Source organism: Coloeus monedula (genome assembly GCF_965178545.1).
Source record: "Coloeus monedula genome assembly, contig: HAP1_SCAFFOLD_71, whole genome shotgun sequence".
NCBI lineage: Eukaryota > Metazoa > Chordata > Aves > Passeriformes > Corvidae > Coloeus > Coloeus monedula.
In genome coordinates this window covers 878,378-1,020,906 of record NW_028120822.1, presented here as the reverse complement: position 1 = coordinate 1,020,906, position 142,529 = coordinate 878,378, and positions in this window count along the sequence as shown.

Below are 142,529 nucleotides of genomic sequence, written 5' to 3'. Positions count from 1 at the left end.
CGCAGCCACCCGTGCCCGAGGTGCCGAGTACTGGCAGGAGGCAAAGCCAGGGACTGGGCAGGAGGAGCTTGCAGTGCTCCTGGAATCGCAGAGCTGGAGCTGTGGGTTAGACCTCCCAGGAGCTGCTGCCTCACTCAAACCTTGTTTAAAGCTCAGCATCCCTCCTGCTCCCTTGGAATGATTGTTGCTTCTGTTGTTGCTCTTTCCCGATCCATTATGATTATTATTGTAAATTCCCACTCCATTTCTTCCATAGCCCTTTGCTTCCCAGAGGTGGTGCTTTAGGCAAGCCCCTCCAGCCTGGGAAGGGGCTTTTGGCTCCAGACTCAGTCCCAGTCCCCATGAGCAGCTGGAGCTGTGCTGTCCCCAGCAGGTGCCTTTCCTTCCTTCCCTGCTGCACTTTGGCTTTTTGAGGGCTCTCTAGGGGGCTGAGGGGGAAGTTCTTTGTCATTCCAGGGCAGCATAAGCCCTGATCCCACTAAAAGCAGGAGGAATCATTCCATCCTTGGTTTTGGATACACCTTTGGTGTTTTCTCTCTTTTGCTGACATTGTGTGGTGAAGCAGCAGCTCCCTGGAATAATTTTTAGTTGTAAAACAATGAATTCCCTGCTGGAATCCCAGTCCCAGCCCCCCAGATCAAGGTGCAGTTTAAGGCCTTACACCCTGACCAGGACAAGTTCCTGTCCTTAGACATGGAAAACAGGGGAAAACTCAGACTGGATTGGAGCCAGCATCCAGAATGGGGAGAGTGAGGCAGCGTGCTTGGCCCAGGCTGGGGCTGGTACAGGGGGTGTTCCCTGTAGGATGACACCTGTTTGGAGCAGATCCTTCTCTTCCTTTGTCCAAAGTCCAATGGCAAAGGACTGAAGAACCCACAAGTGGGGCCTGGAAGGAAAACGATTCTGTTAAAATTAGGCAAAGAATGCACTAAGAAAAAATGGACATCCTTTTTAGGTATGAAAGTAAGTAGGGGAAAAATGTTGAAAAAGAGCTCTTTTATTTGGTGCCACCTCTCATTGTTTTATGGATAAAACCCTCTAGTGAGCAATCAGAACAGGAGTGGGAAAGCCAGGAGCCTTTGACTTCCACAGTGGACTTAATTGCCATGCTTAATTTCAACAATTTCTTCTCTCTCTCAGGACAGGAAGCCCCACTTAACTTGTCCCATCTTTGCCAAAAGCTTTGGTGTTTGAGCAGCCAAACCCAAGGGGCTCTGGCCCCACCAGCCTGTACTGGAGGGCCCCTGGTCCTGCCTGTGGTGTGGGATGAATCCCCAATTGTCCCCAGAGGGGGCTGCCCTGGTCCCTGCAGTGCCCAGCACCTGAGACACACAGAGAGCCCTGTCCAAAGGGGCTCCTTGTCAGGAATGTGGCAGCAGCCCCAGGAGCAGGCTGGAGGTGAGAACTGGGGCTGTGTTTGAGACTGACCAGCTCAGCTCAGTGTTTACCTGTGGGGGGAGTTTGGCCCCCCACACTGAGTTGAAGCTGGATCAGGGTGACAGATGCTGCATTTTGGGCACCCTGAGAGTTTCTCTCCCCCTTGGAGATTTCCTGCGGGGATGGGGCAGAGCAGGGAGCAGAATTAACCCTGCACCTCCCGTGGGCACTGCTGGCCTTTGTCTCTCTGCTGTGCCATCAGCCTGTGGGAATTTGCTGCTGCCGCTGCCACCCCACCTGGGGGCTGCGTGCTCCTGGCAGCCCTTCCCAGCCCCACACCCGAGCTCCAGCGCTGCCTCCAGGCTGTGTTGGGAGAGTTTGCTGGGAATGTGCCTCATCCCTGGGAGTATCCTTTCCTTCCAGAGTGGCTGGATGGAGCTTCTGGGCTTGTCAGCTTCAGAGTTTGCTTGCAAAAGTCACTGCAGGGAAGAATGACAAGGAGGTTTGTCAGAGTGCTGCTGTCAGACCCCACCTGCCAGTCTGTGCTTTGGCTTGGAGGTTGTTGTGTATTGGCCCTGCAGGGAATGAATGTCCCCTTCCCACCTCAGCCCAGCAGATCCCAAGGGCTCTTCCTGGAGTACTTACTCTTTGCTTCCCTTTGGGATAACTTAATCTGCACCCTTCCAGGAGCAATTCCTTGGCTTCTCCTGGAGAAAACCCCATGGCAGAGGCAGTCTGCAAAGGAGCCCAGAGCTGTGCTTGGAGCAGGGAGTGCTGAGAGCTGCGTGTGCCTCTGCTGCCCCAGGCTGGCAATATCCCCATGGAACAGACTGGGCAAATGGCATTAGAGGGAGCACAATCCCTTCCTGGAAGAGGTTTTCTCCTCTGCAGATCAGGCACGGGGCAGGAAGGGAACTTTGGAGATCAGCTGCTTTCCCCCAGAAAGCATCACTCACACCAGCATGGATGACATGACCTGTGCCCAGCGCTCACCATGCACCCGGCCAGAATCAAGAGCAAAGGTGGGTTTGGGTGTGAGCACTTGAAATAACTTTGAAAGAGAAGCAATCACCTTTTGCTGCTTCTTTCTTTCTTGCAGATGCTGGGATTGCCTCTGGGCACATGGGCTGAGCTCTCCCTGCAGGGAACTGTCAGGCCTTAACAGCTGTGAGGTTGTGTTCTTCTCAGTGGGGAACTGGAAATAATTATTAATTAATTGCAGAAATGTTTTCTGAACCTTTCCCCTTTCCTGGTAGATCTTCTCTCTCTGCCTCTGAATTTACAGCTGTTCCCTGGTGTCATTGGCCCTGCCTGAATTCCTTGCAGCTCCTCACTGGGAAAACCTGGGATGACTTTGAGGGGACAGAGGAGACATTTTCAGCTGAAAACCTGGGGTGACTGAGAGGGGACACAAGAATTGTTTGTGTAGGAAAATGGGAGGTGATGTCAAGCAGAGCAAGGTGGCATTTTTGAGGGAAAAGCTGAGGTGATGTTTAGGGGAACGAATGCACATTTTTGGGGCAGAAAAGAGTTAATATTGTACAGGAAGGAAAAACTGGGGGGTAAAACTTGATGTAATCTGTAGGGGACAGAATGAATATTTTGGAGCAAAAATGAGGTACTCAGTAGTAGACAAAGAAGGAAAATTTTGGAGGCCAAACTTGACAAAGTCTCAAGAGCAGAGAATGAACACTTGGAGGGAAAAAGGAGGTGATGAATACTGAGCATGTGGGGAAAATTTGGGGGCTAAATCTGAGCTAATCTCTAGGGGAGAGCATGAACACACTGAGGTAACATGAGGGAATCAGTTGTGGGCAGATAGGGAAACTTGTGTAAAAATAATATTAAATAAGCTGTAGAAAGAACATTTTGAGGTAAAAATGAGGTAAGCAGTAGTAGACAGATGGAAAACTTTGGGGGTAAATCTTGATAGAAGCTACATGGTAGAAAGGAAATAAATATTGAAGGAAGAATGAGGGAATCAGTAGTGGACAGGTAGGGGAATTTTGGGGGGTCAAACTTGAAATGATCTAAAGGTTGAGAATGAATCTTTTTTGGTAAAAATGAGGTAATAAGTTGTGGACAGTTAAGGAAAATTTTGGGGGTTAAACTTGAGGTAATCTCTAGGGAGAGTGTGACCACTGACATGAACTGAGGCAATCACTGGGGCTAGGCAAGGAAATTTGGGGTGTAAAACTTGGGAAGATCTGTAGGGCAAAGAATGAACATATTGAGGAAGCGATGAGGTGATCAGTAGTCAAGATGAGGTAGAATGTGGGGGGCAAACCCTGAGGTAATTATGTAGGAACCATAAGTGGTTTTGAGAAAAAATCTGACCTAATTTGTAGGGGACAGAATGAACATTTTGGGGGTAAGACAGACATAACCTGTGTGGTTTGGGTTTTAAAATCTAGTCAGTGCACAGGGGACAAAATAGACATTTTGGTAATAAAATCCGAGTTCATCAGTAGAAGAAAGAACTCATGTTTTGAGGTAAAAAGGAGGTGATCAGAACTGGGCAGGTAGGGAAAACTGAGGGGGTAAAATGTGAGGTCATCTCTAGGAGAGAGCAGGAGCATCCTGAGGTAAACGGAGGGAATTGCTGTGGACAGGTGGGTAAATCTGGCAGGTAAAACTTGAGGGAATCTCCATGGTAGAAAATGAGTATTTGGAGGTAAAAATAAAGTACTCAGTCAGTGGTGGAGATGTACGGAAAATGTTGGAGGTAAAATCTGAGGTGATCTGTAGCAGAGAGAATGCACTTGATGGGGTAAACTGAGGTAATCACTTATGGACAGGTAGGGAAGTTCAGAGGGGTAAAAATTGAAAGCATCTGTAGGGCAAAGAATGAAAAGATTGAGGTGGAAATGAGGAAAGAGGTAGTGGACAGGTGGGGAAAGTTTTGGGGGCAAATCTTGTGGTAATCTCCAGAGCAGAGAAAGAATGCTTCCTTGTAAAAAATGAGGAACTCAGAAGGAGGCAGATGGGGACATTTTGGGGGTAAAATCTCAGGTCATCTCAAGGTGAGGGAAGGACTATTTGGAGGTCAACTCAGCACTCACTGTGTCTTCCTTCCTTGGCATCAGCTGGCAGGGAAGGGAGAAGAGGCCTCAGGCTGGAGAGGGGCAGGAGAAAGGCACTGTGGGCAAAGGCACCTCCCTGGCATCCCCAGGGTACCTGTGGGGAACACAGCGGACACTTTGGGAGCAAAGGGAGGTGATGGCATTGTCCCTTTGGGGGATGCTGGCATTTAGATCATTCCATCCATTTGCCTGCTGACATTTCCCAGCCCAGGGGCTTTGGCTGCCAGGGCAGCACAAAGATTGTTCCCTGGGTGGTGCGCAGATTTGGGGGTTGGCTTTGCTAGTTCAGATGAATTCTACCCAAAGCCCTGAATTCCCTGCTGAATTGCCACTGGCATAGCCTCCCAGCGCCTCCTGGAGCATGGATATTCCCATGCAGAGCTGCCTATTTAACACCAGCTGTGTCAAGACCCAGCAGAGCTTCCAGGGAAGCTCAGCAGGGTCAGGGCAGGGACAGCTTCATGTTCCATAGAATTTGCTGTTTGTAACCCTCATCCCCCAGCCCCCCCCCCAATGTCCCTGGGGGCACCTGACAGAGTTCCCTGGAATTCAGCTGCCTGCACCCCCCGAGCTGGGGCTCCAGGTGATATTTGAAAGCAGGAACAGGCACTGGCTGGACACGCTCCCAGCCCGTGCTGAGGCAGCCCCTGTGCCCACGGGAGGACTTCTCTCCCTGCAGGAGCTGATTTCATTCCAGAGCCTCAGGAGTGGCCTCTGCAAGTTCTTTTCCCTCAGGAAAGGGATGCACATCCCTGCCTTCAGGGCACCTGCAGTGGGAGCCACCTGGGAAAGCTTTCCATCAGTTGTGCAGTTCCAGCTGGCTCCCCAAAAACTCCCAACTCAATCCAAAGAGATTTCTCTGACTCTGACCTTTCATTTGAAGGCATCTCTGAGGGCATTGCTTGGCATTTCATTGCTGTGGGCGAAGCTTGCCTTGGCCTTAACACTGCTGAGGGATGATGGCCTCAGGCTTGAAGGGAAGGCATTTTGGGTGGCTGGGACATAGCTGGCAGGTGTGTGGGAGGTCAGCACTGGGAATTGCTGTCTGAGCCCCTCTGCAAACAGCCCATTCTGACATTCCGCAGTGCCAGCTGTTCCTTGGGGCATTTTTGGGGTGTCAGTGGGGTCTGTCGGGACTGAAGCATCTCTGGGTGCCTGTTCAGAGCAGCCCCTGGCCGAGGGGCTGCGGGCAGCCCTTTATCCATGTCCATCCCAGCGCTGCCCGGGCAGCCCAGTGCCCGTTCCAGGGATGTGTGTTTGGCACACTGCGTGCCACGGGCAGGACACTGCAGGCACAGCTCCTCTCTGCAAATCCAAAGCACAAGAGCTGCTGCTTCCCTTCCTGGGCCTCCTGGCCTTCTCCTTCCCCCCATTCCCTGCCAGCTGGGACACACGGAAGGAGCACCAAGGAACACTCCTGGCAGTGAGCAGGAGTCGCTGAGAGCTCTGTGCAGCTCTGGGCCACAAAAGCTGGCCCTGCCTCAGCAGCCCCTGGGATTTTGGGCTGTGAACACTCACCTGTGGGAAAGGCCCCTCTGCAGGCAGGAGCAGCCCTGACCCTCTCCAGAAGAGCTTTGGCTGTGGAGCAAGTGAACCCTCAGGACTTGCCTTGCTCATTTCTCCCTGGAAAGGGCCATGGAACAAGCACCTTTACAGCTGTTGGGTAAATCCTGGAAAGGGCAGGAAATCAGGGTTATGGGAAGAGTTCAGTGCTGTCACACAACTGCTCACCTGTGTTGTTGCATGATCAGGTGCTGGCCATGGAGCTCTGCCCTATGGCAATTACAGGGGCTGGTGTGGCAAGCAGCATTAGCATAAAAGAAGGAGTTGTATTTGCATAGGAATGATCTTGCTGGCACTTGGCATTCCTATCCCAGGCAGGACATTGCCAGGAGCTGAGATTGGCTTGGCTGGAGCAGGGTGCTGAGAGTGCCCAGGTGTGGGTTCAGTGGCCAGAGGAGCCATTCACATAAGGGTTCGACTTGGTGGTCCTTGTGTACCTATTGCCACTCAGGATCTCCTGTACTCTGGAAACAAAGAAGAAACATTTTTCCCTGGCCTTTTAAAGCCAGAGGTTTTTGCAGTGGAGCGTGCAAGCCGCAGAGAAAGCGGGGGGGAGGAAGGAGAGCATCAGGTCTCAAGCGGCAGTTGTGGGATGAGCGGCTCAAGCAGCAGCGAGCCCCGGCGAGGCCCCGGTCCCGCAGCGGGTGCAGTCAGAGCAGGAGCGGCAGCAGCGGCCTCGGCGCCAGCGGCCGGGCCGGGGGAGCGGCTCGTCCCGCTGCAGCCGCGCTGGTTGGGCGGGGCCGCGGCGGGCGGGAGGCCCCCGGGGGAGCGGCCCGGGGCAGGGGGAGCGGCGGCCTCGGCAGTGCCGGGGCTGGGGGAGCTCCGCGTCCCCGCGGGGGCTGCGGGCGGGGCCGGGCCGGGAGCGCCGGCGCTCCGGTTGCGCCAGGGGGCGCCCCACAGGGCGGGCGGCGCTGAGGGAGCGGCGGCCTCGGGGGGTGCCGGGGCGGGCACGGGCGGTCCCCGCGGCCCGGCCGCTTCCAGGCGCGATCCAGCGCCTGCTGCGGGGAAGCGCCGCCCTCCCGGCGGGCCCGGCACCGGCACGGCCCCGGCTCCCCACGGCCGCAGCGGGAGCGTAGCCGGAGCTCCGGCGGGAGCCCAGCCCCGCGCTGGCCGCAGCCGGAGCGGCAGCGCCGGGCTCGGCGCCAGCGCCAATCCCGGAGCGGCACTTGCCAGCCGCGGCGATCCCGATGCCTAATGCCATCCCCCATCCCACCTCAGTTCTCCGAGCCCGGCAGCCGCACCCCGCCCGCCGAGAGACAAGCGGCTCGGCCCGGGACCCCCAACAGACACCGACAGGACCCAGCCCCGAATCCCAGGGCCCGGGTCCCGTTCCCACCTCAGCGCCTCGGGCTCGGCGCAGCGCCGGGAGTAGCCCCCGGTGCCGGGCTCCGCACAGCGCTCCGAACGACGGTCCCGCCACAGCCCGGGAGGAGCAGGATGAGCATCCACCGCACAAAGCGGAGCGGGTGCGGATCCACCGGCATTTACGGGCGCGGGCGGGGCGGGGCGGGCCTGGCACAGGTGTGAAGGGCGGGGTCCGCACAGGTGCGCGGGGCCCCAGAGCGGCTGCGCGGGGCGGGGCCGAGGGGATTTAAGCCTCGGGAATCGGCGCCGCCGCCATTTGCTCCCTCGGCGCTCCGTGGGAACGGTTGTGGCCGGACCGGGCTCTAGATCTCTGTATTTCCATATTTCTATGTCTCTGTAGTTCTTTTCCTTTATATTTGTGTTAGTTTGTCTTCTTCTAACCCTTCTCCGTTCTCCCCCCTCTGCCTCCCCTCCCCCACCCCCTACACCCCCCCCCCTACCCCCCCCCCTCTCCCCCCTAGCCCTCCCCTCCCTCCCCCCCCGGCCCGGTCCCCCCCATCCCCCCTCCCTGTCCCCCTACACACCCCAACCCTGCCCTACCCCTCCACCCTCTCTCCCCTTCTCCACCGTTCCTTCGCCCCCATCCCGGGTCCCCCCTGCCCCCTCACCCTGCTCCCCTTCCCCTCCCAGTTCCCCCCACCTGCCCTCAATCCTCCCCCTTCGTCTGCCACCTTTCCTTCCCCCTCCACCTCCCCCTGTTCCTCTTCCCTCGTTTCCCCTCTGCACCTTGACCCCCCACTTGTGCTCCGTCCTCGTCTTCCCCCCGCCTCCTTTCCTGTCCCCCCATCCCACCTCTCCCTGCACACCCCGAACCCCCCACCTGCGCTCCTTCTTTGACCCCCTCTGCTCCCTTATTCCCATCCTCTGTCCCGTCTTTCCCCCGCAGCCGCGGGGCACGGGGCGCCGGAGAATAAAGCCCAGAGGGCCGGAGCCCGGCGCCCCTGCCCTCGCCCCACACGGGCCGGGCCCGCTCGGCGGGTCCCCCGTGCAGTACAAAAACAGCGCCGGGGCTCCGGCTTTCCACACATCACACTGGGGATCCCCTCCTCAGGAGGGGTTCCCGGGGGGGTGGTGGGTTTCGGGGAGGGTGGTGGGTTGGGGTGGGCCCCCTCCTCAGGAGGGGGTCCCGGGGGGGTGGGTGGGTTTCAGGGAGGGTGGTGGGTTGGGGTGGGCCCCCTCCGGAGGAGGGGGTCCCGGGAGGGGGTTAGGGTGGGCCCCCTCCGGAGGAGGGGGTCGGGGGGAGGGGGGTGGGGCGGAGGGGGGACTTTCCCCCCGTCCAGTCCCCGCCCCCTCTCCCGGACCCCCTCCTCCGGACGGGGCTCACCCCAGCCCCCTCCCCGGGACCCCCTCCTCCGGACCGGGGCCTCGGGGGGGGGGGGGGGGGGGAAGCAGAGGGGGGTCACGTCACTCTGTGGCATGAACAGACATAGAGACCACAGGCCAAACCAACAGCCCCTCCCACCCGGACCCCCCCACCCCACCCTCCCTCCCTCCGGGGCCCCGGTCCGGAGGAGGGGGTCCCGGGGAGGGGGCTGGGGTGAGCCCCGTCCGGAGGAGGGGGTCCGGGAGAGGGGGCGGGGACTGGAGGGGGGGAAAGTCCCCCCTCCGCCCCACCCCCCTCCCCCCGACCCCCTCCTCCGGAGGGGGCCCACCCTAACCCCCTCCCGGGACCCCCTCCTCCGGAGGGGGCCCACCCCAACCCACCACCCTCCCTGAAACCCACCCACCCCCCCGGGACCCCCTCCTGAGGAGGGGGCCCACCCCAACCCCAACCCACCCCCCTCCCCGAAACCCACCACCCCCCCGGGAACCCCTCCTGAGGAGGGGGCCCACCCCAACCCACCACCCTCCCCAAAACCCACCACCTCCCCCGGGAACTCCTCCTGAGGAGGGGATCCCCAGTGTGATGTGTGGAAAGCCGGAGCCCCGGCGCTGTTTTTGTACTGCACGGGGGACCCGCCGAGCGGGTCCCCCGTGCGAGGCTCCAGCGAGGGCAGGGGCGCCGGGCTCCGGCCCTCTGGGCTTTATTCTCCGGCGCCCCGAGCCCCGCGGCTGCGGGGGAAAGAGGGAACGGGGAGGGATGAGATGGGGTAGGGAGAGGAGTCGGGGTGGGTTGGGGAGAACGAGGGGGGAAGGGAAAGGTCGGGTGAGGGGGAAGGATGATGGTCAGAGGAGGAGGAAGAGAGGGGAGTCGGGTTGGGGAGCGGGGTACGGAGAGGGGAGAAAGGAGGGGTGGGGGAGAAAGGAGGCGGGGGGGGTCGGGGATGCACAGGGGAGCAGGGAGAGAGGGTGGGGGGGCGCTGGGGAGAGGGCAGGCAGGGGGCTGGGAGAGACAGGGAGGGTGTGGGGGAGAGAGAAAGAAACTGGGGGGGGTAGGAAAGAGGTGATAAGCGGGGGAAGAAGGAGGAGGATAAGGGCAGGAGAAACGGGGGGAAGAAAGACGGGGAAGAAAGAGGGGGAGCGGGGGCCTCTCCCGGGCCACGCCGGGGGAGCCCGGCCCGGCCGCAGCCTCCCCGAGCTCTGAGGGAGCAAATGGCGGCAGGGGCGATTTCGGGGGCTTAAATCACCTCGGCCCCGCCCTGCGCAGCCGCCCTGGGACCCCGCGCACCTGTGCGGACCCCGCCCCGCGCACCTGAGCCGGGCCCGGCCCCGCCCCTGAAGCCGCCCCCGGCCCCGCCCGGCCCCGCTCGGCCCCGCCCCAGAGCCCCGGCCCCGCCCGGCCCCGGGGCCCGCCCTGCCCGGCACGGGGGCGGCTCCATCGCTCGGGGCCCCGCCCCTCTCTCCCGGGCCGGGCCCGCCCCGCGCACCGGGGCCGCTCCCGGGACCCTCCCCTCCGCTGACAGACACCGCCCCGCTCGCTCCCGCTCCTTGCCACGCTCGGCAGCCACCGAGGCCGCCGCCCTCTCGGCTCAGCCGCCACCGGGCGGCAGCAGCGCCGCCCAGCTCAGCCCGGGGGCAGGCACAGAGCACAGGGAAAAGCCGGCTCCGGGCGCTCTGCAGCTCCTGCAGCCCGAGCGTCTCGGCTCCTGGGGCCAGGCGCTTGCTGCTTTCCTTCCTACAGAAAAACGCCGGCTCCTTATTCTCAAAACCTGCTGATCTCTATTCCCAGCTTCTTATATTCCTGTATGCGACAGAGTAGAGAGAGAGGGCTGGCTCATTTCAAAATGAATTTACATCTAAATCAGTAGCATTTGCCTATAGATGTAAAAATGAAGAACTTAACACGTTTTAGTATTCTGCACACAGCCCTCGCTGGGAGGAATGGTAAAAAGTTAAAAACAAATGAAATTTTAAAAGTAGAAAGTTAGAAACAAAGTTACAACGGCAGAAATTTAGAAACAAACAAAGAGGTAAAATACAAGAAACGAACACGTTTCTAAAGGTAGAAAGTTAAAAACAAACAAAGTTATAAACAAAAAAAAAATTAGAAACAAACAAAATTAGAAAGGTAGAAATTTAGAAACAAAGTCAGAAAGGCAAGTGTTGAGCCTTTGACAGGGTACCCCTCCTTCTCGGACCAGGGTGAAAGAGCAGAGGAGGCTGCTGTTCTGCTAAATTCTTTATTTCACGGTCTCACAGCTGTCTTGAAGGCAGAGTTCGAATGGGGTTACATGATACAGCCAAGCAGCAGCAGCAGGCAAAAACAGCTTCTTCTTTATGCTCCATACACTATATTTTTTCTTATAGAAGTGTGGATTCCATTTGTTCATTGACCAGTAAGATTAACACACGATTCTAGTTTTCCTTAAACCCATCCCGGTCTAATTCTAACAGTCGTAAGCCTCACACAAGTGTCATCTGCCCTTGTTCCATAAGGAATCCCTCTACAGACAGGGAGTTGTCACCGGCCCCGTGCTCATGGGCTGCAGGGGACACCTGCACTGAGGAGGAAATGGAAATGGGAAAGAGGGAACTGCAACCTGATGGGACGCACCTCTGGCACCACACCTCCTCTTGTTCCTGCTGTCCTGGAAAGCCCCAAGTAAATCCAGTGCCTCAGACCTTGCATCCCTGAACACCAGGAGAGCTGGAGTTTTACCCAGATCCCAGTGCCCTGCACGGCTGCGTTGACACGAGCGCAGGCCGATCGCTCCGCCCAGCACCATCCCTCATTTTCCTCCCACGGCTCCCCAAGCGTCCCCAAACCACCCCAGCGTGTCTGTGCCAGGGCCAGGGCCTGCCCCGAGCCCGACCAGAGGCTGTCACCCAGCCCTGCACCAGCTCCCACCACTGGGAGAGCTGGGAATGCACTGAGAGCTCGGCTCCCCGGGCTCCCCAGCACCCAAACCGGTCCTCAGACACACAGAAATGCCCAACCTGCCCCTCTGGGCACAGCCAAACACCACAATTCCATCATCCCCAAGCAACTCTGGCACTTGCCTCTTCACCTCCGCCCATTTCCAGTAGCCGGGGCTAGGACCGGGCTGTCAGTAATAGCATTCCCTAGGCAGTTCATCCCAGCGCAGAGGAGAAGAGGAGCCTGTCCCTGACCCACACCATGGGCAGGACAAGGGGGGCCCTAGCTGGCTTTGCCTACTCCAACACCACAGCTCTTGGTCCCAAAGATGGGGCGAGTTCAGTGGTTTTTCCTGTCCTGAAAGAGAGCAGAAAAGGGAAGTTAATCCCACTGTGGAATCCAAGACTCCTGCATTTCCTATTTCTGCTCTGATTGCTCACCGTGGAGTTTTAGCTATGGAAAAAAAATGGAGAATGACACCATAGCAAATAAAAAGTGCCCTTTTCCAGCATTTTTATTCCAGGCATTAAAAGGATGCTCATTTCTCTTCTAGCATTGTTTCCCTCATTTTAGGAGAACCGTTTTCATCCCAGGCCCCACTCGTCAGTTGTTCGATCCTCTGGCACTGGATTTGGACAAAAGAAGGGACGCACCTGGACTGCAGGAAATCACTGAGAGAAACCCTTCCAAAACGTGACAGAGAAAAACAACAGGAGATTCAGGAAGACACATCCCTCATTTGCACGTCTGGAACGCTTTTCTAAAGACTTCTCTGCATCTGGATGCTCTTTGCTCTTGGCTTTCTTCACAGGAATGCATTTGCTGCTAAACACGTCTCAGACCCTTACCTGATCGGGATAAGGTGGGATGGAGATGAAGACTCCCACAGGGAATAGCCAGGGAGATGCAGGGCCTGGGAACATCAAGGACGGAGAAGAGAAGGAACAGGGATTGTTTTTCTTGTTTAGAGCCAGCAGTGCTGTGAGCTTGGAGAACACACGGCACCGCAGGGATCCAGGGCAGGAGCGGGATAACTGCGGGATAAGGGGAATCTGCTCCCACTCCAGGGCTGTGCCAGTGAAGGAGGGGAATTTTTTAGTGCCTTCATTACACACAAAAACCAAACCCAGCACCACCGAGCTGGACTTTCGTGAGCCGCAAAACAAAGCGGCCCCTGGCCTTTGGCGGAACACAACCTCACCGAGTCACGGAGCCAGGGGATGACACTTGGGAATGATCCTTGCTGCTGCCTGCAGGCAAATCGGATGAGGGAGCCACAGGAGCTGCGGGGTTTCCTGCTCTTCCTGCAACGCCATCGGTCCAGACCAGGAGACCTTTCCTGGAACAGATCTTCCCTGTAAAGGGAGCTACACCAAAGCTCAAGCCCTCATTTAGAGACCCTTGGAAAAGGAAAGGTGAGAGGGGATTACCTGGAGCCCCAGGGGACCGAGGCGAAGGCAATGAAGAAGCAGACAGCAAAGTGCTTCCACTGCTTCTCACTCCAGCAAAGGGAACATCCCTGGAATTTCATGGCCAGCGTCGCTCCCAAACCCCACAGGTGAACCCACACGTACTCCAGGACTGATCTCCTTCAAACTTCCAGCAGCACAGACTCACCGGGAGGAACTGCGATCCAAGGACACACATCAGCAACCGTCTTCCCGCTTGCCCCTCTCTCCACATTTTCCCTTTCCAGCGGGATGCAGGTGCCACCCCCCAGAGGCAGGAAAACTGCCTTGCAATCCGCTACAAAACCTGCCTGGAAAGCCCAGGATGCCCGGAGCCAGCAGCCGTTTCTCCTGGAGCTCCTGCTGACAGGCATTTGAAGCCTGCTGTGCCTCACAGCTGCTTTTCTGCCAAGGGCATTCCCATCTTTTCTTTTTTAGCCCAAAGAAAGGTTTGCAAAGCTGAGTTTTGTGAGAAGCGCTTCATATTTGGATCGTTCTTAACTTGGAGTTTCCCTTGGCACCAAAATCAGGGGCTCACCTTTTGCTTGGAGCTTGGCTGAAGTCCTCAGCAATGCCAGGGAATGTGGCCATTGGAGGCTTTGGGCAGATTTGGCTCATCTGCCTTTTTAGGCCTTGTTTCTTTCTCTCAGCCTTCCCACTGGATTGTGGCCTCCGAGGAATACGTAAAATCCCATTCCATTCCTATTCTTTCGGACAATTTTTTGTACCGTCCCTGTACAAAACGAGGCCCCCTGTTCGGATGCTTTTCCCCACCGTTCCCCGGCACTTTCATCTGCCGGTGCATTCCCTGCGTTGCTTGGGCTCTTCCCAGCTCTCTGAGCTCCTTCACAAGGCAGCAGATCGATTTGGCCCAGGAACTAAACCCTCCCGAGGAATTGTCTGATGCCATCTCCGCATTTGACACCTGATCCTTGTGCTCAAAGGATCCCTCTTTCTTCCCTTCAGCCAATTCCAAGGCTCGCTGCCCCCAGCTGCGATCAGGCCCCAGCCTGATCCCTGCAGTCTTCCCTGCCGGGATCCTGCTCAGGAATCCCTGGGCTACAAATGTAAGAATTCATTCTTCCCACCCCTGCCCAGTTCCAAAGGATTTGGTGTCTGCCTTACCCGGCTGGAGCCTGCTTCCAACTCTGTTCTTGCTGCTTCTGCTGCTTTCCAGTTCCCAGGAATTCCACCGACGGAGCGACAGCGTTTTCCAGCTCCGCCAGGATTCCCTCTGCTGCGTTTGGGTGCTGGAAGGATATCAAAACCAGGCTCTCTGGGGCTTTACTATCAGGAAATTACATCCCCGGATTTGTTCATTTCCAAATATTATCTCTTCCCAACAAAGCACTGGGCATCCAAGGAATACAGAAAGTGATGGGCTGACCACTGCTTACTCCTCTGGAATGTCAGAGCTTGGAAAAAAAGGGCACTTGAGGCTTCTCCTGGTGCTGCCCGTGAGGTGTATTTTACTTGAGAGCCCCTTCCCGTGTCTTTCCCTGTATCCACCAAAAAATCCACCCCTTCATTCCCCAGCTGCTTGCTTCCTCCCTCTTTTCCTGTATCCAACAGAATATTAACAGGTCAATAGTCCCCTCTGCAAGAGCACCTTTCATTCCAAACCTAAGAACAAACGAATCACTTCCCTTCCACCGTCCTTATTAGGATTCCACTGAGAGCAGTGGATGGAAAATGATCCTCTCCTGGTCCCTGCTGGATTCCCGGAGCAGGGATCCTTTCCCTCTTTCCCCCCACCACGGTGCCCTCCTCCCCCTCCCGCCCCACCCCACACCCTTTTCAGGCTTTGTTCCACAGCTTTTGCCTCCAGGCCTCAGATCCTTTCGTTCTCCACGAGCTCCCAGCAGCTCCACAGCCTTCCCGCTCCCATCCTGACCATTTCTCCGGGAATGGAGCTCCGCATTTCAATTGCCTTCTCTTTTCTCTGACTACTCCCACCAATCCAGAAGACCTAAAGCTGACACAAGGAACACTCGGTGCCCACAAATCCAAACCCAGACCCGGCCATCCCCAAACCAGCAACTCCCAGACAATTTGCGTTCATTCCAACCTAACACTGAGGACTCACCCAATCCTTCAAAATTCCCAAGAAATATCCTGTTGCCTTCACAGCTCCCAGGGGATTCTGCTTCGTGCTCACACGAAGGATTTGGGACTTCCCTGAAAAAACCCGTGCAGGGCACACTGGAATCCCCGATCCCGTGAATCCGGGGAGCGTTAAAAGCTCGGTCCAGCCTGGGCCCCCGGAAATTTTTGCCAAATATCCCCCAAGTCCTTGGGATAACAGAACTCTCTGGTACTGCATTTTTGGCGTTGTAAAGCCTGGAATTACTCTATTCCTAGTGCTGGGCTCTGCATATGGCCGAGAAAATCCCGGCCTCCACACAGACCCAGATTCCAAACTTTTTGATACATTTCAGCAAGCCGAGAAATTCACCTTCCCTACTTCTTCTTAAGGGCATCCTTCTCTTCCCTTACCCGGCGTGCTCTCTCCCACTGGGGGTGGGTTTTCCCCTTCCCATGCTAATTAGTCCCTACTTCTAGGAGGTTTAGGTACCTTTCTTCCCTGGGACGGATTTCTTAACACAGCTACCGAGGCTTTGGGAGTCTCCTTTATCTTCTACTTTCTGGATCCATAAATGCCACAATCCAGACGCCCAACTTCAACAAGACATCCTTTCTACCTAAAAACACACACTCTCAACTCTTAGATCTTTTAAAGTTTTACCCCCGCAAAATTCCCCTATTTTTCCACCACTGAATTCCTCAGTCCTGCTTCCAAGGATTTCTTGAATACCACGGGGCTTTTCTCAAGATTTACCCCCACGACCTTCCCTACGTGCCCACTGCTCATCACCTCATTTTTCCCTCAATGTGGTCGTTCTCCACCCCAGAGAGTTTGTCAAGTGTTGCCTCCAAAATGTTCCCCATCTCTCCACTACTCAGTTCCCCATTTTGCCTCCAAAATATTCAATCTGTCCCCTCCACATTGCATCCACTTTTACCCCCAGCGTTTTACTTCCTCTACAATATTGATTCAACCTTTTCCACCCCAAAAATGTGCATTCTCTCCCTTAAACAGCACCTCAGCTTTTCCCTCAAAAATGCCCCAGAGGGAAACTCAGATTCAGCCCCCAAACTCCCATTTGCCTACACAAACAGTTCTTGTGGCCCCTCTCAATTCCCCCAGGCTTTCAGCTCAAGGAAGAACTGGAAGCCTATTCCCTCATCTCCACCCTTGTTTTGCTTTCCTGGAAAACCTTGCGATCCCACACTTTCTCCAAGAGATCTGCTGGGACTACTGGAAGGTTTGCTCTCTCAGAGCGCCAGGGGGCTTTACAGCACTTGTTCCTCTGCATCTTTACCCTTTTATCAGCTTTCCCCTGGAACGGTGTTGTGGGAGAAGCTTGGAACTACCAGAAATGGATCACGTTCACATTTTTTCCCCACCAGTTTTTATCTGGTTTCAGATTCCTGGAATTACCCTCAAATGTGCCCTAGAACACTGCTGTGAAAGGATCAATGAGAAGAACAGCCGGAAAGCAGAAAACCACCTCCAGCAGCAGCCACAATGATCCCATTTCTCTTCTTACCTGGTCCTGCCAGAGCTCCCAACAGCCATTCCCATTCCAAAACAAGAGCTATGGAAGACATTCCTGCTGTCCGTGAGGGTGAGGCAGCAGTTCTGGATGTTCTTCGCTGTGCAATCAGACAACAAACAGAGTGTAAATGATCCTGGTGGTCCCTTCCAAGCCAAACCACCCCGTGATTCCATGCGTGGATCAGCACCTGTCCCAGCTCCATTCCAGAAACCTCCTCCCACTAACCCAGAACTTTCCTTTTTCTGCTCAACATCAGGGGTTTGCTGCCGAGTGCCCCGGGCAGGGGACGCCTCAGCCTTCCCTGGGACCGCAGCATTCCCTGGGCTGCCTCAGCATCCCCTGCGCTGCTGTTCCACGCCCATCCCGTGGTCCAGCGCCTGCGCGGGCTGCAGTGCCGGGCTCTCCCCACGAGGCGGCAGCACCGGGAGCGAGCAGCCCCGGCCGGTCCCGCTGTCTCGGGGCAGCTGCGCCTGTAACCCGCCCTGAGCCGGCGGGGCCGTGAACACAGCGGGCACAAACCCCACCGCTCCCCTTTATTTCACCCTCAGAGGCACAGGATCGCAGCATTTCCTGGGCTGCAAGGGACCCACAGGGAGCATCGAGTCCAAATCCTGGCCCTGCACCCCAAGAATCCCACCCTGTGCCCGAGAGCCTTGTCCAGACCCAAACTCTTCCCCCAAGATCCTGAAAACACAGCGGGGCTGGGAGAAGGATGACCACGGAGGATTTTTTTATACAGATCTCCTTGCACGATCGTTAAATAATATTATTAGACAGTCCATGAACGCATCCCTGTGCCGGGACAGCCACCCCTGTGCCGGAACACTCATCCCTGGGCCGGAATACCGATCCCCCGCGGCCCCCACCGTCCGCTCGGGGCTGTCCCCGTTCCCCGCTCACCTCCGAGCCCGGAGCACCCGCCCCGGTGCCCCCGGCCCGGCAGCGCTGCTCCCCGGGCTCCCCGCCATCGCCGCTCCTGGCGAAGAAGGGCGGAAGTCACCGGTACCGCACCGATGTGGCTATTCGACCTTCTCAAGATGGCGGCCGGAAATACCCCCCCTCCCCCCCGCTCCGTCTATCCGGCTGCCTGAATGCTCCCGCCTGCCCCAGGCGCCGCTGACCCCACAGTCGGTGTCCGCGTAGCGGGAAACGCCTCAGAAAATTGCGTGCAAGCGCTGGGCTGGCGTCGGCGTCGCGTTCAGGCAGCCGAATAGACGCGGGGAGGGGGGGGGGGGGGGGGGGGGGGGGGGGGGGCTTCCCTGCCGCCATATTGAGAAGGTCAGAAAACAGTGCACAAGACCGCCATCTTGAGTGTGGCAGTGACGACACTTCCGCCCTTCGCCGCCATCTTGGGTGCTGGCAGAAGCCACTTCCGGTCGAGCCGCCATCTTTAGTGTGGTACACTTAGGGCCCCCGCCGCCCCTCACAAGGGCTTCTGTCTAGTCGGCTGCCTGAATCCGGCCCGGACTCCGACGCCGGCCCCGCGCTTTCCGCGCGATTTTCCGCCGTGCTTCCCGGTGCGAGGACACGGCTGGCGGGGTCAGCCGCGCCGGAGGCGGCCGACGGCTCCGCGACCGGCGGCAGGCATCGGCAGGGACACCTCTCGCAGGGGGCCTACTGCGTCCGCCATCTTGAGTGTGGCGGAAGTGTAAACCACCTTCTGCAAGGTCCTGGCAGATAATAAAATAATAAAATCAAATAAATACTGTCATATTCTAATAAAAACGTCACTTAACGCCGTCCCGAGAGCGCGGAACTGCGCCTTCCTTTCCGAGCCGCCTCCTTGAGAGCGACACGCGGGCGACTCGATTCCGACCGTGCCCGCCCGGTGCCTCCCGCCCGGGTCGCGCTGCGACCGCGCCTCTGCTGCCCGGCAAAACCGGCCCCGCCGGGCCGCCCCCCGCGCTGTCATTCCCCGCGGTCACCGCCCCGCACGGCGCCCGCTCCTTTCCATAGCTGTGGCCCCGCTCATGCACGGCCGTGTCCCTTGGCGCTGCGAACCGCCCTTCGCCCCTCCCCTCCGCTGACAGACCCGGCCCCGCTCGCTCCCGCTCCTTGCCACGCTCGGCAGCCACCGAGGCCGCCGCCCTCTCGGCTCAGCCGGCACCGGGCGGCAGCAGCGCCGGGGCGCCGTGTCGGGGGCGGCAGTGCCGCGCTCTCGCCACCAGGCGGCAGCAGCGCCGCCCAGCTCAGCCCGGGGGCAGGCACAGAGCACAGGGAAAAGCCGGCTCCGGGCGCTCTGCAGCTCCTGCAGCCCGAGCGTCTCGGCTCCTGCGGCCAGGCGCTTGCTGCTTTCCTTCCTACAGAAAAACGCCGGCTCCTTATTCTCAAAACTTGCTGATCTCTATTCCCAGCTTCTTATATTGCTGTATATGTTAGGGTAGATAGAGAGGCTGTATTTGAAAATTAATCTAGACATAAATTAGTATGAGGCATTTCCCTTAAGTGTCCAAGGACATAGGCAGCAGCAAGGAAGGTGATGAAGCGAGTCAAGCTGAACCCCAGAGAGCTCTCAGCTCCTTGTGAAAGCTCAGACAAGCAGCAGAGAAAGAATTAATGCTCCCATATCTGGCATCTAACAGCCACAGGGCAAGTGAAAAGTTGGTTTCAGAGAATGAAGGAAATACAGAAAAAGCACTAAGTAATAAAAGGTGAGAAAAATCCATCACTCCAACAGGTAAAGGAAGGTAAACCACTTGAAGAAGCAGAGGTAGATGGAGGGAAAAAACCTCACAATTTAGAGTGTCCATGACACCCAGAGCTAAAACAAGGCCAGGGGATCTGGGAAGAGCTAAGCACATGTGCTCCAAAAAACAGCAGAAATGAAGTGAGATCTCTGAAGGGAACAAAAGAAAGAGGCAGGCTGAAGAAAACAAAAAAGTGCCTCCCCACTTTTCATTCCCTGCCCACAAAGCACTTTGGGATTTTTAATCTTGTCTCTTGTACTATGCGGTAGAAATCCAAAAATAAAGGTCAGGAGAAGCATGGTTTATTGGGAACTATCCTGCACAGCAGACAAGATATATCCTCATGCAAATGATTCCATGCAGCACTCGCATCTTCAATCGCTTCTTTTCCTCTTGCCGGGGAAGCAGAGCTGCTTTATTTACTCTAAGCAATATTTTCTCCCTTCTCCTTGGCAAAAAACAAGCTCCCATCTTGGCAATGCTCCCCAAACTACCTAATGCTCATCACCCCCCATGCTAAGGAGAGTGGAGCAGGCTAATTTATCACTTCTTATCATGATTAACTTGCCCAGCTGCCGGCTTCAAGAGCCCCAGAGTGCCTCGGGTGATACAGGATCACAGAAGGAAAAGCTCTGTTGAATGAAGCTGCTGCCACACTGGCCCTCTTTGCCTGTCAAACACATTCAGCTGCTCTTGCACTGCCCTGTGAAAACCCCCCATAAAATACAAGTGAAAATCCCTCAGCACCTGTGATAAAGCACAGCTGGGCTCTGCTCAGGGCATTTCAAACTACCGGAGGTATTTGTGACCTCCCCTTGCCAAGGCAACACCTCAGGAAAACCAAAAGTTTCTTTTCATGGACTCACAGGATGGGTTGGGTTGGAAGGGACCTTAAAGCTCATCTTGTTCCAACTCTCACCACACTCAGGACACATTCCACTAGACCACTTTGCTCCAAGCCCCATCCAAGCTGGCCTTGAACACTTCCAAGGCGGCGACAATCACAGCTTCTCTAGAACCTGTTTTGTTCCTCCCAGATCTAAAATCATACCAAACTTACCAGCCTCAGAGGTAGATTTCTATTAAATGTCTACATTTTTCTAGGACAGGAATCCAGCAAACATTGTTTGCATCTGACTTTGCAAAATGAACATCAGCTGCTGCCCACTTTTCTTATTTTTCCCCATTTGGTGGAACATTTTCATTCTGTTGTTGTTTGGAGCAGTATTTTAATATACCTGGCTGAGGCTGCTTAAAATAGCACAGCAAGATACCGGGGTGTGAGGGGTGGAAAACTGAGCTCTTGCACATCTGGTGTTTCTATTGTTGGAAGTCTTAAATCCCACCTCTCTGGTGGGACGAAATAGGTGGCACTAATCCAATTTCTAAAGTACCATGCATCACGCTGATGCGATTTTAAGACTAAAAAACAAAACAAAACAAAAAAGCCAATTTAAACAAAACCCTCTGCTCCTTTCCATTTTCTCTGTTCCACAATTTATGACAGAAGACAGGAGAGAAAGATTGTTTTGGGAACAATGTTTTCAGGACTCTAAAAAGAACATGAAAACTGCTCTGCCACACTCTCAGCTGTTACAGCCCCAAAAAGCACTGGCTGGCTCTCTTTGCTCACAGAGCCACAACTGTGGTGGGATTTCTACCCCAGGTACCAACCTAGTGACCACACCATGGGACAGTCATTTCTTGGTTTTCTCCTGGGAATAGCTACAGCACTTCCGTGTTGCAAGGCAAACTTGAGCCTCTTTTAATGAAACTGGACATGTGAAATGAGGTACACAAAGCCAAAGGCCAGCTGAACCTGTGATCTCTGAATGGGTCTTCACATTCTTCCCAGGAAGATGAATGGGAATCACTCTTTTGCCAGGGAAGCTGCATCAGCTGGGAATTTGCTTTAGAAAATGTGCTTTCTGCTCCTCTCAGAGCCAAAATTCCTACACATTTCTTCTAAGTCCTTCTTAGAGAAGGACCATGTTAAACTAAGTGACAGTGAAGCAAAATGACAATCCAGGAATAAATTTTCCTGTGCACATTATCCTTCATCCACGTGGGTGGTTTCTCACTGGCACACAGGGGTGAGGAAGGAACCCAAATGCATCACTGTACATAAAGTCACACGTGCTGAGGGGTGAACAAATCTCAGAGATACTGGAAACCTCCTCTGAAGACCCAATTCAGGGAAAGCCTGAGCTGCTTTGTGTTTCTGGGGGTGAAGAAGTTCAGGATCTTCCACAGATGCTCCGAGGCAGTAGGATTGTGCCTGAATCTCGCTCTGGAAATGCCAGTGGCTCAGCTGAGAGCTGTGGCAATGATTGACATTGCATTGAGAAGGGCCACAGTCCTGCAAGGCTCTTTCATCAGGAGCAAAGAGCGGCCTGGAGGGTGGGGAATGCTGGATCTGTAGCACCGAGTGCTCATCCTTCACCTTCATGTGGAGCTACCCCCAAAGCCGCCATGTAGCACTTTTTCTATTGCCCCTCTTGTGTATATTCTGGAGCAGCTGTTCCATGTGGCTTTTTATGGTGATCCTGTGGGAAGCAGCCATTCGCCTGCTGTGATATCCTCACAACTAAGACGAACTCCTCATTCCTTTTGGTTTTATTTGGGTTTTTTTATCTGTTTGTTTGATTGGTTTGTGTGGGTTTGTTTGTTTGGGTTTTTGTCTTTTTTGGTTGGAGTTTTTTGTTTGCTTTTTTATAAATGTCTGGTGAAGCTGGCACAGCCAAAGTCAAGAAAATGTAAACCAGGTTCGACTTTCCAGAAATTACTTTGGACTGGGTTTAGCTGCATCCCCCAGGCTCAGGATTATCAAGATATTTGCAGGTTTTGCTCTGCGCCATCAGCCTGCTCAGATTCTGCTCGGTGTTTCACAAATGGAGAAGACAATGGATGCTGTGCCAAGCTTCCTTTCAAACAGCAAAACCTGGGTCAGCATGAGAGAAAAGAAGAAGAAAAAAAGAAAATATTCATCAGTTAGAACAGAGCCAGTGTCCCACCATCTGCCCCTCCACTCTTCCTAATATTGTCTATTTCGAGACAAGCCTGGGTCTAAAGCTTCCCTCTCTCAGCTCCTGGTGCTATTTGCTACCTTGCAGCTTTGATTTCTGCTGATCTAAGTCCCTGCTGTCCATGTGGGGTTGAGAATGTTCAGCCTGGAGAACAGAAGGCCCTGGAGAGGCTTTGCTGTGGCCATGCAGGACTCGAAGGGTCCCATAGGAAAGATGGGGACAGTGTTCAATAGGGCCAGTGGCAAGAGGAGAAGCGGGGATGGCTTTTAACTGCAGGAGGTTGATTTAGGTTGGCTCTAAGGAAGCTGCTTTTTCACACTGAGAGTGCTGAGGCACTGGCCCAGGCTGTGCACAGAGGATGCGGATGCCCCATCCCTGCCAACACCCAAGGCCAGGTGGGAACAGGACTCTGAGCAAGGTGCTCTGGTAGAAGATTGCTCAAGTTGGAACAAGACGATCTTTAGCGTCCCTTCCAAGCCAGACCACTCAGGGATTCCATCATTCTGTGATGCCCGTTGTCCACTGCACGGTGACCCTGGACTCCTGTGAATTGTGACGTCACGGTCTGCATTCACACTGGAGCTCCCAGCATCCAGCAAAGAGGACAACACAACCATTGGCCCTTGTGCCTACACACCCGTCACCCTGCTTGGCCCCTGCTCCGATACTCCCGAGTGTTCCCAAAGGTCTCTTGTGCCTGGATTTTGCCGTTCATCCCTGCCAGATGCTCACATTTGTCCTGAGGAAGGTAAGGTGCCATTCCATGGAAATGGACACCACCTAAGTGCCTCTGTGGGGATGCTGTGGGACAGGGATCCCACTCCGAGGTTTTGCTACATCTGCAGGTTTCCAGAGACGAAGAGAAAGAGATGGAGGTGGATCTAAAGATTGATACAGAGGAGGAGATGGAAGTGGAGGGAGGAGAGACCGGAGAGGAAGAGATGGAGGTGGACGTGAAGGAAGAGATGGAGGAAGAGATGGAGGTGGATGCAAAGGAGGAGATGGAGGAAGAGATGGAGGTGGACATGAAGGAAGAGATGGAGGAAGAGATGGAGGTGGAAATGGAAGAATACAGTGAGGACATGGATGTGGACGGAAAAGACGAGGAGGAGGACATGGTCCTGGGATGAGGACGGACTCCAGCAGTAGGACAGGTATGTGCTCCCCACAGGCAGAGTGGGTGCCCTGCTGCCAGGCTGGGGCTGGGCTGGGTGCCCCGCTGAGGGACACGGTGCCCCGTGGGCTGGATTCTGGCAGCACAAGCAGCATCCCCAGCCTGTCCTGCCCTTGCTTTGGCTCACACAAGCCCCATGCCAGTGCCTGGGGCCTGACCCCCAGCCCCAGCCAGGCTCAGCGCTGGCAGCAGAGTCCCGCTCTGCCAGTGTGTCCCAGGCTGGGGGCACATGGAACAGCCCTCTGTGCCTGACTGCAATGACTCTGTCACTTGCTTTTTCTTCCAGGACTGATGGAGATCCAGGCCAGAGACGGCACCCTGCTGTAGATACGTTTTAGCATTTCTTATTGTCTTCTGTAAATACGTTTAATATAGTATCGATAGCTATGTTCTTGTAAATACGTTCTATAGATCGTTGTTGTTACAAAGGTTCTTACAATGTAAATATGTTCTGTAGTTCGTTTTTGTTGCTGCTCTTAGATAAATAAAGGACCTTTGTTTTTCATACCTCAGTTCTCTTGGCATTTTCTTTGGGCACAAGCCTCCATGGACCAAGACTTCCTTTGGAAACCCCCTCTGTCACCAGACTCTGGTACAAGCATAACACGAATTGATCCTCGTAGTTAAAGGCGTGACATTAATTGGCACAAATTTGTCCCTTAAGACTTTCTAGCACAGTAAATGTCAGTGCTCATAATCCCCAATTCCTAATGAAAGCTTTCAGTCTCCTCACCTGCCACGGCACCGCAGGGATCCACGGCAGGAGCGGGATAACTCCGGGATAAGGGGAATCTGCTCCCACTCCAGGGCTGTGCCAGGGAAGGAGGGGAATTTTTTAGTGCCTTCATTGCACACAAAAACCAAACCCAGCACCACCGAGCTGGACTTTCGTGAGCTGCAAAACAAAGCGGCCCCTGGCCTTTGGCGGAACACAACCTCACCGAGTCACGGAGCCAGAGGATGACACTTGGGAATGATCCTGGCTGCCTGCAGGCAAATCAGATGAGGGAGCCACAGGAGCTGTGGGGTTTCCTGCTCTTCCTGCAACGCCATCGGGCCAGACCAGGAGACCTTTCCTGGAACAGATCTTCCCTGTAAAGGGAGCTACACCAAAGCTCAAGCCCTCATTTAGAGACCCTTGGAAAAGGAAAGGTGAGAGGGGATTACCTGGAGCCCCAGGGGACCGAGGCGAAGGCGATGAAGAAGCAGACAGCAAAGTGCTTCCACTGCTTCTCACTCCAGCAAAGGGAACATCCCTGGAATTTCAGGGCCGGCGTCGCTCCCAAACCCCACAGGTGAACCCACACGTACTCCAGGACTGATCTCCTTCAAACTTCCAGCAGCACAGACTCACCGGGAGGAACTGCGATCCAAGGACACACATCAGCAACCGTCTTCCCGCTTGCCCCTCTCTCCACATTTTCCCTTTCCAGTGGGATGCAGGTGCCACCCCCCAGAGGCAGGAAAACTGCCTTGCAATCCGCTACAAAACCTGCCTGGAAAGCCCAGGATGCCCGGAGCCAGCAGCCGTTTCTCCTGGAGCTCCTGCTGACAGGCATTTGAAGCCTGCTGTGCCTCACAGCTGCTTTTCTGCCAAGGGCATTCCCACCTTTTCTTTTTTAGCCCAAAGAAAGGTTTGCAAAGCTGAGTTTTGTGAGAAGCGCTTCATATTTGGATCATTCTTAACTTGGAGTTTCCCTTGGCACCAAAATCAGGGGCTCACCTTTTGCTTGGAGCTTGGCTGAAGTCCTCAGCAATGCCAGGGAATGTGGCCATTGGAGGCTTTGGGCAGATTTGGCTCATCTGCCTTTTTAGGCCTTGTTTCTTTCTCTCAGCCTTCCCACTGGATTGTGGCCTCCGAGGAATACGTAAAATCCCATTCCATTCCTATTCTTTCGGACAATTTTTTGTACCGTCCCTGTACAAAACGAGGCCCCCTGTTCGGATGCTTTTCCCCACCGTTCCCCGGCACTTTCATCTGCCGGTGCATTCCCTGCGTTGCTTGGGCTCTTCCCAGCTCTCTGAGCTCCTTCACAAGGCAGCAGATCGATTTGGCCCAGGAACTAAACCCTCCCGAGGAATTGTCTGATGCCATCTCCGCATTTGACACCTGATCCTTGTGCTCAAAGGATCCCTCTTTCTTCCCTTCAGCCAATTCCAAGGCTCGCTGCCCCCAGCTGCGATCAGGCCCCAGCCTGATCCCTGCAGTCTTCCCTGCCGGGATCCTGCTCAGGAATCCCTGGGCTACAAATGTAAGAATTCATTCTTCCCACCCCTGCCCAGTTCCAAAGGATTTGGTGTCTGCCTTACCCGGCTGGAGCCTGCTTCCAACTCTGTTCTTGCTGCTTCTGCTGCTTTCCAGTTCCCAGGAATTCCACCGACGGAGCGACAGCGTTTTCCAGCTCCGCCAGGATTCCCTCTGCTGCGTTTGGGTGCTGGAAGGATATCAAAACCAGGCTCTCTGGGGCTTTACTATCAGGAAATAACATCCCCGGATTTGTTCATTTCCAAATATTATCTCTTCCCAACAAAGCACTGGGCATCCAAGGAATACAGAAAGTGATGGGCTGACCACTGCTTACTCCTCTGGAATGTCAGAGCTTGGAAAAAAAGGGCACTTGAGGCTTCTCCTGGTGCTGCCCGTGAGGTGTATTTTACTTGAGAGCCCCTTCCCGTGTCTTTCCCTGTATCCACCAAAAAATCCACCCCTTCATTCCCCAGCTGCTTGCTTCCTCCCTCTTTTCCTGTATCCAACAGAATTTTAACAGGTCAATAGTCCCCTCTGCAAGAGCACCTTTCATTCCAAACCTAAGAACAAACGAATCACTTCCCGCGGTGCAGCTCTTTTAGTGACGCGGGGCAGCGGCCACACCTCCTGCAGTACCTTTATTGTACCTCGTTTACCATGCTCAGCATTTTATTCCCTTTACACCTCTCACGCTTTCCGGACCCCTTTTTAACCAGCAGCGCTGCCCCGACGGTCCCGCGGTGCAGCTCTTTTAGTGATGCGGGGCAGCGGCCACTCCTGCTGCAGTATCTTTATTGTACCTCGTTTACCATGCTCAGCATTTCATTCCCTTTACACCTCTCACGCTTTCCGGACCCCTTTTTAACCAGCAGCGCTGCCCCGACGCTCCCGAGGTGCAGCTCTTTTAGTGACACGGGGCAGCGGCCACACCTGCTGCTGTACCTTTATTGTACCTCGTTTACCATGCTCAGCATTTTATTCCCTTTACCCCTCTCAGCCTTTCCCGTGCCGCTCTTTTTAACCAGCAGCGCTGCGCCGACGCTCCCGCGGTGCAGCTCTTTTAGTGATGCGGGGCAGCGGCCACTCCTGCTGCTGTACCTTTACAATATTTCTTAGACCATTGTCAATATTTTATTGCGCTCACACTTCCCAGCCTTTCCCATGCTGCTCTTTTTAACCAGCAGCGCTGCCCCGACGCTCCCGCGGTGCAGCTCTTTTAGTGATGCGGGGCAGCGGCCACTCCTGCTGCAGTACCTTTATTGTAGTTCTTTTACCATGCTCAGCATTTCATTCCCTTTACACCTCTCACGCTTTCCCGTGCCGCTCTTTTTAACCAGCAGCGCTGCCCCGACGCTCCCGCGGTGCAGCTCTTTTAGTGACACGGGTCAGCGGCCACTCCTGCTGCAGTACTTTTAAAGGATTTTCGACCATTTTATTTTATACCCTTCACAGATGCGACCTTTGCCGTGACACCTTTGAAGCAGCGCCCCTGCCCCACGTGCGCCGCGGTGCAGCTCATTTTATCCTGAGGAAGTGGCTACTCCTGCTGCGGTGTTGTTGTTATTTCTCAGACCTTTCTCTATATTTTACTTCCCTCACACCTCCAGTCCTTTTACGTGCCGCACGTTTACCATCAACACCACCCCAAAGGTGCCGCGGTGCAGCTGTTTTAGTGAACCCACGCAGCGGCCACTCCTGCTGCTGTACCTTTTGAGTATTTCTTAGACCATTCTCAATATTTTATTGCGCTCACACTTCCCAGCCTTTCCCATACTGCTCTGTTTAACCAGCAGCGCTGCCCCGACGCTCCCGCGGTGCAGCTCTTTTAGTGATGCGGGGCAGCGGCCACTCCTGCTGCAGTACCTTTACAATATTTCTGAGACCATTGTCAATATTTTATTGCGCTCACACTTCCCAGCCTTTCCGTGCTGCTCTGTTTAACCAGCAGCGCTGCCCCGACGCTCCCGCGGTGCAGCTCTTTTAGTGATGTGGGGCAGCGGCTACACCTGCTGCTGTACCTTTATTGTACCTCGTTTACCATGCTCAGCATTTCATTCCCTTTACACCTCTCAGCCTTTCCCGTGCCGCTCTTTTTAACCAGCAGCGCTGCCCCGACGCTCCCGAAGTGCAGCTCTTTTAGTGATGCGGGGCAGCGGCCACTCCTGCTGCAGTACCTTTACAATATTTCTTAGACCATTGTCAATATTTTATTCCGCTCACACTTCCCAGCCTTTCCGTGCTGCTCTTTTTGACCAGCAGCGCTGCCCCGACCGTCCCGCGGTGCAGCTCTTTTAGTGATGCGGGGCAGCGGCCACTCCTGCTGCAGTATCTTTATTGTACCTCGTTTACCATGCTCAGCATTTCATTCCCTTTACACCTCTCACGCTTTCCGGGCCCCTTTTTAACCAGCAGCGCTGCCCCGACGCTCCCGCGGTGCAGCTCTTTTAGTGACACGGGGCAGCAGCCACTCCTGCTGCAGTACTTTTAAAGGATTTTCGACCATTTTATTTTATACCCTTCACAGATGCGACCTTTGCCGTGACACCTTTGAAGCAGCGCCCCTGCCCCACGTGCGCCGCGGTGCAGCTCATTTTATCCTGAGGAAGTGGCTACTCCTGCTGCGGTGTTGTTGTTATTTCTCAGACCTTTCTCTATATTTTATTTCCCTCACACCTCCAGGCTTTTACGTGCCGCACGTTTACCATCAACACCACCCCAAAGGTGCCGCGGTGCAGCTGTTTTAGTGAACCCACGCAGCGGCCACAACTGCTGCTGTACCTTTATTGTACCTCGTTTACCATGCTCAGCATTTCATTCCCTTTACACCTCTCAGCCTTTCCCGTGCCGCTCTTTTTAAGCAGCAGCGCTGCCCCGACGCTCCCGCGGTGCAGCTCTTTTAGTCACACGGGGCAGCGGCCACACCTGCTGCTGTACCTTTATTGTACCTCGTTTACCATGCTCAGCATTTTATTCCCTTTACACCCCTCAGCCTTTCCCGTGCCGCTCTTTTTAACCAGCAGCGCTGCCCAGACCGTCCCGCGGTGCAGCTCTTTTAGTGATGCGGGGCAGCGGCCACTCCTGCTGCAGTACCTTTACAATATTTCTTAGACCATTGTCAATACTTTATTGCGCTGACGTTTCCCAGCCTTTCCCGTGCCGCTCTGTTTAACCAGCAGCGCTGCCCCGACGCTCCCGCGGTGCAGCTCCCTTAGTGACACGGGGCAGGGGCCGAGAGCCCTCTAGGTGCGGCTCCTCTATAGCACTTTACCGTTTTCTATTTTATTTCATTGGCACCTCGCGCGTTGCGCCGGGCGCCTCATTCGGGGACATGCGCCGGCTCCCACAGCGCCCCGCCCGCCGCCGCTCCCCGGGGGCCTCCCCGCTGCTCTCGGGAGATCGCACACCGCACGCGGCCCAAGCCCCGTCTCGCCGACGGCACTCACCACCCGCCGCCCGCCGCCGCGTTCTCCCGCTCCCTACCGGCACGAAGCGGCGCTGCCGATGACGGAGCCGATGCGCGGCTGCCACGCCGCTCTCTCCGCGCCTCAGGGCCGGCGCCTTCGGCCGCACAGGGCGGCGTCCCCGCATCCGGGCCAGCCCGCGGAGCTCCTGCCGCCGCCGCCGCCGCCCCCCGACTGAGGGGCCGCGACGCCGGCGCCCCCTTTTATACTCCGCACCCCCTTTTCCCGCCACTGCCGCGGTGGGCTCCCCCCGCCTCAAAATCGCCCAGAAGCGCCCGAGGCGGGAACGGCGCAGCCCCACCGGCGCCTCGGAGAAGCTCTTCTAGTGACAAGGAGCAGCGGCCACTCCTGCTGCACTACCTTTATTGTACCTCGTTTACCATGCTCAGCATTTCATTCCCTTTACACCTCTCACGCTTTCCGGACCCCTTTTTAACCAGCAGCACTGCCCCCACGCTCCCGCGGTGCAGCTCTTTTAGTGATGCGGGGCAGCGGCCACACCTGCTGCTGTACCTTTATTGTACCTCTTTTACCATGCTCAGCATTTCATTCCCTTTACACCTCTCACGCTTTCCCGTGCCGCTCTTTTTAACCAGCAGCGCTGCCCCGACGCTCCCGCGGTGCAGCTCTTTTAGTGATGCGGGGCAGCGGCCACACCTGCTGCAGTATCTTTATTGTACCTCTTTTACCATGCTCAGCATTTCATTCCCTTTACACCTCTCACGCTTTCCGGACCCCTTTTTAACCAGCAGCGCTGCCCCGACGGTCCCGCGGTGCAGCTCTTTTAGTGACGCGGGGCAGCGGCCACTCCTGCTGCAGTATCTTTATTGTACCTCTTTTACCATGCTCAGCATTTCATTCCCTTTACACCTCTCACGCTTTCCGGACTCCTTTTTAACCAGCAGCGCTGCCCCGACCGTCCCGCGGTGCAGCTCTTTTAGTGATGCGGGGCAGCGGCCACTCCTGCTGCAGTACCTTTACAATATTTCTTAGACCGTTGTCAATATTTTATTGCGCTCACACTTCCCAGCCTTTCCCATGCTGCTCTGTTTAACCAGCAGCGCTGCCCCGACGCTCCCGCGGTGCAGCTCTTTTAGTGACGCGGGGCAGCGGCCACTCCTGCTGCTGTACCTTTATTGTACCTCGTTTACCATGCTCAGCATTTCATTCCCTTTACACCTCTCAGCCTTTCCCGTGCCGCTCTTTTTAACCAGCAGCGCTGCCCCGACGCTCCCGCGGTGCAGCTCTTTTAGTGATGCGGAGCAGCGGCCACTCCTGCTGCTGTACCTTTACAGTATTTGTTAAACCATTGTCAATATTTTATTGCGCTCACACTTCCCAGCCTTTCCCATGCTGCTCTTTTTAACCAGCAGCGCTGCCCCGACGGTCCCGCGGTGCAGCTCTTTTAGTGACGCGGAGCAGCGGCCACTCCTGCTGCTGTACCTTTATTGTACCTCGTTTACCATGCTCAGCATTTTATTCCCTTTACACCTCTCACGCTTTCCGGACCCCTTTTTAACCAGCAGCGCTGCCCCGACGGTCCCGCGGTGCAGCTCTTTTAGTGATGCGGGGCAGCGGCCACTCCTGCTGCTGTACCTTTACAGTATTTCTTAAACCATTGTCAATATTTTATTGCGCTCACACTTCCCAGCCTTTCCCATGCTGCTCTGTTTAACCAGCAGCGCTGCCCCGACGCTCCCGCGGTGCAGCTCTTTTAGTGACGCGGAGAAGCGGCCACTCCTGCTGCTGTACCTTTATTGTACCTCGTTTACCATGCTCAGCATTTTATTCCCTTTACACCTCTCACGCTTTCCGGACCCCTTTTTAGCCAGCAGCGCTGCCCCGACGGTCCCGCGGTGCAGCTCTTTTAGTGATGCGGGGCAGCGGCCACTCCTGCTGCAGTACCTTTACAATATTTCTTAGACCATTGTCAATATTTTATTCCGCTCACACTTCCCAGCCTTTCCCATGCTGCTCTTTTTAACCAGCAGCGCTGCCCCGACGGTCCCGCGGTGCAGCTCTTTTAGTGATGCGGGGCAGCGGCCACTCCTGCAGCAGTATCTTTATTGTACCTCTTTTACCATGCTCAGCATTTCATTCCCTTTACACCTCTCAGCCTTTCCCGTGCCGCTCTTTTTAACCAGCAGCGCTGCCCCGACGCTCCCGCGGTGCAGCTCTTTTAGTGACACGGGGCAGCGGCCACACCTGCTGCAGTACCTTTATTGTACCTCGTTTACCATGCTCAGCATTTTATTCCCTTTACACCTCTCACGCTTTCCGGACCCCTTTTTAACCAGCAGCGCTGCCCCGACGGTCCCGCGGTGCAGCTCTTTTAGTGATGCGGGGCAGCGGCCACTCCTGCTGCAGTATCTTTATTGTACCTCGTTTACCATGCTCAGCATTTCATTCCCTTTACACCTCTCACGCTTTCCGGACCCCTTTTTAACCAGCAGCGCTGCGCCGACGCTCCCGCGGTGCAGCTCTTTTAGTGATGCGGGGCAGCGGCCACTCCTGCTGCTGTACCTTTACAATATTTCTTAGACCATTGTCAATATTTTATTGCGCTCACACTTCCCAGCCTTTCCCATGCTGCTCTTTTTAACCAGCAGCGCTGCCCCGACGCTCCCGAGGTGCAGCTCTTTTAGTGATGCGGGGCAGCGGCCACACCTGCTGCACTACCTTTATTGTACCTCGTTTACCATGCTCAGCATTTCATTCCCTTTACACCTCTCAGGCTTTCCGGACCCCTTTTTAACCAGCAGCACTGCCCCGACGCTCCCGCGGTGCAGCTCTTTTAGTGATGCGGGGCAGCGGCCACACCTGCTGCAGTACCTTTATTGTAGTTCTTTTACCATGCTCAGCATTTCATTCCCTTTACACCTCTCACGCTTTCCCGTGCCGCTCTTTTTAACCAGCAGCGCTGCCCCGACGCTCCCGCGGTGCAGCTCTTTTAGTGACACGGGTCAGCGGCCACTCCTGCTGCAGTACTTTTAAAGGATTTTCGACCATTTTATTTTATACCCTTCACAGATGCGACCTTTGCCGTGACACCTTTGAAGCAGCGCCCCTGCCCCACGTGCGCCGCGGTGCAGCTCATTTTATCCTGAGGAAGTGGCTACTCCTGCTGCGGTGTTGTTGTTATTTCTCAGACCTTTCTCTATATTTTACTTCCCTCACACCTCCAGTCCTTTTACGTGCCGCACGTTTACCATCAACACCACCCCAAAGGTGCCGCGGTGCAGCTGTTTTAGTGAACCCACGCAGCGGCCACTCCTGCTGCTGTACCTTTTGAGTATTTCTTAGACCATTCTCAATATTTTATTGCGCTCACACTTCCCAGCCTTTCCCATACTGCTCTGTTTAACCAGCAGCGCTGCCCCGACGCTCCCGCGGTGCAGCTCTTTTAGTGATGTGGGGCAGCGGCCACTCCTGCTGCAGTACCTTTACAATATTTCTGAGACCATTGTCAATATTTTATTGCGCTCACACTTCCCAGCCTTTCCGTGCTGCTCTGTTTAACCAGCAGCGCTGCCCCGACGCTCCCGCGGTGCAGCTCTTTTAGTGATGTGGGGCAGCGGCTACACCTGCTGCTGTACCTTTATTGTACCTCGTTTACCATGCTCAGCATTTCATTCCCTTTACACCTCTCAGCCTTTCCCGTGCCGCTCTTTTTAACCAGCAGCGCTGCCCCGACGGTCCCGCGGTGCAGCTCTTTTAGTGATGCGGGGCAGCGGCCACTCCTGCTGCAGTACCTTTACAATATTTCTTAGACCATTGACAATATTTTATTCCGCTCACACTTCCCAGCCTTTCCGTGCTGCTCTTTTTGACCAGCAGCGCTGCCCCGACCGTCCCGCGGTGCAGCTCTTTTAGTGATGCGGGGCAGCGGCCACTCCTGCTGCAGTATCTTTATTGTACCTCTTTTACCATGCTCAGCATTTCATTCCCTTTACACCTCTCACGCTTTCCGGGCCCCTTTTTAACCAGCAGCGCTGCCCCGACGCTCCCGCGGTGCAGCTCTTTTAGTGACACGGGGCAGCAGCCACTCCTGCTGCAGTACTTTTAAAGGATTTTCGACCATTTTATTTTATACCCTTCACAGATGCGACCTTTGCCGTGACACCTTTGAAGCAGCGCCCCTGCCCCACGTGCGCCGCGGTGCAGCTCATTTTATCCTGAGGAAGTGACTACTCCTGCTGCGGTGTTGTTGTTATTTCTCAGACCTTTCTCTATATTTTATTTCCCTCACACCTCCAGGCTTTTACGTGCCGCACGTTTACCATCAACACCACCCCAAAGGTGCCGCGGTGCAGCTGTTTTAGTGAACCCACGCAGCGGCCACAACTGCTGCTGTACCTTTATTGTACCTCGTTTACCATGCTCAGCATTTCATTCCCTTTACACCTCTCAGCCTTTCCCGTGCCACTCTTTTTAAGCAGCAGCGCTGCCCCGACGCTCCCGCGGTGCAGCTCTTTTAGTCACACGGGGCAGCGGCCACACCTGCTGCTGTACCTTTATTGTACCTCGTTTACCATGCTCAGCATTTTATTCCCTTTACACCCCTCAGCCTTTCCCGTGCCGCTCTTTTTAACCAGCAGCGCTGCCCAGACCGTCCCGCGGTGCAGCTCTTTTAGTGATGCGGGGCAGCGGCCACTCCTGCTGCAGTACCTTTACAATATTTCTTAGACCATTGTCAATACTTTATTGCGCTGACGTTTCCCAGCCTTTCCCGTGCCGCTCTGTTTAACCAGCAGCGCTGCCCCGACGCTCCCGCGGTGCAGCTCCCTTAGTGACACGGGGCAGGGGCCGAGAGCCCTCTAGGTGCGGCTCCTCTATAGCACTTTACCGTTTTCTATTTTATTTCATTGGCACCTCGCGCGTTGCGCCGGGCGCCTCATTCGGGGACATGCGCCGGCTCCCACAGCGCCCCGCCCGCCGCCGCTCCCCGGGGGCCTCCCCGCTGCTCTCGGGAGATCGCACACCGCACGCGGCCCAAGCCCCGTCTCGCCGACGGCACTCACCACCCGCCGCCCGCCGCCGCGTTCTCCCGCTCCCTACCGGCACGAAGCGGCGCTGCCGATGACGGAGCCGATGCGCGGCTGCCACGCCGCTCTCTCCGCGCCTCAGGGCCGGCGCCTTCGGCCGCACAGGGCGGCGTCCCCGCATCCGGGCCAGCCCGCGGAGCTCCTGCCGCCGCCGCCGCCGCCCCCCGACTGAGGGGCCGCGACGCCGGCGCCCCCTTTTATACTCCGCACCCCCTTTTCCCGCCACTGCCGCGGTGGGCTCCCCCCGCCTCAAAATCGCCCAGAAGCGCCCGAGGCGGGAACGGCGCAGCCCCACCGGCGCCTCGGAGAAGCTCTTCTAGTGACAAGGAGCAGCGGCCACTCCTGCTGCACTACCTTTATTGTACCTCGTTTACCATGCTCAGCATTTCATTCCCTTTACACCTCTCACGCTTTCCGGACCCCTTTTTAACCAGCAGCACTGCCCCCACGCTCCCGCGGTGCAGCTCTTTTAGTGATGCGGGGCAGCGGCCACACCTGCTGCTGTACCTTTATTGTACCTCTTTTACCATGCTCAGCATTTCATTCCCTTTACACCTCTCACGCTTTCCCGTGCCGCTCTTTTTAACCAGCAGCGCTGCCCCGACGGTCCCGCGGTGCAGCTCTTTTAGTGATGCGGGGCAGCGGCCACACCTGCTGCAGTATCTTTATTGTACCTCTTTTACCATGCTCAGCATTTCATTCCCTTTACACCTCTCACGCTTTCCGGACCCCTTTTTAACCAGCAGCGCTGCCCCGACGGTCCCGCGGTGCAGCTCTTTTAGTGACGCGGGGCAGCGGCCACTCCTGCTGCAGTATCTTTATTGTACCTCTTTTACCATGCTCAGCATTTCATTCCCTTTACACCTCTCACGCTTTCCGGACTCCTTTTTAACCAGCAGCGCTGCCCCGACCGTCCCGCGGTGCAGCTCTTTTAGTGATGCGGGGCAGCGGCCACTCCTGCTGCAGTACCTTTACAATATTTCTTAGACCGTTGTCAATATTTTATTGCGCTCACACTTCCCAGCCTTTCCCATGCTGCTCTGTTTAACCAGCAGCGCTGCCCCGACGCTCCCGCGGTGCAGCTCTTTTAGTGACGCGGGGCAGCGGCCACTCCTGCTGCTGTACCTTTATTGTACCTCGTTTACCATGCTCAGCATTTCATTCCCTTTACACCTCTCAGCCTTTCCCGTGCCGCTCTTTTTAACCAGCAGCGCTGCCCCGACGCTCCCGCGGTGCAGCTCTTTTAGTGATGCGGGGCAGCGGCCACTCCTGCTGCTGTACCTTTACAGTATTTCTTAAACCATTGTCAATATTTTATTGCGCTCACACTTCCCAGCCTTTCCCATGCTGCTCTTTTTAACCAGCAGCGCTGCCCCGACGGTCCCGCGGTGCAGCTCTTTTAGTGACGCGGAGCAGCGGCCACTCCTGCTGCTGTACCTTTATTGTACCTCGTTTACCATGCTCAGCATTTTATTCCCTTTACACCTCTCACGCTTTCCGGACCCCTTTTTAACCAGCAGCGCTGCCCCGACGGTCCCGCGGTGCAGCTCTTTTAGTGATGCGGGGCAGCGGCCACTCCTGCTGCTGTACCTTTACAGTATTTCTTAAACCATTGTCAATATTTTATTGCGCTCACACTTCCCAGCCTTTCCCATGCTGCTCTGTTTAACCAGCAGCGCTGCCCCGACGCTCCCGCGGTGCAGCTCTTTTAGTGACGCGGAGAAGCGGCCACTCCTGCTGCTGTACCTTTATTGTACCTCGTTTACCATGCTCAGCATTTCATTCCCTTTACACCTCTCAGCCTTTCCCGTGCCGCTCTTTTTAACCAGCAGCGCTGCCCCGACGCTCCCGAGGTGCAGCTCTTTTAGTGATGCGGGGCAGCGGCCACTCCTGCTGCAGTACCTTTACAATATTTCTTAGACCATTGTCAATATTTTATTCCGCTCACACTTCCCAGCCTTTCCGTGCTGCTCTTTTTGACCAGCAGCGCTGCCCCGACCGTCCCGCGGTGCAGCTCTTTTAGTGATGCGGGGCAGCGGCCACTCCTGCTGCAGTATCTTTATTGTACCTCTTTTACCATGCTCAGCATTTCATTCCCTTTACACCTCTCACGCTTTCCGGGCCCCTTTTTAACCAGCAGCGCTGCCCCGACGCTCCCGCGGTGCAGCTCTTTTAGTGACACGGGGCAGCAGCCACTCCTGCTGCAGTACTTTTAAAGGATTTTCGACCATTTTATTTTATACCCTTCACAGATGCGACCTTTGCCGTGACACCTTTGAAGCAGCGCCCCTGCCCCACGTGCGCCGCGGTGCAGCTCATTTTATCCTGAGGAAGTGACTACTCCTGCTGCGGTGTTGTTGTTATTTCTCAGACCTTTCTCTATATTTTATTTCCCTCACACCTCCAGGCTTTTACGTGCCGCACGTTTACCATCAACACCACCCCAAAGGTGCCGCGGTGCAGCTGTTTTAGTGAACCCACGCAGCGGCCACAACTGCTGCTGTACCTTTATTGTACCTCGTTTACCATGCTCAGCATTTCATTCCCTTTACACCTCTCAGCCTTTCCCGTGCCGCTCTTTTTAAGCAGCAGCGCTGCCCCGACGCTCCCGCGGTGCAGCTCTTTTAGTCACACGGGGCAGCGGCCACACCTGCTGCTGTACCTTTATTGTACCTCGTTTACCATGCTCAGCATTTTATTCCCTTTACACCCCTCAGCCTTTCCCGTGCCGCTCTTTTTAACCAGCAGCGCTGCCCAGACCGTCCCGCGGTGCAGCTCTTTTAGTGATGCGGGGCAGCGGCCACTCCTGCTGCAGTACCTTTACAATATTTCTTAGACCATTGTCAATACTTTATTGCGCTGACGTTTCCCAGCCTTTCCCGTGCCGCTCTGTTTAACCAGCAGCGCTGCCCCGACGCTCCCGCGGTGCAGCTCCCTTAGTGACACGGGGCAGGGGCCGAGAGCCCTCTAGGTGCGGCTCCTCTATAGCACTTTACCGTTTTCTATTTTATTTCATTGGCACCTCGCGCGTTGCGCCGGGCGCCTCATTCGGGGACATGCGCCGGCTCCCACAGCGCCCCGCCCGCCGCCGCTCCCCGGGGGCCTCCCCGCTGCTCTCGGGAGATCGCACACCGCACGCGGCCCAAGCCCCGTCTCGCCGACGGCACTCACCACCCGCCGCCCGCCGCCGCGTTCTCCCGCTCCCTACCGGCACGAAGCGGCGCTGCCGATGACGGAGCCGATGCGCGGCTGCCACGCCGCTCTCTCCGCGCCTCAGGGCCGGCGCCTTCGGCCGCACAGGGCGGCGTCCCCGCATCCGGGCCAGCCCGCGGAGCTCCTGCCGCCGCCGCCGCCGCCCCCCGACTGAGGGGCCGCGACGCCGGCGCCCCCTTTTATACTCCGCACCCCCTTTTCCCGCCACTGCCGCGGTGGGCTCCCCCCGCCTCAAAATCGCCCAGAAGCGCCCGAGGCGGGAACGGCGCAGCCCCACCGGCGCCTCGGAGAAGCTCTTCTAGTGACAAGGAGCAGCGGCCACTCCTGCTGCACTACCTTTATTGTACCTCGTTTACCATGCTCAGCATTTCATTCCCTTTACACCTCTCACGCTTTCCGGACCCCTTTTTAACCAGCAGCACTGCCCCCACGCTCCCGCGGTGCAGCTCTTTTAGTGATGCGGGGCAGCGGCCACACCTGCTGCTGTACCTTTATTGTACCTCTTTTACCATGCTCAGCATTTCATTCCCTTTACACCTCTCACGCTTTCCCGTGCCGCTCTTTTTAACCAGCAGCGCTGCCCCGACGCTCCCGAGGTGCAGCTCTTTTAGTGATGCGGGGCAGCGGCCACACCTGCTGCAGTATCTTTATTGTACCTCTTTTACCATGCTCAGCATTTTATTCCCTTTACACCTCTCACGCTTTCCGGACCCCTTTTTAACCAGCAGCGCTGCCCCGACGGTCCCGCGGTGCAGCTCTTTTAGTGATGCGGGGCAGCGGCCACTCCTGCTGCAGTATCTTTATTGTACCTCTTTTACCATGCTCAGCATTTCATTCCCTTTACACCTCTCACGCTTTCCGGACTCCTTTTTAACCAGCAGCGCTGCCCCGACCGTCCCGCGGTGCAGCTCTTTTAGTGATGCGGGGCAGCGGCCACTCCTGCTGCAGTACCTTTACAATATTTCTTAGACCGTTGTCAATATTTTATTGCGCTCACACTTCCCAGCCTTTCCCATGCTGCTCTGTTTAACCAGCAGCGCTGCCCCGACGGTCCCGCGGTGCAGCTCTTTTAGTGATGCGGGGCAGCGGCCACTCCTGCTGCTGTACCTTTACAGTATTTGTTAAACCATTGTCAATATTTTATTGCGCTCACACTTCCCAGCCTTTCCCATGCTGCTCTTTTTAACCAGCAGCGCTGCCCCGACGGTCCCGCGGTGCAGCTCTTTTAGTGACGCGGAGCAGCGGCCACTCCTGCTGCTGTACCTTTATTGTACCTCGTTTACCATGCTCAGCATTTTATTCCCTTTACACCTCTCACGCTTTCCGGACCCCTTTTTAACCAGCAGCGCTGCCCCGACCGTCCCGCGGTGCAGCTCTTTTAGTGATGCGGGGCAGCGGCCACTCCTGCTGCTGTACCTTTACAGTATTTCTTAAACCATTGTCAATATTTTATTGCGCTCACACTTCCCAGCCTTTCCCATGCTGCTCTGTTTAACCAGCAGCGCTGCCCCGACGCTCCCGCGGTGCAGCTCTTTTAGTGACGCGGAGAAGCGGCCACTCCTGCTGCTGTACCTTTATTGTACCTCGTTTACCATGCTCAGCATTTTATTCCCTTTACACCTCTCACGCTTTCCGGACCCCTTTTTAGCCAGCAGCGCTGCCCCGACGGTCCCGCGGTGCAGCTCTTTTAGTGATGCGGGGCAGCGGCCACTCCTGCTGCAGTACCTTTACAATATTTCTTAGACCATTGTCAATATTTTATTCCGCTCACACTTCCCAGCCTTTCCCATGCTGCTCTTTTTAACCAGCAGCGCTGCCCCGACGGTCCCGCGGTGCAGCTCTTTTAGTGATGCGGGGCAGCGGCCACTCCTGCAGCAGTATCTTTATTGTACCTCGTTTACCATGCTCAGCATTTCATTCCCTTTACACCTCTCAGCCTTTCCCGTGCCGCTCTTTTTAACCAGCAGCGCTGCCCCGACGCTCCCGCGGTGCAGCTCTTTTAGTGACACGGGGCAGCGGCCACACCTGCTGCAGTACCTTTATTGTACCTCGTTTACCATGCTCAGCATTTTATTCCCTTTACACCTCTCACGCTTTCCGGACCCCTTTTTAACCAGCAGCGCTGCCCCGACGGTCCCGCGGTGCAGCTCTTTTAGTGATGCGGGGCAGCGGCCACTCCTGCTGCAGTATCTTTATTGTACCTCGTTTACCATGCTCAGCATTTCATTCCCTTTACACCTCTCACGCTTTCCGGACCCCTTTTTAACCAGCAGCGCTGCCCCGACGCTCCCGCGGTGCAGCTCTTTTAGTGATGCGGGGCAGCGGCCACTCCTGCTGCAGTACCTTTACAATATTTCTTAGACCATTGTCAATATTTTATTGCGCTCACACTTCCCAGCCTTTCCCATACTGCTCTGTTTAACCAGCAGCGCTGCCCCGACGCTCCCGCGGTGCAGCTCTTTTAGTGATGTGGGGCAGCGGCCACTCCTGCTGCAGTACCTTTACAATATTTCTGAGACCATTGTCAATATTTTATTGCGCTCACACTTCCCAGCCTTTCCGTGCTGCTCTGTTTAACCAGCAGCGCTGCCCCGACGCTCCCGCGGTGCAGCTCTTTTAGTGATGTGGGGCAGCGGCTACACCTGCTGCTGTACCTTTATTGTACCTCGTTTACCATGCTCAGCATTTCATTCCCTTTACACCTCTCAGCCTTTCCCGTGCCGCTCTTTTTAACCAGCAGCGCTGCCCCGACGCTCCCGAGGTGCAGCTCTTTTAGTGATGCGGGGCAGCGGCCACTCCTGCTGCAGTACCTTTACAATATTTCTTAGACCATTGACAATATTTTATTCCGCTCACACTTCCCAGCCTTTCCGTGCTGCTCTTTTTGACCAGCAGCGCTGCCCCGACCGTCCCGCGGTGCAGCTCTTTTAGTGATGCGGGGCAGCGGCCACTCCTGCTGCAGTATCTTTATTGTACCTCTTTTACCATGCTCAGCATTTCATTCCCTTTACACCTCTCACGCTTTCCGGGCCCCTTTTTAACCAGCAGCGCTGCCCCGACGCTCCCGCGGTGCAGCTCTTTTAGTGACACGGGGCAGCAGCCACTCCTGCTGCAGTACTTTTAAAGGATTTTCGACCATTTTATTTTATACCCTTCACAGATGCGACCTTTGCCGTGACATCTTTGAAGCAGCGCCCCTGCCCCACGTGCGCCGCGGTGCAGCTCATTTTATCCTGAGGAAGTGACTACTCCTGCTGCGGTGTTGTTGTTATTTCTCAGACCTTTCTCTATATTTTATTTCCCTCACACCTCCAGGCTTTTACGTGCCGCACGTTTACCATCAACACCACCCCAAAGGTGCCGCGGTGCAGCTGTTTTAGTGAACCCACGCAGCGGCCACAACTGCTGCTGTACCTTTATTGTACCTCGTTTACCATGCTCAGCATTTCATTCCCTTTACACCTCTCAGCCTTTCCCGTGCCACTCTTTTTAAGCAGCAGCGCTGCCCCGACGCTCCCGCGGTGCAGCTCTTTTAGTGATGCGGGGCAGCGGCCACTCCTGCTGCAGTACCTTTACAATATTTCTTAGACCATTGTCAATACTTTATTGCGCTGACGTTTCCCAGCCTTTCCCGTGCCGCTCTGTTTAACCAGCAGCGCTGCCCCGACGCTCCCGCGGTGCAGCTCCCTTAGTGACACGGGGCAGGGGCCGAGAGCCCTCTAGGTGCGGCTCCTCTATAGCACTTTACCGTTTTCTATTTTATTTCATTGGCACCTCGCGCGTTGCGCCGGGCGCCTCATTCGGGGACATGCGCCGGCTCCCACAGCGCCCCGCCCGCCGCCGCTCCCCGGGGGCCTCCCCGCTGCTCTCGGGAGATCGCACACCGCACGCGGCCCAAGCCCCGTCTCGCCGACGGCACTCACCACCCGCCGCCCGCCGCCGCGTTCTCCCGCTCCCTACCGGCACGAAGCGGCGCTGCCGATGACGGAGCCGATGCGCGGCTGCCACGCCGCTCTCTCCGCGCCTCAGGGCCGGCGCCTTCGGCCGCACAGGGCGGCGTCCCCGCATCCGGGCCAGCCCGCGGAGCTCCTGCCGCCGCCGCCGCCGCCCCCCGACTGAGGGGCCGCGACGCCGGCGCCCCCTTTTATACTCCGCACCCCCTTTTCCCGCCACTGCCGCGGTGGGCTCCCCCCGCCTCAAAATCGCCCAGAAGCGCCCGAGGCGGGAACGGCGCAGCCCCACCGGCGCCTCGGAGAAGCTCTTCTAGTGACAAGGAGCAGCGGCCACTCCTGCTGCACTACCTTTATTGTACCTCGTTTACCATGCTCAGCATTTCATTCCCTTTACACCTCTCACGCTTTCCGGACCCCTTTTTAACCAGCAGCACTGCCCCCACGCTCCCGCGGTGCAGCTCTTTTAGTGATGCGGGGCAGCGGCCACACCTGCTGCTGTACCTTTATTGTACCTCTTTTACCATGCTCAGCATTTCATTCCCTTTACACCTCTCACGCTTTCCCGTGCCGCTCTTTTTAACCAGCAGCGCTGCCCCGACGGTCCCGCGGTGCAGCTCTTTTAGTGATGCGGGGCAGCGGCCACACCTGCTGCAGTATCTTTATTGTACCTCTTTTACCATGCTCAGCATTTCATTCCCTTTACACCTCTCACGCTTTCCGGACCCCTTTTTAACCAGCAGCGCTGCCCCGACGGTCCCGCGGTGCAGCTCTTTTAGTGACGCGGGGCAGCGGCCACTCCTGCTGCAGTATCTTTATTGTACCTCTTTTACCATGCTCAGCATTTCATTCCCTTTACACCTCTCACGCTTTCCGGACTCCTTTTTAACCAGCAGCGCTGCCCCGACCGTCCCGCGGTGCAGCTCTTTTAGTGATGCGGGGCAGCGGCCACTCCTGCTGCAGTACCTTTACAATATTTCTTAGACCGTTGTCAATATTTTATTGCGCTCACACTTCCCAGCCTTTCCCATGCTGCTCTGTTTAACCAGCAGCGCTGCCCCGACGCTCCCGCGGTGCAGCTCTTTTAGTGACGCGGGGCAGCGGCCACTCCTGCTGCTGTACCTTTATTGTACCTCGTTTACCATGCTCAGCATTTCATTCCCTTTACACCTCTCAGCCTTTCCCGTGCCGCTCTTTTTAACCAGCAGCGCTGCCCCGACGCTCCCGCGGTGCAGCTCTTTTAGTGATGCGGGGCAGCGGCCACTCCTGCTGCTGTACCTTTACAGTATTTCTTAAACCATTGTCAATATTTTATTGCGCTCACACTTCCCAGCCTTTCCCATGCTGCTCTTTTTAACCAGCAGCGCTGCCCCGACGGTCCCGCGGTGCAGCTCTTTTAGTGACGCGGAGCAGCGGCCACTCCTGCTGCTGTACCTTTATTGTACCTCGTTTACCATGCTCAGCATTTTATTCCCTTTACACCTCTCACGCTTTCCGGACCCCTTTTTAACCAGCAGCGCTGCCCCGACGGTCCCGCGGTGCAGCTCTTTTAGTGATGCGGGGCAGCGGCCACTCCTGCTGCTGTACCTTTACAGTATTTCTTAAACCATTGTCAATATTTTATTGCGCTCACACTTCCCAGCCTTTCCCATGCTGCTCTGTTTAACCAGCAGCGCTGCCCCGACGCTCCCGCGGTGCAGCTCTTTTAGTGACGCGGAGAAGCGGCCACTCCTGCTGCTGTACCTTTATTGTACCTCGTTTACCATGCTCAGCATTTTATTCCCTTTACACCTCTCACGCTTTCCGGACCCCTTTTTAGCCAGCAGCGCTGCCCCGACGGTCCCGCGGTGCAGCTCTTTTAGTGATGCGGGGCAGCGGCCACTCCTGCTGCTGTACCTTTACAATATTTCTTAGACCATTGTCAATATTTTATTCCGCTCACACTTCCCAGCCTTTCCCATGCTGCTCTTTTTAACCAGCAGCGCTGCCCCGACGATCCCGCGGTGCAGCTCTTTTAGTGGCACGGGGCAGCGGCCACTCCTGCAGCAGTATCTTTATTGTACCTCGTTTACCATGCTCAGCATTTCATTCCCTTTACACCTCTCAGCCTTTCCCGTGCCGCTCTTTTTAACCAGCAGCGCTGCCCCGACGCTCCCGCGGTGCAGCTCTTTTAGTGACACGGGGCAGCGGCCACACCTGCTGCAGTACCTTTATTGTACCTCGTTTACCATGCTCAGCATTTTATTCCCTTTACACCTCTCACGCTTTCCGGACCCCTTTTTAACCAGCAGCGCTGCCCCGACGGTCCCGCGGTGCAGCTCTTTTAGTGATGCGGGGCAGCGGCCACTCCTGCAGCAGTATCTTTATTGTACCTCGTTTACCATGCTCAGCATTTCATTCCCTTTACACCTCTCACGCTTTCCGGACCCCTTTTTAACCAGCAGCGCTGCCCCGACGCTCCCGAGGTGCAGCTCTTTTAGTGACGCGGGGCAGCGGCCACACCTGCTGCTGTACCTTTATTGTACCTCGTTTACCATGCTCAGCATTTTATTCCCTTTACCCCTCTCAGCCTTTCCCGTGCCGCTCTTTTTAACCAGCAGCGCTGCGCCGACGCTCCCGCGGTGCAGCTCTTTTAGTGATGCGGGGCAGCGGCCACTCCTGCTGCTGTACCTTTACAATATTTCTTAGACCATTGTCAATATTTTATTGCGCTCACACTTCCCAGCCTTTCCCATGCTGCTCTTTTTAACCAGCAGCGCTGCCCCGACGCTCCCGAGGTGCAGCTCTTTTAGTGATGCGGGGCAGCGGCCACACCTGCTGCAGTACCTTTATTGTAGTTCTTTTACCATGCTCAGCATTTCATTCCCTTTACACCTCTCAGGCTTTCCGGACCCCTTTTTAACCAGCAGCACTGCCCCGACGCTCCCGCGGTGCAGCTCTTTTAGTGATGCGGGGCAGCGGCCACACCTGCTGCAGTACCTTTATTGTACCTCGTTTACCATGCTCAGCATTTCATTCCCTTTACACCTCTCAGGCTTTCCGGACCCCTTTTTAACCAGCAGCACTGCCCCGACGCTCCCGCGGTGCAGCTCTTTTAGTGATGCGGGGCAGCGGCCACACCTGCTGCAGTACCTTTATTGTAGTTCTTTTACCATGCTCAGCATTTCATTCCCTTTACACCTCTCACGCTTTCCCGTGCCGCTCTTTTTAACCAGCAGCGCTGCCCCGACGCTCCCGCGGTGCAGCTCTTTTAGTGACACGGGTCAGCGGCCACTCCTGCTGCAGTACTTTTAAAGGATTTTCGACCATTTTATTTTATACCCTTCACAGATGCGACCTTTGCCGTGACACCTTTGAAGCAGCGCCCCTGCCCCACGTGCGCCGCGGTGCAGCTCATTTTATCCTGAGGAAGTGGCTACTCCTGCTGCGGTGTTGTTGTTATTTCTCAGACCTTTCTCTATATTTTACTTCCCTCACACCTCCAGTCCTTTTACGTGCCGCACGTTTACCATCAACACCACCCCAAAGGTGCCGCGGTGCAGCTGTTTTAGTGAACCCACGCAGCGGCCACTCCTGCTGCTGTACCTTTTGAGTATTTCTTAGACCATTCTCAATATTTTATTGCGCTCACACTTCCCAGCCTTTCCCATACTGCTCTGTTTAACCAGCAGCGCTGCCCCGACGCTCCCGCGGTGCAGCTCTTTTAGTGATGTGGGGCAGCGGCCACTCCTGCTGCAGTACCTTTACAATATTTCTGAGACCATTGTCAATATTTTATTGCGCTCACACTTCCCAGCCTTTCCGTGCTGCTCTGTTTAACCAGCAGCGCTGCCCCGACGCTCCCGCGGTGCAGCTCTTTTAGTGATGTGGGGCAGCGGCTACACCTGCTGCTGTACCTTTATTGTACCTCGTTTACCATGCTCAGCATTTCATTCCCTTTACACCTCTCAGCCTTTCCCGTGCCGCTCTTTTTAACCAGCAGCGCTGCCCCGACGCTCCCGAGGTGCAGCTCTTTTAGTGATGCGGGGCAGCGGCCACTCCTGCTGCAGTACCTTTACAATATTTCTTAGACCATTGTCAATATTTTATTCCGCTCACACTTCCCAGCCTTTCCGTGCTGCTCTTTTTGACCAGCAGCGCTGCCCCGACCGTCCCGCGGTGCAGCTCTTTTAGTGATGCGGGGCAGCGGCCACTCCTGCTGCAGTATCTTTATTGTACCTCTTTTACCATGCTCAGCATTTCATTCCCTTTACACCTCTCACGCTTTCCGGGCCCCTTTTTAACCAGCAGCGCTGCCCCGACGCTCCCGCGGTGCAGCTCTTTTAGTGACACGGGGCAGCAGCCACTCCTGCTGCAGTACTTTTAAAGGATTTTCGACCATTTTATTTTATACCCTTCACAGATGCGACCTTTGCCGTGACACCTTTGAAGCAGCGCCCCTGCCCCACGTGCGCCGCGGTGCAGCTCATTTTATCCTGAGGAAGTGACTACTCCTGCTGCGGTGTTGTTGTTATTTCTCAGACCTTTCTCTATATTTTATTTCCCTCACACCTCCAGGCTTTTACGTGCCGCACGTTTACCATCAACACCACCCCAAAGGTGCCGCGGTGCAGCTGTTTTAGTGAACCCACGCAGCGGCCACAACTGCTGCTGTACCTTTATTGTACCTCGTTTACCATGCTCAGCATTTTATTCCCTTTACACCCCTCAGCCTTTCCCGTGCCGCTCTTTTTAACCAGCAGCGCTGCCCAGACCGTCCCGCGGTGCAGCTCTTTTAGTGATGCGGGGCAGCGGCCACTCCTGCTGCAGTACCTTTACAATATTTCTTAGACCATTGTCAATACTTTATTGCGCTGACGTTTCCCAGCCTTTCCCGTGCCGCTCTGTTTAACCAGCAGCGCTGCCCCGACGCTCCCGCGGTGCAGCTCCCTTAGTGACACGGGGCAGGGGCCGAGAGCCCTCTAGGTGCGGCTCCTCTATAGCACTTTACCGTTTTCTATTTTATTTCATTGGCACCTCGCGCGTTGCGCCGGGCGCCTCATTCGGGGACATGCGCCGGCTCCCACAGCGCCCCGCCCGCCGCCGCTCCCCGGGGGCCTCCCCGCTGCTCTCGGGAGATCGCACACCGCACGCGGCCCAAGCCCCGTCTCGCCGACGGCACTCACCACCCGCCGCCCGCCGCCGCGTTCTCCCGCTCCCTACCGGCACGAAGCGGCGCTGCCGATGACGGAGCCGATGCGCGGCTGCCACGCCGCTCTCTCCGCGCCTCAGGGCCGGCGCCTTCGGCCGCACAGGGCGGCGTCCCCGCATCCGGGCCAGCCCGCGGAGCTCCTGCCGCCGCCGCCGCCGCCCCCCGACTGAGGGGCCGCGACGCCGGCGCCCCCTTTTATACTCCGCACCCCCTTTTCCCGCCACTGCCGCGGTGGGCTCCCCCCGCCTCAAAATCGCCCAGAAGCGCCCGAGGCGGGAACGGCGCAGCCCCACCGGCGCCTCGGAGAAGCTCTTCTAGTGACAAGGAGCAGCGGCCACTCCTGCTGCACTACCTTTATTGTACCTCGTTTACCATGCTCAGCATTTCATTCCCTTTACACCTCTCACGCTTTCCGGACCCCTTTTTAACCAGCAGCACTGCCCCCACGCTCCCGCGGTGCAGCTCTTTTAGTGATGCGGGGCAGCGGCCACACCTGCTGCTGTACCTTTATTGTACCTCTTTTACCATGCTCAGCATTTCATTCCCTTTACACCTCTCACGCTTTCCCGTGCCGCTCTTTTTAACCAGCAGCGCTGCCCCGACGCTCCCGAGGTGCAGCTCTTTTAGTGATGCGGGGCAGCGGCCACACCTGCTGCAGTATCTTTATTGTACCTCTTTTACCATGCTCAGCATTTTATTCCCTTTACACCTCTCACGCTTTCCGGACCCCTTTTTAACCAGCAGCGCTGCCCCGACGGTCCCGCGGTGCAGCTCTTTTAGTGATGCGGGGCAGCGGCCACTCCTGCTGCAGTATCTTTATTGTACCTCTTTTACCATGCTCAGCATTTCATTCCCTTTACACCTCTCACGCTTTCCGGACTCCTTTTTAACCAGCAGCGCTGCCCCGACCGTCCCGCGGTGCAGCTCTTTTAGTGATGCGGGGCAGCGGCCACTCCTGCTGCAGTACCTTTACAATATTTCTTAGACCGTTGTCAATATTTTATTGCGCTCACACTTCCCAGCCTTTCCCATGCTGCTCTGTTTAACCAGCAGCGCTGCCCCGACGGTCCCGCGGTGCAGCTCTTTTAGTGATGCGGGGCAGCGGCCACTCCTGCTGCTGTACCTTTACAGTATTTGTTAAACCATTGTCAATATTTTATTGCGCTCACACTTCCCAGCCTTTCCCATGCTGCTCTTTTTAACCAGCAGCGCTGCCCCGACGGTCCCGCGGTGCAGCTCTTTTAGTGACGCGGAGCAGCGGCCACTCCTGCTGCTGTACCTTTATTGTACCTCGTTTACCATGCTCAGCATTTTATTCCCTTTACACCTCTCACGCTTTCCGGACCCCTTTTTAACCAGCAGCGCTGCCCCGACCGTCCCGCGGTGCAGCTCTTTTAGTGATGCGGGGCAGCGGCCACTCCTGCTGCTGTACCTTTACAGTATTTCTTAAACCATTGTCAATATTTTATTGCGCTCACACTTCCCAGCCTTTCCCATGCTGCTCTGTTTAACCAGCAGCGCTGCCCCGACGCTCCCGCGGTGCAGCTCTTTTAGTGACGCGGAGAAGCGGCCACTCCTGCTGCTGTACCTTTATTGTACCTCGTTTACCATGCTCAGCATTTTATTCCCTTTACACCTCTCACGCTTTCCGGACCCCTTTTTAGCCAGCAGCGCTGCCCCGACGGTCCCGCGGTGCAGCTCTTTTAGTGATGCGGGGCAGCGGCCACTCCTGCTGCAGTACCTTTACAATATTTCTTAGACCATTGTCAATATTTTATTCCGCTCACACTTCCCAGCCTTTCCCATGCTGCTCTTTTTAACCAGCAGCGCTGCCCCGACGGTCCCGCGGTGCAGCTCTTTTAGTGATGCGGGGCAGCGGCCACTCCTGCAGCAGTATCTTTATTGTACCTCGTTTACCATGCTCAGCATTTCATTCCCTTTACACCTCTCAGCCTTTCCCGTGCCGCTCTTTTTAACCAGCAGCGCTGCCCCGACGCTCCCGCGGTGCAGCTCTTTTAGTGACACGGGGCAGCGGCCACACCTGCTGCAGTACCTTTATTGTACCTCGTTTACCATGCTCAGCATTTTATTCCCTTTACACCTCTCACGCTTTCCGGACCCCTTTTTAACCAGCAGCGCTGCCCCGACGGTCCCGCGGTGCAGCTCTTTTAGTGATGCGGGGCAGCGGCCACTCCTGCTGCAGTATCTTTATTGTACCTCGTTTACCATGCTCAGCATTTCATTCCCTTTACACCTCTCACGCTTTCCGGACCCCTTTTTAACCAGCAGCGCTGCCCCGACGCTCCCGCGGTGCAGCTCTTTTAGTGATGCGGGGCAGCGGCCACTCCTGCTGCAGTACCTTTACAATATTTCTTAGACCATTGTCAATATTTTATTGCGCTCACACTTCCCAGCCTTTCCCATACTGCTCTGTTTAACCAGCAGCGCTGCCCCGACGCTCCCGCGGTGCAGCTCTTTTAGTGACACGGGGCAGCAGCCACTCCTGCTGCAGTACTTTTAAAGGATTTTCGACCATTTCATTTTATACCCTTCACAGATGCGACCTTTGCCGTGACACCTTTGAAGCAGCACCCCTGCCCCACGTGCGCCGCGGTGCAGCTCATTTTATCCTGAGGAAGTGGCTACTCCTGCTGCGGTGTTGTTGTTATTTCTCAGACCTTTCTCTATATTTTATTTCCCTCACACCTCCAGTCCTTTTACGTGCCGCACGTTTACCGTCAGCACCACCCCAAAGGTGCCGCGGTGCAGCTGTTTTAGTGAACCCACGCAGCGGCCACAACTGCTGCTGTACCTTTTGAGTATTTCTTAGACCATTCTCAATATTTTATTGCGCTCACACTTCCCAGCCTTTCCGTGCTGCTCTGTTTAACCAGCAGCGCTGCCCCGACGCTCCCGCGGTGCAGCTCTTTTAGTGATGCGGGGCAGCGGTCACTCCTGCTGCTGTACCTTTACAATATTTCTTAGACCATTGTCAATACTTTATTGCGCTGACGTTTCTCAGCCTTTCCCGTGCTGCTCTGTTTAACCAGCAGCGCTGCCCCGACGCTCCCGCGGTGCAGCTCCCTTAGTGACACGGGGCAGGGGCCGAGAGCCCTCTAGGTGCGGCTCCTCTATAGCACTTTACCGTTTTCTATTTTATTTCATTGGCACGTCGCGCGTTGCGCCGGGCGCCTCATTCGGGGACATGCGCCGGCTCCCACAGCGCCCCGCCCGCCGCCGCTCCCCGGGGGCCTCCCCGCTGCTCTCGGGAGATCGCACACCGCACGCGGCCCAAGCCCCGTCTCGCCGACGGCACTCACCACCCGCCGCCCGCCGCCGCGTTCTCCCGCTCCCTACCGGCACGAAGCGGCGCTGCCGATGACGGAGCCGATGCGCGGCTGCCACGCCGCTCTCTCCGCGCCTCAGGGCCGGCGCCTTCGGCCGCACAGGGCGGCGTCCCCGCATCCGGGCCAGCCCGCGGAGCTCCTGCCGCCGCCGCCGCCGCCCCCCGACTGAGGGGCCGCGACGCCGGCGCCCCCTTTTATACTCCGCACCCCCTTTTCCCGCCACTGCCGCGGTGGGCTCCCCCCGCCTCAAAATCGCCCAGAAGCGCCCGAGGCGGGAACGGCGCAGCCCCACCGGCGCCTCGGAGAAGCTCTTCTAGTGACAAGGAGCAGCGGCCACTCCTGCTGCACTACCTTTATTGTACCTCGTTTACCATGCTCAGCATTTCATTCCCTTTACACCTCTCACGCTTTCCGGACCCCTTTTTAACCAGCAGCACTGCCCCCACGCTCCCGCGGTGCAGCTCTTTTAGTGATGCGGGGCAGCGGCCACACCTGCTGCTGTACCTTTATTGTACCTCTTTTACCATGCTCAGCATTTCATTCCCTTTACACCTCTCACGCTTTCCCGTGCCGCTCTTTTTAACCAGCAGCGCTGCCCCGACGCTCCCGCGGTGCAGCTCTTTTAGTGATGCGGGGCAGCGGCCACACCTGCTGCAGTATCTTTATTGTACCTCGTTTACCATGCTCAGCATTTCATTCCCTTTACACCTCTCACGCTTTCCGGACCCCTTTTTAACCAGCAGCGCTGCCCCGACGGTCCCGCGGTGCAGCTCTTTTAGTGATGCGGGGCAGCGGCCACTCCTGCTGCAGTACCTTTACAATATTTCTTAGACCGTTGTCAATATTTTATTGCGCTCACACTTCCCAGCCTTTCCCATGCTGCTCTGTTTAACCAGCAGCGCTGCCCCGACGCTCCCGCGGTGCAGCTCTTTTGGTGACGCGGGGCAGCGGCCACACCTGCTGCTGTACCTTTATTGTACCTCGTTTACCATGCTCAGCATTTCATTCCCTTTACACCTCTCAGCCTTTCCCGTGCCGCTCTTTTTAACCAGCAGCGCTGCCCCGACGCTCCCGCGGTGCAGCTCGTTTAGTGACACGGGGCAGCGGCCACACCTGCTGCAGTACCTTTACAGTATTTCTTAGACCATTGTCAATATTTTATTGCGCTCACACTTCCCAGCCTTTCCAGTGCCGCTCTGTTTAACCAGCAGCGCGGCCCCGACCGTCCCGCGGTGCAGCTCTTTTAGTGATGCGGGGCAGCGGCCACACCTGCTGCAGTACCTTTATTGTACCTCGTTTACCATGCTCAGCATTTTATTCCCTTTACACCTCTCACGCTTTCCGGACCCCTTTTTAACCAGCAGCGCTGCCCCGACGGTCCCGCGGTGCAGCTCTTTTAGTGATGCGGGGCAGCGGCCACTCCTGCTGCTGTACCTTTATTGTACCTCGTTTACCATGCTCAGCATTTCATTCCCTTTACACCTCTCACGCTTTCCGGACCCCTTTTTAACCAGCAGCGCTGCCCCGACCGTCCCGCGGTGCAGCTCTTTTAGTGACGCGGGGCAGCGGCCACACCTGCTGCAGTACCTTTATTGTACCTCGTTTACAATGCTCAGCATTTTATTCCCTTTACACCTCTCAGCCTTTCCCGTGCCGCTCTTTTTAACCAGCAGCGCTGCCCCGACGCTCCCGCGGTGCAGCTCTTTTAGTGATGCGGGGCAGCGGCCACTCCTGCTGCTGTACCTTTACAGTATTTCTTAAACCATTGTCAATATTTTATTGCGCTCACACTTCCCAGCCTTTCCCATGCTGCTCTGTTTAACCAGCAGCGCTGCCCCGACGCTCCCGCGGTGCAGCTCTTTTAGTCACACGGGTCAGCGGCCACACCTGCTGCTGTACCTTTATTGTACCTCGTTTACCATGCTCAGCATTTTATTCCCTTTACACCTCTCACGCTTTCCGGACCCCTTTTTAGCCAGCAGCGCTGCCCCGACGGTCCCGCGGTGCAGCTCTTTTAGTGATGCGGGGCAGCGGCCACTCCTGCTGCAGTACCTTTACAATATTTCTTAGACCATTGTCAATATTTTATTGCGCTCACACTTCCCAGCCTTTCCCATACTGCTCTGTTTAACCAGCAGCGCTGCCCCGACGCTCCCGCGGTGCAGCTCTTTTAGTGACACGGGGCAGCAGCCACTCCTGCTGCAGTACTTTTAAAGGATTTTCGACCATTTCATTTTATACCCTTCACAGATGCGACCTTTGCCGTGACACCTTTGAAGCAGCACCCCTGCCCCACGTGCGCCGCGGTGCAGCTCATTTTATCCTGAGGAAGTGGCTACTCCTGCTGCGGTGTTGTTGTTATTTCTCAGACCTTTCTCTATATTTTATTTCCCTCACCCCTCCAGTCCTTTTACGTGCCGCACGTTTACCGTCAGCACCACCCCAAAGGTGCCGCGGTGCAGCTGTTTTAGTGAACCCACGCAGCGGCCACAACTGCTGCTGTACCTTTTGAGTATTTCTTAGACCATTCTCAATATTTTATTGCGCTCACACTTCCCAGCCTTTCCCATGCTGCTCTGTTTAACCAGCAGCGCTGCCCCGACGCTCCCGCGGTGCAGCTCTTTTAGTCACACGGGGCAGCGGCCACACCTGCTGCTGTACCTTTATTGTACCTCGTTTACCATGCTCAGCATTTTATTCCCTTTACACCTCTCACGCTTTCCGGACCCCTTTTTAACCAGCAGCGCTGCCCCGACCGTCCCGCGGTGCAGCTCTTTTAGTGATGCGGGGCAGCGGCCACAACTGCTGCAGTACCTTTACAATATTTCTTAGACCATTGTCAATACTTTATTGCGCTGACGTTTCCCAGCCTTTCCCGTGCTGCTCTTTTTAACCAGCAGCGCTGCCCCGACGGTCCCGCGGTGCAGCTCTTTTAGTGATGCGGGGCAGCGGCCACTCCTGCTGCTGTACCTTTACAATATTTCTTAGACCATTGTCAATACTTTATTGCGCTGACGTTTCTCAGCCTTTCCCGTGCCGCTCTGTTTAACCAGCAGCGCTGCCCCGACGCTCCCGCGGTGCAGCTCCCTTAGTGACACGGGGCAGGGGCCGAGAGCCCTCTAGGTGCGGCTCCTCTATAGCACTTTACCGTTTTCTATTTTATTTCATTGGCACGTCGCGCGTTGCGCCGGGCGCCTCATTCGGGGACATGCGCCGGCTCCCACAGCGCCCCGCCCGCCGCCGCTCCCCGGGGGCCTCCCCGCTGCTCTCGGGAGATCGCACACCGCACGCGGCCCAAGCCCCGTCTCGCCGACGGCACTCACCACCCGCCGCCCGCCGCCGCGTTCTCCCGCTCCCTACCGGCACGAAGCGGCGCTGCCGATGACGGAGCCGATGCGCGGCTGCCACGCCGCTCTCTCCGCGCCTCAGGGCCGGCGCCTTCGGCCGCACACGGCGGCGTCCCCGCATCCGGGCCAGCCCGCGGAGCTCCTGCCGCCGCCGCCGCCGCCCCCCGACTGAGGGGCCGCGACGCCGGCGCCCCCTTTTATACTCCGCACCCCCTTTTCCCGCCACTGCCGCGGTGGGCTCCCCCCGCCTCAAAATCGCCCAGAAGCGCCCGAGGCGGGAACGGCGCAGCCCCACCGGCGCCTCGGAGAAGCTCTTCTAGTGACAAGGAGCAGCGGCCACCCCTCCTGCAGTACCTTTATTGTACCTCGTTTACCATGCTCAGCATTTCATTCCCTTTACACCTCTCAGCCTTTCCCGTGCCGCTCTTTTTAACCAGCAGCGCTGCCCCGACGTTCCCGAGGTGCAGCTCTTGTAGTGATGCGGGGCAGCGGCCACACCTGCTGCTGTACCTTTATTGTACCTCGTTTACCATGCTCAGCATTTCATTCCCTTTACACCTCTCACGCTTTCCGGACCCCTTTTTAGCCAGCAGCGCTGCCCCGACGCTCCCGCGGTGCAGCTCTTTTAGTGATGCGGGGCAGCGGCCACTCCTGCTGCAGTACCTTTACAGTATTTCTTAAACCATTGTCAATATTTTATTGCGCTCACACTTCCCAGCCTTTCCCATGCTGCTCTGTTTAACCAGCAGCGCTGCCCCGACGGTCCCGCGGTGCAGCTCTTTTAGTGACGCGGAGCAGCGGCCACTCCTGCTGCTGTACCTTTTTTGTACCTCGTTTACCATGCTCAGCATTTTATTCCCTTTACACCTCTCAGCCTTTCCCGTGCCGCTCTTTTTAACCAGCAGCGCTGCGCCGACGCTCCCGCGGTGCAGCTCTTTTAGTGATGCGGGGCAGCGGCCACTCCTGCAGCAGTATCTTTATTGTACCTCTTTTACCATGCTCAGCATTTCATTCCCTTTACACCTCTCACGCTTTCCGGACCCCTTTTTAACCAGCAGCGCTGCCCCGACGCTCCCGAGATGCAGCTCTTTTAGTGATGCGGGGCAGCGGCCACTCCTGCTGCAGTACCTTTTCAATATTTCTTAGACCATTGTCAATATTTTATTGCGCTCACACTTCCCAGCCTTTCCCATGCTGCTCTGTTTAACCAGCAGCGCTGCCCCGACGCTCCCGAGGTGCAGCTCTTTTAGTGATGCGGGGCAGCGGCCACACCTGCTGCAGTACCTTTATTGTACCTCGTTTACCATGCTCAGCATTTTATTCCCTTTACACCTCTCACGCTTTCCGGACCCCTTTTTAACCAGCAGCACTGCCCCGACGCTCCCGCGGTGCAGCTCTTTTAGTGATGCGGGGCAGCGGCCACACCTGCTGCAGTACCTTTATTGTACCTCGTTTACCATGCTCAGCATTTCATTCCCTTTACACCTCTCACGCTTTCCCGTGCCGCTCTTTTTAACCAGCAGCGCTGCCCCGACGCTCCCGCGGTGCAGCTCTTTTAGTGATGCGGGGCAGCGGCCACACCTGCTGCACTACCTTTATTGTACCTCTTTTACCATGCTCAGCATTTCATTCCCTTTACACCTCTCACGCGTTCCGGAACCCTTTTTAACCAGCAGCGCTGCCCCGACGGTCCCGCGGTGCAGCTCTTTTAGTGACGCGGGGCAGCGGCCACTCCTGCTGCTGTACCTTTATTGTACCTCGTTTACCATGCTCAGCATTTCATTCCCTTTACACCTCTCAGCCTTTCCCGTGCCGCTCTTTTTAACCAGCAGCGCTGCCCAGACGCTCCCGCGGTGCAGCTCTTTTAGTCACACGGGGCAGCGGCCACTCCTGCTGCTGTACCTTTACAGTATTTCTTAAACCATTGTCAATATTTTATTGCGCTCACACTTCCCAGCCTTTCCCATGCTGCTCTTTTTAACCAGCAGCGCTGCCCCGACGCTCCCGAGGTGCAGCTCTTTTAGTGATGCGGGGCAGCGGCCACACCTGCTGCAGTACCTTTATTGTACCTCGTTTACCATGCTCAGCATTTTATTCCCTTTACACCTCTCACGCTTTCCGGACCCCTTTTTAACCAGCAGCACTGCCCCGACGCTCCCGCGGTGCAGCTCTTTTAGTGACGCGGAGCAGCGGCCACACCTGCTGCTGTACCTTTATTGTACCTCGTTTACCATGCTCAGCATTTTATTCCCTTTACACCTCTCACGCTTTCCGGACCCCTTTTTAACCAGCAGCGCTGCCCCGACGGTCCCGCGGTGCAGCTCTTTTAGTGATGCGGGGCAGCGGCCACTCCTGCTGCTGTACCTTTACAGTATTTCTTAAACCATTCTCAATATTTTATTGCGCTCACACTTCCCAGCCTTTCCCATGCTGCTCTGTTTAACCAGCAGCGCTGCCCCGACGGTCCCGCGGTGCAGCTCTTTTAGTGACGCGGAGCAGCGGCCACTCCTGCTGCTGTACCTTTTTTGTACCTCGTTTACCATGCTCAGCATTTTATTCCCTTTACACCTCTCAGCCTTTCCCGTGCCGCTCTTTTTAACCAGCAGCGCTGCGCCGACGCTCCCGCGGTGCAGCTCTTTTAGTGATGCGGGGCAGCGGCCACTCCTGCAGCAGTATCTTTATTGTACCTCTTTTACCATGCTCAGCATTTCATTCCCTTTACACCTCTCACGCTTTCCGGACCCCTTTTTAACCAGCAGCACTGCCCCGACGCTCCCGCGGTGCAGCTCTTTTAGTGATGCGGGGCAGCGGCCACACCTGCTGCAGTACCTTTATTGTACCTCGTTTACCATGCTCAGCATTTCATTCCCTTTACACCTCTCACGCTTTCCCGTGCCGCTCTTTTTAACCAGCAGCGCTGCCCCGACGCTCCCGCGGTGCAGCTCTTTTAGTGATGCGGGGCAGCGGCCACACCTGCTGCACTACCTTTATTGTACCTCTTTTACCATGCTCAGCATTTCATTCCCTTTACACCTCTCACGCGTTCCGGAACCCTTTTTAACCAGCAGCGCTGCCCCGACGGTCCCGCGGTGCAGCTCTTTTAGTGACGCGGGGCAGCGGCCACTCCTGCTGCTGTACCTTTATTGTACCTCGTTTACCATGCTCAGCATTTCATTCCCTTTACACCTCTCAGCCTTTCCCGTGCCGCTCTTTTTAACCAGCAGCGCTGCCCAGACGCTCCCGCGGTGCAGCTCTTTTAGTCACACGGGGCAGCGGCCACTCCTGCTGCTGTACCTTTACAGTATTTCTTAAACCATTGTCAATATTTTATTGCGCTCACACTTCCCAGCCTTTCCCATGCTGCTCTTTTTAACCAGCAGCGCTGCCCCGACGCTCCCGAGGTGCAGCTCTTTTAGTGATGCGGGGCAGCGGCCACACCTGCTGCAGTACCTTTATTGTACCTCGTTTACCATGCTCAGCATTTTATTCCCTTTACACCTCTCACGCTTTCCGGACCCCTTTTTAACCAGCAGCACTGCCCCGACGCTCCCGCGGTGCAGCTCTTTTAGTGACGCGGAGCAGCGGCCACACCTGCTGCTGTACCTTTATTGTACCTCGTTTACCATGCTCAGCATTTTATTCCCTTTACACCTCTCACGCTTTCCGGACCCCTTTTTAACCAGCAGCGCTGCCCCGACGGTCCCGCGGTGCAGCTCTTTTAGTGATGCGGGGCAGCGGCCACTCCTGCTGCTGTACCTTTACAGTATTTCTTAAACCATTCTCAATATTTTATTGCGCTCACACTTCCCAGCCTTTCCCATGCTGCTCTGTTTAACCAGCAGCACTGCCCCGACGCTCCCGCGGTGCAGCTCTTTTAGTGATGCGGGGCAGCGGCCACTCCTGCTGCAGTACCTTTATTGTACCTCGTTTACCATGCTCAGCATTTCATTCCCTTTACACCTCTCAGCCTTTCCCGTGCCGCTCTTTTTAACCAGCAGCGCTGCCCCGACGCTCCCGCGGTGCAGCTCTTTTAGTGATGCGGGGCAGCGGCCACTCCTGCTGCAGTACCTTTACAATATTTCTTAGACCATTGTCAATATTTTATTGCGCTCACACTTCCCAGCCTTTCCGTGCTGCTCTTTTTAACCAGCAGCGCTGCCCCGACGCTCCCGCGGTGCAGCACTTTTAGTGACACTGGGCAGCGGCCACACCTGCTGCTGTACCTTTATTGTACCTCGTTTACCATGCTCAGCATTTTATTCCCTTTACACCTCTCAGCCTTTCCCGTGCCGCTCTTTTTAACCAGCAGCGCTGCCCCGACGCTCCCGCGGTGCAGCTCCCTTAGTGACACGGGGCAGGGGCCGAGAGCCCTCTAGGTGCGGCTCCTCTATAGCACTTTACCGTTTTCTATTTTATTTCATTGGCACGTCGCGCGTTGCGCCGGGCGCCTCATTCGGGGACATTCGCCGGCTCCCACAGCGCCCCGCCCGCCGCCGCTCCCCGGGGGCCTCCCCGCTGCTCTCGGGAGATCGCATACCGCACGCGGCCCAAGCCCCGTCTCGCCGACGGCACTCACCACCCGCCGCCCGCCGCCGCGTTCTCCCGCTCCCTACCGGCACGAAGCGGCGCTGCCGATGACGGAGCCGATGCGCGGCTGCCACGCCGCTCTCCCCGCGCCTCAGGGCCGGCGCCTTCGGCCGCACACGGCGGCGTCCCCGCATCCGGGCCAGCCCGCGGAGCTCCTGCCGCCGCCGCCGCCGCCCCCCGACTGAGGGGCCGCGACGCCGGCGCCCCCTTTTATACTCCGCACCCCCTTTTCCCGCCACTGCCGCGGTGGGCTCCCCCCGCCTCAAAATCGCCCAGAAGCGCCCGAGGCGGGAACGGCGCAGCCCCACCGGCGCCTCGGAGAAGCTCTTCTAGTGACAAGGAGCAGCGGCCACCCCTCCTGCAGTACCTTTATTGTACCTCGTTTACCATGCTCAGCATTTCATTCCCTTTACACCTCTCAGCCTTTCCCGTGCCGCTCTTTTTAACCAGCAGCGCTGCCCCGACGTTCCCGAGGTGCAGCTCTTGTAGTGATGCGGAGCAGCGGCCACACCTGCTGCTGTACCTTTATTGTACCTCGTTTACCATGCTCAGCATTTCATTCCCTTTACACCTCTCACGATTTCCGGACCCCTTTTTAACCAGCAGCGCTGCCCCGACGCTCTCGCGGTGCAGCTCTTTTAGTGACGCGGGGCAGCGGCCACTCCTGCTGCAGTACCTTTACAATATTTCTTAGACCATTGTCAATATTTTATTGCGCTCACACTTCCCAGCCTTTCCCATGCTGCTCTGTTTAACCAGCAGCGCTGCCCCGACGGTCCCGCGGTGCAGCTCTTTTAGTGACACGAGGCAGCGGCCACTCCTGCTGCTGTACCTTTATTGTACCTCGTTTACCATGCTCAGCATTTTATTCCCTTTACACCTCTCACGCTTTCCGGACCCCTTTTTAACCAGCAGCGCTGCCCCGACGCTCCCGCGGTGCAGCTCTTTTAGTGATGCGGGGCAGCGGCCACTCCTGCTGCAGTACCTTTACAATATTTCTTAGACCATTGTCAATATTTTATTGCGCTCACACTTCCCAGCCTTTCCCATGCTGCTCTTTTTAACCAGCAGCGCTGCCCCGACGCTCCCGCGGTGCAGCTCTTTTAGTGACACGGGGCAGCAGCCACTCCTGCTGCAGTACTTTTAAAGGATTTTCGACCTTTTTATTTTATACCCTTCACAGATGCGACCTTTGCCGTGACACCTTTGAAGCAGCGCCCCTGCCCCACGTGCGCCGCGGTGCAGCTCATTTTATCCTGAGGAAGTGGCTACTCCTGCTGCGGTGTTGTTATTATTTCTCAGACCTTTCTCTATATTTTATTTCCCTCACACCTCCAGGCCTTTTACATGCCTCACGTTTACCATCAGCACCACCCCAAAGGTCCGCGGTGCAGCTGTTTTAGTGAACCCACGCAGCGGCCACAACTGCTGCTGTACCTTTTGAGTATTTCTTAGACCATTCTCAATATTTTATTGCGCTCACACTTCCCAGCCTTTCCGTGCTGCTCTTTTTAACCAGCAGCGCTGCCCCGACGCTCCCGCGGTGCAGCTCTTTTAGTGACACGGGGCAGCGGCCACACCTGCTGCTGTACCTTTATTGTACCTCGTTTACCATGCTCAGCATTTCATTCCCTTTACACTTCTCAGCCTTTCCCGTGCCGCTCTTTTTAACCAGCAGCGCTGCCCAGACGCTCCCGCGGTGCAGCTCTTTTAGTGATGCGGGGCAGCGGCCACTCCTGCAGCAGTATCTTTATTGTACCTCTTTTACCATGCTCAGCATTTCATTCCCTTTACACCTCTCACGCTTTCCGGACACCTTTTTAACCAGCAGCGCTGCCCCGACGCTCCCGCGGTGCAGCTCTTTTAGTGATGCGGGGCAGCGGCCACACCTGCTGCTGTACCTTTATTGTACCTCGTTTACCATGCTCAGCATTTCATTCCCTTTACACTTCTCAGCCTTTCCCGTGCCGCTCTTTTTAACCAGCAGCGCTGCCCCGACGCTCCCGCGGTGCAGCTCTTTTAGTGACACGGGGCAGCAGCCACTCCTGCTGCAGTACTTTTAAAGGATTTTCGACCTTTTTATTTTATACCCTTCACAGATGCGACCTTTGCCGTGACACTTTTGAAGCAGCACCACTGCCCCAGGTGCGCCGCGGTGCAGCTCATTTTATCCTGAGGAAGTGGCTACTCCTGCTGCGGTGTTGTTATTATTTCTCAGACCTTTCTCTATGTTTTATTTCCCTCACACCTCCAGTCCTTTTACATGCCGCACGTTTACCATCAGCACCACCCCAAAGGTGCCACGGTGCAGCTGTTTTAGTGAACCCACGCAGCGGCCACTCCTGCTGCTGTACCTTCTGAGTATTTCTTAGACCATTCTCAATATTTTATTGCGCTCACACTTCCCAGCCTTTCCGTGCTGCTCTTTTTGACCAGCAGCGCTGCCCCGACGGTCCCGCGGTGCAGCTCTTTTAGTGATGCGGGGCAGCGGCCACACCTGCTGCTGTACCTTTATTGTACCTCGTTTACCATGCTCAGCATTTCATTCCCTTTACACTTCTCAGCCTTTCCCGTGCCGCTCTTTTTAACCAGCAGCGCTGCGCCGACGCTCCCGCGGTGCAGCTCTTTTAGTGATGCGGGGCAGCGGCCACTCCTGCAGCAGTATCTTTATTGTACCTCTTTTACCATGCTCAGCATTTCATTCCCTTTACACCTCTCACGCTTTCCGGACCCCTTTTTAACCAGCAGCGCTGCCCCGACGCTCCCGCGGTGCAGCTCTTTTAGTGATGCGGGGCAGCGGCCACTCCTGCAGCAGTATCTTTATTGTACCTCTTTTACCATGCTCAGCATTTCATTCCCTTTACACCTCTCACGCTTTCCGGACCCCTTTTTAACCAGCAGCGCTGCCCCGACGCTCCCGCGGTGCAGCTCTTTTAGTGATGCGGGGCAGCGGCCACTCCTGCTGCAGTACCTTTACAATATTTCTTAGACCATTGTCAATATTTTATTGCGCTCACACTTCCCAGCCTTTCCCATACTGCTCTGTTTAACCAGCAGCGCTGCCCCGACGCTCCCGCGGTGCAGCTCTTTTAGTGACACGGGGCAGCAGCCACTCCTGCTGCAGTACTTTTAAAGGATTTTCGACCATTTTATTTTATACCCTTCACAGATGCGACCTTTGCCGTGACACCTTTGAAGCAGCACCCCTGCCCCAGGTGCGCCGCGGTGCAGCTCATTTTATCCTGAGGAAGTGGCTACTCCTGCTGCGGTGTTGTTGTTATTTCTCAGACCTTTCTCTATATTTTATTTCCCTCACACCTCCAGTCCTTTTACGTGCCGCACGTTTACCGTCAGCACCACCCCAAAGGTGCCGCGGTGCAGCTGTTTTAGTGAACCCACGCAGCGGCCACAACTGCTGCTGTACCTTTTGAGTATTTCTTAGACCATTCTCAATATTTTATTGCGCTCACACTTCCCAGCCTTTCCGTGCTGCTCTGTTTAACCAGCAGCGCTGCCCCGACGCTCCCGCGGTGCAGCTCTTTTAGTGATGCGGGGCAGCGGTCACTCCTGCTGCTGTACCTTTACAATATTTCTTAGACCATTGTCAATACTTTATTGCGCTGACGTTTCTCAGCCTTTCCCGTGCTGCTCTGTGTAACCAGCAGCGCTGCCCCGACGCTCCCGCGGTGCAGCTCCCTTAGTGACACGGGGCAGGGGCCGAGAGCCCTCTAGGTGCGGCTCCTCTATAGCACTTTACCGTTTTCTATTTTATTTCATTGGCACCTCGCGCGTTGCGCCGGGCGCCTCATTCGGGGACATGCGCCGGCTCCCACAGCGCCCCGCCCGCCGCCGCTCCCCGGGGGCCTCCCCGCTGCTCTCGGGAGATCGCACACCGCACGCGGCCCAAGCCCCGTCTCGCCGACGGCACTCACCACCCGCCGCCCGCCGCCGCGTTCTCCCGCTCCCTACCGGCACGAAGCGGCGCTGCCGATGACGGAGCCGATGCGCGGCTGCCACGCCGCTCTCTCCGCGCCTCAGGGCCGGCGCCTTCGGCCGCACAGGGCGGCGTCCCCGCATCCGGGCCAGCCCGCGGAGCTCCTGCCGCCGCCGCCGCCGCCCCCCGACTGAGGGGCCGCGACGCCGGCGCCCCCTTTTATACTCCGCACCCCCTTTTCCCGCCACTGCCGCGGTGGGCTCCCCCCGCCTCAAAATCGCCCAGAAGCGCCCGAGGCGGGAACGGCGCAGCCCCACCGGCGCCTCGGAGAAGCTCTTCTAGTGACAAGGAGCAGCGGCCACCCCTCCTGCAGTACCTTTATTGTACCTCGTTTACCATGCTCAGCATTTCATTCCCTTTACACCTCTCAGCCTTTCCCGTGCCGCTCTTTTTAACCAGCAGCGCTGCCCCGACGTTCCCGAGGTGCAGCTCTTGTAGTGATGCGGAGCAGCGGCCACACCTGCTGCTGTACCTTTATTGTACCTCGTTTACCATGCTCAGCATTTCATTCCCTTTACACCTCTCACGCTTTCCGGACCCCTTTTTAGCCAGCAGCGCTGCCCCGACGCTCCCGCGGTGCAGCTCTTTTAGTGATGCGGGGCAGCGGCCACTCCTGCTGCAGTACCTTTACAGTATTTCTTAAACCATTGTCAATATTTTATTGCGCTCACACTTCCCAGCCTTTCCCATGCTGCTCTGTTTAACCAGCAGCGCTGCCCCGACGGTCCCGCGGTGCAGCTCTTTTAGTGACGCGGAGCAGCGGCCACTCCTGCTGCTGTACCTTTTTTGTACCTCGTTTACCATGCTCAGCATTTTATTCCCTTTACACCTCTCAGCCTTTCCCGTGCCGCTCTTTTTAACCAGCAGCGCTGCGCCGACGCTCCCGCGGTGCAGCTCTTTTAGTGATGCGGGGCAGCGGCCACTCCTGCAGCAGTATCTTTATTGTACCTCTTTTACCATGCTCAGCATTTCATTCCCTTTACACCTCTCACGCTTTCCGGACCCCTTTTTAACCAGCAGCGCTGCCCCGACGCTCCCGAGATGCAGCTCTTTTAGTGATGCGGGGCAGCGGCCACTCCTGCTGCAGTACCTTTTCAATATTTCTTAGACCATTGTCAATATTTTATTGCGCTCACACTTCCCAGCCTTTCCCATGCTGCTCTGTTTAACCAGCAGCGCTGCCCCGACGCTCCCGAGGTGCAGCTCTTTTAGTGATGCGGGGCAGCGGCCACACCTGCTGCAGTACCTTTATTGTACCTCGTTTACCATGCTCAGCATTTCATTCCCTTTACACCTCTCACGCTTTCCGGACCCCTTTTTAACCAGCAGCGCTGCCCCGACGCTCCCGCGGTGCAGCGCTTTTAGTGATGCGGGGCAGCGGCCACTCCTGCAGCAGTATCTTTATTGTACCTCTTTTACCATGCTCAGCATTTCATTCCCTTTACACCTCTCACGCTTTCCGGACCCCATTTTTAACCAGCAGCGCTTCCCCGACGGTCCCGCGGTGCAGCTCTTTTAGTGATGCGGGGCAGCGGCCACTCCTGCTGCAGTACCTTTTCAATATTTCTTAGACCATTGTCAATATTTTATTGCGCTCACACTTCCCAGCCTTTCCCATACTGCTCTGTTTAACCAGCAGCGCTGCCCCGACGCTCCCGCGGTGCAGCTCTTTTAGTGATGCGGGGCAGCGGCCACTCCTGCTGCAGTACCTTTACAATATTTCTTAGACCATTGTCAATATTTTATTCCGCTCACACTTCCCAGCCTTTCCCGTGCTGCTCTTTTTAACCAGCAGCGCTGCCCCGACGCTCCCGCGGTGCAGCTCTTTTAGTGATGCGGGGCAGCGGCCACTCCTGCTGCTGTACCTTTATTGTACCTCGTTTACCATGCTCAGCATTTCATTCCCTTTACACCTCTCACGCTTTCCGGACCCCTTTTTAACCAGCAGCGCTGCCCCGACCGTCCCGCGGTGCAGCTCTTTTAGTGATGCGGGGCAGCGGCCACTCCTGCTGCAGTATCTTTATTGTAGTTCTTTTACCATGCTCAGCATTTCATTCCCTTTACACCTCTCACGCTTTCCGGACCCCTTTTTTAACCAGCAGCGCTGCCCCGACGCTCCCGCGGTGCAGCTCTTTTAGTCACACGGGGCAGCGGCCACACCTGCTGCAGTACCTTTATTGTACCTCGTTTACCATGCTCAGCATTTTATTCCCTTTACACCTCTCACGCTTTCCGGACCCCTTTTTAACCAGCAGCGCTGCCCCGACCGTCCCGCGGTGCAGCTCTTTTAGTGATGCGGGGCAGCGGCCACTCCTGCTGCTGTACCTTTATTGTACCTCGTTTACCATGCTCAGCATTTCATTCCCTTTACACCTCTCACGCTTTCCGGACCCCTGTTTAACCAGCAGCGCTGCCCCGACGCTCCCGCGGTGCAGCTCTTTTAGTGACACGGGGCAGCGGCCACACCTGCTGCAGTACCTTTATTGTACCTCGTTTACCATGCTCAGCATTTTATTCCCTTTACACCTCTCAGCCTTTCCCGTGCCGCTCTTTTTAACCAGCAGCGCTGCGCCGACGCTCCCGCGGTGCAGCTCTTTTAGTGATGCGGGGCAGCGGCCACTCCTGCAGCAGTATCTTTATTGTACCTCTTTTACCATGCTCAGCATTTCATTCCCTTTACACCTCTCACGCTTTCCAGTGCCGCTCTTTTTAACCAGCAGCGCTGCCCCGACGGTCCCGCGGTGCAGCTCTTTTAGTGATGCGGGGCAGCGGCCACACCTGCTGCTGTACCTTTATTGTACCTCGTTTACCATGCTCAGCATTTTATTCCCTTTACACCTCTCACGCTTTCCGGACCCCTTTTTAACCAGCAGCGCTGCCCCGACGCTCCCGCGGTGCAGCTCTTTTAGTCACACGGGGCAGCGGCCACACCTGCTGCAGTACCTTTATTGTACCTCGTTTACCATGCTCAGCATTTCATTCCCTTTACACCTCTCAGCCTTTCCCGTGCCGCTCTTTTTAACCAGCAGCGCTGCGCCGACGCTCCCGCGGTGCAGCTCTTTTAGTGATGCGGGGCAGCGGCCACTCCTGCAGCAGTATCTTTATTGTACCTCTTTTACCATGCTCAGCATTTCATTCCCTTTACACCTCTCACGCTTTCCGGACCCCTTTTTAACCAGCAGCGCTGCCCCGACCGTCCCGCGGTGCAGCTCTTTTAGTGACGCGGGGCAGCGGCCACACCTGCTGCAGTACCTTTATTGTACCTCGTTTACAATGCTCAGCATTTTATTCCCTTTACACCTCTCAGCCTTTCCCGTGCCGCTCTTTTTAACCAGCAGCGCTGCCCCGACGCTCCCGAGGTGCAGCTCTTTTAGTCACACGGGGCAGCGGCCACTCCTGCTGCTGTACCTTTACAGTATTTCTTAAACCATTGTCAATATTTTATTGCGCTCACACTTCCCAGCCTTTCCCATGCTGCTCTTTTTAACCAGCAGCGCTGCCCCGACGCTCCCGCGGTGCAGCTCTTTTAGTGACGCGGAGCAGCGGCCACTCCTGCTGCTGTACCTTTATTGTACCTCGTTTACCATGCTCAGCATTTTATTCCCTTTACACCTCTCACGCTTTCCGGACCCCTTTTTAACCAGCAGCGCTGCCCCGACCGTCCCGCGGTGCAGCTCTTTTAGTGATGCGGGGCAGCGGCCACTCCTGCTGCAGTACCTTTACAATATTTCTTAGACCATTGTCAATACTTTATTGCGCTGACGTTTCCCAGCCTTTCCCGTGCTGCTCTGTTTAACCAGCAGCGCTGCCCCGACGCTCCCGCGGTGCAGCTCCCTTAGTGACACGGGGCAGGGGCCGAGAGCCCTCTAGGTGCGGCTCCTCTATAGCACTTTACCGTTTTCTATTTTATTTCATTGGCACCTCGCGCGTTGCGCCGGGCGCCTCATTCGGGGACATGCGCCGGCTCCCACAGCGCCCCGCCCGCCGCCGCTCCCCGGGGGCCTCCCCGCTGCTCTCGGGAGATCGCACACCGCACGCGGCCCAAGCCCCGTCTCGCCGACGGCACTCACCACCCGCCGCCCGCCGCCGCGTTCTCCCGCTCCCTACCGGCACGAAGCGGCGCTGCCGATGACGGAGCCGATGCGCGGCTGCCACGCCGCTCTCTCCGCGCCTCAGGGCCGGCGCCTTCGGCCGCTCAGGGCGGCGTCCCCGCATCCGGGCCAGCCCGCGGAGCTCCTGCCGCCGCCGCCGCCGCCCCCCGACTGAGGGGCCGCGACGCCGGCGCCCCCTTTTATACTCCGCACCCCCTTTTCCCGCCACTGCCGCGGTGGGCTCCCCCCGCCTCAAAATCGCCCAGAAGCGCCCGAGGCGGGAACGGCGCAGCCCCACCGGCGCCTCGGAGAAGCTCTTCTAGTGACAAGGAGCAGCGGCCACTCCTGCTGCAGTACCTTTATTGTACCTCGTTTACCATGCTCAGCATTTTATTCCCTTTACACCTCTCACGCTTTCCGGACCCCTTTTTAACCAGCAGCGCTGCCCCGACGCTCCCGCGGTGCAGCTCTTTTAGTGATGCGGGGCAGCGGCCACTCCTGCAGCAGTATCTTTATTGTACCTCTTTTACCATGCTCAGCATTTCATTCCCTTTACACCTCTCACGCTTTCCGGACCCCTTTTAAGCCGGCAGCACTGCCCCGACGCTCCCGAGGTGCAGCTCTTTTAGTGATGCGGGGCAGCGGCCACTCCTGCTGCAGTACCTTTTCAATATTTCTTAGACCATTGTCAATATTTTATTGCGCTCACACTTCCCAGCCTTTCCGTGCTGCTCCTTTTAACCAGCAGCGCTGCCCCGACGGTCCCGCGGTGCAGCTCTTTTAGTGATGCGGGGCAGCGGCCACTCCTGCAGCAGTATCTTTATTGTACCTCGTTTACCATGCTCAGCATTTCATTCCCTTTACACCTCTCAGCCTTTCCCGTGCTGCTCTTTTTAACCAGCAGCGCTGCCCCGACGCTCCCGCGGTGCAGCTCTTTTAGTGATGCGGGGCAGCGGCCACTCCTGCTGCTGTACCTTTATTGTACCTCGTTTACCATGCTCAGCATTTTATTCCCTTTACACCTCTCACGCTTTCCGGACCCCTTTTTAACCAGCAGCGCTGCCCCGACCGTCCCGCGGTGCAGCTCTTTTAGTGATGCGGGGCAGCGGCCACACCTGCTGCAGTATCTTTATTGTACCTCTTTTACCATGCTCAGCATTTTATTCCCTTTACACCTCTCACGCTTTCCGGACCCCTTTTTTAACCAGCAGCACTGCCCCGACGGTCCCGCGGTGCAGCTCTTTTAGTGATGCGGGGCAGCGGCCACACCTGCTGCACTACCTTTATTGTACCTCGTTTACCATGCTCAGCATTTCATTCCCTTTACACCTCTCACGCTTTCCGGACCCCTTTTTAGCCAGCAGCGCTGCCCCGACGGTCCCGCGGTGCAGCTCTTTTAGTGATGCGGGGCAGCGGCCACACCTGCTGCAGTACCTTTATTGTACCTCGTTTACCATGCTCAGCATTTCATTCCCTTTACACCTCTCAGCCTTTCCCGTGCCGCTCTTTTTCAACAGCAGCGCTGCCCCGACGGTCCCGCGGTGCAGCTCTTTTAGTCACACGGGGCAGCGGCCACACCTGCTGCAGTACCTTTATTGTACCTCGTTTACCATGCTCTGCATTTCATTCCCTTTACACCTCTCAGCCTTTCCCGTGCCGCTCTTTTTAACCAGCAGCGCTGCCCCGACGCTCCCGCGGTGCAGCTCTTTTAGTCACACGGGGCAGCGGCCACACCTGCTGCTGTACCTTTATTGTACCTCGTTTACCATGCTCAGCATTTCATTCCCTTTACACCTCTCACGCTTTCCGGACCCCTTTTTAACCAGCAGCACTGCCCCGACGGTCCCGCGGTGCAGCTCTTTTAGTGATGCGGGGCAGCGGCCACTCCTGCTGCTGTACCTTTATTGTACCTCTTTTACCATGCTCAGCATTTCATTCCCTTTACACCTCTCAGCCTTTCCCGTGCTGCTCTTTTTAACCAGCAGCGCTGCCCCGACGGTCCCGCGGTGCAGCTCTTTTAGTGATGCGGAGCAGCGGCCACTCCTGCTGCTGTACCTTTATTGTACCTCGTTTACCATGCTCAGCATTTCATTCCCTTTACACCTCTCAGCCTTTCCCATGCTGCTCTGTTTAACCAGCAGCGCTGCCCCGACGCTCCCGCGGTGCAGCTCTTGTAGTGACACGGGGCAGCGGCCACTCCTGCTGCAGTATCTTTATTGAACCTCTTTTACCATGCTCAGCATTTTATTCCCTTTACACCTTTCACGCATTCCGGACCCCTTTTTAACCTGCAGCGCTGCCCCGACCGTCCCGCGGTGCAGCTCTTTTAGTGACGCGGGGCAGCGGCCACACCTGCTGCAGTACCTTTATTGTACCTCGTTTACCATGCTCAGCATTTCATTCCCTTTACACCTCTCACGCTTTCCGGACCCCTTTTTAACCAGCAGCGCTGCCCCGACGCTCCCGCGGTGCAGCGCTTTTAGTGATGCGGGGCAGCGGCCACTCCTGCAGCAGTATCTTTATTGTACCTCTTTTACCATGCTCAGCATTTCATTCCCTTTACACCTCTCACGCTTTCCGGACCCCATTTTTAACCAGCAGCGCTTCCCCGACGGTCCCGCGGTGCAGCTCTTTTAGTGATGCGGGGCAGCGGCCACTCCTGCTGCAGTACCTTTTCAATATTTCTTAGACCATTGTCAATATTTTATTGCGCTCACACTTCCCAGCCTTTCCCATACTGCTCTCTTTAACCAGCAGCGCTGCCCCGACGCTCCCGCGGTGCAGCTCTTTTAGTGATGCGGGGCAGCGGCCACTCCTGCTGCAGTACCTTTACAATATTTCTTAGACCATTGTCAATATTTTATTCCGCTCACACTTCCCAGCCTTTCCCGTGCTGCTCTTTTTAACCAGCAGCGCTGCCCCGACGCTCCCGCGGTGCAGCTCTTTTAGTGATGCGGGGCAGCGGCCACTCCTGCTGCTGTACCTTTATTGTACCTCGTTTACCATGCTCAGCATTTTATTCCCTTTACACCTCTCACGCTTTCCGGACCCCTTTTTAACCAGCAGCGCTGCCCCGACCGTCCCGCGGTGCAGCTCTTTTAGTGATGCGGGGCAGCGGCCACTCCTGCTGCAGTATCTTTATTGTAGTTCTTTTACCATGCTCAGCATTTCATTCCCTTTACACCTCTCACGCTTTCCGGACCCCTTTTTTAACCAGCAGCGCTGCCCCGACGCTCCCGCGGTGCAGCTCTTTTAGTCACACGGGGCAGCGGCCACACCTGCTGCAGTACCTTTATTGTACCTCGTTTACCATGCTCAGCATTTCATTCCCTTTACACCTCTCACGCTTTCCGGACCCCTTTTTAACCAGCAGCGCTGCCCCGACCGTCCCGCGGTGCAGCTCTTTTAGTGATGCGGGGCAGCGGCCACTCCTGCTGCAGTATCTTTATTGTAGTTCTTTTACCATGCTCAGCATTTCATTCCCTTTACACCTCTCACGCTTTCCGGACCCCTTTTTTAACCAGCAGCGCTGCCCCGACGCTCCCGCGGTGCAGCTCTTTTAGTCACACGGGGCAGCGGCCACACCTGCTGCAGTACCTTTATTGTACCTCGTTTACCATGCTCAGCATTTCATTCCCTTTACACCTCTCACGCTTTCCGGACCCCTGTTTAACCAGCAGCGCTGCCCCGACGCTCCCGCGGTGCAGCTCTTTTAGTGACACGGGGCAGCGGCCACACCTGCTGCAGTACGTTTATTGTACCTCGTTTACCATGCTCAGCATTTTATTCCCTTTACACCTCTCAGCCTTTCCCGTGCCGCTCTTTTTAACCAGCAGCGCTGCGCCGACGCTCCCGCGGTGCAGCTCTTTTAGTGATGCGGGGCAGCGGCCACTCCTGCAGCAGTATCTTTATTGTACCTCTTTTACCATGCTCAGCATTTCATTCCCTTTACACCTCTCACGCTTTCCAGTGCCGCTCTTTTTAACCAGCAGCGCTGCCCCGACGGTCCCGCGGTGCAGCTCTTTTAGTGATGCGGGGCAGCGGCCACACCTGCTGCTGTACCTTTATTGTACCTCGTTTACCATGCTCAGCATTTTATTCCCTTTACACCTCTCACGCTTTCCGGACCCCTTTTTAACCAGCAGCGCTGCCCCGACGCTCCCGAGATGCAGCTCTTTTAGTGATGCGGGGCAGCGGCCACACCTGCTGCTGTACCTTTATTGTACCTCGTTTACCATGCTCAGCATTTCATTCCCTTTACACCTCTCACGCTTTCCGGACCCCTTTTTAACCAGCAGCGCTGCTCCGACGCTCCCGCGGTGCAGCTCTTTTAGTGATGCGGGGCAGCGGCCACTCCTGCTGCTGTACCTTTACAATATTTCTTAGACCATTGTCAATACTTTATTGCGCTGACGTTTCTCAGCCTTTCCCGTGCTGCTCTGTTTAACCAGCAGCGCTGCCCCGACGCTCCCGCGGTGCAGCTCCCTTAGTGACACGGGGCAGGGGCCGAGAGCCCTCTAGGTGCGGCTCCTCTATAGCACTTTACCGTTTTCTATTTTATTTCATTGGCACCTCGCGCGTTGCGCCGGGCGCCTCATTCGGGGACATGCGCCGGCTCCCACAGCGCCCCGCCCGCCGCCGCTCCCCGGGGGCCTCCCCGCTGCTCTCGGGAGATCGCACACCGCACGCGGCCCAAGCCCCGTCTCGCCGACGGCACTCACCACCCGCCGCCCGCCGCCGCGTTCTCCCGCTCCCTACCGGCACGAAGCGGCGCTGCCGATGACGGAGCCGATGCGCGGCTGCCACGCCGCTCTCTCCGCGCCTCAGGGCCGGCGCCTTCGGCCGCACAGGGCGGCGTCCCCGCATCCGGGCCAGCCCGCGGAGCTCCTGCCGCCGCCGCCGCCGCCCCCCGACTGAGGGGCCGCGACGCCGGCGCCCCCTTTTATACTCCGCACCCCCTTTTCCCGCCACTGCCGCGGTGGGCTCCCCCCGCCTCAAAATCGCCCAGAAGCGCCCGAGGCGGGAACGGCGCAGCCCCACCGGCGCCTCGGAGAAGCTCTTCTAGTGACAAGGAGCAGCGGCCACCCCTCCTGCAGTACCTTTATTGTACCTCGTTTACCATGCTCAGCATTTCATTCCCTTTACACCTCTCACGCTTTCCGGACCCCTTTTTAACCAGCAGCACTGCCCCCACGCTCCCGCGGTGCAGCTCTTTTAGTGATGCGGGGCAGCGGCCACACCTGCTGCTGTACCTTTATTGTACCTCTTTTACCATGCTCAGCATTTCATTCCCTTTACACCTCTCACGCTTTCCGGACCCCTTTTTAGCCAGCAGCGCTGCCCCGACGCTCCCGCGGTGCAGCTCTTTTAGTGATGCGGGGCAGCGGCCACTCCTGCTGCAGTACCTTTACAGTATTTCTTAAACCATTGTCAATATTTTATTGCGCTCACACTTCCCAGCCTTTCCCATGCTGCTCTGTTTAACCAGCAGCGCTGCCCCGACGGTCCCGCGGTGCAGCTCTTTTAGTGACGCGGAGCAGCGGCCACTCCTGCTGCAGTATCTTTTTTGTACCTCGTTTACCATGCTCAGCATTTTATTCCCTTTACACCTCTCAGCCTTTCCCGTGCCGCTCTTTTTAACCAGCAGCGCTGCGCCGACGCTCCCGCGGTGCAGCTCTTTTAGTGATGCGGGGCAGCGGCCACTCCTGCAGCAGTATCTTTATTGTACCTCTTTTACCATGCTCAGCATTTCATTCCCTTTACACCTCTCACGCTTTCCGGACCCCTTTTTAACCAGCAGCGCTGCCCCGACGCTCCCGAGATGCAGCTCTTTTAGTGATGCGGGGCAGCGGCCACTCCTGCTGCAGTACCTTTTCAATATTTCTTAGACCATTGTCAATATTTTATTGCGCTCACACTTCCCAGCCTTTCCCATGCTGCTCTGTTTAACCAGCAGCGCTGCCCCGACGCTCCCGAGGTGCAGCTCTTTTAGTGATGCGGGGCAGCGGCCACACCTGCTGCAGTACCTTTATTGTACCTCGTTTACCATGCTCAGCATTTCATTCCCTTTACACCTCTCACGCTTTCCGGACCCCTTTTTAACCAGCAGCGCTGCCCCGACGCTCCCGCGGTGCAGCGCTTTTAGTGATGCGGGGCAGCGGCCACTCCTGCAGCAGTATCTTTATTGTACCTCTTTTACCATGCTCAGCATTTCATTCCCTTTACACCTCTCACGCTTTCCGGACCCCATTTTTAACCAGCAGCGCTTCCCCGACGGTCCCGCGGTGCAGCTCTTTTAGTGATGCGGGGCAGCGGCCACTCCTGCTGCAGTACCTTTTCAATATTTCTTAGACCATTGTCAATATTTTATTGCGCTCACACTTCCCAGCCTTTCCCATACTGCTCTGTTTAACCAGCAGCGCTGCCCCGACGCTCCCGCGGTGCAGCTCTTTTAGTGATGCGGGGCAGCGGCCACTCCTGCTGCAGTACCTTTACAATATTTCTTAGACCATTGTCAATATTTTATTCCGCTCACACTTCCCAGCCTTTCCCGTGCTGCTCTTTTTAACCAGCAGCGCTGCCCCGACGCTCCCGCGGTGCAGCTCTTTTAGTGATGCGGGGCAGCGGCCACTCCTGCTGCTGTACCTTTATTGTACCTCGTTTACCATGCTCAGCATTTCATTCCCTTTACACCTCTCACGCTTTCCGGACCCCTTTTTAACCAGCAGCGCTGCCCCGACCGTCCCGCGGTGCAGCTCTTTTAGTGATGCGGGGCAGCGGCCACTCCTGCTGCAGTATCTTTATTGTAGTTCTTTTACCATGCTCAGCATTTCATTCCCTTTACACCTCTCACGCTTTCCGGACCCCTTTTTTAACCAGCAGCGCTGCCCCGACGCTCCCGCGGTGCAGCTCTTTTAGTCACACGGGGCAGCGGCCACACCTGCTGCAGTACCTTTATTGTACCTCGTTTACCATGCTCAGCATTTTATTCCCTTTACACCTCTCACGCTTTCCGGACCCCTTTTTAACCAGCAGCGCTGCCCCGACCGTCCCGCGGTGCAGCTCTTTTAGTGATGCGGGGCAGCGGCCACTCCTGCTGCTGTACCTTTATTGTACCTCGTTTACCATGCTCAGCATTTCATTCCCTTTACACCTCTCACGCTTTCCGGACCCCTGTTTAACCAGCAGCGCTGCCCCGACGCTCCCGCGGTGCAGCTCTTTTAGTGACACGGGGCAGCGGCCACACCTGCTGCAGTACCTTTATTGTACCTCGTTTACCATGCTCAGCATTTTATTCCCTTTACACCTCTCAGCCTTTCCCGTGCCGCTCTTTTTAACCAGCAGCGCTGCGCCGACGCTCCCGCGGTGCAGCTCTTTTAGTGATGCGGGGCAGCGGCCACTCCTGCAGCAGTATCTTTATTGTACCTCTTTTACCATGCTCAGCATTTCATTCCCTTTACACCTCTCACGCTTTCCAGTGCCGCTCTTTTTAACCAGCAGCGCTGCCCCGACGGTCCCGCGGTGCAGCTCTTTTAGTGATGCGGGGCAGCGGCCACACCTGCTGCTGTACCTTTATTGTACCTCGTTTACCATGCTCAGCATTTTATTCCCTTTACACCTCTCACGCTTTCCGGACCCCTTTTTAACCAGCAGCGCTGCCCCGACGCTCCCGCGGTGCAGCTCTTTTAGTCACACGGGGCAGCGGCCACACCTGCTGCAGTACCTTTATTGTACCTCGTTTACCATGCTCAGCATTTCATTCCCTTTACACCTCTCAGCCTTTCCCGTGCCGCTCTTTTTAACCAGCAGCGCTGCGCCGACGCTCCCGCGGTGCAGCTCTTTTAGTGATGCGGGGCAGCGGCCACTCCTGCAGCAGTATCTTTATTGTACCTCTTTTACCATGCTCAGCATTTCATTCCCTTTACACCTCTCACGCTTTCCGGACCCCTTTTTAACCAGCAGCGCTGCCCCGACCGTCCCGCGGTGCAGCTCTTTTAGTGACGCGGGGCAGCGGCCACACCTGCTGCAGTACCTTTATTGTACCTCGTTTACAATGCTCAGCATTTTATTCCCTTTACACCTCTCAGCCTTTCCCGTGCCGCTCTTTTTAACCAGCAGCGCTGCCCCGACGCTCCCGAGGTGCAGCTCTTTTAGTCACACGGGGCAGCGGCCACTCCTGCTGCTGTACCTTTACAGTATTTCTTAAACCATTGTCAATATTTTATTGCGCTCACACTTCCCAGCCTTTCCCATGCTGCTCTTTTTAACCAGCAGCGCTGCCCCGACGCTCCCGCGGTGCAGCTCTTTTAGTGACGCGGAGCAGCGGCCACTCCTGCTGCTGTACCTTTATTGTACCTCGTTTACCATGCTCAGCATTTTATTCCCTTTACACCTCTCACGCTTTCCGGACCCCTTTTTAACCAGCAGCGCTGCCCCGACCGTCCCGCGGTGCAGCTCTTTTAGTGATGCGGGGCAGCGGCCACTCCTGCTGCAGTACCTTTACAATATTTCTTAGACCATTGTCAATACTTTATTGCGCTGACGTTTCCCAGCCTTTCCCGTGCTGCTCTGTTTAACCAGCAGCGCTGCCCCGACGCTCCCGCGGTGCAGCTCCCTTAGTGACACGGGGCAGGGGCCGAGAGCCCTCTAGGTGCGGCTCCTCTATAGCACTTTACCGTTTTCTATTTTATTTCATTGGCACCTCGCGCGTTGCGCCGGGCGCCTCATTCGGGGACATGCGCCGGCTCCCACAGCGCCCCGCCCGCCGCCGCTCCCCGGGGGCCTCCCCGCTGCTCTCGGGAGATCGCACACCGCACGCGGCCCAAGCCCCGTCTCGCCGACGGCACTCACCACCCGCCGCCCGCCGCCGCGTTCTCCCGCTCCCTACCGGCACGAAGCGGCGCTGCCGATGACGGAGCCGATGCGCGGCTGCCACGCCGCTCTCTCCGCGCCTCAGGGCCGGCGCCTTCGGCCGCTCAGGGCGGCGTCCCCGCATCCGGGCCAGCCCGCGGAGCTCCTGCCGCCGCCGCCGCCGCCCCCCGACTGAGGGGCCGCGACGCCGGCGCCCCCTTTTATACTCCGCACCCCCTTTTCCCGCCACTGCCGCGGTGGGCTCCCCCCGCCTCAAAATCGCCCAGAAGCGCCCGAGGCGGGAACGGCGCAGCCCCACCGGCGCCTCGGAGAAGCTCTTCTAGTGACAAGGAGCAGCGGCCACTCCTGCTGCAGTACCTTTATTGTACCTCGTTTACCATGCTCAGCATTTTATTCCCTTTACACCTCTCACGCTTTCCGGACCCCTTTTTAACCAGCAGCGCTGCCCCGACGCTCCCGCGGTGCAGCTCTTTTAGTGATGCGGGGCAGCGGCCACTCCTGCAGCAGTATCTTTATTGTACCTCTTTTACCATGCTCAGCATTTCATTCCCTTTACACCTCTCACGCTTTCCGGACCCCTTTTAAGCCGGCAGCACTGCCCCGACGCTCCCGAGGTGCAGCTCTTTTAGTGATGCGGGGCAGCGGCCACTCCTGCTGCAGTACCTTTTCAATATTTCTTAGACCATTGTCAATATTTTATTGCGCTCACACTTCCCAGCCTTTCCGTGCTGCTCCTTTTAACCAGCAGCGCTGCCCCGACGGTCCCGCGGTGCAGCTCTTTTAGTGATGCGGGGCAGCGGCCACTCCTGCAGCAGTATCTTTATTGTACCTCGTTTACCATGCTCAGCATTTCATTCCCTTTACACCTCTCAGCCTTTCCCGTGCCGCTCTTTTTAACCAGCAGCGCTGCCCCGACGCTCCCGCGGTGCAGCTCTTTTAGTCACACGGGGCAGCGGCCACACCTGCTGCAGTACCTTTATTGTACCTCGTTTACCATGCTCAGCATTTCATTCCCTTTACACCTCTCACGCTTTCCGGACCCCTTTTTAACCAGCAGAGCTGCCCCGACGCTCCCGCGGTGCAGCTCTTTTAGTGATGCGGGGCAGCGGCCACACCTGCTGCAGTATCTTTATTGTACCTCTTTTACCATGCTCAGCATTTTATTCCCTTTACACCTCTCACGCTTTCCGGACCCCTTTTTTAACCAGCAGCACTGCCCCGACGGTCCCGCGGTGCAGCTCTTTTAGTGATGCGGGGCAGCGGCCACACCTGCTGCACTACCTTTATTGTACCTCGTTTACCATGCTCAGCATTTCATTCCCTTTACACCTCTCACGCTTTCCGGACCCCTTTTTAGCCAGCAGCGCTGCCCCGACGGTCCCGCGGTGCAGCTCTTTTAGTGATGCGGGGCAGCGGCCACACCTGCTGCAGTACCTTTATTGTACCTCGTTTACCATGCTCAGCATTTCATTCCCTTTACACCTCTCAGCCTTTCCCGTGCCGCTCTTTTTCAACAGCAGCGCTGCCCCGACGGTCCCGCGGTGCAGCTCTTTTAGTCACACGGGGCAGCGGCCACACCTGCTGCAGTACCTTTATTGTACCTCGTTTACCATGCTCTGCATTTCATTCCCTTTACACCTCTCAGCCTTTCCCGTGCCGCTCTTTTTAACCAGCAGCGCTGCCCCGACGCTCCCGCGGTGCAGCTCTTTTAGTCACACGGGGCAGCGGCCACACCTGCTGCTGTACCTTTATTGTACCTCGTTTACCATGCTCAGCATTTCATTCCCTTTACACCTCTCACGCTTTCCGGACCCCTTTTTAACCAGCAGCACTGCCCCGACGGTCCCGCGGTGCAGCTCTTTTAGTGATGCGGGGCAGCGGCCACTCCTGCTGCTGTACCTTTATTGTACCTCTTTTACCATGCTCAGCATTTCATTCCCTTTACACCTCTCAGCCTTTCCCGTGCTGCTCTTTTTAACCAGCAGCGCTGCCCCGACGGTCCCGCGGTGCAGCTCTTTTAGTGATGCGGAGCAGCGGCCACTCCTGCTGCTGTACCTTTATTGTACCTCGTTTACCATGCTCAGCATTTCATTCCCTTTACACCTCTCAGCCTTTCCCATGCTGCTCTGTTTAACCAGCAGCGCTGCCCCGACGCTCCCGCGGTGCAGCTCTTTTAGTGACACGGGGCAGCGGCCACTCCTGCTGCAGTATCTTTATTGAACCTCTTTTACCATGCTCAGCATTTTATTCCCTTTACACCTTTCACGCATTCCGGACCCCTTTTTAACCTGCAGCGCTGCCCCGACCGTCCCGCGGTGCAGCTCTTTTAGTGACGCGGGGCAGCGGCCACACCTGCTGCAGTACCTTTATTGTACCTCGTTTACCATGCTCAGCATTTCATTCCCTTTACACCTCTCACGCTTTCCGGACCCCTTTTTAACCAGCAGCGCTGCCCCGACGCTCCCGCGGTGCAGCGCTTTTAGTGATGCGGGGCAGCGGCCACTCCTGCAGCAGTATCTTTATTGTACCTCTTTTACCATGCTCAGCATTTCATTCCCTTTACACCTCTCACGCTTTCCGGACCCCATTTTTAACCAGCAGCGCTTCCCCGACGGTCCCGCGGTGCAGCTCTTTTAGTGATGCGGGGCAGCGGCCACTCCTGCTGCAGTACCTTTTCAATATTTCTTAGACCATTGTCAATATTTTATTGCGCTCACACTTCCCAGCCTTTCCCATACTGCTCTCTTTAACCAGCAGCGCTGCCCCGACGCTCCCGCGGTGCAGCTCTTTTAGTGATGCGGGGCAGCGGCCACTCCTGCTGCAGTACCTTTACAATATTTCTTAGACCATTGTCAATATTTTATTCCGCTCACACTTCCCAGCCTTTCCCGTGCTGCTCTTTTTAACCAGCAGCGCTGCCCCGACGCTCCCGCGGTGCAGCTCTTTTAGTGATGCGGGGCAGCGGCCACTCCTGCTGCTGTACCTTTATTGTACCTCGTTTACCATGCTCAGCATTTTATTCCCTTTACACCTCTCACGCTTTCCGGACCCCTTTTTAACCAGCAGCGCTGCCCCGACCGTCCCGCGGTGCAGCTCTTTTAGTGATGCGGGGCAGCGGCCACTCCTGCTGCAGTATCTTTATTGTAGTTCTTTTACCATGCTCAGCATTTCATTCCCTTTACACCTCTCACGCTTTCCGGACCCCTTTTTTAACCAGCAGCGCTGCCCCGACGCTCCCGCGGTGCAGCTCTTTTAGTCACACGGGGCAGCGGCCACACCTGCTGCACTACCTTTATTGTACCTCGTTTACCATGCTCAGCATTTCATTCCCTTTACACCTCTCACGCTTTCCGGACCCCTTTTTAACCAGCAGCGCTGCCCCGACCGTCCCGCGGTGCAGCTCTTTTAGTGATGCGGGGCAGCGGCCACTCCTGCTGCAGTATCTTTATTGTAGTTCTTTTACCATGCTCAGCATTTCATTCCCTTTACACCTCTCACGCTTTCCGGACCCCTTTTTTAACCAGCAGCGCTGCCCCGACGCTCCCGCGGTGCAGCTCTTTTAGTCACACGGGGCAGCGGCCACACCTGCTGCAGTACCTTTATTGTACCTCGTTTACCATGCTCAGCATTTCATTCCCTTTACACCTCTCACGCTTTCCGGACCCCTGTTTAACCAGCAGCGCTGCCCCGACGCTCCCGCGGTGCAGCTCTTTTAGTGACACGGGGCAGCGGCCACACCTGCTGCAGTACGTTTATTGTACCTCGTTTACCATGCTCAGCATTTTATTCCCTTTACACCTCTCAGCCTTTCCCGTGCCGCTCTTTTTAACCAGCAGCGCTGCGCCGACGCTCCCGCGGTGCAGCTCTTTTAGTGATGCGGGGCAGCGGCCACTCCTGCAGCAGTATCTTTATTGTACCTCTTTTACCATGCTCAGCATTTCATTCCCTTTACACCTCTCACGCTTTCCAGTGCCGCTCTTTTTAACCAGCAGCGCTGCCCCGACGGTCCCGCGGTGCAGCTCTTTTAGTGATGCGGGGCAGCGGCCACACCTGCTGCTGTACCTTTATTGTACCTCGTTTACCATGCTCAGCATTTTATTCCCTTTACACCTCTCACGCTTTCCGGACCCCTTTTTAACCAGCAGCGCTGCCCCGACGCTCCCGAGATGCAGCTCTTTTAGTGATGCGGGGCAGCGGCCACACCTGCTGCTGTACCTTTATTGTACCTCGTTTACCATGCTCAGCATTTCATTCCCTTTACACCTCTCACGCTTTCCGGACCCCTTTTTAACCAGCAGCACTGCCCCGACGGTCCCGCGGTGCAGCTCTTTTAGTCACACGGGGCAGCGGCCACACCTGCTGCAGTACCTTTATTGTACCTCGTTTACCATGCTCAGCATTTCATTCCCTTTACACCTCTCAGCCTTTCCCGTGCCGCTCTTTTTAACCAGCAGCGCTGCCCCGACGCTCCCGCGGTGCAGCTCTTTTAGTGATGCGGGGCAGCGGCCTCTCCTGCAGCAGTATCTTTATTGTACCTCTTTTACCATGCTCAGCATTTCATTCCCTTTACACCTCTCACGCTTTCCGGACCCCTTTTTAGCCAGCAGCGCTGCCCCGACCGTCCCGCGGTGCAGCTCTTTTAGTGACGCGGGGCAGCGGCCACACCTGCTGCAGTACCTTTATTGTACCTCGTTTACAATGCTCAGCATTTTATTCCCTTTACACCTCTCAGCCTTTCCCGTGCCGCTCTTTTTAACCAGCAGCGCTGCCCCGACGCTCCCGAGGTGCAGCTCTTTTAGTCACACGGGGCAGCGGCCACTCCTGCTGCTGTACCTTTACAGTATTTCTTAAACCATTGTCAATATTTTATTGCGCTCACACTTCCCAGCCTTTCCCATGCTGCTCTTTTTAACCAGCAGCGCTGCCCCGACGCTCCCGCGGTGCAGCTCTTTTAGTGACGCGGAGCAGCGGCCACTCCTGCTGCTGTACCTTTATTGTACCTCGTTTACCATGCTCAGCATTTTATTCCCTTTACACCTCTCACGCTTTCCGGACCCCTTTTTAACCAGCAGCGCTGCCCCGACCGTCCCGCGGTGCAGCTCTTTTAGTGATGCGGGGCAGCGGCCACTCCTGCTGCAGTACCTTTACAATATTTCTTAGACCATTGTCAATACTTTATTGCGCTGACGTTTCCCAGCCTTTCCCGTGCTGCTCTGTTTAACCAGCAGCGCTGCCCCGACGCTCCCGCGGTGCAGCTCCCTTAGTGACACGGGGCAGGGGCCGAGAGCCCTCTAGGTGCGGCTCCTCTATAGCACTTTACCGTTTTCTATTTTATTTCATTGGCACCTCGCGCGTTGCGCCGGGCGCCTCATTCGGGGACATGCGCCGGCTCCCACAGCGCCCCGCCCGCCGCCGCTCCCCGGGGGCCTCCCCGCTGCTCTCGGGAGATCGCACACCGCACGCGGCCCAAGCCCCGTCTCGCCGACGGCACTCACCACCCGCCGCCCGCCGCCGCGTTCTCCCGCTCCCTACCGGCACGAAGCGGCGCTGCCGATGACGGAGCCGATGCGCGGCTGCCACGCCGCTCTCTCCGCGCCTCAGGGCCGGCGCCTTCGGCCGCTCAGGGCGGCGTCCCCGCATCCGGGCCAGCCCGCGGAGCTCCTGCCGCCGCCGCCGCCGCCCCCCGACTGAGGGGCCGCGACGCCGGCGCCCCCTTTTATACTCCGCACCCCCTTTTCCCGCCACTGCCGCGGTGGGCTCCCCCCGCCTCAAAATCGCCCAGAAGCGCCCGAGGCGGGAACGGCGCAGCCCCACCGGCGCCTCGGAGAAGCTCTTCTAGTGACAAGGAGCAGCGGCCACTCCTGCTGCAGTACCTTTATTGTACCTCGTTTACCATGCTCAGCATTTTATTCCCTTTACACCTCTCACGCTTTCCGGACCCCTTTTTAACCAGCAGCGCTGCCCCGACGCTCCCGAGGTGCAGCTCTTTTAGTGATGCGGGGCAGCGGCCACTCCTGCTGCAGTATCTTTATTGTACCTCTTTTACCATGCTCAGCATTTCATTCCCTTTACACCTCTCACGCTTTCCGGACCCCTTTTAAGCCGGCAGCACTGCCCCGACGCTCCCGAGGTGCAGCTCTTTTAGTGATGCGGGGCAGCGGCCACTCCTGCTGCAGTACCTTTTCAATATTTCTTAGACCATTGTCAATATTTTATTGCGCTCACACTTCCCAGCCTTTCCGTGCTGCTCTTTTTAACCAGCAGCGCTGCCCCGACGGTCCCGCGGTGCAGCTCTTTTAGTGATGCGGGGCAGCGGCCACTCCTGCAGCAGTATCTTTATTGTACCTCGTTTACCATGCTCAGCATTTCATTCCCTTTACACCTCTCAGCCTTTCCCGTGCCGCTCTTTTTAACCAGCAGCGCTGCCCCGACGCTCCCGCGGTGCAGCTCTTTTAGTCACACGGGGCAGCGGCCACACCTGCTGCAGTACCTTTATTGTACCTCGTTTACCATGCTCAGCATTTTATTCCCTTTACACCTCTCACGCTTTCCGGACCCCTTTTTAACCAGCAGCGCTGCCCCGACCGTCCCGCGGTGCAGCTCTTTTAGTGATGCGGGGCAGCGGCCACTCCTGCTGCAGTACCTTTTCAATATTTCTTAGACCATTTTCAATATTTTATTGCGCTCACACTTCCCAGCCTTTCCCATACTGCTCTGTTTAACCAGCAGCGCTGCCCCGACGGTCCCGCGGTGCAGCTCTTTTAGTGATGCGGGGCAGCGGCCACATCTGCTGCAGTACCTTTATTGTACCTCGTTTACCATGCTCAGCATTTCATTCCCTTTACACCTCTCACGCTTTCCGGACCCCTTTTTAGCCAGCAGCGCTGCCCCGACGGTCCCGCGGTGCAGCTCTTTTAGTGATGCGGGGCAGCGGCCACACCTGCTGCAGTACCTTTATTGTACCTCGTTTACCATGCTCAGCATTTCATTCCCTTTACACCTCTCAGCCTTTCCCGTGCCGCTCTTTTTCAACAGCAGCGCTGCCCCGACGGTCCCGCGGTGCAGCTCTTTTAGTCACACGGGGCAGCGGCCACACCTGCTGCTGTACCTTTATTGTACCTCGTTTACCATGCTCTGCATTTCATTCCCTTTACACCTCTCACGCTTTCCGGACCCCTTTTTAACCAGCAGCACTGCCCCGACGCTCCCGCGGTGCAGCTCTTTTAGTGACACGGGGCAGCTACACCTGCTGCTGTACCTTTATTGTACCTCGTTTACCATGCTCAGCATTTTATTCCCTTTACACCTCTCACGCTTTCCGGACCCCTTTTTAACCAGCAGCGCTGCCCCGACCGTCCCGCGGTGCAGCTCTTTTAGTGACGCGGGGCAGCGGCCACTCCTGCTGCAGTATCTTTATTGTACCTCTTTTACCATGCTCAGCATTTCATTCCCTTTACACCTCTCAGCCTTTCCCGTGCCGCTCTTTTTAACCAGCAGCGCTGCGCCGACGGTCCCGCGGTGCAGCTCTTTTAGTCACACGGGGCAGCGGCCACACCTGCTGCTGTACCTTTATTGTACCTCGTTTACCATGCTCAGCATTTCATTCCCTTTACACCTCTCACGCTTTCCGGACCCCTTTTTAACCAGCAGCACTGCCCCGACGGTCCCGCGGTGCAGCTCTTTTAGTGATGCGGGGCAGCGGCCACTCCTGCTGCAGTATCTTTATTGAACCTCTTTTACCATGCTCAGCATTTTATTCCCTTTACACCTTTCACGCATTCCGGACCCCTTTTTAACCTGCAGCGCTGCCCCGACCGTCCCGCGGTGCAGCTCTTTTAGTGACGCGGGGCAGCGGCCACACCTGCTGCAGTACCTTTATTGTACCTCGTTTACCATGCTCAGCATTTTATTCCCTTTACACCTCTCAGCCTTTCCCGTGCCGCTCTTTTTAACCAGCAGCGCTGCCCCGACGCTCCCGCGGTGCAGCTCTTTTAGTGACGCGGGGCAGCGGCCACACCTGCTGCTGTACCTTTATTGTACCTCGTTTACCATGCTCAGCATTTCATTCCCTTTACACCTCTCACGCTTTCCGGACCCCTTTTTAACCAGCAGCGCTGCCCCGACGCTCCCGCGGTGCAGCTCTTTTAGTGACACGGGGCAGCTACACCTGCTGCTGTACCTTTATTGTACCTCGTTTACCATGCTCAGCATTTTATTCCCTTTACACCTCTCACGCTTTCCGGACCCCTTTTTAACCAGCAGCGCTGCCCCGACGGTCCCGCGGTGCAGCTCTTTTAGTGATGCGGGGCAGCGGCCACACCTGCTGCTGTACCTTTATTGTACCTCGTTTACCATGCTCAGCATTTCATTCCCTTTACACCTCTCAGCCTTTCCCGTGCCGCTCTTTTTAACCAGCAGCGCTGCCCCGACGCTCCCGCGGTGCAGCTCTTTTAGTGACACGGGGCAGCTACACCTGCTGCTGTACCTTTATTGTACCTCGTTTACCATGCTCAGCATTTTATTCCCTTTACACCTCTCACGCTTTCCGGACCCCTTTTTAACCAGCAGCGCTGCCCCGACGCTCCCGCGGTGCAGCTCTTTTAGTGATGCGGGGCAGCGGCCACACCTGCTGCAGTACCTTTATTGTACCTCGTTTACCATGCTCAGCATTTTATTCCCTTTACACCTCTCACGCTTTCCGGACCCCTTTTTAACCAGCAGCGCTGCCCCGACCGTCCCGCGGTGCAGCTCTTTTAGTGATGCGGGGCAGCGGCCACACCTGCTGCTGTACCTTTATTGTACCTCGTTTACCATGCTCAGCATTTCATTCCCTTTACACCTCTCAGCCTTTCCCGTGCCGCTCATTTTAACCAGCAGCGCTGCCCCGACGCTCCCGCGGTGCAGCTCTTTTAGTGACACGGGGCAGCGCCCTCACCTGCTGCAGTACCTTTATTGTACCTCGCTTACCATGCTCAGCATTTTATTCCCTTTACACCTCTCACGCTTTCCGGACCCCTTTTTAACCAGCAGCACTGCCCCGACGCTCCCGCGGTGCAGCTCTTTTAGTGACACGGGGCAGCGGCCACACCTGCTGCAGTACCTTTATTGTACCTCGTTTACCATGCTCAGCATTTCATTCCCTTTACACCTCTCAGCCTTTCCCGTGCCGCTCTTTTTAACCAGCAGCGCTGCCCCGACGCTCCCGCGGTGCAGCTCTTTTAGTCACACGGGGCAGCGGCCACACCTGCTGCAGTATCTTTATTGTACCTCTTTTACCATGCTCAGCATTTCATTCCCTTTACACCTCTCACGCTTTCCGGACCCCTTTTTAGCCAGCAGCGCTGCCCCGACGGTCCCGCGGTGCAGCTCTTTTAGTGATGCGGGGCAGCGGCCACACCTGCTGCAGTATCTTTATTGTACCTCGTTTACCATGCTCAGCATTTTATTCCCTTTACACCTCTCACGCTTTCCCGTGCCGCTCTTTTTAACCAGCAGCGCTGCCCCGACGCTCCCGCGGTGCAGCTCTTTTAGTGATGCGGGGCAGCGGCCACACCTGGTGCAGTACCTTTACAGTATTTCTTAAACCATTGTCAATATTTTATTGCGCTCACACTTCCAGGCCTTTCCAATGCTGCTCTGTTTAACCAGCAGCGCTGCCCCGACGCTCCCGCGGTGCAGCTCTTTTAGTGGTGCGGGGCAGCGGCCACACCTGCTGCTGTACCTTTATTGTACCTCGTTTACCATGCTCAGCATTTCATTCCCTTTACACCTCTCACGCTTTCCGGACCCCTTTTTAACCAGCAGCACTGCCCCGACGCTCCCGCGGTGCAGCTCTTTTAGTGACACGGGGCAGCTACACCTGCTGCAGTACCTTTATTGTACCTCGTTTACCATGCTCAGCATTTTATTCCCTTTACACCTCTCACGCTTTCCGGACCCCTTTTTAACCAGCAGCGCTGCCCCGACCGTCCCGCGGTGCAGCTCTTTTAGTGATGCGGGGCAGCGGCCACTCCTGCTGCAGTACCTTTTCAATATTTCTTAGACCATTTTCAATATTTTATTGCGCTCACACTTCCCAGCCTTTCCCATGCTGCTCTGTTTAACCAGCAGCGCTGCCCCGATGCTCCCGCGGTGCAGCTCTTTTAGTGATGCGGGGCAGCGGCCACACCTGCTGCACTACCTTTATTGTACCTCGTTTACCATGCTCAGCATTTCATTCCCTTTACACCTCTCACGCTTTCCGGACCCCTTTTTAACCAGCAGCGCTGCCCCGACGCTCCCGCGGTGCAGCTCTTTTAGTGACACGGGGCAGCGGCCACTCCTGCTGCTGTACCTTTATTGTACCTCGTTTACCATGCTCAGCATTTCATTCCCTTTACACCTCTCAGCCTTTCCCGTGCTGCTCTTTTTAACCAGCAGCGCTGCCCCGACGCTCCCGCGGTGCAGCTCTTTTAGTGATGCGGGGCAGCGGCTACACCTGCTGCTGTACCTTTATTGTACCTCGTTTACCATGCTCAGCATTTCATTCCCTTTACACCTCTCACGCTTTCCGGACCCCTTTTTAACCAGCAGCGCTGCCCCGACCGTCCCGCGGTGCAGCTCTTTTAGTGATGCGGGGCAGCGGCCACTCCTGCTGCTGTACCTTTACAATATTTCTTAGACCATTGTCAATACTTTATTGCGCTGACGTTTCCCAGCCTTTCCCGTGCTGCTCTGTTTAACCAGCAGCGCTGCCCCGACGCTCCCGCGGTGCAGCTCCCTTAGTGACACGGGGCAGGGGCCGAGAGCCCTCTAGGTGCGGCTCCTCTATAGCACTTTACCGTTTTCTATTTTATTTCATTGGCACCTCGCGCGTTGCGCCGGGCGCCTCATTCGGGGACATGCGCCGGCTCCCACAGCGCCCCGCCCGCCGCCGCTCCCCGGGGGCCTCCCCGCTGCTCTCGGGAGATCGCACACCGCACGCGGCCCAAGCCCCGTCTCGCCGACGGCACTCACCACCCGCCGCCCGCCGCCGCGTTCTCCCGCTCCCTACCGGCACGAAGCGGCGCTGCCGATGACGGAGCCGATGCGCGGCTGCCACGCCGCTCTCTCCGCGCCTCAGGGCCGGCGCCTTCGGCCGCACAGGGCGGCGTCCCCGCATCCGGGCCAGCCCGCGGAGCTCCTGCCGCCGCCGCCGCCGCCCCCCGACTGAGGGGCCGCGACGCCGGCGCCCCCTTTTATACTCCGCACCCCCTTTTCCCGCCACTGCCGCGGTGGGCTCCCCCCGCCTCAAAATCGCCCAGAAGCGCCCGAGGCGGGAACGGCGCAGCCCCACCGGCGCCTCGGAGAAGCTCTTCTAGTGACAAGGAGCAGCGGCCACCCCTCCTGCAGTACCTTTATTGTACCTCTTTTACCATGCTCAGCATTTTATTCCCTTTACACCTCTCACGCTTTCCGGACCCCTTTTTAACCAGCAGCACTGCCCCGACGCTCCCGCGGTGCAGCTCTTTTAGTGATGCGGGGCAGCGGCCACACCTGTTGCACTACCTTTATTGTACCTCGTTTACCATGCTCAGCATTTCATTCCCTTTACACCTCTCACGCTTTCCGGACCCCTTTTTAGCCAGCAGCGCTGCCCCGACGGTCCCGCGGTGCAGCTCTTTTAGTGATGCGGGGCAGCGGCCACACCTGCTGCAGTACCTTTATTGTACCTCGTTTACCATGCTCAGCATTTCATTCCCTTTACACCTCTCAGCCTTTCCCGTGCCGCTCTTTTTCAACAGCAGCGCTGCCCCGACGCTCCCGCGGTGCAGCTCTTTTAGTCACACGGGGCAGCGGCCACACCTGCTGCTGTACCTTTATTGTACCTCGTTTACCATGCTCAGCATTTCATTCCCTTTACACCTCTCACGCTTTCCGGACCCCTTTTTAACCAGCAGCACTGCCCCGACGCTCCCGCGGTGCAGCTCTTTTAGTGACACGGGGCAGCGGCCACTCCTGCTGCTGTACCTTTATTGTACCTCTTTTACCATGCTCAGCATTTCATTCCCTTTACACCTCTCAGCCTTTCCCGTGCTGCTCTTTTTAACCAGCAGCGCTGCCCCGACGCTCCCGCGGTGCAGCTCTTTTAGTGATGCGGGGCAGCGGCCACTCCTGCTGCAGTATCTTTATTGAACCTCTTTTACCATGCTCAGCATTTTATTCCCTTTACACCTTTCACGCATTCCGGACCCCTTTTTAACCTGCAGCGCTGCCCCGACCGTCCCGCGGTGCAGCTCTTTTAGTGACGCGGGGCAGCGGCCACACCTGCTGCAGTACCTTTATTGTACCTCGTTTACCATGCTCAGCATTTCATTCCCTTTACACCTCTCACGCTTTCCGGACCCCTTTTTAACCAGCAGCACTGCCCCGACGCTCCCGCGGTGCAGCTCTTTTAGTGACACGGGGCAGCTACACCTGCTGCTGTACCTTTATTGTACCTCGTTTACCATGCTCAGCATTTTATTCCCTTTACACCTCTCAGCCTTTCCCGTGCCGCTCTTTTTAACCAGCAGCGCTGCCCCGACGGTCCCGCGGTGCAGCTCTTTTAGTGATGCGGGGCAGCGGCCACACCTGCTGCTGTACCTTTATTGTACCTCGTTTACCATGCTCAGCATTTCATTCCCTTTACACCTCTCAGCCTTTCCCGTGCCGCTCTTTTTAACCAGCAGCGCTGCCCCGACGCTCCCGAGGTGCAGCTCTTTTAGTCACACGGGGCAGCGGCCACACCTGCTGCAGTACCTTTACAGTATTTCTTAGACCATTGTCAATATTTTATTGCGCTCACACTTCCCAGCCTTTCCCGTGCCGCTCTTTTTAACCAGCAGCGCTGCCCCGACGGTCCCGCGGTGCAGCTCTTTTAGTGATGCGGGGCAGCGGCCACACCTGCTGCAGTACCTTTATTGTACCTCGTTTACCATGCTCAGCATTTTATTCCCTTTACACCTCTCACGCTTTCCGGACCCCTTTTTAACCAGCAGCGCTGCCCCGACCGTCCCGCGGTGCAGCTCTTTTAGTGACACGGGGCAGCGGCCACACCTGCTGCTGTACCTTTATTGTACCTCGTTTACCATGCTCAGCATTTCATTCCCTTTACACCTCTCAGCCTTTCCCGTGCCGCTCTTTTTAACCAGCAGCGCTGCCCCGACGCTCCCGCGGTGCAGCTCTTTTAGTCACACGGGGCAGCGGCCACTCCTGCTGCAGTACCTTTATTGTACCTCGTTTACCATGCTCAGCATTTTATTCCCTTTACACCTCTCACGCTTTCCGGACCCCTTTTTAACCAGCAGCGCTGCCCCGACGCTCCCGCGGTGCAGCGCTTTTAGTGATGCGGGGCAGCGGCCACTCCTGCAGCAGTATCTTTATTGTACCTCTTTTACCATGCTCAGCATTTCATTCCCTTTACACCTCTCACGCTTTCCGGACCCCATTTTTAACCAGCAGCGCTTCCCCGACGGTCCCGCGGTGCAGCTCTTTTAGTGATGCGGGGCAGCGGCCACTCCTGCTGCAGTACCTTTTCAATATTTCTTAGACCATTGTCAATATTTTATTGCGCTCACACTTCCCAGCCTTTCCCATACTGCTCTTTTTAACCAGCAGCGCTGCCCCGACGCTCCCGCGGTGCAGCTCTTTTAGTCACACGGGGCAGCGGCCACTCCTGCTGCAGTACCTTTATTGTACCTCGTTTACCATGCTCAGCATTTTATTCCCTTTACACCTCTCACGCTTTCCGGACCCCTTTTTAACCAGCAGCGCTGCCCCGACCGTCCCGCGGTGCAGCTCTTTTAGTGATGCGGGGCAGCGGCCACTCCTACTGCTGTACCTTTACAATATTTCTTAGACCATTGTCAATATTTTATTCCGCTCACACTTCCCAGCCTTTCCGTGCTGCTCTTTTTAACCAGCAGCGCTGCCCCGACGCTCCCGAGGTGCAGCTCTTTTAGTGATGCGGGGCAGCGGCCACTCCTGCTGCAGTAACCTTTATTGTACCTCGTTTACCATGCTCAGCATTTTATTCCCTTTACACCTCTCAGCCTTTCCCGTGCCGCTCTTTTTAACCAGCAGCGCTGCCCCGACGCTCCCGCGGTGCAGCTCTTTTAGTGACACGGGGCAGCGGCCACACCTGCTGCAGTACCTTTATTGTACCTCGTTTACCATGCTCAGCATTTCATTCCCTTTACACCTCTCAGCCTTTCCCGTGCCGCTCTTTTTAACCAGCAGCGCTACGCCGACGCTCCCGCGGTGCAGCTCTTTTAGTGATGCGGGGCAGCGGCCACTCCTGCTGCTGTACCTTTTCAATATTTCTTAGACCATTGTCAATATTTTATTGCGCTCACACTTCCCAGCCTTTCCCATGCTGCTCTGTTTAACCAGCAGCGCTGCCCCGACGCTCCCGAGGTGCAGCTCTTTTAGTGATGCGGGGCAGCGGCCACACCTGCTGCACTACCTTTATTGTACCTCGTTTACCATGCTCAGCATTTCATTCCCTTTACACCTCTCACGCTTTCCGGACCCCTTTTTAACCAGCAGCACTGCCCCGACGCTCCCGCGGTGCAGCTCTTTTAGTGACACGGGGCAGCTACACCTGCTGCTGTACCTTTATTGTACCTCGTTTACCATGCTCAGCATTTTATTCCCTTTACACCTCTCAGCCTTTCCCGTGCCGCTCTTTTTAACCAGCAGCGCTGCCCCGACGGTCCCGCGGTGCAGCTCTTTTAGTGATGCGGGGCAGCGGCCACACCTGCTGCAGTACCTTTATTGTACCTCGTTTACCATGCTCAGCATTTTATTCCCTTTACACCTCTCACGCTTTCCGGACCCCTTTTTAACCAGCAGCGCTGCCCCGACCGTCCCGCGGTGCAGCTCTTTTAGTGACACGGGGCAGCGGCCACACCTGCTGCTGTACCTTTATTGTACCTCGTTTACCATGCTCAGCATTTCATTCCCTTTACACCTCTCAGCCTTTCCCGTGCCGCTCTTTTTAACCAGCAGCGCTGCCCCGACGCTCCCGCGGTGCAGCGCTTTTAGTGATGCGGGGCAGCGGCCACTCCTGCAGCAGTATCTTTATTGTACCTCTTTTACCATGCTCAGCATTTCATTCCCTTTACACCTCTCACGCTTTCCGGACCCCATTTTTAACCAGCAGCGCTTCCCCGACGGTCCCGCGGTGCAGCTCTTTTAGGGATGCGGGGCAGCGGCCACTCCTGCTGCAGTACCTTTTCAATATTTCTTAGACCATTGTCAATATTTTATTGCGCTCACACTTCCCAGCCTTTCCCATACTGCTCTGTTTAACCAGCAGCGCTGCCCCGACGCTCCCGCGGTGCAGCTCTTTTAGTGATGCGGGGCAGCGGCCACTCCTGCTGCAGTACCTTTACAATATTTCTTAGACCATTGTCAATATTTTATTCCGCTCACACTTCCCAGCCTTTCCCGTGCTGCTCTTTTTAACCAGCAGCGCTGCCCCGACGCTCCCGCGGTGCAGCTCTTTTAGTGATGCGGGGCAGCGGCCACTCCTGCTGCTGTACCTTTATTGTACCTCGTTTACCATGCTCAGCATTTTATTCCCTTTACACCTCTCACGCTTTCCGGACCCCTTTTTAACCAGCAGCGCTGCCCCGACCGTCCCGCGGTGCAGCTCTTTTAGTGATGCGGGGCAGCGGCCACTCCTGCTGCAGTATCTTTATTGTAGTTCTTTTACCATGCTCAGCATTTCATTCCCTTTACACCTCTCACGCTTTCCGGACCCCTTTTTTAACCAGCAGCGCTGCCCCGACGCTCCCGCGGTGCAGCTCTTTTAGTCACACGGGGCAGCGGCCACACCTGCTGCAGTACCTTTATTGTACCTCGTTTACCATGCTCAGCATTTTATTCCCTTTACACCTCTCAGCCTTTCCCGTGCCGCTCTTTTTAACCAGCAGCGCTGCCCCGACGCTCCCGCGGTGCAGCTCTTTTAGTGACGCGGGGCAGCGGCCACACCTGCTGCTGTACCTTTATTGTACCTCGTTTACCATGCTCAGCATTTCATTCCCTTTACACCTCTCACGCTTTCCGGACCCCTTTTTAACCAGCAGCACTGCCCCGACGCTCCCGCGGTGCAGCTCTTTTAGTGACACGGGGCAGCTACACCTGCTGCTGTACCTTTATTGTACCTCGTTTACCATGCTCAGCATTTTATTCCCTTTACACCTCTCAGCCTTTCCCGTGCCGCTCTTTTTAACCAGCAGCGCTGCCCCGACGCTCCCGCGGTGCAGCTCTTTTAGTGACGCGGGGCAGCGGCCACTCCTGCTGCAGTATCTTTATTGAACCTCTTTTACCATGCTCAGCATTTTATTCCCTTTACACCTTTCACGCATTCCGGACCCCTTTTTAACCTGCAGCGCTGCCCCGACCGTCCCGCGGTGCAGCTCTTTTAGTGACGCGGGGCAGCGGCCACACCTGCTGCTGTACCTTTATTGTACCTCGTTTACCATGCTCAGCATTTCATTCCCTTTACACCTCTCACGCTTTCCGGACCCCTTTTTAACCAGCAGCACTGCCCCGACGCTCCCGCGGTGCAGCTCTTTTAGTGACACGGGGCAGCTACACCTGCTGCTGTACCTTTATTGTACCTCGTTTACCATGCTCAGCATTTTATTCCCTTTACACCTCTCAGCCTTTCCCGTGCCGCTCTTTTTAACCAGCAGCGCTGCCCCGACGCTCCCGCGGTGCAGCTCTTTTAGTGACACGGGGCAGCGGCCACACCTGCTGCTGTACCTTTATTGTACCTCGTTTACCATGCTCAGCATTTCATTCCCTTTACACCTCTCAGCCTTTCCCGTGCCGCTCTTTTTAACCAGCAGCGCTGCCCCGACGCTCCCGCGGTGCAGCTCTTTTAGTCACACGGGGCAGCGGCCACACCTGCTGCAGTACCTTTATTGTACCTCGTTTACCATGCTCAGCATTTTATTCCCTTTACACCTCTCACGCTTTCCGGACCTCTTTTTAACCAGCAGCGCTGCCCCGACCGTCCCGCGGTGCAGCTCTTTTAGTGATGCGGGGCAGCGGCCACTCCTGCTGCTGTACCTTTATTGTACCTCGTTTACCATGCTCAGCATTTCATTCCCTTTACACCTCTCACGCTTTCCGGACCCCTTTTTAACCAGCAGCGCTGCCCCGACGGTCCCGCGGTGCAGCTCTTTTAGTGATGCGGGGCAGCGGCCACTCCTGCTGCTGTACCTTTTCAATATTTCTTAGACCATTTTCAATATTTTATTGCGCTCACACTTCCCAGCCTTTCCCATGCTGCTCTGTTTAACCAGCAGCGCTGCCCCGACGCTCCCGCGGTGCAGCTCTTTTAGTGACGCGGAGCAGCGGCCACTCCTGCTGCTGTACCTTTATTGTACCTCGTTTACCATGCTCAGCATTTTATTCCCTTTACACCTCTCACGCTTTCCGGACCCCTTTTTAACCAGCAGCGCTGCCCCGACCGTCCCGCGGTGCAGCTCTTTTAGTGATGCGGGGCAGCGGCCACTCCTGCTGCTGTACCTTTACAATATTTCTTAGACCATTGTCAATATTTTATTCCGCTCACACTTCCCAGCCTTTCCGTGCTGCTCTTTTTAACCAGCAGCGCTGCCCCGACGCTCCCGAGGTGCAGCTCTTTTAGTGATGCGGGGCAGCGGCCACTCCTGCTGCAGTAACCTTTATTGTACCTCGTTTACCATGCTCAGCATTTTATTCCCTTTACACCTCTCAGCCTTTCCCGTGCCGCTCTTTTTAACCAGCAGCGCTGCCCCGACGCTCCCGCGGTGCAGCTCTTTTAGTGACACGGGGCAGCGGCCACACCTGCTGCAGTACCTTTATTGTACCTCGTTTACCATGCTCAGCATTTCATTCCCTTTACACCTCTCAGCCTTTCCCGTGCCGCTCTTTTTAACCAGCAGCGCTACGCCGACGCTCCCGCGGTGCAGCTCTTTTAGTGATGCGGGGCAGCGGCCACTCCTGCTGCTGTACCTTTTCAATATTTCTTAGACCATTGTCAATATTTTATTGCGCTCACACTTCCCAGCCTTTCCCATGCTGCTCTGTTTAACCAGCAGCGCTGCCCCGACGCTCCCGAGGTGCAGCTCTTTTAGTGATGCGGGGCAGCGGCCACACCTGCTGCACTACCTTTATTGTACCTCGTTTACCATGCTCAGCATTTCATTCCCTTTACACCTCTCACGCTTTCCGGACCCCTTTTTAACCAGCAGAGCTGCCCCGACGCTCCCGCGGTGCAGCTCTTTTAGTGATGCGGGGCAGCGGCCACACCTGCTGCAGTATCTTTATTGTACCTCTTTTACCATGCTCAGCATTTTATTCCCTTTACACCTCTCACGCTTTCCGGACCCCTTTTTAACCAGCAGCACTGCCCCGACGGTCCCGCGGTGCAGCTCTTTTAGTGATGCGGGGCAGCGGCCACACCTGCTGCACTACCTTTATTGTACCTCGTTTACCATGCTCAGCATTTCATTCCCTTTACACCTCTCACGCTTTCCGGACCCCTTTTTAACCAGCAGCACTGCCCCGACGCTCCCGCGGTGCAGCTCTTTTAGTGACACGGGGCAGCGGCCACACCTGCTGCTGTACCTTTATTGTACCTCGTTTACCATGCTCAGCATTTCATTCCCTTTACACCTCTCAGCCTTTCCCGTGCCGCTCTTTTTAACCAGCAGCGCTGCCCCGACGCTCCCGCGGTGCAGCGCTTTTAGTGATGCGGGGCAGCGGCCACTCCTGCAGCAGTATCTTTATTGTACCTCTTTTACCATGCTCAGCATTTCATTCCCTTTACACCTCTCACGCTTTCCGGACCCCATTTTTAACCAGCAGCGCTTCCCCGACGGTCCCGCGGTGCAGCTCTTTTAGTGATGCGGGGCAGCGGCCACTCCTGCTGCAGTACCTTTTCAATATTTCTTAGACCATTGTCAATATTTTATTGCGCTCACACTTCCCAGCCTTTCCCATACTGCTCTGTTTAACCAGCAGCGCTGCCCCGACGCTCCCGCGGTGCAGCTCTTTTAGTGATGCGGGGCAGCGGCCACTCCTGCTGCAGTACCTTTACAATATTTCTTAGACCATTGTCAATATTTTATTCCGCTCACACTTCCCAGCCTTTCCCGTGCTGCTCTTTTTAACCAGCAGCGCTGCCCCGACGCTCCCGCGGTGCAGCTCTTTTAGTGATGCGGGGCAGCGGCCACTCCTGCTGCTGTACCTTTATTGTACCTCGTTTACCATGCTCAGCATTTTATTCCCTTTACACCTCTCACGCTTTCCGGACCCCTTTTTAACCAGCAGCGCTGCCCCGACCGTCCCGCGGTGCAGCTCTTTTAGTGATGCGGGGCAGCGGCCACTCCTGCTGCAGTATCTTTATTGTAGTTCTTTTACCATGCTCAGCATTTCATTCCCTTTACACCTCTCACGCTTTCCGGACCCCTTTTTTAACCAGCAGCGCTGCCCCGACGCTCCCGCGGTGCAGCTCTTTTAGTCACACGGGGCAGCGGCCACACCTGCTGCAGTACCTTTATTGTACCTCGTTTACCATGCTCAGCATTTTATTCCCTTTACACCTCTCACGCTTTCCGGACCCCTTTTTAACCAGCAGCGCTGCCCCGACCGTCCCGCGGTGCAGCTCTTTTAGTGATGCGGGGCAGCGGCCACTCCTGCTGCTGTACCTTTATTGTACCTCGTTTACCATGCTCAGCATTTCATTCCCTTTACACCTCTCACGCTTTCCGGACCCCTTTTTAACCAGCAGCACTGCCCCGACGCTCCCGCGGTGCAGCTCTTTTAGTGACACGGGGCAGCTACACCTGCTGCTGTACCTTTATTGTACCTCGTTTACCATGCTCAGCATTTTATTCCCTTTACACCTCTCAGCCTTTCCGGACCCCTTTTTAACCAGCAGCGCTGCCCCGACGGTCCCGCGGTGCAGCTCTTTTAGTGACGCGGGGCAGCGGCCACTCCTGCAGCAGTATCTTTATTGTACCTCTTTTACCATGCTCAGCATTTCATTCCCTTTACACCTCTCACGCTTTCCGGACCCCATTTTTAACCAGCAGCGCTTCCCCGACGGTCCCGCGGTGCAGCTCTTTTAGTGATGCGGGGCAGCGGCCACTCCTGCTGCAGTACCTTTTCAATATTTCTTAGACCATTGTCAATATTTTATTGCGCTCACACTTCCCAGCCTTTCCCATACTGCTCTGTTTAACCAGCAGCGCTGCCCCGACGCTCCCGCGGTGCAGCTCTTTTAGTGATGCGGGGCAGCGGCCACTCCTGCTGCAGTACCTTTACAATATTTCTTAGACCATTGTCAATATTTTATTCCGCTCACACTTCCCAGCCTTTCCCGTGCTGCTCTTTTTAACCAGCAGCGCTGCCCCGACGCTCCCGCGGTGCAGCTCTTTTAGTGATGCGGGGCAGCGGCCACTCCTGCTGCTGTACCTTTATTGTACCTCGTTTACCATGCTCAGCATTTTATTCCCTTTACACCTCTCACGCTTTCCGGACCCCTTTTTAACCAGCAGCGCTGCCCCGACCGTCCCGCGGTGCAGCTCTTTTAGTGATGCGGGGCAGCGGCCACTCCTGCTGCAGTATCTTTATTGTAGTTCTTTTACCATGCTCAGCATTTCATTCCCTTTACACCTCTCACGCTTTCCGGACCCCTTTTTTAACCAGCAGCGCTGCCCCGACGCTCCCGCGGTGCAGCTCTTTTAGTCACACGGGGCAGCGGCCACACCTGCTGCAGTACCTTTATTGTACCTCGTTTACCATGCTCAGCATTTTATTCCCTTTACACCTCTCACGCTTTCCGGACCCCTTTTTAACCAGCAGCGCTGCCCCGACCGTCCCGCGGTGCAGCTCTTTTAGTGATGCGGGGCAGCGGCCACTCCTGCTGCTGTACCTTTATTGTACCTCGTTTACCATGCTCAGCATTTCATTCCCTTTACACCTCTCACGCTTTCCGGACCCCTTTTTAACCAGCAGCACTGCCCCGACGCTCCCGCGGTGCAGCTCTTTTAGTGACACGGGGCAGCTACACCTGCTGCTGTACCTTTATTGTACCTCGTTTACCATGCTCAGCATTTTATTCCCTTTACACCTCTCAGCCTTTCCGGACCCCTTTTTAACCAGCAGCGCTGCCCCGACGGTCCCGCGGTGCAGCTCTTTTAGTGACGCGGGGCAGCGGCCACTCCTGCAGCAGTATCTTTATTGTACCTCTTTTACCATGCTCAGCATTTCATTCCCTTTACACCTCTCAGCCTTTCCCGTGCCGCTCTTTTTAACCAGCAGCGCTGCGCCGACGGTCCCGCGGTGCAGCTCTTTTAGTCACACGGGGCAGCGGCCACACCTGCTGCTGTACCTTTATTGTACCTCGTTTACCATGCTCAGCATTTCATTCCCTTTACACCTCTCACGCTTTCCGGACCCCTTTTTAACCAGCAGCACTGCCCCGACGGTCCCGCGGTGCAGCTCTTTTAGTGATGCGGGGCAGCGGCCACTCCTGCTGCAGTATCTTTATTGAACCTCTTTTACCATGCTCAGCATTTTATTCCCTTTACACCTTTCACGCATTCCGGACCCCTTTTTAACCTGCAGCGCTGCCCCGACCGTCCCGCGGTGCAGCTCTTTTAGTGACGCGGGGCAGCGGCCACACCTGCTGCTGTACCTTTATTGTACCTCGTTTACCATGCTCAGCATTTCATTCCCTTTACACCTCTCACGCTTTCCGGACCCCTTTTTAACCAGCAGCACTGCCCCGACGCTCCCGCGGTGCAGCTCTTTTAGTGACACGGGGCAGCTACACCTGCTGCTGTACCTTTATTGTACCTCGTTTACCATGCTCAGCATTTTATTCCCTTTACACCTCTCAGCCTTTCCCGTGCCGCTCTTTTTAACCAGCAGCGCTGCCCCGACGCTCCCGCGGTGCAGCTCTTTTAGTGACACGGGGCAGCGGCCACACCTGCTGCTGTACCTTTATTGTACCTCGTTTACCATGCTCAGCATTTCATTCCCTTTACACCTCTCAGCCTTTCCCGTGCCGCTCTTTTTAACCAGCAGCGCTGCCCCGACGCTCCCGCGGTGCAGCTCTTTTAGTCACACGGGGCAGCGGCCACACCTGCTGCAGTACCTTTATTGTACCTCGTTTACCATGCTCAGCATTTTATTCCCTTTACACCTCTCACGCTTTCCGGACCTCTTTTTAACCAGCAGCGCTGCCCCGACCGTCCCGCGGTGCAGCTCTTTTAGTGATGCGGGGCAGCGGCCACTCCTGCTGCTGTACCTTTATTGTACCTCGTTTACCATGCTCAGCATTTCATTCCCTTTACACCTCTCACGCTTTCCGGACCCCTTTTTAACCAGCAGCGCTGCCCCGACGGTCCCGCGGTGCAGCTCTTTTAGTGATGCGGGGCAGCGGCCACTCCTGCTGCAGTACCTTTTCAATATTTCTTAGACCATTTTCAATATTTTATTGCGCTCACACTTCCCAGCCTTTCCCATGCTGCTCTGTTTAACCAGCAGCGCTGCCCCGACGCTCCCGCGGTGCAGCTCTTTTAGTGACGCGGAGCAGCGGCCACTCCTGCTGCTGTACCTTTATTGTACCTCGTTTACCATGCTCAGCATTTTATTCCCTTTACACCTCTCACGCTTTCCGGACCCCTTTTTAACCAGCAGCGCTGCCCCGACCGTCCCGCGGTGCAGCTCTTTTAGTGATGCGGGGCAGCGGCCACTCCTGCTGCTGTACCTTTACAATATTTCTTAGACCATTGTCAATATTTTATTCCGCTCACACTTCCCAGCCTTTCCGTGCTGCTCTTTTTAACCAGCAGCGCTGCCCCGACGCTCCCGAGGTGCAGCTCTTTTAGTGATGCGGGGCAGCGGCCACTCCTGCTGCAGTAACCTTTATTGTACCTCGTTTACCATGCTCAGCATTTTATTCCCTTTACACCTCTCAGCCTTTCCCGTGCCGCTCTTTTTAACCAGCAGCGCTGCCCCGACGCTCCCGCGGTGCAGCTCTTTTAGTGACACGGGGCAGCGGCCACACCTGCTGCAGTACCTTTATTGTACCTCGTTTACCATGCTCAGCATTTCATTCCCTTTACACCTCTCAGCCTTTCCCGTGCCGCTCTTTTTAACCAGCAGCGCTACGCCGACGCTCCCGCGGTGCAGCTCTTTTAGTGATGCGGGGCAGCGGCCACTCCTGCTGCTGTACCTTTTCAATATTTCTTAGACCATTGTCAATATTTTATTGCGCTCACACTTCCCAGCCTTTCCCATGCTGCTCTGTTTAACCAGCAGCGCTGCCCCGACGCTCCCGAGGTGCAGCTCTTTTAGTGATGCGGGGCAGCGGCCACACCTGCTGCACTACCTTTATTGTACCTCGTTTACCATGCTCAGCATTTCATTCCCTTTACACCTCTCACGCTTTCCGGACCCCTTTTTAACCAGCAGAGCTGCCCCGACGCTCCCGCGGTGCAGCTCTTTTAGTGATGCGGGGCAGCGGCCACACCTGCTGCAGTATCTTTATTGTACCTCTTTTACCATGCTCAGCATTTTATTCCCTTTACACCTCTCACGCTTTCCGGACCCCTTTTTAACCAGCAGCACTGCCCCGACGCTCCCGCGGTGCAGCTCTTTTAGTGATGCGGGGCAGCGGCCACACCTGCTGCACTACCTTTATTGTACCTCGTTTACCATGCTCAGCATTTCATTCCCTTTACACCTCTCAGCCTTTCCCGTGCCGCTCTTTTTCAACAGCAGCGCTGCCCCGACGGTCCCGCGGTGCAGCTCTTTTAGTCACACGGGGCAGCGGCCACACCTGCTGCAGTACCTTTATTGTACCTCGTTTACCATGCTCTGCATTTCATTCCCTTTACACCTCTCACGCTTTCCGGACCCCTTTTTAACCAGCAGCGCTGCCCCGACGCTCCCGAGGTGCAGCTCTTTTAGTGATGCGGGGCAGCGGCCACTCCTGCTGCAGTACCTTTATTGTACCTCGTTTACCATGCTCAGCATTTCATTCCCTTTACACCTCTCAGCCTTTCCCGTGCCGCTCTTTTTAACCAGCAGCGCTGCCCCGACGGTCCCGCGGTGCAGCTCTTTTAGTGATGCGGGGCAGCGGCCACACCTGCTGCTGTACCTTTATTGTACCTCGTTTACCATGCTCAGCATTTCATTCCCTTTACACCTCTCACGCTTTCCGGACCCCTTTTTAACCAGCAGCACTGCCCCGACGGTCCCGCGGTGCAGCTCTTTTAGTGATGCGGGGCAGCGGCCACTCCTGCTGCTGTACCTTTATTGTACCTCTTTTACCATGCTCAGCATTTCATTCCCTTTACACCTCTCAGCCTTTCCCGTGCTGCTCTTTTTAAGCAGCAGCGCTGCCCCGACGCTCCCGCGGTGCAGCTCTTTTAGTGATGCGGAGCAGCGGCCACTCCTGCTGCTGTACCTTTATTGTACCTCGTTTACCATGCTCAGCATTTCATTCCCTTTACACCTCTCAGCCTTTCCCATGCTGCTCTGTTTAACCAGCAGCGCTGCCCCGACGCTCCCGCGGTGCAGCTCTTTTAGTGACGCGGGGCAGCGGCCACACCTGCTGCAGTACCTTTATTGTACCTCGTTTACCATGCTCAGCATTTTATTCCCTTTACACCTCTCAGCCTTTCCCGTGCCGCTCTTTTTAACCAGCAGCGCTGCCCCGACGCTCCCGCGGTGCAGCTCTTTTAGTGACGCGGGGCAGCGGCCACACCTGCTGCAGTACCTTTATTGTACCTCGTTTACCATGCTCAGCATTTCATTCCCTTTACACCTCTCACGCTTTCCGGACCCCTTTTTAACCAGCAGCACTGCCCCGACGCTCCCGCGGTGCAGCTCTTTTAGTGACACGGGGCAGCTACACCTGCTGCTGTACCTTTATTGTACCTCGTTTACCATGCTCAGCATTTTATTCCCTTTACACCTCTCAGCCTTTCCCGTGCCGCTCTTTTTAACCAGCAGCGCTGCCCCGACGCTCCCGCGGTGCAGCTCTTTTAGTGATGCGGGGCAGCGGCCACACCTGCTGCTGTACCTTTATTGTACCTCGTTTACCATGCTCAGCATTTTATTCCCTTTACACCTCTCACGCTTTCCGGACCCCTTTTTAACCAGCAGCGCTGCCCCGACCGTCCCGCGGTGCAGCTCTTTTAGTGACACGGGGCAGCGGCCACACCTGCTGCAGTACCTTTATTGTACCTCGTTTACCATGCTCAGCATTTCATTCCCTTTACACCTCTCAGCCTTTCCCGTGCCGCTCTTTTTAACCAGCAGCGCTGCCCCGACGCTCCCGCGGTGCAGCGCTTTTAGTGATGCGGGGCAGCGGCCACTCCTGCAGCAGTATCTTTATTGTACCTCTTTTACCATGCTCAGCATTTCATTCCCTTTACACCTCTCACGCTTTCCGGACCCCATTTTTAACCAGCAGCGCTTCCCCGACGGTCCCGCGGTGCAGCTCTTTTAGTGATGCGGGGCAGCGGCCACTCCTGCAGCAGTATCTTTATTGTACCTCGTTTACCATGCTCAGCATTTCATTCCCTTTACACCTCTCAGCCTTTCCCGTGCCGCTCTTTTTAACCAGCAGCGCTGCCCCGACGCTCCCGCGGTGCAGCTCTTTTAGTCACACGGGGCAGCGGCCACACCTGCTGCAGTACCTTTACAGTATTTCTTAGACCATTGTCAATATTTTATTGCGCTCACACTTCCCAGCCTTTCCCGTGCTGCTCTGTTTAACCAGCAGCGCTGCCCCGACGCTCCCGCGGTGCAGCTCTTTTAGTGATGCGGGGCAGCGGCCACTCCTGCTGCTGTACCTTTATTGTACCTCGTTTACCATGCTCAGCATTTTATTCCCTTTACACCTCTCACGCTTTCCGGACCCCTTTTTAACCAGCAGCGCTGCCCCGACCGTCCCGCGGTGCAGCTCTTTTAGTGATGCGGGGCAGCGGCCACTCCTGCTGCAGTATCTTTATTGTAGTTCTTTTACCATGCTCAGCATTTCATTCCCTTTACACCTCTCACGCTTTCCGGACCCCTTTTTTAACCAGCAGCGCTGCCCCGACGCTCCCGCGGTGCAGCTCTTTTAGTCACACGGGGCAGCGGCCACACCTGCTGCAGTACCTTTATTGTACCTCGTTTACCATGCTCAGCATTTTATTCCCTTTACACCTCTCACGCTTTCCGGACCCCTTTTTAACCAGCAGCGCTGCCCCGACCGTCCCGCGGTGCAGCTCTTTTAGTGATGCGGGGCAGCGGCCACTCCTGCTGCTGTACCTTTATTGTACCTCGTTTACCATGCTCAGCATTTCATTCCCTTTACACCTCTCACGCTTTCCGGACCCCTGTTTAACCAGCAGCGCTGCCCCGACGCTCCCGCGGTGCAGCTCTTTTAGTGACACGGGGCAGCGGCCACACCTGCTGCAGTACGTTTATTGTACCTCGTTTACCATGCTCAGCATTTTATTCCCTTTACACCTCTCAGCCTTTCCCGTGCCGCTCTTTTTAACCAGCAGCGCTGCGCCGACGGTCCCGCGGTGCAGCTCTTTTAGTGATGCGGGGCAGCGGCCACTCCTGCAGCAGTATCTTTATTGTACCTCTTTTACCATGCTCAGCATTTCATTCCCTTTACACCTCTCACGCTTTCCAGTGCCGCTCTTTTTAACCAGCAGCGCTGCCCCGACGCTCCCGCGGTGCAGCTCTTTTAGTCACACGGGGCAGCGGCCACACCTGCTGCAGTACCTTTATTGTACCTCGTTTACCATGCTCAGCATTTTATTCCCTTTACACCTCTCACGCTTTCCGGGCCCCTTTTTAACCAGCAGCGCTGCCCCGACCGTCCCGCGGTGCAGCTCTTTTAGTGATGCGGGGCAGCGGCCACTCCTGCTGCAGTACCTTTATTGTACCTCTTTTACCATGCTCAGCATTTCATTCCCTTTACACCTCTCACGCTTTCCGGACCCCTTTTTAACCAGCAGCACTGCCCCGACGCTCCCGCGGTGCAGCTCTTTTAGTGACGCGGGGCAGCGGCCACACCTGCTGCAGTACCTTTATTGTACCTCGTTTACCATGCTCAGCATTTTATTCCCTTTACACCTCTCACGCTTTCCGGACCCCTTTTTAACCAGCAGCGCTGCCCCGACCGTCCCGCGGTGCAGCTCTTTTAGTGATGCGGGGCAGCGGCCACTCCTGCTGCAGTACCTTTTCAATATTTCTTAGACCATTTTCAATATTTTATTGCGCTCACACTTCCCAGCCTTTCCCATGCTGCTCTGTTTAACCAGCAGCGCTGCCCCGATGCTCCCGCGGTGCAGCTCTTTTAGTGACACGGGGCAGCGGCTACACCTGCTGCTGTACCTTTATTGTACCTCGTTTACCATGCTCAGCATTTCATTCCCTTTACACCTCTCACGCTTTCCGGACCCCTTTTTAACCAGCAGCGCTGCCCCGACCGTCCCGCGGTGCAGCTCTTTTAGTCACACGGGGCAGCGGCCACACCTGCTGCAGTACCTTTATTGTACCTCGTTTACCATGCTCAGCATTTCATTCCCTTTACACCTCTCACGCTTTCCGGACCCCTTTTTAACCAGCAGCGCTGCCCCGACGGTCCCGCGGTGCAGCTCTTTTAGTGATGCGGGGCAGCGGCCACACCTGCTGCAGTACCTTTATTGTACCTCGTTTACCATGCTCAGCATTTCATTCCCTTTACACCTCTCACGCTTTCCGGACCCCTTTTTAGCCAGCAGCGCTGCCCCGACGCTCCCGCGGTGCAGCTCTTTTAGTGATGCGGGGCAGCGGCCACTCCTGCAGCAGTATCTTTATTGTACCTCTTTTACCATGCTCAGCATTTTATTCCCTTTACACCTCTCACGCTTTCCGGACCCCTTTTTAACCAGCAGCGCTGACCCGACCGTCCCGCGGTGCAGCTCTTTTAGTGATGCGGGGCAGCGGCCACACCTGCTGCTGTACCTTTATTGTACCTCGTTTACCATGCTCAGCATTTCATTCCCTTTACACCTCTCAGCCTTTCCCGTGCCGCTCTTTTTAACCAGCAGCGCTGCCCCGACGCTCCCGCGGTGCAGCTCTTTTAGTCACACGCGGCAGCGGCCACTCCTGCTGCAGTACCTTTATTGTACCTCGTTTACCATGCTCAGCATTTTATTCCCTTTACACCTCTCACGCTTTCCGGACCCCTTTTTAACCAGCAGCGCTGCCCCGACGGTCCCGCGGTGCAGCGCTTTTAGTGATGCGGGGCAGCGGCCACTCCTGCTGCAGTACCTTTTCAATATTTCTTAGACCATTGTCAATATTTTATTGCGCTCACACTTCCCAGCCTTTCCCATACTGCTCTGTTTAACCAGCAGCGCTGCCCCGACGCTCCCGCGGTGCAGCTCTTTTAGTGATGCGGGGCAGCGGCCACTCCTGCTGCAGTACCTTTACAATATTTCTTAGACCATTGTCAATATTTTATTGCGCTCACACTTCCCAGCCTTTCCCGTGCTGCTCTTTTTAACCAGCAGCGCTGCCCCGACGCTCCCGCGGTGCAGCTCTTTTAGTGATGCGGGGCAGCGGCCACTCCTGCTGCTGTACCTTTATTGTACCTCGTTTACCATGCTCAGCATTTTATTCCCTTTACACCTCTCACGCTTTCCGGACCCCTTTTTAACCAGCAGCGCTGCCCCGACGGTCCCGCGGTGCAGCTCTTTTAGTGATGCGGGGCAGCGGCCACTCCTGCTGCTGTACCTTTATTGTACCTCGTTTACCATGCTCAGCATTTCATTCCCTTTACACCTCTCACGCTTTCCGGACCCCTGTTTAACCAGCAGCGCTGCCCCGACGCTCCCGCGGTGCAGCTCTTTTAGTGACACGGGGCAGCGGCCACACCTGCTGCAGTACCTTTATTGTACCTCGTTTACCATGCTCAGCATTTTATTCCCTTTACACCTCTCAGCCTTTCCCGTGCCGCTCTTTTTAACCAGCAGCGCTGCGCCGACGCTCCCGCGGTGCAGCTCTTTTAGTGATGCGGGGCAGCGGCCACTCCTGCTGCAGTATCTTTATTGTACCTCTTTTACCATGCTCAGCATTTCATTCCCTTTACACCTCTCACGCTTTCCAGTGCCGCTCTTTTTAACCAGCAGCGCTGCCCCGACGGTCCCGCGGTGCAGCTCTTTTAGTGATGCGGGGCAGCGGCCACACCTGCTGCTGTACCTTTATTGTACCTCGTTTACCATGCTCAGCATTTTATTCCCTTTACACCTCTCACGCTTTCCGGACCCCTTTTTAACCAGCAGCGCTGCCCCGACGCTCCCGAGATGCAGCTCTTTTAGTGATGCGGGGCAGCGGCCACACCTGCTGCAGTACCTTTATTGTACCTCGTTTACCATGCTCAGCATTTCATTCCCTTTACACCTCTCACGCTTTCCGGACCCCTTTTTAACCAGCAGCGCTGCCCCGACGCTCCCGCGGTGCAGCTCTTTTAGTGATGCGGGGCAGCGGCCACTCTTGCAGCAGTATCTTTATTGTACCTCGTTTACCATGCTCAGCATTTCATTCCCTTTACACCTCTCACGCTTTCCGGACCCCTTTTTAACCAGCAGCACTGCCCCGACGCTCCCGCGGTGCAGCTCTTTTAGTGATGCGGGGCAGCGGCCACTCCTGCAGCAGTATCTTTATTGTACCTCTTTTACCATGCTCAGCATTTCATTCCCTTTACACCTCTCACGCTTTCCGGACCCCTTTTTAGCCAGCAGCGCTGCCCCGACGGTCCCGCGGGGCAGCTCTTTTAGTGATGCGGAGCAGCGGCCACACCTGCTGCTGTACCTTTATTGTACCTCGTTTACCATGCTCAGCATTTTATTCCCTTTACACCTCTCACGCTTTCCGGACCCCTTTTTAACCAGCAGCGCTGACCCGACCGTCCCGCGGTGCAGCTCTTTTAGTGATGCGGGGCAGCGGCCACTCCTGCTGCTGTACCTTTATTGTACCTCGTTTACCATGCTCAGCATTTCATTCCCTTTACACCTCTCACGCTTTCCGGACCCCTGTTTAACCAGCAGCGCTGCCCCGACGCTCCCGCGGTGCAGCTCTTTTAGTCACACGGGGCAGCGGCCACACCTGCTGCAGTACCTTTATTGTACCTCGTTTACCATGCTCAGCATTTTATTCCCTTTACACCTCTCAGCCTTTCCCGTGCCGCTCTTTTTAACCAGCAGCGCTGCGCCGACGCTCCCGCGGTGCAGCTCTTTTAGTGATGCGGGGCAGCGGCCACTCCTGCAGCAGTATCTTTATTGTACCTCTTTTACCATGCTCAGCATTTCATTCCCTTTACACCTCTCACGCTTTCCGGACCCCTTTTTAGCCAGCAGCGCTGCCCCGACCGTCCCGCGGTGCAGCTCTTTTAGTGACGCGGGGCAGCGGCCACACCTGCTGCAGTACCTTTATTGTACCTCGTTTACAATGCTCAGCATTTTATTCCCTTTACACCTCTCAGCCTTTCCCGTGCCGCTCTTTTTAACCAGCAGCGCTGCCCCGACGCTCCCGAGGTGCAGCTCTTTTAGTCACACGGGGCAGCGGCCACTCCTGCTGCTGTACCTTTACAGTATTTCTTAAACCATTTTCAATATTTTATTGCGCTCACACTTCCCAGCCTTTCCCATGCTGCTCTTTTTAACCAGCAGCGCTGCCCCGACGCTCCCGCGGTGCAGCTCTTTTAGTGACGCGGAGCAGCGGCCACTCCTGCTGCTGTACCTTTATTGTACCTCGTTTACCATGCTCAGCATTTTATTCCCTTTACACCTCTCACGCTTTCCGGACCCCTTTTTAACCAGCAGCGCTGCCCCGACCGTCCCGCGGTGCAGCTCTTTTAGTGATGCGGGGCAGCGGCCACTCCTGCTGCAGTACCTTTACAATATTTCTTAGACCATTGTCAATACTTTATTGCGCTGACGTTTCCCAGCCTTTCCCGTGCTGCTCTGTTTAACCAGCAGCGCTGCCCCGACGCTCCCGCGGTGCAGCTCCCTTAGTGACACGGGGCAGGGGCCGAGAGCCCTCTAGGTGCGGCTCCTCTATAGCACTTTACCGTTTTCTATTTTATTTCATTGGCACCTCGCGCGTTGCGCCGGGCGCCTCATTCGGGGACATGCGCCGGCTCCCACAGCGCCCCGCCCGCCGCCGCTCCCCGGGGGCCTCCCCGCTGCTCTCGGGAGATCGCACACCGCACGCGGCCCAAGCCCCGTCTCGCCGACGGCACTCACCACCCGCCGCCCGCCGCCGCGTTCTCCCGCTCCCTACCGGCACGAAGCGGCGCTGCCGATGACGGAGCCGATGCGCGGCTGCCACGCCGCTCTCTCCGCGCCTCAGGGCCGGCGCCTTCGGCCGCACAGGGCGGCGTCCCCGCATCCGGGCCAGCCCGCGGAGCTCCTGCCGCCGCCGCCGCCGCCCCCCGACTGAGGGGCCGCGACGCCGGCGCCCCCTTTTATACTCCGCACCCCCTTTTCCCGCCACTGCCGCGGTGGGCTCCCCCCGCCTCAAAATCGCCCAGAAGCGCCCGAGGCGGGAACGGCGCAGCCCCACCGGCGCCTCGGAGAAGCTCTTCTAGTGACAAGGAGCAGCGGCCACTCCTGCTGCAGTACCTTTATTGTACCTCGTTTACCATGCTCAGCATTTTATTCCCTTTACACCTCTCACGCTTTCCCGTGCCGCTCTTTTTAACCAGCAGCGCTGCCCCGACGCTCCCGCGGTGCAGCTCTTTTAGTGACACGGGGCAGCGGCCACACCTGGTGCAGTACCTTTACAGTATTTCTTAGACCATTGTCAATATTTTATTGCGCTCACACTTCCAGGCCTTTCCCATGCTGCTCTGTTTAACCAGCAGCGCTGCCCCGACGCTCCCGCGGTGCAGCTCTTTTAGTCACACGGGGCAGCGGCCACACCTGCTGCAGTACCTTTATTGTACCTCGTTTACCATGCTCAGCATTTCATTCCCTTTACACCTCTCAGCCTTTCCCGTGCCGCTCTTTTTAACCAGCAGCGCTGCGCCGACGGTCCCGCGGTGCAGCTCTTTAGTCACACGGGGCAGCGGCCACACCTGCTGCTGTACCTTTATTGTACCTCGTTTACCATGCTCAGCATTTCATTCCCTTTACACCTCTCACGCTTTCCGGACCCCTTTTTAACCAGCAGCACTGCCCCGACGGTCCCGCGGTGCAGCTCTTTTAGTGATGCGGGGCAGCGGCCACTCCTGCTGCTGTACCTTTATTGTACCTCTTTTACCATGCTCAGCATTTCATTCCCTTTACACCTCTCAGCCTTTCCCGTGCTGCTCTTTTTAACCAGCAGCGCTGCCCCGACGCTCCCGCGGTGCAGCTCTTTTAGTGATGCGGAGCAGCGGCCACTCCTGCTGCTGTACCTTTATTGTACCTCGTTTACCATGCTCAGCATTTCATTCCCTTTACACCTCTCAGCCTTTCCCGTGCTGCTCTTTTTAACCAGCAGCGCTGCCCCGACGCTCCCGCGGTGCAGCTCTTTTAGTGATGCGGGGCAGCGGCCACTCCTGCTGCAGTATCTTTATTGAACCTCTTTTACCATGCTCAGCATTTTATTCCCTTTACACCTTTCACGCATTCCGGACCCCTTTTTAACCTGCAGCGCTGCCCCGACCGTCCCGCGGTGCAGCTCTTTTAGTGACGCGGGGCAGCGGCCACACCTGCTGCAGTACCTTTATTGTACCTCGTTTACCATGCTCAGCATTTCATTCCCTTTACACCTCTCACGCTTTCCGGACCCCTTTTTAACCAGCAGCACTGCCCCGACGCTCCCGCGGTGCAGCTCTTTTAGTGATGCGGGGCAGCTACACCTGCTGCTGTACCTTTATTGTACCTCGTTTACCATGCTCAGCATTTTATTCCCTTTACACCTCTCAGCCTTTCCCGTGCCGCTCTTTTTAACCAGCAGCGCTGCCCCGACGCTCCCGCGGTGCAGCTCTTTTAGTGACACGGGGCAGCGGCCACACCTGCTGCTGTACCTTTATTGTACCTCGTTTACCATGCTCAGCATTTTATTCCCTTTACACCTCTCACGCTTTCCGGACCCCTTTTTAACCAGCAGCGCTGCCCCGACGCTCCCGCGGTGCAGCTCTTTTAGTGACGCGGGGCAGCGGCCACTCCTGCTGCAGTATCTTTATTGTACCTCTTTTACCATGCTCAGCATTTCATTCCCTTTACACCTCTCAGCCTTTCCCGTGCCGCTCTTTTTAACCAGCAGCGCTGCCCCGACGGTCCCGCGGTGCAGCTCTTTTAGTGACACGGGGCAGCGGCCACACCTGCTGCTGTACCTTTATTGTACCTCGTTTACCATGCTCAGCATTTCATTCCCTTTACACCTCTCAGCCTTTCCCGTGCCGCTCTTTTTAACCAGCAGCGCTGCCCCGACGCTCCCGCGGTGCAGCTCTTTTAGTGATGCGGGGCAGCGGCCACACCTGGTGCAGTACCTTTACAGTATTTCTTAAACCATTGTCAATATTTTATTGCGCTCACACTTCCAGGCCTTTCCAATGCTGCTCTGTTTAACCAGCAGCGCTGCCCCGACGCTCCCGCGGTGCAGCTCTTTTAGTGGTGCGGGGCAGCGGCCACACCTGCTGCTGTACCTTTATTGTACCTCGTTTACCATGCTCAGCATTTCATTCCCTTTACACCTCTCACGCTTTCCGGACCCCTTTTTAACCAGCAGCACTGCCCCGACGCTCCCGCGGTGCAGCTCTTTTAGTCACACGGGGCAGCGGCCACACCTGCTGCAGTACCTTTATTGTACCTCGTTTACCATGCTCAGCATTTCATTCCCTTTACACCTCTCACGCTTTCCGGACCCCTTTTTAACCAGCAGCGCTGCCCCGACCGTCCCGCGGTGCAGCTCTTTTAGTGATGCGGGGCAGCGGCCACTCCTGCTGCAGTACCTTTTCAATATTTCTTAGACCATTTTCAATATTTTATTGCGCTCACACTTCCCAGCCTTTCCCATGCTGCTCTGTTTAACCAGCAGCGCTGCCCCGATGCTCCCGCGGTGCAGCTCTTTTAGTGATGCGGGGCAGCGGCCACACCTGCTGCAGTACCTTTATTGTACCTCGTTTACCATGCTCAGCATTTCATTCCCTTTACACCTCTCACGCTTTCCGGACCCCTTTTTAACCAGCAGCGCTGCCCCGACGCTCCCGCGGTGCAGCTCTTTTAGTGATGCGGGGCAGCGGCCACTCCTGCTGCTGTACCTTTACAATATTTCTTAGACCATTGTCAATACTTTATTGCGCTGACGTTTCCCAGCCTTTCCCGTGCTGCTCTGTTTAACCAGCAGCGCTGCCCCGACGCTCCCGCGGTGCAGCTCCCTTAGTGACACGGGGCAGGGGCCGAGAGCCCTCTAGGTGCGGCTCCTCTATAGCACTTTACCGTTTTCTATTTTATTTCATTGGCACCTCGCGCGTTGCGCCGGGCGCCTCATTCGGGGACATGCGCCGGCTCCCACAGCGCCCCGCCCGCCGCCGCTCCCCGGGGGCCTCCCCGCTGCTCTCGGGAGATCGCACACCGCACGCGGCCCAAGCCCCGTCTCGCCGACGGCACTCACCACCCGCCGCCCGCCGCCGCGTTCTCCCGCTCCCTACCGGCACGAAGCGGCGCTGCCGATGACGGAGCCGATGCGCGGCTGCCACGCCGCTCTCTCCGCGCCTCAGGGCCGGCGCCTTCGGCCGCACAGGGCGGCGTCCCCGCATCCGGGCCAGCCCGCGGAGCTCCTGCCGCCGCCGCCGCCGCCCCCCGACTGAGGGGCCGCGACGCCGGCGCCCCCTTTTATACTCCGCACCCCCTTTTCCCGCCACCGCCGCGGTGGGCTCCCCCCGCCTCAAAATCGCCCAGAAGCGCCCGAGGCGGGAACGGCGCAGCCCCACCGGCGCCTCGGAGAAGCTCTTCTAGTGACAAGGAGCAGCGGCCACCCCTCCTGCAGTACCTTTATTGTACCTCGTTTACCATGCTCAGCATTTCATTCCCTTTACACCTCTCAGCCTTTCCCGTGCCGCTCTTTTTAACCAGCAGCGCTGCCCCGACGCTCCCGCGGTGCAGCTCTTTTAGTGATGCGGGGCAGCGGCCACTCCTGCTGCTGTACCTTTATTGTACCTCGTTTACCATGCTCAGCATTTCATTCCCTTTACACCTCTCACGCTTTCCGGACCCCTTTTTAACCAGCAGCGCTGCCCCGACGGTCCCGCGGTGCAGCTCTTTTAGTGATGCGGGGCAGCGGCCACTCCTGCTGCAGTACCTTTTCAATATTTCTTAGACCATTTTCAATATTTTATTGCGCTCACACTTCCCAGCCTTTCCCATGCTGCTCTGTTTAACCAGCAGCGCTGCCCCGACGCTCCCGCGGTGCAGCTCTTTTAGTGACGCGGAGCAGCGGCCACACCTGCTGCAGTACCTTTATTGTACCTCGTTTACCATGCTCAGCATTTCATTCCCTTTACACCTCTCACGCTTTCCGGACCCCTTTTTAACCAGCAGCGCTGCCCCGACCGTCCCGCGGTGCAGCTCTTTTAGTGATGCGGGGCAGCGGCCACTCCTGCTGCAGTACCTTTTCAATATTTCTTAGACCATTTTCAATATTTTATTGCGCTCACACTTCCCAGCCTTTCCCATGCTGCTCTGTTTAACCAGCAGCGCTGCCCCGATGCTCCCGCGGTGCAGCTCTTTTAGTGATGCGGGGCAGCGGCCACACCTGCTGCAGTACCTTTATTGTACCTCGTTTACCATGCTCAGCATTTCATTCCCTTTACACCTCTCAGCCTTTCCCGTGCTGCTCTTTTTAACCAGCAGCGCTGCCCCGACGCTCCCGCGGTGCAGCTCTTTTAGTGACACGGGGCAGCGGCTACACCTGCTGCTGTACCTTTATTGTACCTCGTTTACCATGCTCAGCATTTCATTCCCTTTACACCTCTCACGCTTTCCGGACCCCTTTTTAACCAGCAGCGCTGCCCCGACGCTCCCGCGGTGCAGCTCTTTTAGTGATGCGGGGCAGCGGCCACTCCTGCTGCTGTACCTTTACAATATTTCTTAGACCATTGTCAATACTTTATTGCGCTGACGTTTCCCAGCCTTTCCCGTGCTGCTCTGTTTAACCAGCAGCGCTGCCCCGACGCTCCCGCGGTGCAGCTCCCTTAGTGACACGGGGCAGGGGCCGAGAGCCCTCTAGGTGCGGCTCCTCTATAGCACTTTACCGTTTTCTATTTTATTTCATTGGCACCTCGCGCGTTGCGCCGGGCGCCTCATTCGGGGACATGCGCCGGCTCCCACAGCGCCCCGCCCGCCGCCGCTCCCCGGGGGCCTCCCCGCTGCTCTCGGGAGATCGCACACCGCACGCGGCCCAAGCCCCGTCTCGCCGACGGCACTCACCACCCGCCGCCCGCCGCCGCGTTCTCCCGCTCCCTACCGGCACGAAGCGGCGCTGCCGATGACGGAGCCGATGCGCGGCTGCCACGCCGCTCTCTCCGCGCCTCAGGGCCGGCGCCTTCGGCCGCACAGGGCGGCGTCCCCGCATCCGGGCCAGCCCGCGGAGCTCCTGCCGCCGCCGCCGCCGCCCCCCGACTGAGGGGCCGCGACGCCGGCGCCCCCTTTTATACTCCGCACCCCCTTTTCCCGCCACTGCCGCGGTGGGCTCCCCCCGCCTCAAAATCGCCCAGAAGCGCCCGAGGCGGGAACGGCGCAGCCCCACCGGCGCCTCGGAGAAGCTCTTCTAGTGACAAGGAGCAGCGGCCACCCCTCCTGCAGTACCTTTATTGTACCTCGTTTACCATGCTCAGCATTTCATTCCCTTTACACCTCTCAGCCTTTCCCGTGCCGCTCTTTTTAACCAGCAGCGCTGCCCCGACGCTCCCGCGGTGCAGCTCTTTTAGTCACACGGGGCAGCGGCCACACCTGCTGCAGTACCTTTATTGTACCTCGTTTACCATGCTCTGCATTTCATTCCCTTTACACCTCTCACGCTTTCCGGACCCCTTTTTAACCAGCAGCGCTGCCCCGACCGTCCCGCGGTGCAGCTCTTTTAGTGATGCGGGGCAGCGGCCACTCCTGCTGCTGTACCTTTATTGTACCTCGTTTACCATGCTCAGCATTTCATTCCCTTTACACCTCTCACGCTTTCCGGACCCCTTTTTAACCAGCAGCGCTGCCCCGACGATCCCGCGGTGCAGCTCTTTTAGTGATGCGGGGCAGCGGCCACTCCTGCTGCAGTACCTTTTCAATATTTCTTAGACCATTTTCAATATTTTATTGCGCTCACACTTCCCAGCCTTTCCCATGCTGCTCTGTTTAACCAGCAGCGCTGCCCCGACGCTCCCGCGGTGCAGCTCTTTTAGTGACGCGGAGCAGCGGCCACTCCTGCTGCTGTACCTTTATTGTACCTCGTTTACCATGCTCAGCATTTTATTCCCTTTACACCTCTCACGCTTTCCGGACCCCTTTTTAACCAGCAGCGCTGCCCCGACCGTCCCGCGGTGCAGCTCTTTTAGTGATGCGGGGCAGCGGCCACTCCTGCTGCTGTACCTTTACAATATTTCTTAGACCATTGTCAATATTTTATTCCGCTCACACTTCCCAGCCTTTCCGTGCTGCTCTTTTTAACCAGCAGCGCTGCCCCGACGGTCCCGCGGTGCAGCTCTTTTAGTGATGCGGGGCAGCGGCCACTCCTGCTGCTGTACCTTTATTGTACCTCGTTTACCATGCTCAGCATTTCATTCCCTTTACACCTCTCACGCTTTCCGGACCCCTTTTTAACCAGCAGCACTGCCCCGACGGTCCCGCGGTGCAGCTCTTTTAGTGATGCGGGGCAGCGGCCACTCCTGCTGCTGTACCTTTATTGTACCTCGTTTACCATGCTCAGCATTTCATTCCCTTTACACCTCTCAGCCTTTCCCGTGCCGCTCTTTTTAACCAGCAGCGCTGCCCCGACGCTCCCGCGGTGCAGCTCTTTTAGTGATGCGGAGCAGCGGCCACTCCTGCTGCTGTACCTTTATTGTACCTCGTTTACCATGCTCAGCATTTCATTCCCTTTACACCTCTCAGCCTTTCCCATGCTGCTCTGTTTAACCAGCAGCGCTGCCCCGACGCTCCCGCGGTGCAGCTCTTTTAGTGATGCGGGGCAGCGGCCACTCCTGCTGCAGTATCTTTATTGAACCTCTTTTACCATGCTCAGCATTTTATTCCCTTTACACCTTTCACGCATTCCGGACCCCTTTTTAACCTGCAGCGCTGCCCCGACCGTCCCGCGGTGCAGCTCTTTTAGTGACGCGGGGCAGCGGCCACACCTGCTGCAGTACCTTTATTGTACCTCGTTTACCATGCTCAGCATTTTATTCCCTTTACACCTCTCAGCCTTTCCCGTGCCGCTCTTTTTAACCAGCAGCGCTGCCCCGACGCTCCCGCGGTGCAGCTCTTTTAGTGACGCGGGGCAGCGGCCACACCTGCTGCTGTACCTTTATTGTACCTCGTTTACCATGCTCAGCATTTCATTCCCTTTACACCTCTCACGCTTTCCGGACCCCTTTTTAACCAGCAGCACTGCCCCGACGCTCCCGCGGTGCAGCTCTTTTAGTGACACGGGGCAGCTACACCTGCTGCTGTACCTTTATTGTACCTCGTTTACCATGCTCAGCATTTTATTCCCTTTACACCTCTCAGCCTTTCCCGTGCCGCTCTTTTTAACCAGCAGCGCTGCCCCGACGCTCCCGCGGTGCAGCTCTTTTAGTGACACGGGGCAGCGGCCACACCTGCTGCAGTACCTTTATTGTACCTCGTTTACCATGCTCAGCATTTTATTCCCTTTACACCTCTCACGCTTTCCGGACCCCTTTTTAACCAGCAGCGCTGCCCCGACGGTCCCGCGGTGCAGCTCTTTTAGTGACGCGGGGCAGCGGCCACTCCTGCTGCAGTATCTTTATTGTACCTCTTTTACCATGCTCAGCATTTCATTCCCTTTACACCTCTCAGCCTTTCCCGTGCCGCTCTTTTTAACCAGCAGCGCTGCCCCGACGGTCCCGCGGTGCAGCTCTTTTAGTGATGCGGGGCAGCGGCCACACCTGCTGCTGTACCTTTATTGTACCTCTTTTACCATGCTCAGCATTTCATTCCCTTTACACCTCTCAGCCTTTCCCGTGCCGCTCTTTTTAACCAGCAGCGCTGCCCCGACGCTCCCGCGGTGCAGCTCTTTTAGTCACACGGGGCAGCGGCCACACCTGCTGCAGTACCTTTACAGTATTTCTTAGACCATTGTCAATATTTTATTGCGCTCACACTTCCCAGCCTTTCCCGTGCCGCTCTTTTTAACCAGCAGCGCTGCCCCGACGCTCCCGCGGTGCAGCTCTTTTAGTGACACGGGGCAGCGCCCTCACCTGCTGCTGTACCTTTATTGTACCTCGCTTACCATGCTCAGCATTTTATTCCCTTTACACCTCTCACGCTTTCCGGACCCCTTTTTAACCAGCAGCACTGCCCCGACGCTCCCGCGGTGCAGCTCTTTTAGTGACACGGGGCAGCGGCCACACCTGCTGCTGTACCTTTATTGTACCTCGTTTACCATGCTCAGCATTTCATTCCCTTTACACCTCTCACGCTTTCCGGACCCCTTTTTAACCAGCAGCGCTGCCCCGACCGTCCCGCGGTGCAGCTCTTTTAGTGATGCGGGGCAGCGGCCACACCTGCTGCAGTACCTTTATTGTACCTCGTTTACCATGCTCAGCATTTCATTCCCTTTACACCTCTCACGCTTTCCGGACCCCTTTTTAACCAGCAGCGCTGCCCCGACGCTCCCGCGGTGCAGCTCTTTTAGTGATGCGGGGCAGCGGCCACACCTGCTGCAGTATCTTTATTGTACCTCTTTTACCATGCTCAGCATTTCATTCCCTTTACACCTCTCACGCTTTCCGGACCCCTTTTTAGCCAGCAGCGCTGCCCCGACGCTCCCGCGGTGCAGCTCTTTTAGTGATGCGGGGCAGCGGCCACACCTGCTGCTGTACCTTTATTGTACCTCGTTTACCATGCTCAGCATTTCATTCCCTTTACACCTCTCACGCTTTCCGGACCCCTTTTTAACCAGCAGCACTGCCCCGACGCTCCCGCGGTGCAGCTCTTTTAGTGACACGGGGCAGCTACACCTGCTGCAGTACCTTTATTGTACCTCGTTTACCATGCTCAGCATTTCATTCCCTTTACACCTCTCACGCTTTCCGGACCCCTTTTTAACCAGCAGCACTGCCCCGACGCTCCCGCGGTGCAGCTCTTTTAGTGACACGGGGCAGCTACACCTGCTGCTGTACCTTTATTGTACCTCGTTTACCATGCTCAGCATTTCATTCCCTTTACACCTCTCAGCCTTTCCCGTGCCGCTCTTTTTAACCAGCAGCGCTGCCCCGACGGTCCCGCGGTGCAGCTCTTTTAGTCACACGGGGCAGCGGCCACACCTGCTGCAGTACCTTTATTGTACCTCGTTTACCATGCTCAGCATTTCATTCCCTTTACACCTCTCACGCTTTCCGGACCCCTTTTTAACCAGCAGCGCTGCCCCGACCGTCCCGCGGTGCAGCTCTTTTAGTGATGCGGGGCAGCGGCCACTCCTGCTGCAGTACCTTTTCAATATTTCTTAGACCATTTTCAATATTTTATTGCGCTCACACTTCCCAGCCTTTCCCATGCTGCTCTGTTTAACCAGCAGCGCTGCCCCGATGCTCCCGCGGTGCAGCTCTTTTAGTGATGCGGGGCAGCGGCCACACCTGCTGCAGTACCTTTATTGTACCTCGTTTACCATGCTCAGCATTTCATTCCCTTTACACCTCTCACGCTTTCCGGACCCCTTTTTAACCAGCAGCACTGCCCCGACGCTCCCGCGGTGCAGCTCTTTTAGTGACACGGGGCAGCTACACCTGCTGCTGTACCTTTATTGTACCTCGTTTACCATGCTCAGCATTTCATTCCCTTTACACCTCTCAGCCTTTCCCGTGCTGCTCTTTTTAACCAGCAGCGCTGCCCCGACGCTCCCGCGGTGCAGCTCTTTTAGTGACACGGGGCAGCGGCTACACCTGCTGCTGTACCTTTATTGTACCTCGTTTACCATGCTCAGCATTTCATTCCCTTTACACCTCTCACGCTTTCCGGACCCCTTTTTAACCAGCAGCGCTGCCCCGACGCTCCCGCGGTGCAGCTCTTTTAGTGATGCGGGGCAGCGGCCACTCCTGCTGCTGTACCTTTACAATATTTCTTAGACCATTGTCAATACTTTATTGCGCTGACGTTTCCCAGCCTTTCCCGTGCTGCTCTGTTTAACCAGCAGCGCTGCCCCGACGCTCCCGCGGTGCAGCTCCCTTAGTGACACGGGGCAGGGGCCGAGAGCCCTCTAGGTGCGGCTCCTCTATAGCACTTTACCGTTTTCTATTTTATTTCATTGGCACCTCGCGCGTTGCGCCGGGCGCCTCATTCGGGGACATGCGCCGGCTCCCACAGCGCCCCGCCCGCCGCCGCTCCCCGGGGGCCTCCCCGCTGCTCTCGGGAGATCGCACACCGCACGCGGCCCAAGCCCCGTCTCGCCGACGGCACTCACCACCCGCCGCCCGCCGCCGCGTTCTCCCGCTCCCTACCGGCACGAAGCGGCGCTGCCGATGACGGAGCCGATGCGCGGCTGCCACGCCGCTCTCTCCGCGCCTCAGGGCCGGCGCCTTCGGCCGCACAGGGCGGCGTCCCCGCATCCGGGCCAGCCCGCGGAGCTCCTGCCGCCGCCGCCGCCGCCCCCCGACTGAGGGGCCGCGACGCCGGCGCCCCCTTTTATACTCCGCACCCCCTTTTCCCGCCACTGCCGCGGTGGGCTCCCCCCGCCTCAAAATCGCCCAGAAGCGCCCGAGGCGGGAACGGCGCAGCCCCACCGGCGCCTCGGAGAAGCTCTTCTAGTGACAAGGAGCAGCGGCCACCCCTCCTGCAGTACCTTTATTGTACCTCGTTTACCATGCTCAGCATTTCATTCCCTTTACACCTCCCAGCCTTTCCCGTGCCGCTCTTTTTAACCAGCAGCGCTGCCCCGACGCTCCCGCGGTGCAGCTCTTTTAGTCACACGGGGCAGCGGCCACACCTGCTGCAGTACCTTTATTGTACCTCGTTTACCATGCTCAGCATTTTATTCCCTTTACACCTCTCACGCTTTCCGGACCCCTTTTTAACCAGCAGCGCTGCCCCGACCGTCCCGCGGTGCAGCTCTTTTAGTGATGCGGGGCAGCGGCCACTCCTGCTGCTGTACCTTTATTGTACCTCGTTTACCATGCTCAGCATTTCATTCCCTTTACACCTCTCACGCTTTCCGGACCCCTTTTTAACCAGCAGCGCTGCCCCGACGATCCCGCGGTGCAGCTCTTTTAGTGATGCGGGGCAGCGGCCACTCCTGCTGCAGTACCTTTTCAATATTTCTTAGACCATTTTCAATATTTTATTGCGCTCACACTTCCCAGCCTTTCCCATGCTGCTCTGTTTAACCAGCAGCGCTGCCCCGACGCTCCCGCGGTGCAGCTCTTTTAGTGACGCGGAGCAGCGGCCACTCCTGCTGCTGTACCTTTATTGTACCTCGTTTACCATGCTCAGCATTTTATTCCCTTTACACCTCTCACGCTTTCCGGACCCCTTTTTAACCAGCAGCGCTGCCCCGACCGTCCCGCGGTGCAGCTCTTTTAGTGATGCGGGGCAGCGGCCACTCCTGCTGCTGTACCTTTACAATATTTCTTAGACCATTGTCAATATTTTATTCCGCTCACACTTCCCAGCCTTTCCGTGCTGCTCTTTTTAACCAGCAGCGCTGCCCCGACGGTCCCGCGGTGCAGCTCTTTTAGTGATGCGGGGCAGCGGCCACTCCTGCTGCTGTACCTTTATTGTACCTCTTTTACCATGCTCAGCATTTCATTCCCTTTACACCTCTCAGCCTTTCCCGTGCCGCTCTTTTTAACCAGCAGCGCTGCCCCGACGCTCCCGCGGTGCAGCTCTTTTAGTGATGCGGAGCAGCGGCCACTCCTGCTGCTGTACCTTTATTGTACCTCGTTTACCATGCTCAGCATTTCATTCCCTTTACACCTCTCACGCTTTCCGGACCCCTTTTTAGCCAGCAGCGCTGCCCCGACGGTCCCGCGGTGCAGCTCTTTTAGTGATGCGGGGCAGCGGCCACACCTGCTGCAGTATCTTTATTGTACCTCGTTTACCATGCTCAGCATTTTATTCCCTTTACACCTCTCACGCTTTCCCGTGCCGCTCTTTTTAACCAGCAGCGCTGCCCCGACGCTCCCGCGGTGCAGCTCTTTTAGTGATGCGGGGCAGCGGCCACACCTGCTGCTGTACCTTTATTGTACCTCGTTTACCATGCTCAGCATTTCATTCCCTTTACACCTCTCAGCCTTTCCCGTGCCGCTCTTTTTAACCAGCAGCGCTGCCCCGACGCTCCCGAGGTGCAGCTCTTTTAGTCACACGGGGCAGCGGCCACACCTGGTGCAGTACCTTTACAGTATTTCTTAAACCATTTTCAATATTTTATTGCGCTCACACTTCCAGGCCTTTCCAATGCTGCTCTGTTTAACCAGCAGCGCTGCCCCGACGCTCCCGCGGTGCAGCTCTTTTAGTGGTGCGGGGCAGCGGCCACACCTGCTGCTGTACCTTTATTGTACCTCGTTTACCATGCTCAGCATTTCATTCCCTTTACACCTCTCACGCTTTCCGGACCCCTTTTTAACCAGCAGCACTGCCCCGACGCTCCCGCGGTGCAGCTCTTTTAGTGACACGGGGCAGCTACACCTGCTGCAGTACCTTTATTGTACCTCGTTTACCATGCTCAGCATTTCATTCCCTTTACACCTCTCACGCTTTCCGGACCCCTTTTTAACCAGCAGCACTGCCCCGACGCTCCCGCGGTGCAGCTCTTTTAGTGACACGGGGCAGCTACACCTGCTGCTGTACCTTTATTGTACCTCGTTTACCATGCTCAGCATTTCATTCCCTTTACACCTCTCAGCCTTTCCCGTGCCGCTCTTTTTAACCAGCAGCGCTGCCCCGACGCTCCCGCGGTGCAGCTCTTTTAGTCACACGGGGCAGCGGCCACACCTGCTGCAGTACCTTTATTGTACCTCGTTTACCATGCTCAGCATTTCATTCCCTTTACACCTCTCACGCTTTCCGGACCCCTTTTTAACCAGCAGCGCTGCCCCGACCGTCCCGCGGTGCAGCTCTTTTAGTGATGCGGGGCAGCGGCCACTCCTGCTGCTGTACCTTTATTGTACCTCGTTTACCATGCTCAGCATTTCATTCCCTTTACACCTCTCACGCTTTCCGGACCCCTTTTTAACCAGCAGCGCTGCCCCGACGCTCCCGAGGTGCAGCTCTTTTAGTGATGCGGGGCAGCGGCCACACCTGCTGCAGTATCTTTATTGTACCTCTTTTACCATGCTCAGCATTTCATTCCCTTTACACCTCTCACGCTTTCCGGACCCCTTTTTAGCCAGCAGCGCTGCCCCGACGGTCCCGCGGTGCAGCTCTTTTAGTGATGCGGGGCAGCGGCCACACCTGCTGCAGTATCTTTATTGTACCTCGTTTACCATGCTCAGCATTTTATTCCCTTTACACCTCTCACGCTTTCCCGTGCCGCTCTTTTTAACCAGCAGCGCTGCCCCGACGCTCCCGCGGTGCAGCTCTTTTAGTGATGCGGGGCAGCGGCCACACCTGGTGCAGTACCTTTACAGTATTTCTTAAACCATTGTCAATATTTTATTGCGCTCACACTTCCAGGCCTTTCCAATGCTGCTCTGTTTAACCAGCAGCGCTGCCCCGACGGTCCCGCGGTGCAGCTCTTTTAGTGGTGCGGGGCAGCGGCCACACCTGCTGCTGTACCTTTATTGTACCTCGTTTACCATGCTCAGCATTTCATTCCCTTTACACCTCTCACGCTTTCCGGACCCCTTTTTAACCAGCAGCACTGCCCCGACGCTCCCGCGGTGCAGCTCTTTTAGTGACACGGGGCAGCTACACCTGCTGCTGTACCTTTATTGTACCTCGTTTACCATGCTCAGCATTTTATTCCCTTTACACCTCTCACGCTTTCCGGACCCCTTTTTAACCAGCAGCGCTGCCCCGACGGTCCCGCGGTGCAGCTCTTTTAGTCACACGGGGCAGCGGCCACACCTGCTGCAGTACCTTTATTGTACCTCGTTTACCATGCTCAGCATTTCATTCCCTTTACACCTCTCACGCTTTCCGGACCCCTTTTTAACCAGCAGCGCTCCCCCGACCGTCCCGCGGTGCAGCTCTTTTAGTGATGCGGGGCAGCGGCCACTCCTGCTGCAGTACCTTTTCAATATTTCTTAGACCATTTTCAATATTTTATTGCGCTCACACTTCCCAGCCTTTCCCATGCTGCTCTGTTTAACCAGCAGCGCTGCCCCGATGCTCCCGCGGTGCAGCTCTTTTAGTGATGCGGGGCAGCGGCCACACCTGCTGCAGTACCTTTATTGTACCTCGTTTACCATGCTCAGCATTTCATTCCCTTTACACCTCTCACGCTTTCCGGACCCCTTTTTAACCAGCAGCACTGCCCCGACGCTCCCGCGGTGCAGCTCTTTTAGTGACACGGGGCAGCTACACCTGCTGCTGTACCTTTATTGTACCTCGTTTACCATGCTCAGCATTTCATTCCCTTTACACCTCTCAGCCTTTCCCGTGCTGCTCTTTTTAACCAGCAGCGCTGCCCCGACGCTCCCGCGGTGCAGCTCTTTTAGTGACACGGGGCAGCGGCTACACCTGCTGCAGTACCTTTATTGTACCTCGTTTACCATGCTCAGCATTTCATTCCCTTTACACCTCTCACGCTTTCCGGACCCCTTTTTAACCAGCAGCGCTGCCCCGACGCTCCCGCGGTGCAGCTCTTTTAGTGATGCGGGGCAGCGGCCACTCCTGCTGCTGTACCTTTACAATATTTCTTAGACCATTGTCAATACTTTATTGCGCTGACGTTTCCCAGCCTTTCCCGTGCTGCTCTGTTTAACCAGCAGCGCTGCCCCGACGCTCCCGCGGTGCAGCTCCCTTAGTGACACGGGGCAGGGGCCGAGAGCCCTCTAGGTGCGGCTCCTCTATAGCACTTTACCGTTTTCTATTTTATTTCATTGGCACCTCGCGCGTTGCGCCGGGCGCCTCATTCGGGGACATGCGCCGGCTCCCACAGCGCCCCGCCCGCCGCCGCTCCCCGGGGGCCTCCCCGCTGCTCTCGGGAGATCGCACACCGCACGCGGCCCAAGCCCCGTCTCGCCGACGGCACTCACCACCCGCCGCCCGCCGCCGCGTTCTCCCGCTCCCTACCGGCACGAAGCGGCGCTGCCGATGACGGAGCCGATGCGCGGCTGCCACGCCGCTCTCTCCGCGCCTCAGGGCCGGCGCCTTCGGCCGCACAGGGCGGCGTCCCCGCATCCGGGCCAGCCCGCGGAGCTCCTGCCGCCGCCGCCGCCGCCCCCCGACTGAGGGGCCGCGACGCCGGCGCCCCCTTTTATACTCCGCACCCCCTTTTCCCGCCACTGCCGCGGTGGGCTCCCCCCGCCTCAAAATCGCCCAGAAGCGCCCGAGGCGGGAACGGCGCAGCCCCACCGGCGCCTCGGAGAAGCTCTTCTAGTGACAAGGAGCAGCGGCCACCCCTCCTGCAGTACCTTTATTGTACCTCGTTTACCATGCTCAGCATTTCATTCCCTTTACACCTCTCAGCCTTTCCCGTGCCGCTCTTTTTAACCAGCAGCGCTGCCCCGACGCTCCCGCGGTGCAGCTCTTTTAGTCACACGGGGCAGCGGCCACACCTGCTGCTGTACCTTTATTGTACCTCGTTTACCATGCTCAGCATTTTATTCCCTTTACACCTCTCACGCTTTCCGGACCCCTTTTTAACCAGCAGCGCTGCCCCGACCGTCCCGCGGTGCAGCTCTTTTAGTGATGCGGAGCAGCGGCCACTCCTGCTGCTGTACCTTTATTGTACCTCGTTTACCATGCTCAGCATTTCATTCCCTTTACACCTCTCACGCTTTCCGGACCCCTTTTTAACCAGCAGCGCTGCCCCGACGGTCCCGCGGTGCAGCTCTTTTAGTGATGCGGGGCAGCGGCCACTCCTGCTGCAGTACCTTTTCAATATTTCTTAGACCATTTTCAATATTTTATTGCGCTCACACTTCCCAGCCTTTCCCATGCTGCTCTGTTTAACCAGCAGCGCTGCCCCGACGCTCCCGCGGTGCAGCTCTTTTAGTGACGCGGAGCAGCGGCCACTCCTGCTGCTGTACCTTTATTGTACCTCGTTTACCATGCTCAGCATTTTATTCCCTTTACACCTCTCACGCTTTCCGGACCCCTTTTTAACCAGCAGCGCTGCCCCGACCGTCCCGCGGTGCAGCTCTTTTAGTGATGCGGGGCAGCGGCCACTCCTGCTGCTGTACCTTTACAATATTTCTTAGACCATTGTCAATATTTTATTCCGCTCACACTTCCCAGCCTTTCCGTGCTGCTCTTTTTAACCAGCAGCGCTGCCCCGACGCTCCCGCGGTGCAGCTCTTTTAGTGATGCGGGGCAGCGGCCACTCCTGCTGCAGTAACCTTTATTGTACCTCGTTTACCATGCTCAGCATTTCATTCCCTTTACACCTCTCAGCCTTTCCCGTGCCGCTCTTTTTAACCAGCAGCGCTACGCCGACGCTCCCGCGTGCAGCTCTTTTAGTGATGCGGGGCAGCGGCCACTCCTGCTGCTGTACCTTTTCAATATTTCTTAGACCATTTTCAATATTTTATTGCGCTCACACTTCCCAGCCTTTCCCATGCTGCTCTGTTTAACCAGCAGCGCTGCCCCGACGCTCCCGCGGTGCAGCTCTTTTAGTGACGCGGAGCAGCGGCCACTCCAGCTGCTGTACCTTTATTGTACCTCGTTTACCATGCTCAGCATTTCATTCCCTTTACACCTCTCAGCCTTTCCCGTGCCGCTCTTTTTAACCAGCAGCGCTGCCCCGACGCTCCCGCGGTGCAGCTCTTTTAGTGATGCGGAGCAGCGGCCACTCCTGCTGCTGTACCTTTATTGTACCTCGTTTACCATGCTCAGCATTTCATTCCCTTTACACCTCTCAGCCTTTCCCATGCTGCTCTGTTTAACCAGCAGCGCTGCCCCGACGCTCCCGCGGTGCAGCTCTTTTAGTGATGCGGGGCAGCGGCCCTCTCCTGCTGCAGTATCTTTATTGAACCTCTTTTACCATGCTCAGCATTTTATTCCCTATACACCTTTCACGCATTCCGGACCCCTTTTTAACCTGCAGCGCTGCCCCGACCGTCCCGCGGTGCAGCTCTTTTAGTGACGCGGGGCAGCGGCCACACCTGCTGCAGTACCTTTATTGTACCTCGTTTACCATGCTCAGCATTTTATTCCCTTTACACCTCTCAGCCTTTCCCGTGCCGCTCTTTTTAACCAGCAGCGCTGCCCCGACGCTCCCGCGGTGCAGCTCTTTTAGTGACGCGGGGCAGCGGCCACACCTGCTGCTGTACCTTTATTGTACCTCGTTTACCATGCTCAGCATTTCATTCCCTTTACACCTCTCACGCTTTCCGGACCCCTTTTTAACCAGCAGCACTGCCCCGACGCTCCCGCGGTGCAGCTCTTTTAGTGACACGGGGCAGCTACACCTGCTGCTGTACCTTTATTGTACCTCGTTTACCATGCTCAGCATTTTATTCCCTTTACACCTCTCACGCTTTCCGGACCCCTTTTTAACCAGCAGCGCTGCCCCGACGGTCCCGCGGTGCAGCTCTTTTAGTGACATGGGGCAGCGGCCACTCCTGCTGCAGTATCTTTATTGTACCTCTTTTACCATGCTCAGCATTTCATTCCCTTTACACCTCTCAGCCTTTCCCGTGCCGCTCTTTTTAACCAGCAGCGCTGCCCCGACGCTCCCGCGGTGCAGCTCTTTTAGTGATGCGGGGCAGCGGCCACACCTGCTGCTGTACCTTTATTGTACCTCTTTTACCATGCTCAGCATTTCATTCCCTTTACACCTCTCAGCCTTTCCCGTGCCGCTCTTTTTAACCAGCAGCGCTGCCCCGACGCTCCCGCGGTGCAGCTCTTTTAGTCACACGGGGCAGCGGCCACACCTGCTGCAGTACCTTTACAGTATTTCTTAGACCATTGTCAATATTTTATTGCGCTCACACTTCCCAGCCTTTCCCGTGCCGCTCTTTTTAACCAGCAGCGCTGCCCCGACGGTCCCGCGGTGCAGCTCTTTTAGTGATGCGGGGCAGCGGCCACACCTGCTGCTGTACCTTTATTGTACCTCGTTTACCATGCTCAGCATTTTATTCCCTTTACACCTCTCACGCTTTCCGGACCCCTTTTTAACCAGCAGCGCTGCCCCGACCGTCCCGCGGTGCAGCTCTTTTAGTGATGCGGGGCAGCGGCCACACCTGCTGCTGTACCTTTATTGTACCTCGTTTACCATGCTCAGCATTTCATTCCCTTTACACCTCTCAGCCTTTCCCGTGCCGCTCATTTTAACCAGCAGCGCTGCCCCGACGCTCCCGCGGTGCAGCTCTTTTAGTGACACGGGGCAGCGCCCTCACCTGCTGCTGTACCTTTATTGTACCTCGCTTACCATGCTCAGCATTTTATTCCCTTTACACCTCTCACGCTTTCCGGACCCCTTTTTAACCAGCAGCACTGCCCCGACGCTCCCGCGGTGCAGCTCTTTTAGTGAAACGGGGCAGCGGCCACACCTGCTGCTGTACCTTTATTGTACCTCGTTTACCATGCTCAGCATTTCATTCCCTTTACACCTCTCAGCCTTTCCCGTGCCGCTCTTTTTAACCAGCAGCGCTGCCCCGACGCTCCCGCGGTGCAGCTCTTTTAGTCACACGGGGCAGCGGCCACACCTGCTGCTGTACCTTTATTGTACCTCGTTTACCATGCTCAGCATTTCATTCCCTTTACACCCCTCACGCTTTCCGGACCCCTTTTTAACCAGCAGCGCTGCCCCGACCGTCCCGCGGTGCAGCTCTTTTAGTGATGCGGGGCAGCGGCCACACCTGCTGCAGTACCTTTATTGTACCTCGTTTACCATGCTCAGCATTTCATTCCCGTTACACCTCTCACGCTTTCCGGACCCCTTTTTAACCAGCAGCGCTGCCCCGACGCTCCCGCGGTGCAGCTCTTTTAGTGATGCGGGGCAGCGGCCACACCTGCTGCAGTATCTTTATTGTACCTCTTTTACCATGCTCAGCATTTCATTCCCTTTACACCTCTCACGCTTTCCGGACCCCTTTTTAGCCAGCAGCGCTGCCCCGACGGTCCCGCGGTGCAGCTCTTTTAGTGATGCGGGGCAGCGGCCACACCTGCTGCAGTATCTTTATTGTACCTCGTTTACCATGCTCAGCATTTTATTCCCTTTACACCTCTCACGCTTTCCCGTGCCGCTCTTTTTAACCAGCAGCGCTGCCCCGACGCTCCCGCGGTGCAGCTCTTTTAGTGATGCGGGGCAGCGGCCACACTTGGTGCAGTACCTTTACAGTATTTCTTAAACCATTGTCAATATTTTATTGCGCTCACACTTCCAGGCCTTTCCAATGCTGCTCTGTTTAACCAGCAGCGCTGCCCCGACGCTCCCGCGGTGCAGCTCTTTTAGTGGTGCGGGGCAGCGGCCACACCTGCTGCTGTACCTTTATTGTACCTCGTTTACCATGCTCAGCATTTCATTCCCTTTACACCTCTCACGCTTTCCGGACCCCTTTTTAACCAGCAGCACTGCCCCGACGCTCCCGCGGTGCAGCTCTTTTAGTGACACGGGGCAGCTACACCTGCTGCTGTACCTTTATTGTACCTCGTTTACCATGCTCAGCATTTTATTCCCTTTACACCTCTCACGCTTTCCGGACCCCTTTTTAACCAGCAGCGCTGCCCCGACGGTCCCGCGGTGCAGCTCTTTTAGTGATGCGGGGCAGCGGCCACACCTGCTGCAGTACCTTTATTGTACCTCGTTTACCATGCTCAGCATTTCATTCCCTTTACACCTCTCACGCTTTCCGGACCCCTTTTTAACCAGCAGCGCTGCCCCGACCGTCCCGCGGTGCAGCTCTTTTAGTGATGCGGGGCAGCGGCCACTCCTGCTGCAGTACCTTTTCAATATTTCTTAGACCATTTTCAATATTTTATTGCGCTCACACTTCCCAGCCTTTCCCATGCTGCTCTGTTTAACCAGCAGCGCTGCCCCGATGCTCCCGCGGTGCAGCTCTTTTAGTGATGCGGGGCAGCGGCCACACCTGCTGCAGTACGTTTATTGTACCTCGTTTACCATGCTCAGCATTTCATTCCCTTTACACCTCTCAGCCTTTCCCGTGCTGCTCTTTTTAACCAGCAGCGCTGCCCCGACGCTCCCGCGGTGCAGCTCTTTTAGTGACACGGGGCAGCGGCTACACCTGCTGCTGTACCTTTATTGTACCTCGTTTACCATGCTCAGCATTTCATTCCCTTTACACCTCTCACGCTTTCCGGACCCCTTTTTAACCAGCAGCGCTGCCCCGACGCTCCCGCGGTGCAGCTCTTTTAGTGATGCGGGGCAGCGGCTACACCTGCTGCTGTACCTTTATTGTACCTCGTTTACCATGCTCAGCATTTCATTCCCTTTACACCTCTCACGCTTTCCGGACCCCTTTTTAACCAGCAGCGCTGCTCCGACGCTCCCGCGGTGCAGCTCTTTTAGTGATGCGGGGCAGCGGCCACTCCTGCTGCTGTACCTTTACAATATTTCTTAGACCATTGTCAATACTTTATTGCGCTGACGTTTCTCAGCCTTTCCCGTGCTGCTCTGTTTAACCAGCAGCGCTGCTCCGACGCTCCCGCGGTGCAGCTCCCTTAGTGACACGGGGCAGGGGCCGAGAGCCCTCTAGGTGCGGCTCCTCTATAGCACTTTACCGTTTTCTATTTTATTTCATTGGCACCTCGCGCGTTGCGCCGGGCGCCTCATTCGGGGACATGCGCCGGCTCCCACAGCGCCCCGCCCGCCGCCGCTCCCCGGGGGCCTCCCCGCTGCTCTCGGGAGATCGCACACCGCACGCGGCCCAAGCCCCGTCTCGCCGACGGCACTCACCACCCGCCGCCCGCCGCCGCGTTCTCCCGCTCCCTACCGGCACGAAGCGGCGCTGCCGATGACGGAGCCGATGCGCGGCTGCCACGCCGCTCTCTCCGCGCCTCAGGGCCGGCGCCTTCGGCCGCACAGGGCGGCGTCCCCGCATCCGGGCCAGCCCGCGGAGCTCCTGCCGCCGCCGCCGCCGCCCCCCGACTGAGGGGCCGCGACGCCGGCGCCCCCTTTTATACTCCGCACCCCCTTTTCCCGCCACTGCCGCGGTGGGCTCCCCCCGCCTCAAAATCGCCCAGAAGCGCCCGAGGCGGGAACGGCGCAGCCCCACCGGCGCCTCGGAGAAGCTCTTCTAGTGACAAGGAGCAGCGGCCACCCCTCCTGCAGTACCTTTATTGTACCTCGTTTACCATGCTCAGCATTTCATTCCCTTTACACCTCTCAGCCTTTCCCGTGCCGCTCTTTTTAACCAGCAGCGCTGCCCCGACGCTCCCGCGGTGCAGCTCTTTTAGTCACACGGGGCAGCGGCCACACCTGCAGCAGTACCTTTATTGTACCTCGTTTACCATGCTCAGCATTTTATTCACTTTACACCTCTCACGCTTTCCGGACCCCTTTTTAACCAGCAGCGCTGCCCCGACCGTCCCGCGGTGCAGCTCTTTTAGTGATGCGGGGCAGCGGCCACTCCTGCTGCTGTACCTTTATTGTACCTCGTTTACCATGCTCAGCATTTCATTCCCTTTACACCTCTCACGCTTTCCGGACCCCTTTTTAACCAGCAGCGCTGCCCCGACCGTCCCGCGGTGCAGCTCTTTTAGTGATGCGGGGCAGCGGCCACTCCTGCTGCAGTACCTTTTCAATATTTCTTAGACCATTTTCAATATTTTATTGCGCTCACACTTCCCAGCCTTTCCCATGCTGCTCTGTTTAACCAGCAGCGCTGCCCCGACGCTCCCGCGGTGCAGCTCTTTTAGTGACGCGGAGCAGCGGCCACTCCTGCTGCTGTACCTTTATTGTACCTCGTTTACCATGCTCAGCATTTTATTCCCTTTACACCTCTCACGCTTTCCGGACCACTTTTTAACCAGCAGCGCTGCCCCGACCGTCCCGCGGTGCAGCTCTTTTAGTGATGCGGGGCAGCGGCCACTCCTGCTGCTGTACCTTTACAATATTTCTTAGACCATTGTAAATATTTTATTCCGCTCACACTTCCCAGCCTTTCCGTGCTGCTCTTTTTAACCAGCAGCGCTGCCCCGACGCTCCCGCGGTGCAGCTCTTTTAGTGACACGGGGCAGCGGCCACACCTGCTGCAGTACCTTTATTGTACCTCGTTTACCATGCTCAGCATTTCATTCCCTTTACACCTCTCAGCCTTTCCCGTGCCGCTCTTTTTAACCAGCAGCGCTACGCCGACGCTCCCGCGGTGCAGCTCTTTTAGTGATGCGGGGCAGCGGCCACTCCTGCTGCTGTACCTTTATTGTACCTCTTTTACCATGCTCAGCATTTCATTCCCTTTACACCTCTCAGCCTTTCCCGTGCTGCTCTTTTTAACCAGCAGCGCTGCCCCGACGCTCCCGCGGTGCAGCTCTTTTAGTGATGCGGGGCAGCGGCCACGCCTGCTGCAGTATCTTTATTGAACCTCTTTTACCATGCTCAGCATTTTATTCCCTTTACACCTCTCACGCTTTCCGGACCCCTTTTTAACCTGCAGCGCTGCCCCGACCGTCCCGCGGTGCAGCTCTTTTAGTGACGCGGGGCAGCGGCCACACCTGCTGCAGTACCTTTATTGTACCTCGTTTACCATGCTCAGCATTTTATTCCCTTTACACCTCTCAGCCTTTCCCGTGCCGCTCTTTTTAACCAGCAGCGCTGCCCCGACGCTCCCGCGGTGCAGCTCTTTTAGTGACGCGGGGCAGCGGCCACACCTACTGCTGTACCTTTATTGTACCTCGTTTACCATGCTCAGCATTTTATTCCCTTTACACCTCTCACGCTTTCCGGACCCCTTTTTAACCAGCAGCGCTGCCCCGACGGTCCCGCGGTGCAGCTCTTTTAGTGACGCGGGGCAGCGGCCACTCCTGCTGCAGTATCTTTATTGTACCTCTTTTACCATGCTCAGCATTTCATTCCCTTTACACCTCTCAGCCTTTCCCGTGCCGCTCTTTTTCAACAGCAGCGCTGCCCCGACGCTCCCGCGGTGCAGCTCTTTTAGTGATGCGGGGCAGCGGCCACACCTGCTGCAGTACCTTTATTGTACCTCGTTTACCATGCTCAGCATTTTATTCCCTTTACACCTCTCACGCTTTCCGGACCCCTTTTTAACCAGCAGCGCTGCCCCGACCGTCCCGCGGTGCAGCTCTTTTAGTGACGCGGGGCAGCGGCCACACCTGCTGCTGTACCTTTATTGTACCTCGTTTACCATGCTCAGCATTTCATTCCCTTTACACCTCTCAGCCTTTCCCGTGCCGCTCATTTTAACCAGCAGCGCTGCCCCGACGCTCCCGCGGTGCAGCTCTTTTAGTGACACGGGGCAGCGCCCTCACCTGCTGCTGTACCTTTATTGTACCTCGCTTACCATGCTCAGCATTTTATTCCCTTTACACCTCTCACGCTTTCCGGACCCCTTTTTAACCAGCAGCACTGCCCCGACGCTCCCGCGGTGCAGCTCTTTTAGTGACACGGGGCAGCGGCCACACCTGCTGCTGTACCTTTATTGTACCTCGTTTACCATGCTCAGCATTTCATTCCCTTTACACCTCTCACGCTTTCCGGACCCCTTTTTAACCAGCAGCGCTGCCCCGACCGTCCCGCGGTGCAGCTCTTTTAGTGATGCGGGGCAGCGGCCACACCTGCTGCAGTACCTTTATTGTACCTCGTTTACCATGCTCAGCATTTCATTCCCTTTACACCTCTCACGCTTTCCGGACCCCTTTTTAACCAGCAGCGCTGCCCCGACGCTCCCGCGGTGCAGCTCTTTTAGTGATGCGGGGCAGCGGCCACACCTGCTGCAGTATCTTTATTGTACCTCTTTTACCATGCTCAGCATTTCATTCCCTTTACACCTCTCACGCTTTCCGGACCCCTTTTTAGCCAGCAGCGCTGCCCCGACGGTCCCGCGGTGCAGCTCTTTTAGTGATGCGGGGCAGCGGCCACTCCTGCTGCAGTACCTTTTCAATATTTCTTAGACCATTTTCAATATTTTATTGCGCTCACACTTCCCAGCCTTTCCCATGCTGCTCTGTTTAACCAGCAGCGCTGCCCCGATGCTCCCGCGGTGCAGCTCTTTTAGTGATGCGGGGCAGCGGCCACACCTGCTGCAGTACCTTTATTGTACCTCGTTTACCATGCTCAGCATTTCATTCCCTTTACACCTCTCACGCTTTCCGGACCCCTTTTTAACCAGCAGCACTGCCCCGACCGTCCCGCGGTGCAGCTCTTTTAGTGACACGGGGCAGCTACACCTGCTGCTGTACCTTTATTGTACCTCGTTTACCATGCTCAGCATTTCATTCCCTTTACACCTCTCACGCTTTCCGGACCCCTTTTTAACCAGCAGCGCTGCCCCGACGCTCCCGCGGTGCAGCTCTTTTAGTGATGCGGGGCAGCGGCCACTCCTGCTGCAGTACCTTTACAATATTTCTTAGACCATTGTCAATACTTTATTGCGCTGACGTTTCTCAGCCTTTCCCGTGCTGCTCTGTTTAACCAGCAGCGCTGCCCCGACGCTCCCGCGGTGCAGCTCCCTTAGTGACACGGGGCAGGGGCCGAGAGCCCTCTAGGTGCGGCTCCTCTATAGCACTTTACCGTTTTCTATTTTATTTCATTGGCACCTCGCGCGTTGCGCCGGGCGCCTCATTCGGGGACATGCGCCGGCTCCCACAGCGCCCCGCCCGCCGCCGCTCCCCGGGGGCCTCCCCGCTGCTCTCGGGAGATCGCACACCGCACGCGGCCCAAGCCCCGTCTCGCCGACGGCACTCACCACCCGCCGCCCGCCGCCGCGTTCTCCCGCTCCCTACCGGCACGAAGCGGCGCTGCCGATGACGGAGCCGATGCGCGGCTGCCACGCCGCTCTCTCCGCGCCTCAGGGCCGGCGCCTTCGGCCGCACAGGGCGGCGTCCCCGCATCCGGGCCAGCCCGCGGAGCTCCTGCCGCCGCCGCCGCCGCCCCCCGACTGAGGGGCCGCGACGCCGGCGCCCCCTTTTATACTCCGCACCCCCTTTTCCCGCCACTGCCGCGGTGGGCTCCCCCCGCCTCAAAATCGCCCAGAAGCGCCCGAGGCGGGAACGGCGCAGCCCCACCGGCGCCTCGGAGAAGCTCTTCTAGTGACAAGGAGCAGCGGCCACCCCTCCTGCAGTACCTTTATTGTACCTCGTTTACCATGCTCAGCATTTCATTCCCTTTACACCTCTCAGCCTTTCCCGTGCCGCTCTTTTTAACCAGCAGCGCTGCCCCGACGCTCCCGCGGTGCAGCTCTTTTAGTGACACGGGGCAGCAGCCACTCCTGCTGCAGTACTTTTAAAGGATTTTCGACCATTTTATTTTATACCCTTCACAGATGCGACCTTTGCCGTGACACCTTTGAAGCAGCGCCCCTGCCCCACGTGCGCCGCGGTGCAGCTCATTTTATCCTGAGGAAGTGGCTACTCCTGCTGCGGTGTTGTTATTATTTCTCAGACCTTTCTCTATATTTTATTTCCCTCACCCCTCCAGTCCTTTTACGTGCCGCACGTTTACCATCAGCACCACCCCAAAGGTGCCGCGGTGCAGCTGTTTTAGTGAACCCACGCAGCGGCCACTCCTGCTGCTGTACCTTTTGAGTATTTCTTAGACCATTCTCAATATTTTATTGCGCTCACACTTCCCAGCCTTTCCGTGCTGCTCTTTTTGACCAGCAGCGCTGCCCCGACGCTCCCGCGGTGCAGCTCTTTTAGTGATGCGGAGCAGCGGCCACACCTGCTGCTGTACCTTTATTGTACCTCTTTTACCACGCTCAGCATTTCATTCCCTTTACACCTCTCACGCTTTCCAGTGCCGCTCTTTTTAACCAGCAGCGCTGCCCCGACGCTCCCGCGGTGCAGCTCTTTTAGTGATGCGGAGCAGCGGCCACTCCTGCTGCTGTACCTTTATTGTACCTCGTTTACCATGCTCAGCATTTTATTCCCTTTACACCTCTCACGCTTTCCGGACCCCTTTTTAACCAGCAGCGCTGCCCCGACGGTCCCGCGGTGCAGCTCTTTTAGTGACGCGGGGCAGCGGCCACTCCTGCTGCTGTACCTTTATTGTACCTCGTTTACCATGCTCAGCATTTCATTCCCTTTACACCTCTCAGCCTTTCCCGTGCCGCTCTTTTTAACCAGCAGCGCTGCCCCGACGGTCCCGCGGTGCAGCTCTTTTAGTCACACGGGGCAGCGGCCACACCTGCTGCTGTACCTTTATTGTACCTCGTTTACCATGCTCAGCATTTTATTCCCTTTACACCTCTCAAGCTTTCCGGACTCCTTTTTAACCAGCAGCGCTGCCCCGACGCTCCCGCGGTGCAGCTCTTTTAGTCACACGGGGCAGCGGCCACTCCTGCAGCAGTATCTTTATTGTACCTCTTTTACCATGCTCAGCATTTCATTCCCTTTACACCTCTCACGCTTTCCGGACCCCTTTTTAGCCAGCAGCGCTGCCCCGACCGTCCCGCGGTGCAGCTCTTTTAGTGACGCGGGGCAGCGGCCACACCTGCTGCAGTACCTTTATTGTACCTCGTTTACAATGCTCAGCATTTCATTCCCTTTACACCTCTCACGCTTTCCCGTGCCGCTCTTTTTAACCAGCAGCGCTGCCCCGACGCTCCCGAGGGGCAGCTCTTTTAGTCACACGGGGCAGCGACCACTCCTGCTGCTGTACCTTTACAGTATTTCTTAAACCATTGTCAATATTTTATTGCGATCACACTTCCCAGCCTTTCCCATGCTGCTCTTTTTAACCAGCAGCGCTGCCCCGACGCTCCCGCGGTGCAGCTCTTTTAGTGATGCGGAGCAGCGGCCACTCCTGCTGCTGTACCTTTATTGTACCTCGTTTACCATGCTCAGCATTTTATTCCCTTTACACCTCTCACGCTTTCCGGACCCCTTTTTAACCAGCAGCGCTGCCCCGACCGTCCCGCGGTGCAGCTCTTTTAGTGATGCGGGGCAGCGGCCACTCCTGCTGCTGTACCTTTACAGTATTTCTTAGACCATTGTCAATATTTTATTCCGCTCACACTTCCCAGCCTTTCCGTGCTGCTCTTTTTAACCAGCAGCGCTGCCCCGACGCTCCCGCGGTGCAGCTCTTTTAGTGATGCGGGGCAGCGGCCACTCCTGCAGCAGTATCTTTATTGTACCTCGTTTACCATGCTCAGCATTTCATTCCCTTTACACCTCTCAGCCTTTCCCGTGCCGCTCTTTTTAACCAGCAGCGCTGCCCCGACGGTCCCGCGGTGCAGCTCTTTTAGTGATGCGGAGCAGCGGCCACTCCTGCTGCTGTACCTTTATTGTACCTCGTTTACCATGCTCAGCATTTTATTCCCTTTACACCTCTCACGCTTTCCGGACCCCTTTTTAACCAGCAGCGCTGCCCCGACGGTCCCGCGGTGCAGCTCTTTTAGTGACGCGGGGCAGCGGCCACTCCTGCTGCTGTACCTTTATTGTACCTCGTTTACCATGCTCAGCATTTCATTCCCTTTACACCTCTCAGCCTTTCCCGTGCCGCTCTTTTTAACCAGCAGCGCTGCCCCGACGCTCCCGCGGTGCAGCTCTTTTAGTCACACGGGGCAGCGGCCACACCTGCTGCTGTACCTTTATTGTACCTCGTTTACCATGCTCAGCATTTTATTCCCTTTACACCTCTCAAGCTTTCCGGACTCCTTTTTAACCAGCAGCGCTGCCCCGACGCTCCCGCGGTGCAGCTCTTTTAGTGATGCGGAGCAGCGGCCACTCCTGCTGCTGTACCTTTATTGTACCTCGTTTACCATGCTCAGCATTTCATTCCCTTTACACCTCTCAGCCTTTCCCGTGCCGCTCTTTTTAACCAGCAGCGCTGCCCCGACGATCCCGCGGTGCAGCTCTTTTAGTCACACGGGGCAGCGGCCACTCCTGCTGCAGTACCTTTATTGTACCTCGTTTACCATGCTCAGCATTTTATTCCCTTTACACCTCTCACGCTTTCCGGACCCCTTTTTAACCAGCAGCGCTGCCCCGACCGTCCCGCGGTGCAGCTCTTTTAGTGATGCGGGGCAGCGGCCACTCCTGCTGCAGTACCTTTACAATATTTCTTAGACCATTGTCAATACTTTATTGCGCTGACGTTTCCCAGCCTTTCCCGTGCTGCTCTGTTTAACCAGCAGCGCTGCCCCGACGCTCCCGCGGTGCAGCTCTTTTAGTGACACGGGGCAGCGGCCACACCTGCTGCAGTACCTTTATTGTACCTCGTTTACCATGCTCAGCATTTTATTCCCTTTACACCTCTCAGCCTTTCCCGTGCTGCTCTGTTTAACCAGCAGCGCTGCCCCGACGCTCCCGCGGTACAGCTCCCTTAGTGACACGGGGCAGGGGCCGAGAGCCCTCTAGGTGCGGCTCCTCTATAGCACTTTACCGTTTTCTATTTTATTTCATTGGCACCTCGCGCGTTGCGCCGGGCGCCTCATTCGGGGACATGCGCCGGCTCCCACAGCGCCCCGCCCGCCGCCGCTCCCCGGGGGCCTCCCCGCTGCTCTCGGGAGATCGCACACCGCACGCGGCCCAAGCCCCGTCTCGCCGACGGCACTCACCACCCGCCGCCCGCCGCCGCGTTCTCCCGCTCCCTACCGGCACGAAGCGGCGCTGCCGATGACGGAGCCGATGCGCGGCTGCCACGCCGCTCTCTCCGCGCCTCAGGGCCGGCGCCTTCGGCCGCACACGGCGGCGTCCCCGCATCCGGGCCAGCCCGCGGAGCTCCTGCCGCCGCCGCCGCCGCCCCCCGACTGAGGGGCCGCGACGCCGGCGCCCCCTTTTATACTCCGCACCCCCTTTTCCCGCCACTGCCGCGGTGGGCTCCCCCCGCCTCAAAATCGCCCAGAAGCGCCCGAGGCGGGAACGGCGCAGCCCCACCGGCGCCTCGGAGAAGCTCTTCTAGTGACAAGGAGCAGCGGCCACCCCTCCTGAAGTACCTTTATTGTACCTCGTTTACCATGCTCAGCATTTTATTCCCTTTACACCTCTCACGCTTTCCCGTGCCGCTCTTTTTAACCAGCAGCGCTGCCCCGACGCTCCCGCGGTGCAGCTCTTTTAGTGATGCGGGGCAGCGGCCACACCTGCTGCAGTACCTTTATTGTACCTCGTTTACCATGCTCAGCATTTTATTCCCTTTACACCTCTCACGCTTTCCGGACCCCTTTTTAACCAGCAGCGCTTCCCCGACCGTCACGCGGTGCAGCTCTTTTAGTGATGCGGGGAAGCGGCCACTCCTGCTGCAGTACCTTTTCAATATTTCTTAGACCATTGTCAATATGTTATTCCGCTCACACTTCCCAGCCTTTCCGTGCTGCTCTTTTTAACCAGCAGCGCTGCCCCGACGCTCCCGCGGTGCAGCTCTTTTAGTGATGCGGGGCAGCGGCCACTCCTGCAGCAGTATCTTTATTGTACCTCGTTTACCATGCTCAGCATTTCATTCCCTTTACACCTCTCAGCCTTTCCCGTGCCGCTCTTTTTAACCAGCAGCGCTGCCCCGACGCTCCCGCGGTGCAGCTCTTTTAGTGACGCGGGGCAGCGGCCACACCTGCTGCAGTACCTTTCTTGTACCTCGTTTACCATGCTCAGCATTTTATTCCCTTTACACCTCTCAGCCTTTCCAGTGCTGCTCTTTTTAACCAGCAGCGCTGCCCCGACGCTCCCGCGGTGCAGCTCTTTTAGTGATGCGGAGCAGCGGCCACTCCTGCTGCTGTACCTTTATTGTACCTCGTTTACCATGCTCAGCATTTTATTCCCTTTACACCTCTCACGCTTTCCGGACCACTTTTTAACCAGCAGCGCTGCCCCGACCGTCCCGAGATGCAGCTCTTTTAGTGATGCGGGGCAGCGGCAACTCCTGCCGCTGTACCTTTTCAATATTTCTTAGACCATTGTCAATATTTTATTGCGCTCACACTTCCCAGCCTTTCCGTGCTGCTCTTTTTAACCAGCAGCGCTGCCCCGACGCTCCCGCGGTGCAGCTCTTTTAGTGATGCGGGGCAGCGGCCACACCTGCTGCACTACCTTTATTGTACCTCGTTTACCATGCTCAGCATTTTATTCCCTTTACACCTCTCACGCTTTCCGGACCCCTTTTTAACCAGCAGCACTGCCCCCACGCTCCCGCGGTGCAGCTCTTTTAGTGATGCGGGGCAGCGGCCACACCTGCTGCAGTACCTTTATTGTACCTCTTTTACCATGCTCAGCATTTCATTCCCTTTACACCTCTCAGCCTTTCCCGTGCCGCTCTTTTTAACCAGCAGCGCTGCCCCGACGCTCCCGCGGTGCAGCTCTTTTAGTGACGCGGAGCAGCGGCCACTCCTGCTGCTGTACCTTTATTGTACCTCGTTTACCATGCTCAGCATTTTATTCCCTTTACACCTCTCACGCTTTCCGGACCCCTTTTTAACCAGCAGCGCTGCCCCGACGCTCCCGCGGTGCAGCTCTTTTAGTGATGCGGGGCAGCGGCCACTCCTGCTGCTGTACCTTTACAGTATTTCTTAAACCATTGTCAATATTTTATTGCGCTCACACTTCCCAGCCTTTCCGTGCCGCTCTTTTTAACCAGCAGCGCTGCCCCGACGCTCCCGCGGTGCAGCTCTTTTAGTGACGCGGGGCAGCGGCCACTCCTGCTGCTGTACCTTTATTGTACCTCGTTTACCATGCTCAGCATTTCATTCCCTTTACACCTCTCAGCCTTTCCCGTGCCGCTCTTTTTAACCAGCAGCGCTGCCCCGACGCTCCCGCGGTGCAGCTCTTTTAGTGACACGGGGCAGCGGCCACACCTGCTGCAGTACCTTTATTGTACCTCGTTTACAATGCTCAGCATTTTATTCCCTTTACACCTCTCAGCCTTTCCCGTGCCGCTCTTTTTAACCAGCAGCGCTGCCCCGACGCTCCCGCGGTGCAGCTCTTTTAGTGATGCGGAGCAGCGGCCACACCTGCTGCTGTATCTTTATTGTACCTCGTTTACCATGCTCAGCATTTTATTCCCTTTACACCTCTCGGCCTTTCCCGTGCCGCTCTTTTTAACCAGCAGCGCTGCCCCGACGCTCCCGCGGTGCAGCTCTTTTAGTCACACGGGGCAGCGGCCACTCCTGCTGCAGTACCTTTATTGTACCTCGTTTACCATGCTCAGCATTTTATTCCCTTTACACCTCTCACGCTTTCCGGACCCCTTTTTAACCAGCAGCGCTGCCCCGACGCTCCCGCGGTGCAGCTCTTTTAGTCACACGGGGCAGCGGCCACTCCTGCTGCAGTACCTTTATTGTACCTCGTTTACCATGCTCAGCATTTTATTCCCTTTACACCTCTCACGCTTTCCGGACCCCTTTTTAACCAGCAGCGCTGCCCCGACCGTCCCGCGGTGCAGCTCTTTTAGTGATGCGGGGCAGCGGCCACTCCTGCTGCTGTACCTTTATTGTACCTCGTTTACCATGCTCAGCATTTTATTCCCTTTACACCTCTCAGCCTTTCCCGTGCCGCTCTTTTTAACCAGCAGCGCTGCCCCGACGGTCCCGCGGTGCAGCTCTTTTAGTGATGCGGAGCAGCGGCCACTCCTGCTGCAGTACCTTTATTGTACCTCGTTTACCATGCTCAGCATTTTATTCCCTTTACACCTCTCACGCTTTCCGGACCCCTTTTTAACCAGCAGCACTGCCCCGACGCTCCCGCGGTGCAGCTCTTTTAGTGATGCGGAGCAGCGGCCACTCCTGCTGCTGTACCTTTATTGTACCTCGTTTACCATGCTCAGCATTTCATTCCCTTTACACCTCTCACGCTTTCCGGACCCCTTTTTAACCAGCAGCGCTGCCCCGACGCCCCTGAGATGCAGCTCTTTTAGTGACGCGGGGCAGCGGCCACTCCTGCTGCAGTACCTTTACAATATTTCTTAGACCATTGTCAGTATTTTATTGCGCTCACACTTCCCAGCCTTTCCCATGCTGCTCTGTTTAACCAGCAGCGCTGCCCCGACGCTCCCGCGGTGCAGCTCTTTTAGTGACACGGGGCAGCAGCCACTCCTGCTGCAGTACTTTTAAAGGATTTTCGACCATTTTATTTTATACCCTTCACAGATTCGACCTTTGCCGTGACACCTTTGAAGCAGCGCCCCTGCTCCGGGTGCGCCGCGGTGCAGCTCATTTTATCCTGAGGAAGTGGCTACTCCTGCTGCGGTGTTGTTATTATTTCTCAGACCTTTCTCTATATTTTATTTCCCTCACACCTCCAGTCCTTTTACGTGCCGCACGTTTACCATCAACACCACCCCAAAGGTGCCGCGGTGCAGCTCTTTTAGTGAACCCACGCAGCGGCCACTCCTGCTGCTGTACCTTTTGAGTATTTCTTAGACCATTCTCAATATTTTATTCCGCTCACGTTTCCCAGCCTTTCCGTGCTGCTCTGTTGAACCAGCAGCGCTGCCCCGACGCTCCCGCGGTGCAGCTCCCTTAGTGACACGGGGCAGGGGCCGAGAGCCCTCTAGGTGCGGCTCCTCTATAGCACTTTACCGTTTTCTATTTTATTTCATTGGCACCTCGCGCGTTGCGCCGGGCGCCTCATTCGGGGACATGCGCCGGCTCCCACAGCGCCCCGCCCGCCGCCGCTCCCCGGGGGCCTCCCCGCTGCTCTCGGGAGATCGCACACCGCACGCGGCCCAAGCCCCGTCTCGCCGACGGCACTCACCACCCGCCGCCCGCCGCCGCGTTCTCCCGCTCCCTACCGGCACGAAGCGGCGCTGCCGATGACGGAGCCGATGCGCGGCTGCCACGCCGCTCTCTCCGCGCCTCAGGGCCGGCGCCTTCGGCCGCACAGGGCGGCGTCCCCGCATCCGGGCCAGCCCGCGGAGCTCCTGCCGCCGCCGCCGCCGCCCCCCGACTGAGGGGCCGCGACGCCGGCGCCCCCTTTTATACTCCGCACCCCCTTTTCCCGCCACTGCCGCGGTGGGCTCCCCCCGCCTCAAAATCGCCCAGAAGCGCCCGAGGCATGATATCCCCCGCGCCGGAATCCCTCCTGTCCTGGAAGAGGGAAGGTAAAGAAAAAAAATAGAACTCCGAGCTTTCCACAAATGTCCCAAAAAACGAAGCAGCTGTGAGGGGCTTCGAGCTGTGCCTGGTCCCTCAGGTAACGGCGCTTTCCATTGGCTGCCGGAGTGGCCAGGGCTCCTATTGGCTGCCGGACGCTGCGACGCTTCCGATTGGCTGCTGCTCGATCCGCAGCCCCCGGGCAGCTGCTGCTGGGGGGCTCGCCAGGCGGGCTGCCGCCGGAGCAGGACACACGGCAACGCCAGCAGGCGTCCAGCGGTGCTCGGTGTCTGTCGGCGTTTGCAGTTCAGACAGACATATTGAATCCAAATTGCCGGCGATTCCCACCACATGCTATTTCTCCTCTGTTTTCCTGGATGGATTTGACAGCGCTTTCTTTCCCCCCCACAGAGTTGGAAAGCAAAATGCTCAGCTGCCCCTTGGCCATCTCCGCTTCCTTCCACAGCTCCAGCCTTGTCCCTCTTTCTCTCCCCTTTACTTTGCACCAGGTTCTCCCTCCTCCTTTCCCAGGCAGGTCGCAGCAGAGACATTTCACCCACCGGCACCACCTGCTTCCTCTCACTCCGTCCCAGTTTGCCCACTTTGAACTACTGTAGCCGCCTGCCCGCGGAGCCGGACCCGCCGCGCGCCTGGGTAATGGTGGCGTGAATTATCGCAGGGATTATTGGGGTGGGCTGGGCCTGGTCAGGTGCCTGGTGCCAGCGAAACCGCTCTGTCCCTCTCCTCCTCACCCTGGGCAGGGAACAGAACACATCAGGAAAGACTTGAGGATCGGGAAAAGGGCCTAGACAGATCACTCACGGGTCACTGGAGCAAGAAACACGACTGGGGGGAATAAATTGAATTTCTTGTCAAACAAATCAGAGCAAGAGAATGAGAGGTAAAGCTGCAGGGGTTCAAGCCTAGGAACGAGGACTTTTTCCTCGGCAGCTCGCAGCTGCACGAGGGGGATAAAGGATCCCCCGGGGCCCCCGAGCAGCGGCTCTGCCCCTCCTCAATGGGGATGTGTCCAGACCCGCCGGTCCATCCCGGGCTTTGGGGGGCAAGAGTGGAGCAGGCGCTGAGCTGCTCCATGGAGCTTCCAGCCCCTGTTTGATCTGTCGGGGCGTGACACAGTCACTGCTGGGCGTCCGTCGGCGCTCGGTGTCTGTCGGAGTTTGCAATCCCGACAGATAAATTGAGTCCAAACCGGCAGCGCCAGCTCATCTTTACTGTTCTTTTTCAATTTCTTAATGAATTAAGGGAAAACTCCCTTTAGTCGCCATTTCAAAGCCTTGAATCAAGGGGAAAACGGAGGTTCCCTCTCAATTTAGACCCGTAATTGATGCATAAGGAGGGTCTCCCCTAAATTTAAACCCAAATAAAAAGTGAATCAAGGAGGAGTTTTGCTCAATTTTGCCTCCTAAAATGAGGGGAAATGCAGCTCCCTCTTCAATTTCCCTCAAGAAACACCATTTTGGGGTCTTTTGGACACATTTTTCCTCTCTGAAGGTCCCTTCAAATGAGGGTCCCCCCTCGATGGAACTCTTATAATGGCACATAAAGAGGTTCTTCTCAAGGGAAGCCCTTTAAAACCAGGGACGGTGGTGTTTTGCCCTCAATTTTAACCTTAAGATGATGAAAATGGGGCGGTTTCCCTCAATTCAAATCCATCAAACAGCACCATAAAGGCTTTCTTCTTCCATTTAGATACAAAAATAATGGAAAACGGTGATTCCCTGCCAATTGAGATACAAAATCATGAAAATGTGTGTTCCTTCAATTGAGACCTTCCAAATCGTAGATGAAGTGGGATCCTCCTAAGTTCAAACACAGTTACAGAAACTGTTTTCTCCTCCATTTAAATCCTTTTTCTTCTCGTACTCCCCCCCGCACCCCCCCCAACTTTTTTTTTGGGGGGGGGGCGGGGGCGGGGCACTAGGAGCACTTCCTCCGCCTCACTGGTCGCACTTGGGGCTGCTGCACGTTGGAGAGTGGTGGGAAGTTTCCTCCCAGTTCCCTCCCAGTGTTCCCAGTATCTCTTCCAGTGCTCCCACTGGCAGAACACTGGGGGACACTGCATGGTCTGATGATGGGGGGGTGCATTGTCGAGGATCACAGAGGGGCCCGGGGGGTCCCGGGCGTCCTTGGGGGGGTTCCAGGTTCAGCAGTAGGATTTTTCTGACTATGAGTGAGCTGTGTGGCCTTTGGAGGTGTCCCTTCCTCTCCTGCTCACAACAGAGCAGCTCAGAGGTGATTTGGCTCCTGAGCGTTTCAATTTAGGCCCCCAAAGAGAGGAGGAGCTGCTGCCCACATTACACCTTACAGCTCTGCCAAGGGGCATCTAACCCCATGTGTGCTCAGGAGGTGGGGATGCAAACCCCAAATCCCATCTCCACCTCCCTCTGCAGTCCTTTAAGGGGTTCCTCTAGTCTGGAAAACCAGTCCCATAACTACAGTAAACCCAGAGTCTCCTGAGTGAGAAACCACGTACTTGTAATTCCTCTGCAATAGCCTCATCCCACCTCCAGCAGCCCCTGGGAAGCTGCAGGCAAGAACACCTAACCTGGTAAGCAACTCCATTTCTTGGCAGATTTCCAGGGCAATGCAAAAACATTTCAAAGTATTTTTTCAAAACATCTGCTTATTGTCCTTTAATGCAAAATAGTGATTCCATACCAGTCCTAAGAAGAACAGGCCCAGAGAAGACCTTGCTCTCTACAACTCCCTGACAGGAGGGTGTAGCCAGGTGAGGATTGGCTGCTTCTCCCAGGCAACCAGGAACAGGACAAGAGGAAACGGCCTCAAGCCGCACCAGGGTTGGACATCAAGAGGACTTTCTTCCTGGAAAGGGTGGTCAGGCCTTGGCAGGGGCTGCCCAGGGAGGTTTGGAGTCCCCGTTCCTGGAGGTGTCCGAGGAACACCTGGACATGGCACTCAGTGCTCTGGGCTGGGTGACAAGGTAGGGATTGGGCACACGTTGGACTCGATGACCTTAGAGGGCTTTTCCAACCTCAGTGGTTCTATGATTCTCATTATTCCAAATTCATTTGCAAAAGCTCTCACACCTCTAGTCACACCTTAGCAGGTGTGTAGGCCCAAGCTCATACATTTGAGAGATTTACTGCCT